We start from the raw sequence: 144,179 nt of genomic DNA on the forward strand, positions 1-144,179 counted from the left end.
CCGTCCTCAACAGTTAAGGCAATCAACTGTTTTTTTCTTTTCTATCTATCGGCACAGGGCAGAATCAGTAAGATTTTTAGCTTATAAGAGCTCCATTTTTGGTAAAAAGTAGACTCTTTGTTTTAATAACGCGGTAATCTATCGACGCAGGCCAGAATCAGTATGCCCTCAGTGTTCATTTAATCTGATGTTTCTTCTCCCTCTCTCAACAAAAGAGCGTGCTAACGTGATAGCTTATTAACTTTCAAATGCATGTGAATACTTATACAAGCCCTAAAAAGGTTTGCCTACATCAATAATCACAGGCTGCAGGTCTTGTCGCCACCTGGAGGGTAGCTGTCCCCTATTCGGATGACTAGAAAACACAGTTTCGGTTGCCTCTAATCATTCAGGAAAAAAAGGAATGTGAGGCCGTTGCCTTTTTCCCGCGCTCCTATCGCTTCTCATCACACCCCACATTGAGAAGAACGAGAACACTGTCTCTCCGTGGGACCTGTATCGCGCCGCCAGCAGCCGCATGCAGGGACTACGAAGCCAGTCCACATCGCTTGCCATGACGTTGTTAAGAGTAACTTTTTTCCCTCCCAGAGGAATCGAGAGTGCCCACAGAATCTGCAAACAGATAACTGCGTAGTGAAGAGTGGGATGAGACATACCAAAGGTATGATGACATACCAAAGGTAGCATTGCAGCAAGCAAAGTCCTGCTGGAGCCGTCGCTCCGGCAAGTGGTGGACGGGTCACCAGGTTAACTTTTCAAGCAGTGGGTTCCATGAATGCCTCACCTGCTGACCGGCGCGTTGGCCATATCTTCCTTACTTTAACAAGACACCAAGTCGCGCCACCCATTTAGCCACGACGCCAGATAGCTATAAATGCGTTAGCATTAGAGTTGTCGCACCAAAAACCCGCTGATGTCCGAGATGAAATTCACTGAGGGGTAGAGAGAGGTCAAGTGACCTTGTAACCTGCCCTGATGGGCCACCCTTATCGGTCGAGTGAGGTTACGTGTCCTTGTGACGTCATCACGACCTGTCCACTGTGTCAGTTGGCGATCTAGTCACCGTATTAGCAGCAAGCTGCCCACTGTGACAAGGGGCAGTTAAATTATCTATTGCTTGAGAGAGGTTACGTGAACTTGTGACGTCATCACAACGTGCTCACCAGGGTGTGAGCCACCTAGTTTCCAGATAACATAGTTACACCGTCGGAATCAAATATCTGAAAAATATGTGATATATTCATATGTCGGCACCGTCACAGCATAGCAGACACCTGCTAGTGCAGCTTGTAGTCCGAATGCGGTGGTTGATGGACGAACAATTGCAAAAAAATGACGCGAACACAATCGGAAGTTGCAGCAGAAGCTGCGACAAATATGAAATAAAATGCTACCGCATTTCACTCTCAACGTTCCTTAACCATCCCCATCGTTTTTCGACCGCTAGACCGCTTGTGTGCTCTTCGAGAGCCTGTGCGACAGTGGCTTGTTTTTCCAGTCCTCACCATAAAACGGCGTTAACAAAGCCACGCTTATTTTCCAATCGGGCTCGGCCGTCTGCTGTCATCGAGCTTGTTTTTTTTTTCTTTTTGCGACTAAAATTCGGTGTATACTAAGCGTTCTTCAGCACTTTTCTTCACCATGTGACAATACTGGCATTTATCCGCAGCAAAGGAGAGCAGCATGGCTTCCCTCTGCCAAGATTTGTTACAAGAATAACTCGAGAGCTTAGCTTGATGAGGTCTACGAAAAAAAATGGTTAACCGGTGGCGTTATTTTCACGCTCACGGCAACACAGTCCTTTTGCCGCTCATTAATAATATGCATGACATATGGACGCGTACGCAATAAGACAAGCTCTTTCCGCTCTTATTCTGCTCTTGCCCACTTGCAGGTGGATGGTAAAGCCCGTGCATAAATAAAATACGTATGGCACATCCTTGTCTCCGGGTTAAAGAAAAGTGCGCCTCCCTAAAGAAAATACGAACGCTAAAGATAACCACCCTCTCCCCTCTTATCCATACACCAGCTACCTCTCGGCCTCTACGTGCTGAAAAACTTGACAGCAACGGCAGAAGCCAGACTTGACGACGCATGCTGACACTGAAGACATCTGGGCCACAGCCGCACATCGCGTTTAAGAATACAATCTGCATTACAACGTTAGAAATGAAGAATGTAGCTACCATTATGCTAAAATCTGAAGAAAAATCGATATGTATCAAAATACCAGCTATAACCACTAGCTTGAACTTGGCTTCTGGTCTCTCACCTTTAAAGTGCGCCGGCCACACTGTCGAGTCGTAATCTTCAAATATTTTGTCCAAGTAAGGCAGCCTGTACAACTTCTCCGCCGCAGCCTTGGCTTCTTTCGCATCTAGCTTTTCTTTCTTCCAAAAATTTTTTGAAACCAGTGCATTGCTGAAATGAAAATGCCGAGATAGCATCGCGTTGAAGCATGATTCAAACTTGCCATGCATGTGCCGAGTTCCACGTGCGTCCAAGATATTAGCTCCATTGATATGAGGATCAGCGTATGCGTGCTGTCGTGGGTGTGTTTGCTGGTGTCATTGAAATATCGCTTGTTCTTAATGACTGCTGCGGTAATTTCATTGTATAAATAAATAAAAACTCATGTGCACTTTTACAATTTTTTTCAAAACGTTTGCTGTTTGGGGGTGTGTGTGATACTGTATATTGCTGGAGAAGTAGTAGATAGTGCCACTTAAAGTATTATTTCTTTCGTACGATCTGGTTGTTGGTTCAGTAAGCCATGCTACGAAAAGTGGTATGGCCGATATTACCATAATTTTCATCATTAAGTGCGGAGATGAAGTCCCAGCTTTCAATCTTTTGAAAACCTTTCGCTGAAGAACATTACTTCCCAACAACTGCTCGATTACTCCACATTGAGAAAGATGTTTGAACGGCGGTTAAAGTGGAATAGGAAATTCTGTGGACACTTGAATTTTATTAAAATGCTTTAGTTGAGCTGGCCCTGTCAGCTGTTGCAAAAAGTTGTAAGCATCATAGACGTTTTAAGTGCGTGCGCTCTTAAAGCGATTGACACGAAAGAAGGCCATTCCTGAACGAGAAATCACAGACTGCAACAAATGTGGATCGCTTGCAACGTTGGAGTAGCATCTGTAATTTTTTTTGACTAATTGACGAGTATAACAAAGAAAAACTCTACCACTTCTTCATGACCAGAAGCAACCCTCATCCTTTTTATACGTTCCTAAACAAATGAATTTGAAGAAAACCATGTTTTCATTTTGCTTGCTCTTGTAAGCCTCAAGAAAGCCAATTAGTTATGCAATTAAATGCGGTAAATGGTAACGTACGTTTTGCAGGCGCGCTCAACATTTGTACAATGCTTCACAACGCTTAAAAATTTTACACCGAAACACAAGGACTTTTTATAACAGACACTCCAGGAAATCTGAGATTACCTACCTTAAGAATGAGATGCCATTGGAAACCCAGAATTCAAATATATTATTACGCGTGATAAAAATCTGCCTCAATGACAACGTCGAACACCGTCATGCCAGGCTCACTGCTGTAAGAAAATTTACTGCAATTGCTAGCAATAATAAAAAAAAATAAACGCATTTCGTAAAAAAAGACCGTCGAATTCGTCTCAACAAAGAAATCACTGCTAGCTGTCGCACACCTTCCGAAAAACCGGCAAGCTCGGTATGTGCGCAATTATGCAAATACTGTCGGAAAGGGTAATTCCCCAGTGAATGCTGGCATAGTTTGTCACCAGAGTGCTTGAATTGATTAGGAGCAAGCACCTAGGCGCCAACGCTTATGCTGGCAGTTTATTATTACCAGGAAACTGAGCTCTCAGACCTGCCTCCCGGGCTACCTACGGTCTAAACCAATGCCGTGCAGTTATGAAACGTTGCTTAAGGTGCGAAGATGTGCAAGAAGAAAATGTACTCACTGTTTGGTACTACTTCCTTCCGGTACGCCTGCAACTTCTAAAAAGGTGAAGCTACAAGCAATGCCTGCTATAGCGGCGAGCAGCATTCTGCACACGTTTCCAAAAGAACAGAGAACTGCTCCGCAGAAGTTGTGACGAGTAATGCCGACGACACAGTTTTGGCGTCCTGCTCCGGTTTGTGTTCAATACTTTTTGCTTCTTTATTTGCCTTTACTGTGCGTTCATCCTGCGATTGTCCGGCATCTCAAGGTTGCCAAGCGATGTTTGTGAAAAGGATGTACGCTGATAAAGAGTCAAGTGATGCGTAAAATTAGGGGCTTCGGTCAGAATTACACTTTCATAGCTTAGAGAAAATAACGATTTTCGCGTGTAGTCATTCCCAAAAGTGGCATCAAGCAGCTAGGTTGAGCTAAGTGGCTATAACGTGATGGGCCTTAGTAGCGATTAAAAGATATATACAGAATAGCATTGGGCTACTAGCGACAATTTGTGGGACTGCTTTTGGTTTTCCTGTAGCATCAGACATGATGGGAAGTTTAAGCACTCCTAATGACAGCAAAGTGATAAATATGTTATGTTCTTAGTTTTTCTCTTTTTCATAGTATAACACTCAGGCGCAACGTGGCCATGCTCGTCTTTCTGTCGGACGCCACTCATTATCTAATGCTTCGTCGCAATGCCTGTACCGCCTGTCTCCTCCACGATTTGGAGTTAGTGAACTGGCAGAATGCCTGACTTTTGTCATTAGCGCCGCTTTAGAAAGTCCTGTCCAGCTCTTGAGGCATCACCATTAGAGCCGTCTGTAGGCCCTAGTAGCGAACGCCACTAACTCAAAGTGGATATTTTGAAACTTGGAATTGAGAGAAACTTAAGGCGCCCTGAGAGATTCTGCGTAAACATAGTGATTATCATGGCCGACTCTTCCTCCTTGCAGCCAAATCTAACCGGCAATATACTTCTTGCACTTACGCTAGCTCTTACCATCGGCCATAGAAGATGAGATGTACCGGAGATTCAAAATTCCCACGTTGATTCCGAATGCTCAGCGCCACTCACCACGTGGTGGAAGCTGCACAAACTAGGAGCGTTTGTCCAGATCTCCTGACCTTGTGCGCTATTCAGTAAGCAAGTTTTGGCCACACGTTTTCTTTTTTTCTGCTTTGTGGGTAGGTATTCCTCCGTCAACTATTTTTGTTCTCCTTAAAAACGTTTATTGAACAAACTGAATATAAGCCCGTGGCTGGAGACCCCATTTAAGGATTCCTTTGGTCGGAGCTGCTATGGTCGACCTGTTTGCGAGCTATTTATAGCCCTCAGGGCCTACGTTGAGCAGGGGAGCCTACAACTGGTTAGGGGTTGAAGAAGATATGAGACTATAGACTCGTTTTCCCGGCAGGACCATGCATTCGGTAGAGATCGGCAATTTCTATCTCAGGTTCTATGCCAGCCAGTACTCATCGTAATGTTAAAATAGAAGCTAAATACTTTGCCCACCAAAAACAAAGTTTGTCGTAAATTTAATTCCTGGATTAGTCGTATGTAGCCACTACAAATGTGTCACCCTTCTTAACATTTAACTTAAAAATAAAAAAAATGGTAACACATCAAGACGCCATTGTGGTCTTGTTCCGCAGAAGTTTTAGGAGCCCTTATCTCTCACCAGCTGTACGAAATGCAGGGCAACATTTCCGTTCTCTCTACCCATATGCACATCTCTTGGTGAGGCAGTAGCAACTGTCATCACGTCCTTATATGCAGTATTAGGGTAGTTTGAAAAATTCATCTTTGTGGGTGCATTTTTCCTTCCACAATTTCAGTTAACCCACAGTCTAAACGACGCATGCATGAACCGAAAATATTAAAACCCATGAACCAATTGTTGGCTGTATCCCTATAGTTGATAATGTGCGCGTTTAATCTGTGTGGTGAAGACAACGCATACTTACGTGTTCGAAAGACTGCGACGTGATAATTTCACGTAAATTTTGTCTTTTACACAGTCTCAACATAGCGTTTTGTTGACACCAGAGCGAAGTTCTGTCGGACCTACCTTGCCACAATGACCACACTATATTCAAAAATCATTTTTTATAAAATGTGTAAACAGAAAAATGAATTTTTATTTAAGGCACGCGCTACTGCAGCTTCACTCGCCCACCTGCGCATGCGTGAACAATGACAAGGCACTCACGCCGGTTTCGCAGTGGTCGCTTGATTTCTAATGGTTTATTGGGCCTACAAAATACAGTTCTTGTTTAGAAGCAGACAGAGTGGTGGTGTATCAACACGCTCAATTTGGCGAATGATGCATAGCATGAGCTCGAATTTAACAACCATCTGATCGTTAAGGGAAATCCTGAGCAGCAATTCAAAGTGCGGGTAGGCTGGCTAGGGAACGAGACAACGAATAGTTATAGAAACCAATGCTCGCATTACTGTTCTCATTACCATGGCTACGGGCACGCTACTGGGATGATGTGGGAAGCTGGGATGATGTCGTTTCGCTTCTGTTAGGTCATGTCACATGGCTTCGACCTGATACTTGTTCTCTTTGTATTCCACGCTTTGGTGTGTCCTGGCAGTCTTTGCTCTTTTCCACTTCTCATTATCAAGCTGAATTCTCTGTAAAAAGACAGGGGGGACACTCACGCACGAAAATGAAACATACAGTTATCATTTTACAGTAAAGCAAACGCCAGGTTCAGCAAAAAAAAAAGAATCAGATCTTTTACAGTATTTTTAATTTTTTTTTCTCCTCAGCAAATAAGCTCAGTGCGCCTGTCACTAATTTAAAGGACTGGCAGATAAAAATATACAAATACAGCAATACTGTTTGCAGCAACTTGTTTCATAAGCCGTCTGTAAATAAAAAAAGTCTTAAGTAAAAGAAAAAGAGACGTTTCGTGAATACCATTGGTACAGCAAATACAAACTTCATTTTACTACCCACAAAGCAGATCAGCTGTGTTTCGTGAATCTAGCTAGTTGCTTGCCGTTGCTAGCAAGATCGTCAGTAACTTCAATAAAGTGCATATTACCATCAAGTATGTTTACTATGAAATAAATTAAGCTATACATCAATGAAGAAACCTCTGTTGACAACAGTACTGCCGTGGCCAAAATATAACGGAAGGGAAGCATGCTATGTGCTTTGTGCACGATTGTTATAAAAAATTCGGTACAAAATGGCACATGTACTCCGCTGAGAGCAGGCTCTATATGTTTTGTATAGACTGTATGTGTGTTTTTATTTGAATATATATTACTTTTTCTCATGCTCTGCATGTCATAAAACCCATACCATAGACATCCGCAGCCTCCTTTTTTAATGGGAGAAAGAAGCGACAACAAGAAATCCACCATGCAAAGCGTATTTTGAATACTGCCCTGAGAATTCTTCATTGTTGTAATGTGGCGACAGTTATGCTTTGCAAATTATAAGACATACTTCGAAAATTCACTCTCTCGCAGGATCTTACCACGATTTTGCAAAAGGCTATCTTTGGCTGCGAGTTAAAAAAAAAGCAGGATATCAAATCGGGCATCCTACAGTGCAGCAAATATTTTTTTTTTCCTATTAGACGCGTTATAGACATGCTAAGTCAGAACGGGGCAATATTCAAAATTGAGTTCAGTTTGCTTGATGGAATTTGCGTTTTTTATTCTGCCATTGCGATCGTTCAGGTGGCTTCGCAGAATCACAGGATCGTTCACAAGATTGTTAAACATGACAACTGCTTCTCAAAGCCCACATCTGTAAATAATTGGCCAAAGGAATGTTGCTTGTTTCATAAACACCCACGCCTTATCAGCGCGTAGCTCCACTGAGAAGATATCACCAACGACGACTCAGCATTTCACAGATATTTGACACAAACAAATAGAAGGACAAAGCTTCGCACCTTAGTAAAGCGCCAAGGGAGGAAGGCGCAGTTGAGAAGGAAGAGCGACGCACGGTACACCTACGAGACGCTCACAGACAATTTAGGCAGCATCGCAGCAGCCGGGCGCGCTTGGGATTGTGACCTAAGTCGCTTAGAATATTGTCCAGAAAGGAGAAAAAACGTTCTTCACATACCCCGGACTGAGATTTTAAGCTTGGATCTCCTAGAAAAATGTTTCCGGCTGTTCATGTACGTATATACAAGCAGATCCGCGGAGCTCTCGATATACAAGGCTCAGTGACATATGGCATCAAGAATTGATTCTCTGATGGCCTATTAGTGAGTCAGATGTAGCGAGACAACGCCGCTTAGGCGGAACGAAACAGGCGTGTGACAGGAACGGTACGGCGTGAATTGACGTCAGGAGTGGACAAAACACCGAGAATAGCCTCCGTAATTTCCTAAGAACCGCGAGTATAGCGCGTTTTTCGCGTGCGCGCGAGAGAGAGACGAAAGGTGCAAGTCCATCCACGACAGTTCACCGCTTGGTGTCGTCAGTTGCTTCACATGAGGATTAGAGTGCAGAGCTACATGTTTGGTGTACAAGAAACACTTGTGTAATGTCCATGTGTTCATAGGAGACCGACGGACGATATGCCGCCAGTGGTCAAGTGTACCGACGTTACACGCTACAGCCAGCCTTGCTTACTACCGAAACGAACGATAAGCTTCCTGCGACTTACGCTGTGTTTGAAATGAACAGTATCTGGGATAAAGCAAACAGTTATATCTAAGCAGTTCAGTGTTCTCCCTGCACAAGAGGGCGTTTACAAGATAGAGGGCACCTGCAAAAGATTCATTATTTTATCACACCTAAGAAAACCTCAGCTTAAGAAAAAGAGACTGAACAGCCCGTCCAGTGCAAAGTTAGAAACCAACCGCCTATACTTTCACATGTTTCCTAGAAACGCTTACGCAACCTTCTAAGCTTCAAAAAATCCCTAGCAAGTCCTTTACAGAGCAAGCCACAGCGGTCAGCTAGACTTACAGGCACTCTTTTCGCAAACGTGCATCAGCCTTGAAGCGACCGATCGCATTTGCAGCCGATCTCGTCGAAAAGTATCGCTTACCACTGTAAACAAGCGAGCCCTCCTCGCGCTTCATTTCCGAGGGGTTTGAACCGGCGACCTTCCTGCCCTTCGATGCGCCTAACGCGACGACGAAATGCTACGGGGTCGGGGTTGCCGCGCTGGCAGGTCGCTGGAAACAAAGCGCTTCTTGTACCCTGGATAAACAACGGGCACGCAAGCGATAAGCTATCATAGAAGGCAGTCACAGTACAACAACTGTTACGGTATAGTAGTGCTTTTCGAGAAAACAAAGACGGAAGAAAACGAGATAACTTGTGCTGCATCTTTGCGTCCCAAGTCCTAGATATTTATACACATATATGGCGATAACGTGACACAAAACTCTCGCTATTGTACGGGATGATACGTCGGCGAGATGCGGACACACTGACTCGCCTTCGTGGCTGCCGCGACTGCAGCTCCTCGCAGCGCGTTTTCCGTTCCCCTAGAGACACGTCTCTGTGACTATGGTATTTCGGTATAGGCTTCCTACGTCACAGTTACACACAAGTTGAGGAAAAGGGATCGGTCGGGAAAGCGCTTGGGGGAGGAAACGACACGTTAACCTGTATGCACCGTCAGAAGTAACCGGTCATGTCAACGTACACCCGGATCTGTTATGGTTTTGATGAATAATACGAAGAACCGCGAGTGCATGTCTTGAAAATCACCGAAGTTCGGGTGCTGGAACCGGCCACTTCTCTTGATTACGCACTGCTGGCAGGACGCGATACATTAAAATTTTATAGCTGCTCGCAATTAGTGTGTTGCTTATTTTAAGGTCCGGGTGCGCCTGTGTCAAAGCCCAGGTTTTATAGGAGGCTGTTCTGAAGCAAATAACTTAGGCAAAAGTAACGTTTAATTTTTCCATAAGTTTAGCGCCTATTCAACCTGCCACACCTGATAAAGGTTATCTGCAGGAGGCTCAGGCGAATCGGGAACAACTTCTCGTGGTATACAGCATAGAGACCAAGCTGAAACAATGCTTGAGGATAAGGTCAAAGGGGGAATGGTGGAGTCCGTGACATGCATGGAACATGAAGTGTGTATTTCCCTATAGAAAGACGAATAAATTAGTACCACATATTCAACTCACGGTAAATGGAAAGAAGGCGTACTTTGTTAAATAGAGTGGCGCTTGTCTGTCTCAATACAGTCGCTTTACTCGGAAATGCTCGCAGCCACGCAAGCTAGGCAGTCTTCTACTTATTTCATTGTTCCACGTCGGCGTGTTCACTCTTTTCGCTCAGCGTTTTCTGGTGACATACCTACTCTCTGTGCGTTAACCAGTTAGCCGAGTGTGCGCAGCGTACGAGGCCAGCAATGTGAAAGCCAGCAGCTGCCGACTAACGCGGTACTTCAGCTCGAGCAAACCTGCTGGCCTGACAAGCCCGAACGCCAAGATAATGAAGTATACATCTTCAGTTTCACTGAGAATGTTCAATAAGCTCATCACTTATTCAGTTTCATTGCAAGTGAAGAACATTTTTAGATTTTTTTCTATGGTTCAGGTATATCTCCGAACGTATACCAGCCAGCCGCAGGCGTTGGTATTCGGCGTTCTTTCTCAAGTTTGAACATGAGCTGCCTTTTCTGGTTTTGCTAGTATTCTCCCATGGTTTTGCCCATGTGCATAATCCCTCCATCCCGCCTTTATCCTCCCTTTATATTGCCGTTTTCTCATAACCAACGCCGTGATCAGTCACAAAACTGTCTCCGTTACTCCGGCACCTCATTGCTGTGGCAGCGGACATTTTGCTACAACTGCACAACGGCTCGCCTACGCTGGCGCTCACTACACCGTCTGGGAATAGAACCGCGTCCTGGGCTGAGGCGGTACCAGCACTCAGCTTTATCCACTTCGGTTACGCTGACCCTAAAGTTGACCCTTTCGAATGCCTTATTAGCACTTCTGAGTCGCAAATCGTGTAGAATTATCGTTCCTATATCCTTGGCAAGTACACTTCAACTCATTCTAACCATTAGAAATGAGAGCTTCAGCAGCACGTGCTTTATATCATAGCTAATGTGGCATCAGTTCTCTAAGCTGGCACCGCGTTGATATATAAAAAAAAAATGAGTGCGGCTCCAGGTTCGCTCCTTTCATTTTTCGAAAAGATAAGTGTTGCTGAACATTGCATAACATTTCACAGTTCACCGTCGGCTGCTACATTTCTCGCGCATATACGTAATGTGCTCCTTCTCAGTCTAGAATGCGTAACAAGGACCGCAGTTCAACAGCGCTGCCAAACGGGAAAGAAAAAAGTTTCTCGTGAAACAGTGAGGCAGATAGAAACACGCCCAGTTTCGGAGGCCACGAGCATTTTCCGCACGAGCTGTTGTCGACTCCTCCCTCGACGGCCGATCAACACTGGGCCACCTCGGGCGGCGGCGCCGAGGCGGTCACGCCGCTGGGTGGCGCCCCCACTTCGTCCTCCTTGGTGGGAGAGACGTCCGACTCGTCGTGGCCGTTGGCGGCAGCCACTTCGTCTTCCTGGCTCTGCTGCGACTGCGGCGGCTGGGGACTGGTCAGGTTTGTGGGACTCTGCGGCCGAGAGATACAAGCAACGAGTCACTCGAGGCGCACTGTGTGTGGATAAATATTACAAAATACAACTGGCATTTAGCGAAGAGTAAGTAACTTTTAAACATTTCCCCTCCTCTGCGACGAAAGAGAAACGGCGTGAAAAGCTTTACCGCCCGTTACCTATCGTTACCAGCCGAGAACGTTGACAGAGTCAGTCGTAGAATATGAAAAAAAAATTGCTGTGTTTCCTGGCATTACGTAACAACAGACTTGTCTTTAGTTAAGCTCGTCTGCTGCCGTCGCAACAAAAGTAATTCGGCCGTTCAGGCCGTCGGACGCGCAATACTACAGAAGGTGTTGTCGTTACTACAATTTCTGCTGCCGCCGCTATCGCAGGAATACTACAGGAATATCTTCTGTGAGGAGTTTTGTGCTGTGTTTCTCTACTGGGTTATAAAGATGCAGTGAAGGTGGCTCCGTAAAGGAAGTTCATCTGGAATAACTAACCGGATAGAGCGCACACTACACAACACCAAATTCTTGGCCCTTATGGAGAATGGAGAACATGGATAACTTACCAACAGGTCAGCGGATAGTTTTCTGTTTAAGGCACACTACCATGCGAATGATGACGCTGTTTGCTCGCGAAAGAAACACTACCTATATACTGCTGTAAAAACAGTCATGCCGGCACATTGTTTTTTTCTAAAAATACATACTTGCGTGAAGGCACTGAAAACAAGGAACACATATGACGATGCACAGCGTTCATACATATGTTCCCCGCTTGTAGTACGTGCGCAAGTACGTACTTTTAAGAATCAACATACTCGTCCCGACGAAAGTACTAATGGTAAAATGTTCCGAGCATCATATCACGCACATTGTACAACCTCGTAAGCAGTCATGTGATGTTGTCCCTCACTAACAAAGAGCATTAACAGGACAGAAAAGGTTTTAGTTGACCGCTTTTACGCTGATATGCAGTTCAAGCAGTGTTTTTGCTCATATCTGGAGACAAACATGCCACGTCTTCTTAATGCGTTACACTTAGTGTAACGTAACGTAGTTGCTTAACTGTGCATAGTTAAAAGGCCGTTAAACAGTGATTAATGTTAATTACCTTTGCACAGACAATTCATATGGCAACGAACACTTGGGCTGTTGTTCATCACGCACTGTGATGAACAGGCATATGCTGTCATGTGCTCCAACTATGCAATACCATGTGGAACATACAGTCATGCAAATGTACTGAGCTAACTACTCCAAATGCACATGTAAGACTCAAACTTGTGCAGAGCGCAGGCGTGAATATTGTCGAACTTAATCTCTTTTTTCCTCGAGTGCGAGGCGAGGAAGTTTCTAGCCGGTATGAACGTATACGGTATACATAAATACAAGGCACACACACAAATAAATATCGCTAAAAATGTAAACCGTAACTGCTGCACTTTCTCAGGGAGATTCAATACGCTGGAAGAAGAAAAGAAGCTCATCTCGCATTTTATATATTCGATAAATCTATGCTTGATAATCCTGCTTCCTTAATAGTGATATTTAAAATAAAAAGTGGAGAGTGAGGAAGAGTATCTCATGATTTCGACTGGCTGAAAGGATAGGTCGTTAGTTTATCTCGCATCGTCTGGCTACTTTGGGATCTAAAAAATGTTCGCACAGAGTGTCCAGATTTGCTTCAGGCGATTTTTCATTTCCGGTCGACTGCAGTGGCTGTGAGGCTGTTGCACTGCACGGACGATTCTAATCTTGCACACTTGTTGCGAGTCATGGCGACAACGAGCTCGAAAAATCTACATTCGCAACGAAAACAGCACAAACAGTTGTTTTTTCCCTGCCATAGACGCAGACTAAATGTTTAGCAACGGAAACCTGTCTCTCAATTTGCAGTGTCGTCGCTTCGTCTCTCTTATGTATGGATGTGATGCTTTCGGGGCTTTCTGTTCTCGTCTGCTTCACATGTTCCTTTCTGCTATTACGGAGAACAAACCCAGACTTTAGCTGGCTTTTTGAGCCGTCTACCCCGTTGCCATTGCTAGCGCTACCCATATTAAGAGCCTAAAAGCCATATGCAGTCTGGTTCCTGATCACCAATTCCACTCGTGTAGCAGCTCTCAGTAGAAAAGAGCGCGGAAGATAGTTCTTTAAGCACAGATCTGAACAAATAAAGGAAAGAGGAAGTCTCAGACCCCTAAACAATGTATTGACGAAAGTACATGTCTTCTGGGATATTGCGGTCGTCCTTGGCAAAAGCTGTGTATACCAATTCATACGAGAACTCCTTCGGTGTGATTATTTTAAAGGCCGGAGTGCGATAAAAAAAATGTGGCGGCGCAGGTTGTACTGGGAAGCTTTTGTTTTCCTTTATGGGGTAGTTTTGAACGTGTCTGTCGGTCACCGGATTCAAGCTACCCACTTCACTGCTTTTATTTAAGTCTGTGCTTCGTGCGACAGTTGTCGCGATATTATGTCGCGAAACACGCTCTTTCTAGTCAATTGGTGTGTTGGCAGCTTGTGGTGCATACTATGTATCAAGAGAAACGCTGATATCCTTCACAGTACTGAGTTTAAATATATGTTCTTGGATAGGTACAAAGAGGCGCAATAGCGTATTGTAGCGAATGCAACAATTTTTTTATATTCTTTCCTGCCACAATACTTACAAAACGGTACATGCGCCGTCGTGTAAAAACAATGTATGCGCACCTCTTTTTTCTTCACACAGCTTCCAGACAGCGGCGTAATATATTTTCACCAGAAAGCGCCTGCCGCAAGAAACATATTCACATAAGAATACGCACTAAATCTCAAGCGTTTATCTTGCTACACGGCGTACACTCGATATGCTGGGAATTCACAACATTGCGACTTAAAACATTTCATTAGATTAGAAATGCGCCAAGCAAGGTGGAAACTAGGCGCCTGGACTCCACCGTACATATAGAATATTGTGCTGCTGATACGAAGTGAACTAACATGATAGGGGCGCTAGCTAATGCTGTTTCCGAAAACCAATGCTTCGCGGTCATCTGTGAGTGCGCGCGCGAAAGAGCCGCACTGGCGCAAAGCTCCGTTGCTTGTACGCTGTTGTCGCTAGCCACGATGTCGGATTAGACACGGTCTGAACAGACTGGCTGGAAGAAACGAAAACGGAAATGAGAAGCAGTTACTGAGCAGGGCGTCATTGCTATTGTTTGTCTGCTACTTATCGAAAAATATTGCTAAAGAATGCCGACAATGTGGCAGCGTTGTCAATCATGTTAAAAATATCTGTTTAATAGTTAATAAAGACAAGACACTTGTCGTAATAAAATGTCCCCAGATCTGGCTTTTTATCTTTATTTTCTGCTTTGATCTTTCTGCCTAAAGAGGGCGTGCTGGTCCTTGTGGGAATTTTACGGTTTATTCTTTATTTAGAGTTCGCTGACACCATTAGAGCAGCTGGTGTGGGCCTATCAGGACGCAGCAATTAAAGCATATTCCACTCAAGAACGGTTTGCGACCAACTCGCGCTTGTCACTTCCGCAGTTCTCATAGCCCTACACGCGATAGCATAGCTGCCTGCCAATAATATGCTCCCTTCCAAATTCAAACTCCAACTGTATTTTCCAATTCGACGACTTCAGTGCCGCTAGAGTAACTTTCATTTTCAGATATGAGTCAGAGCGCAGAGGCAGTCGGAGCCCACTCTCTCGCTGCAGTGGCACCCTGTACGAGTACAGAGCTACTTCAGCGCCAAAAGACAATAACACCAGGACCCTAGCTTCGCTCGCTGTGGGATCTTACTCTTAAGTTGGCATTGTCTGCGGAAGAGAGGGTCGCGCCTTTCCTGCTTCCTGCACCTAAATATGTTATCGCGTTTCTGTCTTCGTGTAAAGTTCTCCTAGAGCCTTCATTCTCCTGGCAGCACTTGAAAAAAGCCAAGAAACCTAGGCTTTATACTGATTTTAAAATCGTTTTCAGGCTAATACTTACTGTTCGCATTTGACATCCCGACAATGAGGGCTCCCGGTGGCCATTTTATTTTTCCTTTCGACGCCAATGAACAAAATTTGCAGAGGGCACTTAAGCTCCGAGTTAAGGACATGACGCGATAGCATAGTCGGTTAGGCTTTCCATTCTGAACAGTTTGACACCTTTAACGAATTTTTCATTTCATTTTTCATGTGTCTCGAGTAATTAATTGATCAACTACACTCTCTCAATTTTCTTAATTAGCAACATAAAGCACTGGCTTTTCATTCTGAGCATTTTGACACCTTTGAATTCCTTTTTTCGAATTGTTCATTTCTGTAATTAATCAGTTACAATTATTTCATTAACTCATCACCGCCTATCACACACCAATCAATCGTCAATCACTAGCACAACAAATTACCCCGATACAACTTTTTTAACGCAGCCCCCGGTTGCCGCGGTTAGAATCCCTGCCGCGGGTTAGAATCCCTGATAATTAACGGGGAACGTTCCTCAGGCGTGCATTTAGCAAACGCTTTTAATAATTATCTTGTGTCCCTTGTAAATAGTTTTCACGATCCACGCTCCGCAGAGCACCGCAATTCCAGAAATTGTGATAGTGCTTTTTTTACTTCCAACCAGCGCCGAAGAAATTTATCTCACGTTCTCCGCTCTGCGAAATAGTAAAAGATGCGATATTGATGACCTGCAAATACGCCCCGTAAAACACGTTTTAGATCTGATATGCCCAGTTCTTGAGCATGTGTATAATTTGTGCTTTGTAAATGGTATATTTCCCAAGCGCATGCAGCTCGCAAAGGTTACAGTGCTCTTCAAAGCCGGTGATAAAAACAACCTGTCTAACTACAGACCAATATCCATTTTGCCTGTATTTTCAAAATGCCTAGAAAAACTAATAACACTGAGAATGACCGCTTTCTGCGAGAAACACAGTATTATTACTGACTGCCAGTTCGGTTTCCGAAAGGGTCGCTCGACAGAGTTATCTCTACTAACACAAAAGGAACTAATACTACAAGCATTTGAGCAAAATTTAGTGACACTAGGCGTTTTCATCGATTTTTCAAAGGCCTTTGACACAATTAACCACACCACTCTGCTAACAAGACTTGAAATTTACGGTTTTAGGGGCCCATTCCTTGGCTTAATCAAAAGCTATCTGCAGTTCAGGTGTCAGAGGATTTCAATAAATAACTGTACTTCCGATAACTTACCCATTCATTCTGGTGTACCTCAAGGAAGCATTCTTGGACCTTTGTTATTTATATTTACGTTAAAGACACAATGAATATTGACACCACTGCCCGATTTATCATATACGCTGATGACACTAGTCTGTTCTTTACATCTGGTTGTGCGAGAGACCTGTTGGCTCTTGCGAACGCTGCGTTAAGTGAACTTAATCGATGGAGTTCATTGAATTCAATGTCTATAAATAAAAACAAGACAAAGGCTGTACTTTTTCAACCTAAAAACAAAAATGTCCACATTGACGGCCATTTTGCAAATGGGTTCCTCGATTATCAACTTTGTGCCATCCATTAAATGCCTCGGGGTCGTATTTCAAGAAAACTTACTTTGGAATCTTTATACAGACTCAGTTGGTAGCAAAATTGCTCGTGTTGTGGGAATACTAACAAAACTTCGATTTTTTCTTCCCTTGAGCATCAAAAAACTGCTTTATAACTCTCTCGTCCTGTCCCATCTGAATTGCTGTCATTTAGTCTGGGGAAACACCACGATGTCTAACATCACAAAACTTCTATTGCAGAAGAAAGCAGTGCGCGCTATCGCCAATTCTTCATATGACGCTCATACGCAGCCTCTTTTCAGTGCCCTTAATTTACAACCGGTCACCTCCATATATCGTAGTATTTTACTCAAGCGTTTCACTACTGCGAGAAAAAAAAACGCGAAATGTTTCGAGAATCTATCTCTATTGACAATGAATTCTAACATTTACAACACACGTCACAGAGAAAATTGGTACGTTCCTAAAGCGCGCACTAACTACGGTCAACAAATGTTACGCCACGCACTGCCATCTTTGTTAAACTCATTAGAAACTCAATAGACACCTATCTCTCCTTTTAATGGGCTCACTGTGGTTCCCTTTTTTTCCCTGGTATACACTGACGCCATGAATGCTTGACCAATTTTCTCTGCTTGTAACTAACTTATTATTTATAGATGTGAATTTCAAGACTATTATTTGCATCACTTTATACTATTCGCTTTCTGTAATATAATTCCTTGCAGCATTCAATCGTTGATTTTTTTACCCGTATGCATTTCTGTTATACAATGTTCACTAATGCTTTTTTTTTCTCGTTTATCCAGTATTGTATGTTTGTGTTCTCTTTATTGTGCACAGTGCTATTTCTGTAGGAGGTACAGACCCCGTCAAGCCGAATTCATTTGGCTTTTTGTCTGTACTCCCGTCATCTGCACATGTATAGATGAAAATAAAACTGAATTGAGTTGAATTGAACTAGGCTCTAACTTAACTAGTAAGTTTATGCTGCACGAAACGCTGAATGGTGTGACACCATCCGAAACATTCTAGGGCGAACGGTTGGCATGGTACAATTTTTTTTACGCAGGCCCCGATTATTTCCAACACGCGGTGCCGACTACGCCGACGGCTTTTCGATCGAACGAGCTGTATACGCTGTCGCGTAAAACTGGATGGTACCCTGACGGCTAAGCATTCACTTTCAAAGCCTTACAAAGCGTCACAAATGAGACAAGATAAATTAAGGAGGACAGTATAATTATGAATGGAGGTTAAAACTAGCTGAGTATTTTTGGCAGCTGTCTCAAGGAAGTGTGATTATTCTTTGCATTTGCTGGTATAAATCACTTGAAACAAAATTTAACAACTTAATCAATCCGGCAAGCAAGTTAAAGTTCACTGCGTAACGAGCAACCCCACGGTCGATGTTTTCAGTACAGCACTGTTATGCTCAGTGCCGCTTTTTCTCCATGCTGCGAACGAACTGCGGAAAGCCTCATAGGCGTGAAGCGCGCTGACATCAACTGGAGGCGGGTCATGCTGAGCGGGGTTCATGAATCGAGCGCCTATCAAAAGAGTCACTGCTCTGCAGCAATTTCATTAATTCGCGAACTCATTTAGGACAGTTGAAGAAAAAACAAAAATATAAAGTCATAATTTCAAAGCCAGCCTTACTAGAGCCTTCTTCTACGTCTCTCTGAAGTGCACTGTTCAAGCTTCACTCACGCCAGGAGCCGCTAGCAGGAAATCAACCAAGGCAATCATATTCCAGCATAATTTCATCAGAAGTATAGCTCCAAGCTTGTTTGGAAGCCAGGCAGCCAAAACTGTCAAAAGGAGGTGCAGACCACAATGCAACTGTGGTCTGAACGTAACTCAGACTGAGGCAGTTAGCATCTCTTATTGCCGGCTCGAAAGTTTTTGCTTTTGTAGTTGAATTGAACGGGTCATAAACTGTGAACTAGCCTCCAAAAATAGACTAAATGAGGCATGACACGTAGAAGTCATAAAAGGTGATCTCTATGCATGCAATGCCCTCGTGCTTCGCTCCGAGCATTTAGCCGACTACTCGGTGGATCCTATTAAAGTGTGCTAATAGACAGAACCACTCACAGAAACGCCAATAGCTTCTTTGTGCCTTAACTGAGCATTTAGCCTAGTCTATGTCGCTAGGATTCGTGCACAACCGACCGACATCTAGGCTCTGCTCTAGCCGTGTTTGAAGCGTCGTGGCGCAACCTGGATAAGCGAGCAAGCTGGCCGTCATGGATAACTTTTACTACGCTCAGTTAAATTCAAACCTCTCACCCTTCCGTCAAACAACTTCATAAAACTATATATGTTTCGTTGTTAAGTCTGTAATGTCTGAGGAATATATAACGTACGGTACAGTTGTTAACTTAAGATTATTTTACGATTATGTCCGGAATGCAATCAGTTAAATCACAGTACTGCACAAGCCGCATTTGCGAAGACACTTAACAAATCGAAGTCAATGTTAGAGCTGTCAGAGATGGAGCAGGCCTCATCGCAAATTTTTCATTCTACGATCTTACCCTAGCAGCAAAAATTCGCAAAATATAAATGCACTACACTGCTGCGCTGGGATTATTTTAAAATTTTCTATTGATTTACTGCATGCACCTGAGTATGTGTGTAACGCATGGTGATTCAAGATTTCCCAAAATTACTCCAAGTTAGTAACTCTCAACAGTCAGTAATTACATTTTCGCTTGCAAACGTACCAGCTTTTAATATATCCTACATGCAGGCACCAGTAACGGTGAAGTGTTGAGGGTCGCAAGTTCTGTCCGGCGCTTTCATAGTCTGGACATTATAGGGTTAAGCTTACATTTGTGACGCTTACGTGATGTCGGTACTCGTTTATAGCGTTTACAGCGTGCTGATTATCCCTGCGCTGCGCTTTCTGGGTGGCATATTGATAACGCGCGCACCGTCGGGATCAAACGTGCTCTATACGACATAGGCATCATTTAAACGTTTTTGCCGCTGCGCTCTGTGGCACAGCTTACAGGTGAAGGGTGACCGTTTTCATCTAGAGGCGTCACTTTTCTCATTTAGATCCACGGTGCGCTTGCTTGGCCAAAACATTGAAAGGCGCCGCAGAAGCACGAGCCAATCATCTGATCCTGGTGCACAACAATTTCGGTCCCGGGAGTAGGCTGAGAAGCACAGCGGACTAGAATAAGACTGGACTAGACAGAAGCAAGCCGGCCTATGCGTAGCGTAAATCAAACCGAAACAATTTGTTCCGTTAAGAGGCTACGTTGATATGTGCACTAAGACATCAGCACGAAGGCTTAACCGCGGGCAGAACACTATATGAATGTGCTGTCTTGCGGTGAACATGCATCGAAGAGATGGGAGTAAGCGCGTGCAAAGGAAAAAGTCACGCACTAGCGATTCCGAGCCTCGTGTGCTCCCGGCGTCTGAGGCTGGTAAGGAGCCAATCTTCGAAGCTGCCCTTTCCTTGAACTCGAGCTTCTCGGACAAGATCTTTACGTTGCCGCCGCCCGCTTTGTGCTTGACGTTGTCCATGGAGCCCACCTTGGGCGCTGCCTTGTCCTTGAAGTCCAGCTTCTGGGTCTCCACCTGCGAGGGACAAAACACACGCTGATTCGCCACACCTAACGTGTAGAAGCACGTGATAGGGCAAGACTCTACACTGAAACTGGATTAAAACTTATTCGATCAAGACTTTCGCTATGTCTCCTTTCGGGGTAGCCAAATTCGCAAAGTATTATGAAAGATATCAGCACCAGCTTGACGTTATCTAACGTACAGTTTGAAATCCCCATTATCACTAGTATGCCTCTGCGTCCTACAGCAATGTCGATACAACTGCGCGATATCCACATTTCTCCTTGCCACATAGACGAACGAAGTCGTCGGCCTCAATAGCGCCGACGTGAAAAAGAAGTGAGGGCAATCGTGCCTATCGCACTTTGGTTCATTTTGTACACGGTCGCCGGCTTTCGTTTCTAAGTCAAAATGAAATCCGAGGTATCGGAAAAAAACTAATTAACTTCTAATGTTCAACGCAGTGTTTAAATAGTGCAGTTTTCATCTAGGTCATGAATGCCTCTATAGGCCGTGAGCGTGAAAGTCATGACAAAATAAACGAAATAAATGCACTAATCATGGAATTGGAAAGCAACTAAGACGTGTTTCAACGCAGTTCAGCTGCTTTAAATGGGCGAAAAAGACTAATTTTAGATAGCATGTATTGATAGAATACGATGTTACAACGACACAGAAGCTAATTTTAATGAAAGCGGAGCTTCTTTAATCTGGAAAAGGACAAAAACTGAAATAAAACTGTTGCCATCACTGACAGGTTTTGCAAGGAAACTGCGGTGCGTAGACAACGTCTTTGTTTACACAGCCCATAGGCCAGGCAACACCGCCATTAAATTCTAAACGGTGATCACGTAATCATTTTCGGATGAAGCGTCTGAAATTTGTATCGAGCCTTGGGAAATTTTGAGACATAATTTTCTGAGCAATCAACGTGTTTCTTGCACTTGAACAAACATCAGCAGACCTAGAAAGAGCCATAGAATGTTTTTTTTTTGTTTTTATACTGAGAATGAAAATTAAAGTCGGTTTTCTTCAGTGTTTGTTTAAATGAGCTATAAAACGTTTTCAAGGCAGAAAAACGGTGTGTTGCAGACAGAAACGTTGAACTGCATTTACAGACCGCGATTTCTAAACTGTGATGAAAAAAATTCAAAGACGCTGAGCACACGGCCCCTCACAAAATGCGACAGCATGGAGTTAATCGACAGTAATATTAATTTATGTATCGACTAAAATGGCCCTTCGTTTCGTGTGTTTGCTGCAGGCCTGCAAGATGGCGCTTCCAGGAGTTTTTTCTTAATGTCAATAAAGCGGTCACGCGTTCAAATTTTGGCTTGCCCGTGAAAGTACCCGCGTGCTGCTTTTGCACTGGCTTGCGCACAGGTGGAATATAATGAAGATGACGATATTCAAAGCGCAGCGCCAGATTCAGGCAGTTTAACATGCGGGATGGTAGCCTGCAGTATGTTCAAAAATGTTCAGAAGGCGCGCTGTGTTGTGGAGGCATGCGATGCCACGAGTAGATTTTAGAAAACTTTTGACCATGTACCTCACCATATTATTCTTCACCTGCCTGATCATGTTAACGTTGGAACGATTATTCACGATGCAGCGAAAATAATTACAGCGGTTCAACAATACGCCTTATTGTGAACAGAAAGGAAGCAAACCGAATACAGGTTGAATGATATGCGTGCCAAGGGTTCCCTCTTTCCTCATTGCTGTTTTGCATCCATATTGAATCATGCTGCTTAACTATCCTTCCAAGCAACTGCATTAGTGGATTTCGATTGCACGGGGAAGAGGCTCGTATCCTGGCATGTTTTAATTTTTTGTTTGAAAATACTGCAGCCCCGTTCCAGGGGAGGGTACATAAAATGTAGGAGTTGGTACATAAAATGTGGTACAATTCCACGCATAAAATGGTACATGACAAGGATTACAAATATAAACGCTGCACACAACACGATAAAATGCTGCGACTCAAATGCCGACGCAAAATCCGAAAGTGATAATGCACGAATGCAAAAAGTTCCAACTACAAAAGTTCCAACCATGCAAAAAGTTCCAACTCTACACAGTACGCGGAAAAAAGCTGCATTTGAATACGTTACTACGGGCAAAAAAAAAAAAGGTTGGATATTAAGATTGTGATGGCTCCTGATTGCAGATGGTTTTGAAAACGAGATATGCTTACCCTCTGAAAGGCAATTAGCAGAATGCACTATTGAGTGAAGAAGTTTTAAGGACTGCTGATGATGTCGCAGCTTTCTGTACTAATTATGAAAGCATCGTGGAAACGGCCAAAAAGTGAGTTTTCTGCGAAGCAGTGATAGCGGTGTATTAGGAAAAGGGCTTGGGACTTTGACATGGCGAATAGCCTCGGGCCCCCAGTGTTTTTGGCAACACATAGTACATTACAACCCGATCCAAATACTTAGGTGCCCCTCATTAGTACAATATTGACAGTGGGTCCTATTGGCGAAGAAAGGCTGCTGAAGAAAAAAAAACAAGGTTGGATGGACTGAACCTGTCAGTGTTTGCAGTCTTCCCTTCGTCAGCGAACTGTGGTACTTAATGCAGGTCTTACACTATTCCCGCCTGAAATGTGCAAAAGCTTCACAGAGTGTTCGCAGCTTTTGTGTGGCGCTCCGCTTGAGAGTGGACAAGCCGAACCAACCTTTTTCGGCGGGTCCGCTGGAGGTCTTGGTTTATGCTACTAGTTTGTGGGACATTTAGTCAACCACTTCGTTCTATACTGCCGCGGTGGCTCAGTGGTTATAGTACTCGGCTGCTGACCCGAAAGACGCGGGTTTGATATACCGGCCGCGGCGGTCGCATTTCTACGGAGGCGAAATTCTAGTGGCCCGCGTACTGTCCGTCGTCAGTGCCCGTTAAAGAACCCTTGGTGGTCGAAATTTCCGGAGCCCTTCACTACGGCGTCCCTCATAGCCTGAGTCGCTTTGGTGGGTTAAAACCCTTATAAGCTCCATAAAGCCATAAGACTGTTTTGTCTAGACACGATAGGGACCCCTTTTTCATACTGTTAGTTGGGACGGGGCAAAGTTTTGCCTAAATTTGTCATCACATCACACTGTGCTCAAGGGGCTGAAGGAAGTTGTACAGTCCTGTTGTTTCCTGCATACATGCTTTTCTTCTGATTATCTCAGTAGAGCGACCCGACAAATCTTTTTCAAAGATCTATGTGAGTCACTCTTTCCTCCAACATTGTACAGGACCATGCACTCTGAAATTCCAGAGCAAGATGTTTTAGAAAAATTAAGAAAGTGATGATTTCTCCTGCAGTCAAAATCTTTCGTTTTCACACAGTTTACACAGCGGCACTTTGCCCGTAAAAACATGCTTGTATGAGAAGGGATTATTTGTGCCGTTGGAGTTCACTGTTTTCTTTATAAAAGGAATGAAACTATTGAACACGTTTTCTTGGACTGCTAGGACACGGTTTTTTTTTTCCTGGGGCCTCATCCGACGGTCTTCTAAGAAGGTTTTCCAACTTGACCCCCACGGCACTAGATACTCCCGACTGAAATGAAGATGGTGTCATGGCTTTTGGAAGGCATAGTATATGAAGGAGCAGGATGGCGGTGCCTTACGCAGACTTGATGCACATCCAGTCAGAAAGTATTTCAAAGAAGCAGTTACAAGATACGTTGAAATAATCAAACTTTAGGATCCGGCACCTGACTGGCACCCATACATTGCAACCTTTAAGCTAATTAGAGAAATTTAGCCTTTCTACCTGAGTAATATGTTGGTTGGCTGTTCTTATATACCTAATGTATGATTCTGTTGGCAATAAAAAAAAAAGAGTGCCGATGGCACAGTGGCCTGATGCAGCGGCCAGCGAAGTTGTTCTGTTTTGAGCAACCGCGGTTTCGGATACCACTCGCTCCGTTACTTTCTCTATTTCTGTTTATTTTATTTAACTTTACCGAGTATGCCACTCCACGCCGCCATTTTGGGCCGAAGAGCTCTTATCCGATTGCATCATCATCATCATCATCATCATCATCATCATCATCATCATCATCATCATCATCATCATCATCGTCGTCGTCGTCGTCGTCGTCATCGTCATCGTCATCATCATCATCATCATCATCGTGACTACACCCACTGCAGGGCAAACACTTCGCCCATATGTCTCTCAAAATAACCCTGTCCTTTGCCAGCTGCATCAACCGTATCCGTGAAAATTTCTTAATTTCCTCCAGCCACCTAACTTTAATCAAGTTGTCTAAATCTTCTGCTAAGGGGCCACAAATGACGGTAGCGAGCATATGTACTGCAATTAAGTGGATAAGCTCAAATAGCGTCGATTAATCGTGGATAAAAGAAGCTATAAACGTAACTATGAATTATGCGGGAATCAAGAATGAATGAGAAACAGCTTTGAATCTAATGCCAGAGAGGAAGAGGGTGAGAAGTTCATAAATTCATCGACTAACGAGTCCAGTAAGGATCAATACGAAATGGGAGTAAGTTAAATCTGAGATCAATTGTTTCATGGTCCATGAAGACATCATACCTTACTATGCCAAGCAAGATGAGGGCCCCCTTTAACGAAGGTGACTGACTACTCATTGCGGTATGTATGAAGAGGCAAACATGTTCCTCAGAATGTCGCACTCTCCATTCTGAATCGCAACGTTAGGCGCCCGAATTTAGGCATCTTCACTTTTATCCCCGGTCAACGTTGACGGATATCACCGATCGCAAAGTAAAATCTCGGGACGACAAGCTACGTTTCGTTTTCAGGGCATTGCCCTGCTCCACTTGCCTTTACTTGACCACCGGTCGGCTTGTGGTCCACGTTGTCCAGCGATCCGACCTTAGACTGGGCCTTGAAGTCGAGCTTTTGCGAGACGATCTTCTTGTCCCCGCCGCCCGGCTTATGCGCCGCGTTGTCCAGCGAGCCCACCTTGGGAGCGGCTCGCCACTCCAGCTTCTGAGTCGTCACCTGGAGGATCCACGGTGGAGTGTAAGGAGAGAGATGCCTGAACAACTCTCAAGAAAGCGCATTCCTTTTGCACACTTTTAATGCCAAAGGCACCCCCCCCCCCCCTAGTCTTTAGAACTGAGATTCTGACGTAGCCTGTTCGATTTTGTGCCACCACCGTGTGTTGCACGCGCATATTTCAGCCAGTATTCACGCGTATTCATTTTTAATGCGTTAGCATTAGAACTCCCATTATCGCAAAAACTGTCCCACATTGGCAAGTGAAGCCTCGGCGGAGAGACGGCAAGATACAGAGGAACATGGTCCCCTCAAATTTCAGTGGAGGGGAGTATGTGTCTATCTACTTTGTCGTCTCTCCGCCGAGGCTTCACTTGCCAGTGCTGGATTTCAGGAGAGGCTGCGGAGTGAGAGAGAGAGCGAGAGAGAGTGAGTGGAAGATGGAAGGTGACAGATGGTGAGAGGCAAACCTCGTGCGAGGGGTATGAATCCTCGGGGGACACAAGGCAAAGTGGAGAGAGGAGAAGTACGAGTGGGAGAGGAAGGAAAGAGCGGAAAGGGAGAGAGCAAGAAGAAGTGGAAACAGCTCGAGACGGTGGAAGGCAACGGGTGGGAATGAAAAGCCACAGTCGCCAATCAGTGTTTAGCGGTGGGGTAGGGCACGGCACACTGTGAAGGCTGGACTGCATCAGCCGAGTAGAGACGGGGTATGGCATGTCACACACCAACCACCCGCCAGTGTAAAAGGAGGAACACTAGTGATAACGCATACGCTGCGGTATTAATAGCATTCACCGTCTCTGGCGACTTTTTTTTTTAATTCGGTCCCTCAAGCATGCATTCAGAAAAATAAGTTCGTTGTGCGCATTTTCTACGAGTACAACATAGCCAAAAGCAATATTCTTTTCAAGCTGGTAATGAAGTCATAGGGTTTAAAAGTGAGTTTTCGTTTTGTAAATGTAACAAAAATCTCTACATACGCTGTGCACATCAGCTCAAGAGACACGGGTGCACGCAAACTAAAAAAAATGGTAAGAATTTAACGCAGTTGACAAGAGAAGACGTGCAAAGACATGCGTTTAGTCTGATCGGCTCATGGTTTTGCTTTGCTGGCTCGTCGGCACGTGTGGCGACGATATTGGACTCAAGTTAAGGTCTGATCGAAGTTAAGCTGGTCTGATCTATTCGCGCCGCACACTTAAGTTAATGAAGACGGCGATGTGCAATGCACAGTGCTAGTGTGTTGCAGTTCAACACACGGCGTGATCGGATGCGACGATAGCAAAGTTCTCTCGTGCAATGGCAGTGAAGCTGATCTGTTCGCACCGGCGCAGCTTTTGTTGTGAAGTAGTGCTCTCGCTCTAAAACACCGTAATTAATATTTTTATTATCATTGCAAAAAAAGAAACGAGAAGCCGAGAAATGTTCTTGCAATGAGCAAAAACCCCGCTTAAGGAAAACAATGTAAGGAAAACTGTACGAAGGAAACAGTGCGCAAAAGAAAAGAAGGAAAGAAAAACGAACACGTTAAACAAGCAAACGGCACAATAAAACCAAAATAGACTTAGCAGTCGGAATGCCCGGCACGATGGGTCAATGGATTTATCCCAAGGTCGCGGGTTCCATCCCAGCCGCGGCTGCCGTATTCAGATGTAGGCTAAACACAAAAACGGCCGTTTGCTGTGCTACGTACGCGCAAAGAACTCCAGGTGGTCTAAATCAATCTGGAGCCCTGCACTACGGCGAGCTTCATGACGTCAGTTGCTTCACGACCTTAAAATTCCACTATCTCCTATCCAGCGCAATCGGAATAAGGAGGGGCATACACATGACCTCATGAAGGCGCACGCATACTGACAATCATGAAGTGTTAGGCTCTCCGAAAAGTCATTGCACTAGCATGGTTGAGAGTACAGCACAAGATTTCAAAATGCCTATCGCTCCTTGAGCGACAAAAGAGGCAAAGGGAAAGGAAGGTCACCAGGCAAGAATTCGCAGGCGCTATGGCGTTTCCATAACAAGCAATAGAGATTGAGACGCCGTTTATTCATTGTGGTATTCCATGGGTCTTAACAGGTCAAAGTAGCGAAACCAAAGTAACGACGCTACATTGGCAGCATGTTGTTCAACTGTTAGTTCCAGAATATCTGTCTTCTGATCCCTGCGGGCTGTGGTTTAGCCATACTTGAAGGTTGAAGGTATTTCAACAATTTAGTTTTTACTTTACTCCATTTATATGGCCCAGCATTCCTTTTTGACACGCTCGATCAAAAAATAAATTCGCTTTCAAAGACTTGACAGCATTAGGGTGGCGAGAGCAAATGAAATTGCGGAAGCAGTGCGTATTTTGCAACGGAAGTTGACGCTTAGCAATTGGTTACGCTGTCAGATTGCCAGTCCACTGTCTGTTCACTACTATCTAACTAGCTAATACGCTATTCTGCTGAAAATAAAGTTTCAGTGCCCTGATTTCTTGATGAATTGATTTTGTTTGGATCTAATCGCGCAAAGGCGCCTGTGGCCAAAGAACGCCATGATACAAGATATTTTGGTCTCCACAAAGTGGAGTCAGAGACCCATTTTCCAAGCACTTCCCCCAAAGAAGCCCAGCAAGCAACCAGCCAAGGGAAAGCGTATACTTTTTGTACTACAAATGGGTACCTGGCGGCACCTGGTATCGAACCCTGCACCTCCCTCAAGCGATCATACGAGGCACATGCTCGAACGACTAAGCCACACTGCGATGGCTTAGATTTTTTCAGTGATCCGCAACACAACTCTTAACAAAAAATTCCACCTTTCTTAGGGAGCTGAGGGGCCCGACGACACTAAGAGGCGTGCCATAAAACGAATATCGCCTTTGATGCGGCAAATATTAGAAAAACATTTTTGTGAGCTGGTGACAGAATGGCTAGAGATTAAGGTAGCGTGGAGCCAGGAGCCATGAATACACGTAGCACATACGCAGAACATGAAACTTCCTGCGCAGAGATCCGTCACTGAGACTGCATTTGCGACATTCGACGCACTTTTGACAGCGCCTCATCAGTCACATTAGGTATTGTCATGCGCCGCCGGTAGAGGGCGCAAGCATCATTAGCGACGATAAGGTGCTCAACTTGGAGCGTGCGCTGCTGATGACGATTTGCAGCCACGCGTTTTTGTTGGCGACGCGATGCGCAAGCACTTTGTTTATTGCTCGGTCACTCAAAATATCACCTGCATAGCCTTATCGCGCTCAGTTCCACGGTACTGTGACAGTTCAGTTCGTTACACATGTTAGCGTAAGCGTTTTTCTTTTTTATTTAGACATGTATTTTCGGTAGTGATCACATTCCACTTTTTTTTGCAGTATTATTCACTATTTCACCTTATGCGGGCATGACAGCTCCTTGAACATTTGAGAGCGCGCATGACACCCGAGGTACAGTTTCAGTGCGATGAAAATGAATTTCTCGGCACGGCTAATTCATAGCGCTTTAGACTGTGCCTCACACTCTAAGTAAATGCGATGATATCGTGTGCTTTCAGCGACGCAAGCACCGCAAGCGACTTGTTCACCTTGACTTCGCCTCCCTTGGGCTTGTGCTTGATGTTATCCAGGGAACCGATCTTGGACCGCACGTTCTTCAGGTCTGGTTTGGGAGCCTGTCCGACGGGTGCCTTGATGGGAGGCAATTCTGGAGGAGAAGGCAAAATACCAGGCTCAACGAAGAACGCCTTATATCAAACTAGCCAGCGACAACCGCAGCCGACAAGCAGCGTAACCAAGACTGGACGTTATTTTATATTAAGAATAGGCATTCATAATACCTGCCCAGACTTTCGGAATCTCTTAGTCGATAAGGAATTACAATATGAACCTTATTACTGCGCTTTATGCTGCAGGTTCATGACCGAAAAGTTCTAAGGAGCGTACGAACGCATGGAAGGGCAACTAGAATGCAAGGAACAGCAAATCCGCAAAGTTCCCTAACTAGTCCACAATCTTTTCGTAACTGCCAGCGCTCCATATGCTCCCTTAATAAGTATTGATGAATTGCAACAATATTGTGCATCTACTTTTATTTCAGCGTATGTTCGCATGCGGAAGAGTACGTAAGTCACTGCACAACAAAGTACTCTTCGCTGGAACCACATGTGAACTTGAGCTCACGCCATTCATTCAACATAGCTGTTCCCAACATACGACGTGCCGTCACTGTGCAGCATTCTAGTTTATTTAAAGAGCATGAAGCGTTCCAGCTTGTCGAAGCAGATACCCCAACCTACTGAGCTCTTGATCGCCGTGTATAGGACCACGCGTGAGCAGTTGGAAATTTATTGTTAACTGCGAGACATCTCCAATGAAAACTTTCTAAATTAAAAAAAAATCACGCGTGAGCAGTTGCAAATTTATTGCAAACTGGGAGACATCTCCAATGAAAGCCTTTAAAATGTAAAATAAAAAATAAATAAATAAATAAAAACTCCCGACGTTTCGGAGCCTTCTTCAGAGCCTCCTCCATGCTGCCGCGCAGACAGGCACCGTGACCATGTTTATTTACTTATTTAGTTAATACTGCTAACGTCAAGGTGAGGCTGTACGCAGGAGTGGGAGGTATGAAGCACAGGGCAAAGTGAACAACATTTAATGTCCTACATTCTTGGACAAAGAATATTGTGAAACTGTAAGGACCCGCCGCGGTGGCTCAGTGGTTAGAGCGCTCGGCTACTCATCCGGATTACCCGGGATCGAACCAGACCGCGGCGGCCGCATTTCGATGGAGAGGAAACGCTAAGGCGCCCGTGTGCTGTGCGATGTCAGTGCACGTTAAAGATCCCCAGGTGGTCGAAATTATTCCGGAGCCCTCCACTACGGTACCTATTCTTCCTTTCTTCTTTCACTCCCTCCTTTATCGCTTCCCTTACGGCGCGGTTCAGGTGTCCAACGATATATGAGACAGATACTGCGCCATTTCCTCTCCACGAAAACCAATTTTCATGTCATTTCAAACTGTATGGTACTGGTGTAGAAATATTGAAGGTTATGGTCCTTCTTCGCATATTTAGCAAAATCTATCTTTTATAGTGTTTCCATCGCACGCCGTTTTCACTCGTCAGCACATACCACACATTCTTAAAACCTCTTCAGATAATAAAATAGCATTGCAAATTATGCCATTTAACAAAATCGCAAATTATTTCATCTGTCGAGAGGGATTAACAACCACTATAGCACTGCGCGACTGTCGGATGGCGCGTAGGTGAGCCTTCTTATATCGTATGTTTATTGCCTTTCCTACGTACCTTCACTACCTTCGATACCTTCTCACTTTTTTATTATAGTTGCAGCTGCATTATCGCATTTCTTTCACCTCCACCCGCATTTACATGCCTAGAATAGCGTGCGGTCCAATTCTACATTCCTTCACGCTCGAAACATATTCAACACGTGACCCAGCACAGCCGGCTTACCTTTGTTCCTTAAATGTTATGATTACGTCTACGCCGCCAATACAGTGGCATTCAGAAGAGTTACTGCCGCAGTTTTCGGCGAATCTCTGATAATTTTCTTCCCGATGTAGAAGTCGATAATTATAATAATTGGTTTTTGGTGGAAAGGAAATGGCGCAGTATGTGTCTCATATATCGTTGGACACCTGAACCGCGCCGTAAGGGAAGGGATAAAGGAGGGAGTGAAAGATCGACTTTTATGGCGCAAGGGCATCCATGGCCAAAGAGCGCCATGGCACAAGGTATATTCGGCTTCTCAAGGTGGGGTCAAAGACCAATTTCCCCAGCATTTCACCCTAAATAAGCCGAGCATCAGACCAGGGGAAAGCTTGTACGTATTGTATCACCGGTGGGTACTCGGTGGAACTGGGGACTGAACCCCGCACCTCCCGCATGCGAGGCGGGTGCTCAACCGCATGGCCACCGCTGCGGTACACGCGACGTAGAAGATGTTCGAGGGAGATCTCACTTTTCTGCTCGGATCCAGGCGTCCGCGCCGTCTTGGATGGAGAGGTGACGCCATTCTTGGGAGGCACGGTCTTCTTGGGCGACGGTCCGCCTTTCTCCTGGATGCTGCTGGGCTTCTTGGGAGAGCTGGGCGTCTGCGAAGGGCGGTCGAGGTTCATAAGCGTGCGCTTCGGAGTTTGTCTTGAAAGGGAAAATTAAGCCCTACATTCTTAAAGCAAGGACAGACAGATATAGATCGGCAGTACAGGATTTCGTTGTACCAACAAATTTTATTTGATGCGAATTTTCCCAATTCTGCGAATCTTCACATGGAATAATCAGCACTACTCTGTTTGTGCATTCCCAATCGCATCATCCCTCTACCCCAGAGCAGGGTAGCCAACCAGAACACCGTTCTGCCGGTTAACACCCTTGCTTTCCACCTCCTATTTTTTCTTTCTCTCTCTCTCTGTAGTAGTCCCCGTTTTATCTTTGATTTTCTGCCGATGATTATATTACAAATTAGTGTTATTATTTTTTTATTACAACACAGCCAACTAGCCGAGCAATATGCCTTTTGGCACCACGAACATTGCAAGAACCCAGCCAAAAGTCATAGCTTGTGCAGCACTTAGCACAGTGTGTATATGCAGCTATGTGAAAGAAAATCAGGAAGTATGAAAAAAGGGAGACGCTGAAGGAACACACGAATGATTAAGGGCAAGGTGCGATGTATGCCTAAAGAGTATCGAACTTTTGCTGATTTGTATTCTTTTCACTTGATTACGAAATACACAGTCCTCCACCACCATCTAACGTTTCGGACAGCAAAAAAAAAAAAACGCTGCTTCCGCGTTTAGCCAGCTGCGATAAGCAAAGCCAAAATTCATGCGCAACGAAGGCAGGCCGGGCTTCTGAGTAAGACTTCACACTCAGCTATTTACAGCTAAGAGGTACGACAATGCGCGCTTTCCTAGAAGCCGCGGTCACTAAGAGACCAGTCCACCTTCGCAGTCGTTTCTACCCAAACTCAGGGAAAATCAGTTCACGACTCGCATTTCAAGAATAATTATACTTCTTCAACGAATTCATAAAAAACAAACCGATCGCGCAGATTTCTTAACCGTTTACCGATGTAACCTAAACGCTTGCTTCCCATGCGAGTGTTTCGTAATACTTGGCTCGAAGAGGTTCTTCACTCAGTGCGTGGTCGCTGTTGTTTACTGAATGAAAGAAACATGAAAACAAAGAGGTAATTATGACAACCGTATCTAACTTCGGGAGCCACTCAGGCGACAGAAACAAACTTCCATACGTGACCTGGTTGGTGTCATTGCTTTTTATTTTCGTCTGTGTTTGCGCCTGTGCAATACGAATGCTTACAACCACGCCTAGGTTCGTACTGTTTTGCGGACGTGAGCCTGGTAAGATTTCATAAGGGTGCCAGCGCACCCTGCAGTAACTGCATTCATAGAGTTTCTTGCACGCTTGTTATCGTGAGTGCGGATTATTGATCTTTTTTTCTGCTATATCTAGTGGGAAGCATTCGTACGCCGGCCAATCATGCAGATGATAGATGGTTCTAGTGAATAACTGCTCCAGGCGTATGATGTCACCAAAAAAGCAATCACTGAGATATTCCAATACATCTATAACACATTCTGAGAGCGTTCTGTGAGCTGGGGCTCATAACGGGTGCGTTCGAACTCAAGAAAATAACTGCAATCTACAGCAGTTTGACAGCTGTTTACGTGATTAGAGAGGAAAAGCAAATGCTTCGATTAATAAATTAATTCATTCCTTCAAAGGTCACGAACAGGGTAGCACTACTCAAGCACGGAATACGTTCAAGCGGTTAAGATAACGAAAGCCGTAACAACTGCCATCGTGAAATAGGTATGATCGACTACTCTAATAAAAAGCGATTTTATTTGAATTTATAGCAGAGGCGAGTTCTGCAATGTGCAGCCATTTTCAACAACCCCAATACGACTAATATCCAAGTTCCGTAATGCATCTACACAAACTAAAATATTCCTGGCTCTTTTAACTACAGAAACGCGACTGCAGAACATCAAGGGTCATTACGTACCTTGGACTTTGCATCTGCTGCGGCTGAAGGCTCTGGAAAAATAAAAAGAGAAGAAATAAAAACTGAGTTAACTTTTTCTCTAGTATTTCCAACAGTCCAGCATAAAAGTTTTCAAAGTGATTTAAAGGACCCATTTCGAGAAATTCGTGCCCCTTTAAAAGGTCCAAACTAATGATTACCGACGTGCATTTGGTGCGGTACTACGCAGCCATACAAATTTACAAATCGCGAGCTCCCACGTAATAGTCTGCAGACAAAAAGTGCCTTAACGTTCTGGAAAAAAAATAGAAATATGCATTCCCCTGAGCTTGTCGTGAATGACCTGAAGATTACAGAAGACAGAAATTCTGCACGCCATCAGCAGGTCGTGCTCACGCTCTTAAACTAAATTTTCTCCTCCATGGTAATGACGGGAAGCTTTTCAGAAACGTGGTTTTGAAGATTATATCGCAAACTCTGGCGGTCCTCGAGAAAAATATACATGTCGTGTTTTTCCAGATGTAAAAGCGTTGCTTCTCCTCTGTGACCCTAATTTCCCTCGCAGCATTTAATTGCAAAATCAATCATCTGCGCCCATTTTAACGAAACAAAAAATGAAACGTAATTCGTCTCACCCACTGAGGTGATGAATAATGAAGGGTAATTATTTCCGAGATCGTAATGAAAAAAAAAAGAATAGTTTATGACGTAAGGTGCGCGAAGTGTTCAGATATTAAATAACTACGCGAAAATCTCATTAGACACGCCTGAAAGTACACGAGCTGCACAAAAGCTATTTTGCGAATGTAGCTTTGAATAGAATGTAACGCTAAAGAGAGATACGAGCATTACAACTTTTCTTTCAGTTCGCGGAAATAAACAACGCAGCAGGAAGACCATGTTCTTTCCATCTTAGGCCATACAATTCGCGTTTGTTAGTTCTGCTAGATATATTTTTTTTTCGCACAACAGAACAGTTATTATTCCTTTGAGGGCAACTAAAGGCGGATGCACGCATGAAACGTAAGCATTGCCACAGGCCATTTTTCAAATACTCTGGTGTGCTTTGTTTTCTGTATGGTTAGAGTCCGGCAGTATTTATATTGCAGATGCAACAACGTTGCCATAAATAAAGTCGCCTACCTTGCTTCATTTGAATGGTCTCTTGATTAGAATCCCATCAGCCCAACAAGACACTTCTTCGTCAGAAGCCAAGACAAATGGCCAGTTATACTTTCTTTAATATTCTCACATTGAGTTGCAAACGATCGATGTCATAGCGCCACTTCACGGCGATTTGTCGGCCGGCGCTCCCGCCTACTTAGAATCGACGCAACAGTCTCCAAGGCAAATTTTCGGATTTCTGAAAATACAATCAATGAACTTAGCCTTCCGAGGTATGTGCATTTCATTAAATCACCTCCTCATCAAATTTCATAAAATCATTGCTTACGATACCCCGCGTATCTTTCCAGGAAGAATCAAGTTCTGAATTTTGATAGACATTGGCGAGTGCATGTGCTCTTTGGAGCCTATCTTCTTTTAAATAGAGCGTGTTTAATGTTCTCTCATTATTTGATACACACTAAGCTGTGAGTGAGGGCACACTGAAAATGTAAATCACAGCAGGTAATGCTGAAAGAAAATATCCAAGGATGTCACCAAGGAACGGTAGCACAATTTCGGGTTGGCGTTTTTGTCAGCATTAGTTTTTGCGACCTGTACTAGTAGTTACGTAGTTATGAATCGATAGTGCTGAGCTTAGCCGGGAAACGCGGGGGCAAGACAATGTGGCAATTCCTTTTTGTGAGCCATATCTGAATTCTTAAGCACCCAGGGCGCTGAGATATTCGTTGCGCAGCTATGGTATAACCCAAAAAATATATTACTAAATTCTAAAATCTTGCGCGTAGGCAAGGCAAACAAAGAAACAAAGCACCGGCGTCCTATCTATGTATGCCCAGCAGAAAAAGAGCTTCATTTCCTAAAAACAGCTACCCTAAAACAGAAACCCTAAAAACAGCGCGAACTGGTTTCGAATTTCGCGCCAAAACTCGTTGCGCTTATTCAGAACACCATTTTATGTCAATGATAAATGTTTTATTACATTCCTTGCACAACGGGATGAAGTTTTTATTTTCGTTACATCGAATACTTTGAATAAAGCCTTTGGTTGTACCAAAGCTGAACTGTAAGTGGAGCTGCATTGCGGGCTGGCGTCCGTCTTTCTGAGCTGTTCGCAGAAGCCCGTTTAAAAAAATTATTTGGGAGCTGTATAGCCTTGAAGGAAAAACACACTGTTTAAACCGAAGGAGCAAACCGTTGCAAGTTTTACAGGAGAGCTTTTTCTCAGATTCCAGGCGTCTGTCATTCACGAACGCCTCAGAAGACTAAGCATGCGTCCTGTACAGCCGACAACAAACCATGAGGAGTACGACACACACTGACCTTTGGAGAGCCACCTCTGAAAAGGAAATGTCAGTAGGTAGGGAAGGCCGCGCGCCGTTGCGTCCTGCATGTTGTTTGCCCGCTGCAGCTCCGCGGAGCGTCAGGCAAGAAACTACCCCAAGACCTCGCCGTCTTTCAAACTCTTGGGAAAAAACTAGCGTGTTTACGTCGCCCACGCGCGCGGCGCGCGGCGCGGCTGGAACACGTGCGCAGCCATTCTCCACCCACGAGCGCGCGCTTTCCGCTCGGTAGCCACAACTCGGACGCGTAAGGCACGAGCGGGTGGCCCCCACGTCAAGGGCAGAGTCGTGAGTGGACCGCATTGGCCACGCGTCTGACACCGGGACCGACCAGCGGCCCTAACGGAGGCAAGGCCACTGAGATGCCACTACGAGGGCGCGCCTCTCCGCGGAGCGCACCTTGAAGCACGGAGGAAGAAAGAATGCAGGGGAGGCCATGACGGTGCTCTCTGAGAACCCGGAACAGTGGGAGCGATTTCCAGAGCGGGTGTTGTTTCGGGTACGTGACTATAGCCACTTTCAGCGGGAAAGGCTTGCCGTGGTGGCTTTGTTCAAAACGTAAACACAACATGGCAGCTTTTCTGCGGGGCCCAGAGAGCCACGCGATGCACGCTTGTCGATTGAGGAGAGGTTAAACGCAGCTAGTGAAGAAAACGAAAAAGAAAAACCAAACTTAGCAAATTGTACAAGTATAGCTGTTAGCGAAAAGAACGCTACCAAAAACGTGGCTACCGTTTTCCTGTATGTTACACCCTTGTCTGGATCGTCGCTTTTCAGGCTTTATTTTTCGTGTCACTGTCCAATACTTACAGAAATTAATTGAAAACACAATGCTTTCTGTCCTTTCGTTTCTCCACAATATCAGGCATGCAGCGCTAGCAATAGCAATCTATTGGTAATGACGCACCCCTCAGAGGACATCGCACATGTTTGACGAGAAACGTCGTGCTTGTTTCTGGCGATTTTTTTTTATGAAATTGTAGTCTGTAGGCTCATCTGGACCAGGCGCCAGCACGACTGCAATAAGAGTTAAGCACAGCAGCCTGCAACGCAGTGATTAGGAATGAGACTCCTTACACTGTCACGTCCCTGTAAGCTGTGGTTCCTTTTAAAGCCGAGACGGGAAATGTTAAAGCAGTTGTTAATTAGATGCCGTCAACTTCTCTCGTCTCACCGTACCGATCGAACGTTTCATCAACGTGCAAGTTTGGAGCACCAGGGGCATATAGAAGCAACAGTTTGCCCCATCCAATTCGCAAGGCGAAGTTGTAAAGCCTCTCTAAAGCAACTTCGAATTAAGCCAGCAGTAGCAGCGATCGGTGCCCACCTTTCTTGTCGAGAGTCCTTGGCGGACCCTTGCCCGTCGCGCGTTTCGAAGGCGACTTGGGCAGGCCGGCCTTCTTCTTGACGGCTTCTGCGGGCGGCGCTGCTTCGAGTTCGGAAGGGGCTGCTCCGTCGGCGGCTTCCTCCGTTTTCTTATCCTCGCACACGGCGTCGACCTCCCCCTTTTCGCCTTCTTCGCCAGCTTCAGCAGCCTTCTTGCTGTCTTCAGAAGCCTCCGGCTCAACTTCGGCGGCAGCGGGCGCTTCTTCCCCGCCTCGGTCCTTAGATCCTTCTTCCGTCACTTCTTCAGCACCGGCAGGTATCTCAGGGCCAGCCTTTTCAGTTTCTTTTTCAGCTGCGTCCGCTTCAGGCGTCTCTTCTTCAGCCACTTTTTCGGCGGCTTTCGGCTCTTCCTCTTCGAGCTTTTCTGCCTTTGCTTCCTTTTCCGCAGCAGCTTGCTGGGCTGCCTCCTCCTTGGCGTCTGCTGTCTCGGGAGCCTCATGGGGCGCGACACTTTTTTCTTCGGACACTGCGGTTTTGTCTTTGCTTTCTTCTGCAACGCTTTCTTCACCTAGAGCGGCGGCCTCTTCCTTGGAAGCGGACTCCGAAGTGTCAGGGACTTGTGCATCGCTAGGTGGCTCTTTCGCTAGTTCACTTGTAGGTTCACTCTCCGCATCTTTGCCTTCTTTTTCTGGAGCGGTGTCGGGAGCTGTCGCAGCAGGAACCTCTTCGCTTGTTTGAATTTCGTCGGAAGCCTTCTTCTCGGACACTTCTGGAGGGAGCTCTTGAACTTGGGATTCTTCTGGCTTTTGCTCTGCGGTCGACGCGTCCTGTTTTGTTTCTTTTTCTTTTGACGGTGATACTTCGGCGGCCGACGGCACTTCTTTACGATCTGCATCCAAGTGGGGGGAAGTTGTGATTTTGGACGTATCTTTAGCTGCTTCATCTTTGGGAGCGGGCTCTGGTTCCTTTGGCGACTTGTCACTGTCCGCAACGATGTCTTGCGCTTGCACGGGTTCTTCCTTTGGCGGAGATGGTTCGGAGGGTTTCTGAGCTTCTTGAGAAGGAGCGACCTGCTCGGCGTCAATGTCCTTGGCGGCCTTGTCTTCTCGTTTTTCTTCCTCCGTATCTTTTTTGACGTCGCCAACCACTTTGGCTTTTTCGTCCTCAGCAGGCACAGCTTCCGTCTCGTCTTTTTTCTGTGGAAGCGCGGCCTCAGCCTCTACAGCCTCTACCGTCTTTAACTCGTCAGCCACTTCGCGTTCAGGGGCAGATTTCTTTTCTTTCTCGGGGACTTCTGGCTGTGTCTCAGCTGGAGCCGCAGGAGATACTTCATCGAGTTTTTCAGCTTTCTCTTCTTTGGCATCGTCTTTTCTAAGCTGAGTTTTCTCTTCCTGCGAAACTCTCGATGCGGACGGTTGTGCATGCTCGTCGGCTTTCGCCTTTGCGTCGTGCCCATCGTCCACTTGTTTCGTCACTTCATGCGTGCCATTCGGTTGCGGCGCTTTGGCATTCGGATCGGTTTTAGCCTCACTGTCACTTGGAAGACCGTCGACTACGCTTTTCTTAGGCTCGTCCACAGCAGACTTCGGCTTGCTTGGCTCTTCCGATTTTGCGACTTCAGTCTTCTGAGGAGCCGGCTCGTCCGACACAGACGGGTACAACTGAGCCCTGATTGCTTCCTCGTCTAATAGGTCGTTTAGGACGTCGCTGGTCGCGTACGCCTCTTTCGGCGCAACTTCCTTCCGGATGGCGTCGGGGATGGCCGTCTCCACCGTGCCTGTGTGGCACGCTGTTGCTACTTGGATCGATTCAGTGACTTCCCGTTCTTGCACTGGTTCCGCGGGGCCGTTACCCTTTAACTTCTCCGTCGGTTCTTCGGGCACCGGTGCCTTCTGCCGCTTCTCCTCCACGACTTCCTGCGGCTGTTTCGCCTCACCCTTTCCAGCGCTAGCCCTCGATGGTTCGTCGTATACAGGTGGCGGCGGAATGGAGGATTTCGGCCTGGTGTCGTCCGGAGTCGGCTGTTTAGCATCTCCTTCGCCGGTCGCAGCGGGTTGTAAACCCGCGGCGTCTCCGCTGGGACTCGCAGGTTTCTCGGCCTGTTTAGTGTCTGGTTCCGGGGCGAGAGATTTACACGGCTCGGGGGACTGCCACGCTGCTTGGGATGGCTGCGCGTCCGCCACCTTGCCGTCGCCCACTTCGCTGGTTGCAGCGGCTTTTGTTGCTTCGCTGGCAGGCTTTGGAGCTTCGCTGCCGGCCTGCGCCGGCAGCTTTTCTCCGTGAGTGGTCGCCGCTGCAGCGGTGGGAGCGACAGCGTCGGCAGTTGTTTTGGCACCGGGCCCTTGGGCCACTTCTTCGACCTTCTGGTCAGCATGCGCTGGCGTCTCTTTCGCGCCGCTGTCTTTCGCCTCTTCCGCTTGTTTGGCAGGTTTCTTAGCCGCGTCGCTGTCGGCTTCGGGCTGCTTCTGCTGCGAAGGCACTGCACTGCCTCGATCGGCCGCCGGGGCTGACGGAGACACTTCCTCCTGCGATTTCCTCTCTGGTCCCACGCTGTCCTTTTTCTCCTCCATCACAGGCTTCTTCTCTGGCACTTCGGTGGAGACTCTGTCTGGATCGGGATATGTGCTCGGGGCGTCGCCGGACGATTTCTTCTCATCCGATGGGAGCTCACTCTTTGCAGGCGATACCGTCCGTTCACCGACTACAGCGTCACTCGCTGAGGGCGCAGCGGTCGTCGCTGGTGCGACACTCACACCGGCCTTCTCCTTTCCCTGAGCCTCTGCATGGCCGTCTGTGGCGACCGGCGCGGCGCCTGCTGCCCCGCTATGCTGCGAAGAGTCATGTCCTCGTGCTTGGTCGGCCGCAGTCGCCGAGGTGCTGGTGGCGTCCGCGGCCGCCGCCTTGTCGTCGCTTCTGGCTGCTGTCTGGGCGGCACTCGGCTGGGACACTTCCGCGGCGGTAGCCTTGTCCATGCGGCAGTGGTGTCTGCGCGCAAGCACACGATCGCCTTTCAGACAGCCTTGGACTGAAAGCGACAAGCGGAACACGCACTGTTCACTGTGGGTTCAACTAGAAGACTGCGGCACTCTGCGGCAGGCGATGCTACGGGTATGAGAGCGCATGAATTCCATGCGTGCCCAGGACACATCCTTTAATACCGTGCATTTTGTCTTCTGACAGGCTTTTCCTAGGAACACGAAACGACTCTTTAGCTTCTCTTACTTCAAGGGTAAATTTTTTTTTCTTTTTTTAGTCCTCGTAAGAGGAATAATGTTCTCATAGCACGTGCCTATTTTTCTCTTTCTCTCTCTCTCCATTTTGAAGTCAATTTATATTACCGGTTTCATCGTGTTTCGCTACTTTGTCGAGACACATTACAGAAGACCAACGCAACAAAGAGACAAACAGAAGCCCGACATTCCTTTACACACGCTGTAATAACCACTAGCCGAATGCCATCGCTATAGGGCGACCAACTTTGGCGTTATAATCGAGTCTTAGTTTATTGAACGCGATGATCAGAACATTTCCAGAACAAAGAAAGCCTCAAGATGCCCACGTTTCCGGTGTAAAGAACAAGAAGCCTAAAAAATCGCGGTCACAATGCATCTTGGTTTATTTTCTAGTTTAATGCGGAGGATCCAGGGCTGAAATCAAAGTTACTTGTGCTATAAAATTTGTTGCTGGGCTAGTTGGTGACACTTTTTGTTCTAGTTCTTCTTGTTCTTGTTCTAGTCATGAATGGCTGTTTTGCACGTTTCCATACTCGGGCGCATTTTGACTAATGTTCCAGTTTCCGTACTTGTGTCGCTAGTCGATAAGTATGATGAGTACTCTAATAACACGACACCGCTCCAGGACTCTACGCAAGCACGAAGCGTTAGAACCACGTTACACTCCTTTCATCACCACTAATCGGCTCCGATTTCTTTTTCCTTCTCGACGCAGAATGCCTCGCAGACTGTCACTGCGACTTTTTCTTATGGCAAAACGTGCGGCCTTAAGCAAGGTGCGTTTATTTACAGTAACGACTAGATATGCATGAAACCGTCAAGTATTTCCTTTCAAGCTACGTACAGAGCGCACAAAACAAATATTAGTACAAGTGATCGTGAGAGCGAATCGCGGCAATTAGGTGTCACGAATACACCGGGTGCGCCACTGACTGGAAATTTCCTACTTATTATTGAAGGAAGAGCGAGGGGACGGGGGGGGGGGTTAAGCATTCAGGCACAGCTGTCTTCTTTCAGCTTCACCCACTTGTTTATGTCGGGACAGCTGTCTTTTTGAAAAGTTTCCTCTTTCGGAAGTGATCTGTGTCAGAATGCGAAGAGGTCGCGTGCGTTTCGCGGTTTCTGTTTTGATCTTTTTGTAATTAAATTAAACTGCTCATACAAGCAGTGGTTTTGTCAAAGCTTGGTGTCTGAAGTGTTGCAAAAAACAAAAAGTGCTTCCAAAAAGGCTTTTTAAAGCACAAGGCCCCTAAACCATTTATGAGCAAGGTGCAAGAATCTCACGGTGACGTCACAACGAGTTCAGTCAGTTCTTGGTACAGATACATTTACGTAGTCTCTGTCATCTTAGACCCAATTTTTTCGACAAGAAGGAAATGTTCGAAGTAAGATCCAGAAGCAGCCAGAAAATGTGCCGCTGCTTCGTTCCTAAACAACAGACGATGTTTAGTCTGTATGGCAAGACGGGGCCTTGAAAATGCCATATCTAAGGCTAGCGCGGTTATCTTTCTCAACTTGCACTGAGCGGTGTTAAGAAAGTGGCAGCGGCCTAATTGAGCTTTAAAAATTGGCGACTCACATGACGTCGGCTCTATAGTGCTATATACACTCTAAACAAGAATCATCCTGTATGAGAGTAAGAAGGAGGTAAGCCGTCCTCTAGAGCACTCTCCTTTCGGGGCACCGTATCCTGCCTAAGCCTTCGAGTAGATTTTCATCTGAAAAAATAACGAATATTTGCGGTTGGCAACGCAAAAAACTTCCCTCTTCAAAGCATGCGAAGTTGTAGCAGTTATTATAATTTTACACGACGCTTCAATCTCTTTTGTTTGCTCACCTTAAGACCACCGGTGTCGCCTTTAAGAGTCTCCCTCCATAGACAGTTGCATCAAGTTACGATACTTTGCGGTGGGAATACACCTCAGTTGCCAAGAGTAAGCATTCCGTATATTCAGTGATCTAAATCAACACTACGGCTTGGGCAGCACACCCCGCCACTAAAAGAGGAGTGATCTATAGGACAGCTCACTGCCGTTTTACTCCCTTATAGTCTAGTTCGTCTGTAAGATGAGATAATAAAAGGTTTACTACTAGGGAATGTCCTCGCACGAGCCCCCACTGTTATGAATGCGACTAGCACTTAAAAGCGCGAGCCACCATAGCCAAGGGGCTTCCAGACTCACGGACGCCCCGCGAAGGCGTTTCTAAATTAGCATTGTGACAATAGAAACACCCCGGAATAACTTGCCGGTCCACGAAACAGCCGCACGACGACAGTCCGAGAGAAAAGCAATGTCGACAGATTGGAAAGCGAAATTAATTTTCCCGCCAAATGGGGCTTTGCTCGGAAGAAATACCGATGAATTTCGAAGCGAGGAGACAGCAATACTTGAAAGCTTTTTCTTTCTTTTTGCGCTTATGCGACGCGCTGTACGAAGTGCGGGGGGCGATAACGGCTCATCACACACAACTACAGCGCATTTCGTGTGGCAACTCGCAGGGCATTCTCGGAGCTCTAACATTAGCGTCGCCACGGATGTTTCCACGATGCGCGAGTGCACACCACACATGGAGCCATTAGACAGCGCATTTGGCGCGTTAATGGCTGACGGCGTTGGGACGCAACAACCTGGCCGCGCACGCGCGCGTATTTGCGCGGGCAGCCCACCACCCTCGACAAGGAATTCGACGCGCGCCTGCGAAGAACAACCGCGGCGTGTCTGTCCGTGGAAATCCAGCTGGGCCATGACTCTCGCGAACGCTCCGAAATTGCGGGCGTTCGCTGTTTTTGCCGCCATCGTAGAACGCCCATTATCCGACGGATGCAAGAGCGAGTCTGTCGTGCATATCCAACTGGCGTTTATGTGTCGGGTGAACATCGACGATGCCGTTTTGCTTAGTTCTAATAGCAAGCCTTCAGCTGTCTAAAGACCAAGTAAAAGCGCCTAAATCGAAAAATCTGGAGATTTTGAGCAGACGGTGGGCACGTTAGTCACAAGATGGCGTTGCATACGTCGTTGCCGTGGTTTGTACTCATTAGTTTCGGGAGTTCGGCTCTTTCAACGATATAGCGCTTCCATCGACAGTGATTCCAAACCTCGCATTTGCTTCAATGCAATACAGGCCCCTGCGCCTTAAATTTAACGCGGGGAGCCGAAGGAAGTATGCGCTGAACCAGAGAGAAAATATTAACGATGATAAGCGCTAGTTTGCACTTCGGATTGTGATGGATAGTGCCCAATCTGACAAGCGAGGGTCCAAAAAACGAGAAGCGCCCTGTTCAATTCGTTGCATGTTTATTTCCTTCCCTCATTAGTGAAAGTTAGAACTAACCATTACAACAAATGTACTTTTTGCCTGAAATGGTGAAGTAGAGTTTCGGAATACAGGAAGAATTCTGAATACAGCAAGCGCCCGAGTTCTTTCCAATAGTTTGCAAAGACCTGTAAGGAACTAGTAGAAACTACAAGATTAATTAACACTGATAAGTAAATAAATAAAGCGAACATCACAAAATAATCGTAAAAGCCCCCATATTCGTTTTACTCTGATTCCTAAAAGCACCGCGAACAAGCGGTAGTCTACAGAATGCTCTTGCAAGCCAGTGCTGTGATTAAAAAAAAAGAAAACATTCAATACCCCCTAACGAATTCAGGAAGCCAAATCTTGAGCAGAACCGACTTTCACTGATCTTCCCTTCCCATACTCCAGACGCCGCTCTCGCTGCGGGAGCTTGACGCATGGCGCAGTCACTCTCGCTTCTAAATTATGAGCTGCACACCCACGAATGACGTGGGGCCGAATATTGCCCTCCAAGCCTGATTCCAGCGCTCAAAGAATGCGCCACGAAGCACTTTTAAAGAGGACGGCAGGGGAGGGAGCGCGAGGGAGACAGGGTTGGAGAAGTGCTGCAACTCAAGCCTCTCTGCACTAAGAGAAAAAAAAAACTGGCAGTCAAGGCGCCGGTAGGCAGGTGCTAGAATTTGCTTAATGAGCTGTTCAGAGCATACGTCGAGCACCTCGTAAAGGGTTGACGTGCACCCCGTTTTATGACCGCGTGCCAGGCACGTCGCGGAGGCGCTTCTGCCGGCGCCATCGCCGCAAACAGTCTTGGTCGTCGTGGCGGACGGAGTAAGGCGCCGTAAACGGGTCAGGTATGCGTACGTGTCCGGTGTCTGCGCAGCGCAAGCTACATTATCAATGAGCCGCGCTCGGGGCTTGAAACGGCTCGATAACCGTAAAAGCGGGCCCAGTCCCCGAAGGTATGCGCTTCTTCTTCAACGCATGGTCACGTCGGAGAGTCTCTTGCGACACGCTGAAGATTCTCGAGGCGATGGCTGATGGTAATTCAACTCACAAACAGCTGTCGTTGAAGATTTTTGAAAAAATTTGGTATACCATATTATATATCCTCGTTTTTCGAACTTGTACCATGCCAGCTAAAGGAGCGACTGCGTAGAAAATTGCTAAAGTTACGTGGGCAATGAGCAGCACATTCTTGATTTGTGTCCTGCTTCCTCTGCTGGTGCTTGTTTACATTCATGATTAAACTGCGCGATAGAACGGGGACAGAGACAAAAACACGTCTCGTTCCCCGTTATTTCGAGCAGTTTAATCGTGAACGAGAAACACCAGCTAGCCCGCCAGAAAACCCTGTTAGTTTACAATATTACCCGTTGCAATAGGTGCACGACTGCATGCGTTATCCTCTGAGCTTGAACAGAGCCAAGTCAGTGCCCTCTAACAGCAATGAACAAATAAATATAAAAGCGAAACGCGGTGGTGGGAAATGACGCTGTCCTGCTGAGATGAAATCGCGTGTTCGATTCATGTTTGCCGCAGCAGCATTTCGATGGAGGTAAAATGTACGAATGCATGTGTGTTCATATTTCGGCTCATAATAAGGGACACCGGGTTTCCAAACTGAATGCGCCACTCTGCATCGTGGGCCACTCCACATAACCCACACTGTGTATTTAAGGCATGATATCTCACTTAACAATTCTCATTAGCGTGATATTAGTTGCCTATGTCTGAAACAGTCAACGACCATGGTAAGCGATGAAGATTCAGAGCTTACGTTTGGTTGTCGAGTTAATCCTAACGCAAACAGAAAGGATTCAGAGGTTCAAATTGACGAATTCCATCCTCCCGTAAGACTAATACGGCGTTTATTTTGGAAACCACCCCTGAAATAGCCAAGGCAGATCGCACGGCGCACCCAATGAACCTTCAGTGGATTCCTGCTCCCATATACACTGTGGCCGACGTAGAAATGAACGTAGCTCCCTATGCGCACAGTTTGACGCTTTTTGAACTTGCGCCGTTGCCAGTCTTGGAAACAAAATTTCAATAACTCGCAACACATCTTCGGCAATGGAAACGCCAGAATATGCGCTTTCATGACCAAAGTGCGAACATTCCTCCGCACAAACATGGCCGAGAAGTGCAATTCCTGACCTTCCCCGATCAGAATCGTGACGCGCACTCGGTGGTCTGAGATTGCAAGTGGTGTATTAAGACGTCTTCCTCCGTCTTTGACCGCGTTATTACAGCCTGTGCCTTTTGCGGTGTCTGTCATGTGGTTCATGAGCTTTGCTGTTTTTATTACTAACACCGCTCCTTATTAGCAAGTAATAACGTGTTCACCCTGCAACCTCGAAGATTTCTTAACGAATACTCGCAATATACCAGTATAGCGTAGTCTTTGTGCGAATAATTCAGGTTCTTTCACCTTATGTTGGTTTTTTTACGTTATTCTTCACTATTTCTATTAATGGTTCATTATTCATCTAGCAATTTACTGCCGTGGTGACGCGGGACGGATCAAAGCTACAGTATCGATATCAATTAGAACAAGAAACCCGGTCAGGCCCTTAGTCAGAACCTTTGTCAAGTGCCTAACCTGATTCAGGCGCTCGTACTCGATGCCGCCATGCAGTATTTTCGCAATAGACACCGCCAATAACGGTTCCAAATGGCGTTTGAGCGTGTGCAAGCAGTGACCCGTGTCCCTGGCCGGGTGCTTCACCACGGCATACCGTGAGGGCGCGCTGGCGTTCTGGCTTGAACAGGCACGAATACCGATAGCGTTTTGAAACGCTAAGCTCTGCACGAAGCACATTTTTGTAATAAGGGATTAATTATACTCATTAGCATCCACAGAAGCGCAGCCATACGGCTACAGAAGAAATCTATGTAGCTTTCACAGTGACCTCGCAGTTGAGGAAAAATCCGTCCTAGCCCGGGGATCGAAACCAAGACCACCGCCTATCCGGGGCAGTCGCTCTACCTACTGTGTTAACCAGGAAGGCTAAAACTTAGAAAAGCAAGGCAGAATTGATCAACAATTTAAAGTGGGAGGCATCGGACAATCCCCGAAGGCGGAATAAATTTGTAGTAAGAGGGTGCTTACTCGTTAGCATCCACCCAAGCCCCCTCATGCGACTAGAAATAAAGGTTATGCCACTTTTATAGAAACTTCGCAGTTGAAGAAAAAGCATCTTTGTTTAGCGCTACAGTTTATCTCAGTGTTTAGTGCAACTTTTGTCCCATCTTCATTTAATACGAGCTAAACGTTCCTCGAGTAGCGCTCGAGTACAAACTGTATTGATACCGACGGTCGGTGCAGTAACATTAGGCCAACCTTGGTGAGGTCATCTATAAACAAGCCAATGGCCTGAATTTATTCGTGCCCGTGGCTGCCGTTTGTGGAATTACGATGAAGCTGAAGGACAGCGCTTATTCGGACGTTGTTTATGTAAACGGCGCGGCGGAAGAGCCTGTGGGTTGTCGACCCCGTTTGACCCCGCAGGGACACAGGGCGGTCACGTTGTGGACACCGGGTCATGAAACGCCCGATTCGAGGCCGCGATTCACCGCCGGGGTCGATAGGTGGGGTCCTTGTACGACATGAGTGCCCCGGCGTTTGCGATGCCCGATCGAACACCGGCGGTGTACGGCGCAGTGGCGATGGTGGTAGGCTGGCATCAAAACGCAGACCAGGCGGTGGACTTAGATGGCAACCCACAGGTTGTGGAAAAGAGCGGCAGCACGCGGCATTAACCACCCACACAGTAAAAAAGGCTTGAATGCTAGTCGATGCAACATTGAGGCTACAATGCTGAATCGAATTTCTCCATGCTGTGCCGTGTTGTAGTGCAATGCATGTACAGCGAGCCTTGGCACTGAAGGCACCGACCGAGGAGGGCTGGAGGGCGTAACACGAGAGTTACCATGCTCTTCTCCACTCTCCTTCTTTCGCGAACTCCGTAGAGGCCCATGCATTCTACCGAGGGTGTCTTCGTGGTCTGCTACATCTTTCAAGCTCCACCTCGATGTCGTAGATAACGTATCCTCCAATCCACGCGGTCGTGTTCTCAGCATACGTTATACGTGTACATGGATGCACATTATTTTTATGTAGCATAGCTCGTATCAGCACTGTTATCGAATTGAGATTTACTATGTGTTCCGCCGCGGACGGGCGGGTGGACAAAATGTGTGGACACGGGAAACTGGAACTGTGGACGTAGAATGCAGTTCATGCATTAAAGATTACGGAGGGCACTGAGCACATCTTACATGCTTTGAATGGGAAAGCATTGTTTTTATTTCCTTGATATTTTATGTACTTTTGTAATTTTTCTTTACCTTCCTAATGACACAGCTACTCATTAGCATACAGTCTTAAGGCAACGCATATACTAGGTTCGCCTTTGCTTCGCCGAAAAGCAACGCGGTTTTTTGCCTTGTTGACTGCGTGCTCGCCTCGCAAATTGAAGGTCTTGCGTTAGATTCCGCGCTCCTTCGGAAGAAATTTTCTTTAATTCCACGGTGACGTCATCTGGGATTGTTGGGTGACTTTTGCGATTAACGATGACACCGAGTTTCGTTGCCGACGAGCCATATAATGCTTTCGCATTAAAACTGCTTCTTCCAGCAGGTACAAAAGCGCCCTCTACGAGCTACGCGCTTCAATATGCGAGAAGTTTCCGTTCGCGTGCTACGTTCGCGCAAACGCACAGTGCTACATGAAGCGAGGCGTTCACCGCACCGGACAACTTTCTGCACTTACGCAGCTGAAGCTACCAGCGCGAAGCCATGGTTTGTAGACTAATGCAGCCATTTTATGCCCGCGGGAGAAAAGCAAGCTTCTAGAAGCCGTCGTCTCGCATTCACACGCTCTGCTACAAACCCATAAAATGCTGCCGTCCAGTATAACGCTTGGCACTTGAGGCTGTATGCCTTGTTCTGATGCTTCCTTAGAGACGGTATTACTTCTTTTTATTCGGTAGGAAATAATGTTATGCACTATTTGTGCCATGTGTTCGCCAATTCAGGAATTATAATGATAGTGTTCAGAGTTTTAAACTGACTAAATGTATCAATGTGATTTCTGCAAGGGCTTTTTTCACTGTGCACGGGACTGCATGCGTGCATACAAGTCACCAAAATCTTTACCCGCAGTGGTAATCTCATCATTTGCGGGACCAATGAAAGCGTGCTCATGTGCCTTATGCCTGATTATCTTTTTGTGCATTTTTTGCTCCCTCAGCATGTTCAGCTCTTAAACGACATGAAACTGGATCAGGTAATAAGTGCAACCGATCTCTGCGCCAAAATCAAATCAGCCTTCATAATCACAACTGACTAAACGATCGGTAGGTGTACAGTTTTCAATTATTGTTACTTCCACGTCCTGAAGCACAAACCTCAGTGGTGGCAAAATGAAACTGGCGAAGAATAAACGCATAAAGTCGCATACGAAAGTCAAATGTAAGGAAGCGAAGAGCAAAATTTACGAAAGGAAATAAAAAAATTGGAGGAAACATTTAAGCTCCGCCTTCAGGGTATGACGCGATAGCGTTAATGGGTTAATTAACAACCATATATGGGGAATTGGTCATTCTCGACTTTACATTCATGGTATGACGCGATAGCGTCACTTTGTTACTTAAAGGTGCACCAAAAGAAGAATCTTAAAACTTCTTTTTACCGCGGGAACTCGATCTGCATATTCCGAGCATTTATAGAAACTTCGAATTGCGGTCTATTTTCTTAAAAAATAAAATTAAACATACCAGCTCCCGCCTTTTTTTTTTTTTTGATCTCACCTCCGAAAAGAGTAAGAGTCAGCCAGCGCGTGCAGTTCTTTCAGCCAGTCGAGTGGCGGCTTCGCGTTTGCTTTTATTTTGTTTTTCAGGTTTTCGTGAATAAATAGTTTCAGTGGCAGACTACGCAGCCACAGATCAGGCCCTCGGAAATAAAAATTCTCGTGGACTCTTTACTTTCGCTGATCGCTACGTATCGCTCCGCCGACGGCAGGGCGGCAAGCCGGCACTGAAAGGCACTCCACGCGTTGGTTGACTCCTCCTCTTTTCGGAGGTGAGTTAAAAAAAAGTTTAGAGCCAGGAAGGTTATTTCGATTTAATGGGGAAATCGGCTGCACAGAATAATTCCAGGTTTCTAAGAATGCTCGCAGCGTGCAGACTGAGTTCCCGCGTTAAAAAGACGAGCTCAGAATCCTCTTTAGTGCACCTTTGATGTCCATATATGCGGAATTGACCATTTTTTATTTTACAATCATAGATCCCTGGGGGGGGGGGGGGGGGTCATCATACCACTCCTGGCGCAGCGGAGTAGCAGCTGAGGGATGCGCCACTTTCCTGCGATGGCAGGTGCTGCCACCGGCTGGGCTTGTGCGACTCCGGTCGCTCTTCCCTAGTGACTAATCATTAATATCACAGCCACCTGCCACTGTGGTCAGTTTTCTCACAATCCGGTAGGCAGGTTGTGACAACGCTACAAGGTTACGTGACCTAAGTGTCCCACCCTAGGCTGCTTCTCCCTGGGATTTTTAGCGCACAGAGCCGACAATGCCGGATTTTCTGCACAGCAGGAGCTTTAACGCAGTCGCGTTAAAAATGCGCATTATATTCGAAGGTTCTAAATTATCACACGCAAGTATATTAGTAACAAAATAAGAAGCAAAAGGATTCAGCCAGCCCTCTTATGATGCAAAAACATCATAATCAGTGAACAAGTGAAATATTCGTTAAATACTACAACATTAAAATAAAAAGAATATAGACCCACCAAGTACGACAGAGAAGATAAAATGCCGATAATCATGATATGAAGTCAAAGGCGAAGCATCTTCGCACGAGCATTCAGTCATATATGATAAGGGGATACTCGAACAAAGCGCCGACAGAATGTCAGGAGGGCCATGAATTCATGCCTGGATTGCACAGGAGATGAGAAATATCGCCATCATGCAGGTTATAAGTACGCTAATGAAAAACAGGCGAACAGCAAAAAGTAGACATTTAGTGACAGTAACGCCCCTTATTATTTCGTGGTGCGTGTCGGAACGTATTAGTGTTCTGCTGTGAAGCAACGCAGAAGATGCAATCACAGCCTCTTAGTTGCACGTAACGCTATCGGGAATGCTTTGTGGAAAGGAAGCCGAGCCAGCATCAGGGACACCAGTTCGTATGCCAACTCCTGCTAGGGCATTCTGATCCCAGGAGACCAGATTCCTCGGAGTTCCACCTATAATGCGAACGCAGCAGCGTTCCGGGACCGTTCCGGACGCCGCCTCGCCGCAACTCTATATCCTAGACTCTCACGCACCACGCGGGCCAGGCGCCGCCGTCGTATCGATCGCGCCGGGAAAGTCTTCTCCCCGTTTTCTTTTTTAGCGCGCACCGTGCGGGGATAAATAATGGAAAGTGGCGTCGGCGCTTCTGCTGCCGAGTGGCGCGCCAGTTGTTGGCTCGGCTGAAACGCGCCGGTCGCCGTCGTCGTCCCGGGATTGCCGCCGGCTGAGGGCGAGGCTGGCGGCGACGCGCCCGGGGCGTTGCTCGTTCGTGGCCGTCTCGATTGCAGCGGGCGCGGATAAACGGCTGCCTGCTTCCGCGAGGCATTCAATATTTTACCCGCCGCGGTACCGTCCCGGAGAGCAGTTTATCCTCGTTCCTCCGCGTTTATATTTATATACATTTATTCATCATTCATTTTTTGCCTCTCTTTCTGCGAGCGCGATCCGCTCGTACAAGAAACGCGTGAGCAGCAGATATCACAGCGATGCGCCTAAAACTAGAAACAAGAGAGGAACAAGAGATGGCGGAATTCATTCATTCATTCATGACAGGGCCTTCGTGCGAATATTTGGCTTCCGTTGGCGACATTTCTTTTTTTCGACCGGCATACCGGTATACATAGAGCAAAATGGCATTTTTCTGGGCCAGTTGGTATGAATCCATGATTTGTGTTCCGTGTTCCGTGTTCTATGTGTCTCTCTTCGTTTGTGTCCCAAAGTTCATGCTGGCCCAAATCATGGATACATAGAGCCAAACGAGACGTTCGCAGCCGAGATTACAGGTACCTTTACTCGCTTATCGGCGAAATAAGTGGTCCTATTAGCAGCTACCTCAACGCTCGGTGGTGCATAACGCATGAAGGTTTCTGTACTTAAGCCATAAGTTGAATTGAAAGGCAGTAGAGAGAGGTTATCCCTACCGTACGGTAAACACGGCAACTACGGAAACTGCTGCCGTACGGCGAATGTGGCTAGGCAAGCCTGGCAATGGTAGGAACGGAAACGAATTGCCATATTTAACGGACGGCTGTACGGCTACGCTAAAATTGTCTAGTATCTTACCATTTACGCTATGGTCGAGCTCATTGCCTGCACAAAGATCAGTTAACGTTTGTTTCAGACAGGACATAAGTTTTGTAGCGATGTCGTATATATAGCACTGATTGAAATTGCCGCGCCGAAGGGGGAGACAGTTTTCGGCAGCCTGTTGGCTTACTGACGCTATTTTCACAGCATTCGCAATAAGAGCTCACGAGGCGCCTAAACAGGAGACATGCGTACAGTTGTACAAGCGGACTAGAGCAGTGTGATCATTTGCGGCTTTGTAACGACCCTTCTGTAACATAACACGAAGCGTACCGCTTCTAGAGATTTGCTTCACATAGGACTGTACAGCGAACAGTGAGAATGTTTTCGCCGAAGGTAGAAAAAAGACTCTCTAAAGGAAGTCTCGCCATTAGGTCACATGTTCAAATGCATTTTATCATTTTTAGTTCTAGGTAAAAAGGTGCTTTTGCTCTTCATATAGAGCATCTAATTTAGACATAGCTATGGAAGAATTTGAGCGCAGTTCTTGTAAACAAATCAAACATGGTAACAGCTTTGTCCCTGTGGCCAAATTGATAGTCCAGGGATTTACGCAGATGAGGCCAAACACGAGGTGAATCCCCAAGCCTACCGTGACTGGAGGTGCACCACGTGTGCCCGCATCACACGATCGTCATTGCTAGAGGAAAAGGCGTGTCTGCCAAACTCGAAACCAAATACCCGCGAGCCATCAGACGCGGGGATGCAAAAGGAAACCACATCAAGGCGGATATATCCGAAAACTATTTGCCTCGGCTGGCAGAAACGAATAAACAACATGAAGCAGAGGCAGTGGCGGTCTTCTACAGACATAACAGAGACGGAATAACCCGAGGTTGCAACGTGAACTCAAAATCAAATGTACTGAACAAACAAAAAGTGCATAAGGTTCGGAGCTTCATGTGGTACGGGAGCTTGGTCGGAGCTCTTCAAAGAGTCATGCATCTGTTTGCGTTCGCTCTTGTGGACACTGACCCGCATTCAAACGCGAACTTCCGCTCCCTCTTTCGCCGCTGGCGCACACTTTCCCAAAGGGGAAGAGGCTTTTGCATAGCCCCCCCCCCCTCCCCCCCACCTCTGTACGAGTCCCGGGGCACATTTGAATAAGAACACGCAAGCGTGTTGGCGCCCAACCACTCTATGCATACAGCACAGCGTCAGATGCTTTTTTTTCTTTTCTGCGATTTGCTTTCAGAAGGAATGTAAGCAGTTCGATGCGGAGCTGGGCTAGCAATGCAAATGAGGTCGCTTAAAAACGCTGCATCGACATACTCGATGTGCCGAATTAATTACCACGCCTGATGATTCTTTAACGCGCGCAGGGATGTCAACATAGTGACACGTTATATTTGTTTACTTTTATTTTTATTGTACACAAAGACGCTGAACTTTGAACGCATATGCATGGTGCAAAATGAGGTCACCGCGCGAGAGGCTCGCTAAATGCGCGAGAGGCCGGTATAAACAGAAGGAACTTGAAAAATAAGGAACGCAGTTCTTTTTTGGGCACTCAGTCTTGGAAGACATCGCTCCCCGTGTGGTTGTTCTCGCAGCTGTCTCCATCATTTTAGAAGTGCCCGCCTTACAGCGAGTTGTTCCTGAAAATTCCTGTGCTTTAAGCTCACGTTATAGCTGAAACACCTAGCAGCTGGTTGAATGTTATAAAGTGAGCAGGGACAAGCATTATGAACATTTCTTATGTCACACGAAACAAATAAATCTATGAGCATTTTTGTAGTTTTCAAATGATGATAATCCTTTCCGTGAGCATCAAATGTCCAAAGCAAGCTTGTCTCAAAAGTGGACACAGAAGATTCCCGGTTCGATTACCTTTCAGTCTGGATCATTTACGTTGCCTAGGCATTCATGATGGTGATTTTCAAGCGAGGAATGACAGCCCCTACATCAGACTTCAGGTTTATCTCCGAATCCCAGGAGGCACGCACGGTTTGTCATCGCTACGGTGTGTGTATTTGCGCGTGCGCGTGCGTGTGCATGCGTGTGTGCGTGCTTGCGTGCGCGTGTGTTTCATCGTTTTTCCCTCTCATCTGGTGAGCTAAATACAGCAAGAGGGCGAAATTCGTGATATTATTTGTGCTATGCGTGAACACATTAGAGCGCAGATGCCGGAGGAGTTCAAGAGCATCGATTGGATTTAATCTTCTATCCTCATTAGCAAGATTTGTCGGTGATTAAATAGCTGAATATAGCGCAAGTATTGGAGGCTGGAACCGATAGACAAACCCAATGAATGAATGAATGAATGAATGAATGAATGAATGAATGAATGAATGAATGAATGAATGAATGAATGAATGAATGAATGAATGAATCTCCACCTGGCTATCTGGAAAACAAAACTCAATAAATTTGAATGCCGCAAGGAAACGAAATTTATTCAAATTTATTATGCACCAACCTGCCCAGCAGCAAGTACTTCTCCGACCATATATCAGATAAACTCAACAAATTTCGATACAGGGACTAACCGTTTCGGGCGCTATGAACGAAATTACGCACACTGCGAATTCATAGCTTTTTGAGATTGTGTGCTGCCAGCAATTTCTTTCTTTCAGAAAAATTGAGAACTCTCCGTACTGCAACTCGGGTGCTTTTTCATGTCCGCCAGTGAGCACCGTAAATAATATTCCACAAATACTATACTTGGTAGCACATCATTCGACATACTCGTGTTGACAGATGTCAATCGTCATAATGTCCTTTGTATATGTGTTTATAAAGCAGTGATCATCTTCTAAAAAAATATGCGATCCCCCGATCGTTCGAACACTCTTCTGACAAACCTTGTTTTTAGATATTACAATTTCCAAACACTCTGACAGTTTACGCAAAAAATATTGTACATTCCTGCAAAAAAAAAAGAACTTTTGTGTCTGCGCTCACAGTCTGACTAATTAGCTTTCTACATGCTCGCATTGATTAAGCCACTTTGGCAATAAAATAATTTGGCAGAGAAAAATTTCGAACAGCATCTCGAAGCGTTATGCTTTGGGACTCTGCAACAAAGACCCCTTTCCCAAGAGCTTTTTTGTTTTGCACAGTCCCCAACAGCAGTGACAGGCTTCCGCCACAGGTCGCGCACGCAAGCACATTCAGTGTGAAAAAAACAATGTTTGATCCCTATTCGAACATCTATTGTTGTTGAAAGAGAGGTGTCATTTTTGAAATATCTATATAAAAAGTAGCACAGGGTTAACTGAACAGACATGGGAGAGGCCTTTGCATTGCAGTGGGATAGTCAGGCTGATGATGATTAAATAAAAAGTGCCCTTGCTGACAGCGAGCACACTAGGGCTACAGGTGTAAGGTGATATTGGTAAGCAGCTACTGTTTGTAGAACGATTGCATACCTAGAAAGCAGTCAATTGGACCAAGAAAGCGATTGACAAATGTGCTCGAAAGATAACAAAGTATTTGCACAAGCATGAAATGGACAACTTGAAGAAAACCAATTTATGGCCAAAATGCCAGAAGTGGTCAGAGGCAATATTCCGAGCATTCTGTAGTGAAAGCGATTATCTGTTAACTGACGAAAACATTGTCGACGCGCTCGTTAGGAACAACACGGTGGATGCTGAAAACTTGCGGCAGTCGTACTTATTGCATCACGTAGCTTCTGACAATACCTTAAAGGCACGAGCTGTCCGTAATAGTCTTCAGTAATGCCGTCCATAGGTTGAAATTTTCGAGTAGTTATAGCAAAACTGCACTCGAAAGTGGCAACAGAAGTGCCGATTACGTATGCTTAATCGCTGGCAAAGTGCATCCAGCACTTCGAACAAAGATGTATATTTGACAGTATCCTCTCTTAGCGGTACATGTCAGCTCAAATTTCTTGGCCCCAATTTAAATTACCAGAGCCAGATTAGCTATTAAAATGACGGTGATCAGGTAGATACCACGCTGAGAATCCCTGGAGCCATAGGGTTTCTCAATATTACCTAGAAGGAAAGCTGGCGCAACCGTATATATGAGTTTCATAAAGAGCAATGTTTTATTACATTTGCTTTCTCCAAATAACTGCAAAGATTTTAACCGACACATACTTTTCGTCCCCCTGCATAACTCATTTTTTGGGGAGTCTTTTGAACTCATTTTCGTTAGTGCGAGCCTAACAAGTTAGCATCTACCAACACGCGTAAGCACTTTTGCAGTGACGCAGAAGTCACCTACATTTGATTGTCAAGAACCTCTGTGGAAAGAATAATCGAGGCAGGAACCTCCACTCCAAGTTTGCTTCTTTTTTTTTTTTGCTCGACGCTCGGCGTCTCCTTTAATTAAACTCGCGGAATAGTAACCATAGCAACGCGCCATAATTCACGAGCGTCAGCCAGGGTCTCGCGCTGGAGACAATTGGAACAGTGAGTAATTCGCTTAGCTGTGAATAATTAAAAAAGAAAAAGTTAACCGTTTTCTTAATTTAAGGGGGACTTTCAACGCGACAAAAGCCCTGACAGCGGCATTTCACAACATTCTTGACGAAGATTTCAAAGCTGTGTTCGCCGATAAACATTACTAACGACTAGCTTAGCAGAGACGGACGCTTTTCTTGAACGCTAGCGGCTTTTGATCGCCAGAGAATAACAAAGCTCGCCTAGATTATTACGAGCAGCAACTGCCACATCAGCGCACACGATAGCGCGCACATGACCCCTGGCGGCCTGAGCGGAATAATGAAGAAGCGCGTCGCCGCCAATTCCGCGGAAAAATGAGCTCCCTGACTCATCACGGTCGTTCTTGTCCGCTGCCCCTCACGTGAAAACGCTTGTGATCCCGGTTGCTGAGGCAACGGGCGAGCGTGCAGACGACAGCCGAGTCTTGTCCGGACAGCCGGACGCAAAGGCCGCCTCGACCACTGTTGTCAAAAGCTCGATGGCCTCTAGAGCCACTGCTGTGTCGGCTGTTGTCCACAGAAAAAAAGGCAGAAAGAAAAACTTAAGGGTTGCGATGGGCTCTGCCTACACACTCAAAATTAATTGAGTTAGTTATAGTTAGGTAACATTAAACAAAATAATGTGAGTTAATGTGAGTCTCGACCCATGAATTATGTGAGTGGCGGCTCTGAAGTACAGGAAAGCAGCCATACGATACTAAGTGGCAACAACTGACAAAACACGCCGCTCTCTTTAGTGTTTCGAGCTGAACGCAGATTACGTAGCGGTCAGTTGGCTTAGCGGAGATACATTTTATTTCATCGAGCGTAAAGAAAAGCCTGTTTAAGGTGGTAGGAAGAGCGCGTTTTCGACGGGTTGTAGCAAAAATCCACGCCCATAATGAGCACGATCAAAGAGCAGACCGTGTAAATTACAAGCGCATCCTCACGCAGTAGGATTCGTGCAATCCGCGCTTTCCAGGCTATCGGAAAGACACAAAAGGCACCGCATACAACCAAGTCATGAGATTTTCCTTCAACGCCTTTGCGGCTCGGTGAAGCGCCTCCTCCGCTGTACAGTTTCATCGCCCCGGAAAACGACCTTCCACTCGCAACACGCCCTACAAGTACTGCAGCACTAAAAACAGAAAGGACTGTAAAAAGGGAGGAAGGTGTTCCCTAGCACATGCCCTTTTATGAAAGGGAGTGCGCTAGACCCTTTCAAAAACTTCTTTAGGCAGTCTATAGACTGTCTATTGACATCTGTCAATAAAGTCTACAGACTCGCTATAGATGAACCATAGAGAACAGTCTACAGGCAATACAAATACTATATAGACAGTTTATAGACAATCTATAGATTTATGGCCACACACTTTTGGTGGAATTTTGTCTATAGACAGTCTATAAACTTTGAGTAGACAAACTAAATGTCTATAGGAAGGCAATAGACTCTATAAGAAGTCTATATACTATCTATAGACCATTTTTATAAGGAGAGGACCGCTTCCTGCCTTTTTACTCTCATATAGCCGTATTCCTGCTTAGAGTATGAAAGGTGCGCGAAACAATCAAGCGTCGCAAGTGAAGAGCCATGTCGGTTTTCGGAGCTTAGCGTAAGATGCAAAACCTTTCTTTAATCGTCTTCGCCCATTAATTTCTGCAAACTATTCCTTTATTGAATCTGGACGTGAACACCGGGCTAGAAGAGCCTGATTATTTTACATTTGCTTCCTTTTTGTACCGCAGCGGTGGCCTAGTGGTAGAGCATCCGCCTCGCATGCGGGAGGCACGGGGTTCGATCCCCAGTGCCGCCGGGTACCCACCGATGATACAATGGGTACAAGCTTTCACCTGGCCTGGTGCTCGGGCTTATTAAAGGTGAAAGGCTTAATAAAACATGCGTCTTCGACCCCAGCTTGAGCAAACGAGAATACCTTGTGCCATGGCGCTCTTTGGCCGCATGTGCCGTTTCGTCATTAAAATTCACTATCATCATCACATTTGATTTTACATTTTTTTTTCCTGTACGGAAGTGCGCAACCTAATCACAACAAAGGAATTTCCATTGAAACAAAAAAGAAGTTTCCCAAAAGCGAACGTGCGCTCTTCGCTACTTTAGCAGCGCACGAGCATTGTAACAGACAGTAGTCATCCTTTGATCAAAATCGACTTCATCAATCTGCGACAACGACGTGCTTAACTGGCTATATTTCATGAATTACAGAAAGTCATCTGACCCTGAGGAATATCGTTACGTGACAGCAAGCCGATGAAGACAGGAGTACACGACAGATGGCGATGGAATGATTAAATGGCGGTGGGCCTAGTGAAACTACGCTATTCACTTTGTTTTCTCTCATAATTTCTGCCTCGCAACATGTTTTCTACCCGGGGCCACCGAGCGATCGTACCGATCGCGCGAACTAGAAGAATGGCAGCGACGATGAAGCGTAAGACGCGACGACGGGCGTGACAGAATGGATGAACACAGAAGAGGAGAAGATATAAAGCTTGCCGTCGCGATGAAAGAGACGAGGGGATGATCGGACGAGCTCTGGTCCACGAAGCTTGCGGCACACAGGTCACCTTGAGCCGAAGGCCAAGGACCATAGGCTCACCAGACGGCATGGGCGGGGGCGATGCGCGCTCACATTTCTCGGATCGGTAAGGTACGATCACTTCGTCGTGCCTTCTGGTCGAGGCGGGGGACGTGCTCTAGTTAACGGTGAGGTCGATTCTGGCCAGGCGGGCTGAGGCACAGCCGGGCGGCGCGAACCAGGAACAGAAGGCCGACGACCACGGCAGACGCAGCGCGCCGAAGCTCCAGGACCAGCGTGGCGATGATTACCCCGCACCTCACACCAAATGTTACGTGGCGGCAAGCCGATGAAGAAAGGAATACACGACAGATGGCTATGGCCCGATTTAGTGGTGGTGGGCCTGGTGCGAGCGCTCCGTTGGGCGGGATTCAGTGAGGAGAGCCAAGCAAAGAGAGTAAACTGGCGCTAAGCTAATGGTTGTGCTTTGGGTAATAAGTAGGAGATTAATTAAATAGGAAAGAAAAAAGACGGCAGACAGGATCAGAGAAATAAATGCATGGAAATTACTGAAATATTTTTAAATGAAGAAATTTTGAAACAAAGGAATCTGCCGGTTGCTATTATGTAATTGTAGAGGTATCCCAAACTTGGTGCAATGAAAACCTCTGGTGCTCGCACCGAAGGGGAGAAGAAGCGGGACCTACGAAGTGAATCCCAACTTTGTAAAGGGAATTTCTAGATGCTTCCTTCTCTGGCGGGCAAACCTCCGGCAAGAGAGTAGGAAATGCTCCAATGTTTCAACTTCTCCACAAACCGCGCAAAGGTTTGAGGGACTGAACCCGCATCTACATAAGTAAACATAAGTGGAGGATCCTGCACCGCATGAGTCATATCGCTACCTCACACTGCCGGGTTTTACACGCATGAGCCTTCCATAGGTACATGAGATGTAGGTAGTCAACAGTAGGGAGTAAGGGATCGTTGCACGTGGCGGTTATAAACTGAAAACGCTGAAAACCATACATTTCAAAAAGAATGAGATTAGGAACGCTACAGGCGGCAGGTGCATTGAGAAGTCTGCTGCATCACTTTGAAAAACACGGAAGTATCCTGAAATCCAAACGAAGCGTACCTCTTTCACCTATCCAGGAATAAAAGACTTAAGTGAGCGGCTCAGAAGAGCGTCCCTTGTGGACTCCATCACCATCAAAACAGAGAGACAATATGAGAGGAACATCAGCTGAGAAACATTTGAGGAAATTTTCAAATCAGCCAGCCCATGAGCCATAAATACCCCTTGAAATCTGGCTGTGTAATCCGGGACTCGAACCAAAAAGCTTCAAGAGAGAGCTGAAAAGATACCAACCGCTGCCTTCTGGCCGGCGCCAGACGCATCTGTAGCAATCGCAGTGTGGTGCGGGAGATGCCGCGCCACTGCACACTTTGTCGTCGTCTAGTCCGTGACAATATTATCGGCTTCTTACGCTTACTGTACTAATTTTGTGTTATGTGTCATTCCAGGTGGCCGATCTCGTGACAACAGTAACGCAGCGGCGCTGAAATCAATGAATGACGAACTAAAAAACTGCACTTGACAGATATGCAGTAAAGGCACCCACGTCACCACCGCCGCTTCGTTTGAGCGAGAGAAGCACGGCGCAAAGCAGCGAGCTTATTCACTTTGCTTATCGTCTAAAGCACTGCGAAAACACACTTATATATGGGGTTGTGTGCTGACGGCATCATTGACGTCACACGTATGCTATATATAGAATCGGGATAATAACGCCACTTATTACCTGCCTCGGGGACAGTTCTGTGTTATCACGGGCCTCTCTGAACAAAAGCAAGCGAACATATTGGAAGGTAGAAATCACGCGACAGAACAAGCGAAGAGCATAGGATACAAATATGGAAACGAAAACATGACGACGCAGGAATTTCCCTGCATCTGCTTTCGATTTCGAGCTGCCTGCTTTACTGTACTTATGTCCTGCTTTACTGTACTTATGTCCTGGAAAGTTAGGAGGACTTTCACTAAACGATAGGAGTAATTAGGGCACTCATTGTTGCCTTCTTATAAGTAAGAGACTAATTCGCTCTTTTTACGCATGATATAAGAATGCTAATTGCATTGCGATTTGCGTTGAAGCATCCAAGGACTCTATTTGGGATTCAAAGCTGCTGCCACTTGAGCTGATGTGAATGTACCGCCAGTAGAAAAGAGCCTGGTACCTCTTCCTTTCATGTCCTAGGTTACGCGTTAGAGCAGTTAATAATTTTTTCGGGCGCGAATGTAAAGAAAACAAGAAGAGGTCGTGACGTGGATCAAGACATATAACTTTGTCGCGTCGAGTTAGTAGGCAATGAAAAAGGCCTTTTCAAAAAAATGACAAGAAGTAATTTATGGAAAGAAGCGCCTTGTGCATAGTTCACTTATTAAAATGAACAGCAGTGACATTATTCTAGAGCTTTATGTTTGTAACCATCATAACAAATCTCAAATTGTTCAGCTCTTTTTTTTTCACTATCTAGAAAGCTGCAGTCAGGACGCATGGTTGAACGCGTGCTGTCAAGTGCGGCATCTTGTGGTTTGCAGATAACCACGACAATCGTTCTTGGAGCTCGTTTTGCTGCCTCGCAGACGAACATGACACTTTGCGAACGGCTGTACGCACGAAACCATCAAACGCTACAAAGTTCCACCTGCTTATCTACTATGTTATAAGATTATGACGACAAAAAAATTCAAAACTGAAGCCGCGTTATTTTGCACGAGGCCTTTCCGGTGGAAGCAAATCCAAGGGAGGGATAAAATATCGCTGCGACAAACAGGCGACAGCAATTTCTAAGGCGCTTACAAGACCATTTGTATCGCCTATATTGTCTCCGCCATTCCTGAGTTGCACACTTTCGCTCCGGTTTGTACGTTACATCCAAGCTTGTTCAGCGTGGGCAAAGCGATAGAGAAATATTATTTTTTGTTTTCTAGCCGCCATCTCATTCTGTCCGCAGGCGCGCGCTCGCAAGCGAACATTTGCAAAAGCGACGGGGCATTCTGGCGAAATGGCTTCTCCCAGCTCGGCTCGCAAAATGAATTCTCCGGAAACGGAAGGCTGCGCGACTCGCGAAGTGAGAGGTAAAGAGGTGGAAAGCGTTAAAAAAGTGCAGTGAAAAAACGGAAAAACCATCCGATGCCGCGACTTGCAGTTATACGCGATGCCGTTTTTCTTTTTTTCTTTCTGAAAATGGGTTTTTTAATGTTTGAAATGAACCAGCGACGCCAGTAAAATTTCAAATATATTTTTTGGCCTTCCTCGTCCACCTTTTACTTTACTCTTAAGCTAACAAATACCAATCCCGGAAGTTAATATGGACGACGTACGACGACTTTACTCTTAAGCTAACAAATACCAATCCCGGAAGTTAATATGGACGACGTACGACGGACGCTTTGATCTTTCGAGGAACAGTATACGATGTGCAATAACGCAAGTTCACTTCCCTTAACGAGTACTAAAACACGCTTCCTCGAAACCATCTCTTCACTAGTCTTTTAGCCTTCGTCAGTTGTTCGGAATTGTGGATGCAGTACAGCGGAACCTAACTGTAAACGAAATGAGCAGCAGGGAAGAAAAAAAGAAAATTTATTCAGCAACGAAGATGTATTTAAGGAACTTGCGATAAGTGGCGTGCGCAGAAAACATGCGCAGTTGTCTTTGCAAGCATGACACTTCTCTCCGCGACACTAGAAATTTCTGATAGCGGCAAAGAATTGAAGGCGACACTTGAGCTCCACCTTGAGGGCGTACACGATAGTCTAATGGGTTAATTGCGATATATGCACAAGGTCGCCTTCTACTTTACATTCATGGACCCCTGGAAATCCTCGTACCGCTCCCGGCGCAGTGTTGCAGCGGTTAAGCTGTGCACCACTTCCCTGCGATGGCAGGTGCTCCCACAGGGGGGCCTTGTGCGGCCCGGGTTGCTCTTCCCGAACGACTAGTCATTAGTTCAGCTGCCACCTGCCACGGTGGGCAGGTTGTGCTGACGCCGGAAGGTCATATGACCTAGGTGGCCTATCTGCCTACAAGGTTGCTCTCTGGGCACCCCCTGCCAAAGTCATGCTCGTGATTTTTCGCTCACAACGCCGACGCTGAATTTTCTGGAAAACGGGACCTTTAACGCTGTCGCGTTAAAGTCCGCCAAGATCACGTGACAACCTTCCCACCTTGGCAGGTGACAGTTAAATTAATTATTGCTCGCTCAGAGGAGCGACCTCGGCCGCACAAGACCCGCTCCTAAGAGCACTTTCCATTGCTAGGCAGCGGCGCATCGCTTAACCGCTGCACCAGTGCGCCTGGAGGTGTGTGAGGACTCCCAGAGATCTACGAATGAAAAGAAGAGAACGACCTTCTGCATATGAGAGAATTAACCCATTAGACTATCGCGTTATACCGTTAAGGCGGAGGTTAAGTGTCTCCTCCGATTTATTTTTTTTTTTTTTGTGGAGGCGGGGGGGGGAGAGGTGTCTTTAACGCTATAGCTTTAACATGCTGCTTTCAACGATGCCTCACACAAAACTGGCAGGCAAGTAAGGCTGTAGGATACTTTCTCCGCCGAAGTGCACTTTAAGTTCTAAGAAAAGGTCCTTTCGCAGTTCACGAGACCAGTTTAAATTCTTTGAGCTGTAGTTAAATTGTTACTGGCAATTCTAAATTGTAATCAACTACAATTTAACTGTAATTGAAAAAGAAGACAAATCCCAAAAGACTAGTTCAAAACATACGTGGTATATGGTTAAGGGGGTTTAACGTCCCAAAGCGACACAGGCTATGAGAGACGCCGTAGAGAAGGGCTCCGGGAATTTCGACCACCTGGGGTTCTTTAACGTGCACTGACATCGCACAGTACACGGGCCTCTAGAATTTCGCCTCCATCGAAATTCGATCGCCGCGGCCGGGATCGAACCCGCATCTTTCGGGCCAGCAGCCGAGCGCCATAACTACTGAGCCACTGCCTGCGGCTCAGAAACATACATGACAGAAGCCAGCAACCACAGAAACCAAGGAGCATAGAAGATGCCCTTTTATATTAATTTGTGGTTTCCATAAATGGGAGATTTTATATTAATTTGTGGTTTCCATAAATGGGAGATTAATAAAAACAGAAGAAAAACATCCGCATGCAGCCAGTGGGATCCGAACCCACGACCTCCGAATCTCGCGTCTGGTGCTCTACCAACTGAGCTACGGCGACTTTTTTTCTTTGACTGAGCTACGGCAGCGGCTGTCCATTCTTCTGCTTTCGGGGGTATTTATGTGTAGTGCAACCGAACCTTTTACAGTGTTCACCAGTGGTAATGCAGGACATACTACGTCCGCCACTATGGACGAGGGCCACGCTGGTGAACACTCTCAAGGTTCGGTTACACTACATGTAAATGCCCCCAAAAGCAGATTTGACAGCCGTCGGCTTAGCACAGTTGGTAGAGGACCGGAAGCGAAATTCGGAGCTCGTGGGTTCGGATGTCACAGGCGGCACGTGGTTGTTTTTTCTTATACTTTTCTTAATCTCGCATTGATGAGAACTACAAATTAAAAAAAGACATCCTCTGTGCTCTTTGGTTTGAGGGAGCTGTTGACCCCCCCCCCCCCCCTTCTTTATTTTGAGTAAGCAATAACGGCCCAACTCCATTACAGGGTGCACCTTAGAATTAAGCGCAGTGCTGAGACATCTTTCTTGCCCCGAGTGCACCTGACAACACCCGACCTTAACTATCTCAACAGAAGACGTGGTTACCCGTTTTTCTAGGTACCAACGAAGAAGTACAATCTTTGGGCACCCGCGGCGTCGTGCAGCACGCGGCGTGCTCTTGGGCATACATCGTCCCGTCCGTCTCTAGATGTTTCGGCCAGTCTCCACTTGGCTTGAAAATTTGCGGCTTGTGCGATGACAAACTTTTCGGCATCTTTATAGTGCAAGTAAAAAAAAATGCAATGAAATGAAAGCATTATCTGTCCCATTAGAACAAAAGCCTGCGTCCGTCGCCGTCCATGGCACGAAATTCGGAGGATGTCAGAACGCCGATGTACGAGGTCACAACACATGTAAGCGAACATGCCTAGTCAAGAATGCCGAAACGTAACATATGAATGTCATGACTCAGTGATTCGGCAACGTGACATGACTCAGCACTTTACACGTAACGTAAAGTGTAGAGAATTTTTACAAATTATGCATATTTATGCCTCATAGTCATAGTCACCATGAAAGTCAACATGGATTTCGAAAGTTTTCTTGTGAAATGCACCTTTTAACCTTCACGTATGATCTAAATTCATTTCTTGACAGGGGTTCCGTTGTCTACTGCATATTATTCGATTTTTCAGAGGCGTTTGACGAGGTCTCTCAACAACTGCTTTTTCTTAAACTTAGTAAACTTAACCATGTCCCTAACGTTCTTAAGTGGCTGCATTTGTCTCTTACTAATCGTTCACAGTTTGTCGCCGCTAACAAGGCTTCCTCCTTCACTTCTCCAGTTGGATCTGGAGTGCCACAAGGCTCTGTTCTAGGGCGTCTGCTTCTTCTTATATACATCAATGACTGTCCTGACAACCTATGTTTAACAATAAATCATTTTGCAGACGACTGCGTCAAATACCGTAAAATTAACAGTGATCCTGATGTAGCTGTTTTTCAATCAGATATTAATCATGCACATGAATGGACTAACAAGTGGAACATGTAACTAAACATAAAAAAATGCAAGTACACGCGTGTTTCTCATGTAACACCACATTACCTTCATATCGTCTGTGCCTTTTTATAAATATTTAGGTACATTAATTTCCTAATATCTTTCTTGGAAAGTGCATATATATCATGTAAGCAACAACGCTGACCGCATGCTGCGCTACATACGCCGTAACTTTATTCTTTGTTCTAGCTCCGTAAAATTGCTTCTCCAGAAGTTGTTCATTCGTGTTAAACTGGAATATGCTGCATCCATCTGGGACCCCTATCAAGAGACAGTAATCTACCAACTCGAATCTATGCAGAACCATGCGCTCCGTTTCATGCTCTCGAACTAAAACCGCAACTGTAGTGTCACTGCCATAAACTTCACTGAAGGTTCATGTTCTACTACATTTCTTCCAAACAGCCACTTATCTTACATAGCAGCCCGGAAAAATTCCACACAAGACACCTGAAAATATTTACACGGGATCATCGACTTGCAGCGAAGTCAACCAAGGTTGGCATCACTGCCTCTTAGCGCAATTTCCCTACCTTAGCGAGCACTGCCATGTTCAAGCCGTTTTGTGTTGCATCAAAGTGGTTCTCCGCATAGCCTCTTTACATTCTACGCCCCTAGGTTTCATAACGCAACAAGAAGATGCACCAATTAATGCAGCTTCAATTCTTCTCAAGCTCACAACCGCATATGTTGTTGTTGTTGTTGTTGACCCCAATATGTCTTCAAACATATCCCGCTCTTCTGTTTTTTTTTTCTTTAAGAGCGGCATGCTTGTGGGGGCTTTGATCTTCTAATTTTCTGTGTGTTTTAAATTCTTATTTTTGTTAATATACAGCGTGACACTAAGATTTTCGTACCCACATCAGAAAAGGCTTCACAAAGTAATACCAAGAACAGCAAAACCTGGATGCTGAAAACGCGTGAGCCTTATAATCCGCGGACGAACTTGCGCTGCTCTCGATACAAACTGTACTGCGACTCGAGCAAATGCGAATTAAGAGGACTTAATATTGTAAAGTTCTTGAAAAAAATTAGGTTCTTTTCAAGCAGAAAAGCGAACAAATTTCTTTTTAAGAGGATACCTTTTGTCACGATGGCTTGGCGGATTGCTCGAGATCAACTTCTCTTCCACATTTATAAAACAGCTTACACGTGACATCTCAATTCGATACATAGCTGTAAGGCCAAGAAGCCCAGAGGCCAAGCTCGTCATAATAAATAAATGCACGACTCCCGGTGCGCCGAATAGTCCCAGAAAGGGGGCTTACTTTTAAGCTAGCCTCCGCGGTGGCTGAGAATCCCAGGTGGGCGATATTTCCGGAGCCCTTCACTACGGCGTCTCTCATAGCCTGAGTCGTTTTGGGACGTTAAACCCCCATAAACCAAACCAATCATTTTAAGCTATTTCTGCACAAAAATTTGTAATATTTGAATATTGTAAGGTACTGTTATCGAAACATTGAAATTAATAGTCCATTTTACCGATGCGCTTCAAAATCTTTTTTAAAAATATTTTCCATCACTCGTACAAAGTAGTTAAAGCTGCCGCAGAAAACCAATGGCGAACGCTTTTGACGATAGCAAGAACTTTAATAGCACAATGCCGAGGGGAGATCTGCGCAGATATTGATCGTTATAGTGAATTCTTACAATATATAAAAAATGCTTTCATAAACTATTAAAGAAACATTTGCGGCTTCCTGCAGTTCCTTTGCGCATGACATGAAGGAAAAATACTTCAAATAAAAAACAATCTGTGTGTGCATGAGCGAGTTGAATGATGTCGTCTCCCGAGTGCCTAGTATAGACAAATGAGAATGCCTCAATGCGCTACATTGGCTTGTGCCATACATTGTGGACCCCCACTGTGTAAAGAACTCATGTCGCAAGAAAACTTGCAGGTTTGCTTTGCCTCACCGCACCCGACAGCGAAATGCACTCATCTCAGGAAGTCACATTCCCAATGCAGCTTTTAAGGGAGCAAACAATAAATAAATTTTAGCGTATTCGCGGAAGAGAATTCCACGTCGGCCCAAGGGTTTAGGAAAGAGGTCGCTGCAACTGTGTTGACGTTGAGCAGCGGCGTGTTTTTTTGTTATTAATATTATAGTGCGGTATACTCCGGCCACAGACGCTTCCGTGTTTCAGGAATTCAGCGATGCCCTACATTAAAAGCCAAAAATAATAAGAAAATATCGCTAGTTCGAAGTGACTAACTACAGAACTCCAACGAACCCGACATAAACGCGTTGTCCCACTGCCTAGCCTAACCTAAACGGGCAGCGCCTTCCTGCTGTCCCTTGGAGCCAAGGGATCCGACGCGTGTTCTGCAAGGCAATGAGCGCCAGAAACCCAGACTTAGTACTCAAGCCCTGGTTAGGCATCCAACCGCAGGCACCAAGCCCGCCTTCCACACTACTTTCGTCGCTGGTTTATTCCGGAACTATACCACGTGTTTCACCTAAGATGTTCTACAATCTGCAAACAGAAACATTTTGACTTAGAAGAGCGTTTTTTTTTTTTCGTATATCATTCTCAGAGCTGTAGCAAATCAGAATACCGCTAAGACGTGCTCATTATTAAGTTGGTTAACTAATACTGCATGGTTAAATTTTTAACTGTTACTGTTTGTCTCGTTATTTATTTGAAGGCGTGTAGCCCACCGTAAGTAATACCCTTATCAGTTTTTTAGAATTTCGAGAACGCAGTCACCTTCAGCGCCGTGGCCAAACAATTTTTTCTTAAATAAGGCCAAATCGCATGCGCTTTCGAAAATATTTCAGGCAAAGCAACCCCTCTAGTGCACGTAATTCGCTGAAATAGCCTACATTTGTTGGGCCACAGAGCCGAGGGTAACTGCATTTTCGCAATTCTAAAAATGATATGGATATTTCTTACTATGAACTTCACGTCTCTCAATAAATAATGAGATTAAAAACAATACTTTAAAAGTTAACTGTTCAGTATTAGTCATCCTAGCTAGGTCGTCTCAGCTGCATTTTGATGCGCTGCACCGCTGACAATGGAAGGCCGAAAAAAGGACTCTTCTAAATTAAAATTCCTGATTGAAAAAAATTGCAAAAACCTTTTAGATGGAGTACCCGGTATGCTCAGCTAGCAAGACCAGTTACGTAGCAAACCAGCGAGCGGTCACTGACACAGTAGCTACACAGCGCAAGCTGCGGTTTCTGCGTGCGTGTTGCCAGCGCAGTTGCACATAAGTCGGTAACACACATCTACATTTTCGCTCGCTGCCGTATCTCGGCACTACGGCGCTGCCAGACAGGAAGAGTGACATGCGCCTAGTTAGAAAAGATGCACAGTTACAGGAAGACAACTCGGCGTGGTGGGCAACGAGCACAGCTCCGTTTTCGTCCGGGCCGGCAGACTGGGCGGAGTGCCAACTGTGCCGACAGCGCAGCTCACTCGCACGCCCACCGGCGGCGCAGTGACGTCACCCGGCCCCTCGAGAAACTGAAACAGGAAGCGCGGTGTGACGGCGTGGGCCTCACTAGGGTTAACTAGACGAGGGGCGTGGAATGCGGTCGCGTGTTTTTTCCGAAGTTGCCGCGCTGCAAGGCACTGGCCCTGCGGAGATCAATTTAGAAACAGAGAGGAGAGAATAAGTAAGCCGTTATGTTTCACGCCCGCGCCTAGATAAACAGACGGGCACAGCGAAAGAGGTCAAACAAGTGAGTTCTGCGTCACACTAAGAATTTATCCCTAGCAGTGGTTACTTCCATTTCCCGCTATAGACGGGTTCACGCTCGGTTCTGTCTAATCACGCTGCGAAGGATAGCAAAACCGGTAGACTGAATAAGAGTGCACGGATCCGTTAACATCCTATTCTGTTTTAAACTGCAAATTTAAAGCGACTTCAATGTTACTTTCTTAGGTTACTCCTTCGAACTATACCGCTATTTTTTCCTAGCCACCGACGCTAAAAGATTTTTATCCCGTCGTAGGATGAAAGGTTTCAGTTTAGCCGCCTTATCAAAACAATGATTTAAGAAAATGCGGCAGTCATAACTATGAGGCCAAAATAGCTTGAGCCGAGGCGTGTTGTTCTCTCGGCTGTCTACTTTTGCATTTTCGGCGCAAAATGTTCATTGATGTCCGGTGACAGGCGTGTCATTTTCTTGGGGTTTCAGTATGAGAAAGTTATTCTTCTATTTGATTTCTCATGCAGTTTGTTGCAAATTTTCTTATATGGCCGAATGTTCAAAAAGCAAAAAAGGCGATTCACCCAGCAGCGGAGCCCTGCAAGTCATGTCTTGTAGGTTTCGCCCCTGTCCCTACCGCTTTTCTTTCTCTTCGCTGTAAAGTTTCCTATACATTTAAGCAAGTAGGCGAAATGAAACTTTTTCTTGATCTTTTCGGCAGAATTTAGGTTGACCAGCTGCAGTGGCGCAGTGGGCATCACGTCCTGGAGCAGAAGATTATGCATTCGATAGCGACAGCGTTAAGACAGCTCTCTTACCAAATCAAAAAGGCTTTGTCGCAGGCCGCTCAACGACCGCAAATCTCTTTAGTTTTATGAGTCATGCCTGTGATGCTTTTGAAAAAAAGAAATCAACTTGACGCAATTCACTTTTACCTCTGTAAATGCCTTATTGTAGGTTGTGCACCGTTAATTTATCATAAATGTTTAGAAACAGCCGTTCCTGCGATGTCAAATTCAGTGGAGAGACCTCGATAACGTATTCGGCCACAGGAGGTATGCCACAGAATTCTCTCCTAGGACCATTTCTGATTTGCTTATTCCTAAATGGCGTTGCCTCTGTCTCTTACATTCATCATTCCTGTTTTACACTGAAGACGTAAGATATTTGAAGAAATTCGCATAACCTATCACTGCACAATACCATAACAAGATGTGTCCGCTTTCGTCGACTGGCGTTCCACCAAAAAACTCAAGCTGAAGAGTTTAAAGACTGAAGTTGTTTCGTACGCGCGAAAGACCGCAGCGGTGGCCTGAGGATATGAGCATCCGCCTCGTTTTCGGAAGGTCCGGGCTTCCACCCCCAGTGGCACCGGGCACCCACCGGTGATACAATGGGTAAATGGGTACAAGCTTTCCCTCTACATGGTGTCCGGCTTATCTCGGGTGAAATGCTTCGAGAGTGGGTCCTTGCCACCACCTTGAGTAGCAGAAAAACACCTTGTGCCATAGTGATATTTGACCACAGATGCCCTTGCACCACAAAAGCAGAGAATCATCCGTACACGCGAAAAGCTCAAACATACGCTTTCCATATCGGATCTGTGGTCACACAATTACACGTGAGGATGCAATACGAGACCTAGACACTGTTTCTGGCTGAGCTCCTCTGTTCACACATACCGCATCACCAGGGACGACCTGCGAACCATCAGTACAGTGAGTCACCTCTCTAGATACTTTAGAAATCCTGGATCCGTTTATTAAACATTATTTCTCTTTGTGTTGGATATTACTGGAGTTCGTCATCATTACTAAACACTGGCGTTCGAGAATTACAAAAATAAAACTCCATCTCTCCTCCCCTCCCCTCGAATCATTGGACTATAGACTCTCAAAAACTGGCCTAACCATTCCCTTTGAACTTCTCCACTGCGTCACTGACCGCCAGGAAATGCTCAGCTGCATCCAATTTCGTGTCCCACATCAATTGAATAGAATAACTAGGAACTTCCAGATGACTCGAGGCGTTGCCAATGACCGGATCGTACGCGTTATGAAGCGCACAGTGTGCGTTCAGAACTCCTGAAAGCATTTCAATGCTCGCTATTTGGCTTTCGTGCAAAACTTCGATCCACTCTGTGAGGTACTATCGCGCAAACTTTGCGACGCCCGGAGAGAAACCGAACTTCGTCTCCTAGCGGCCGACAAGTGGCAATGTCGCTGAACTGTAGTTATTTCAGTGAGGTTGCTTTTAAAAATTCTTGTAGTTAGTGCTAATTTTCTATCTTGTACTGTATTCTATATTCTGTTATGTGATATTTTGTGTTATGTACTATTAGCTAATCTCGTATTATGTGGCCCGTTTAAATCTGTTATGTACGTACACTCTTGGCTGCTGTTGCTTTGCAATCTGCAGCCTAGTTGTATCGCGTTCGGAAAATTCCGTGTAATTTTCAGCATGCTCGCAGTTGTTCAATTCAGCCAAAAGTTGCTCATTTCAAAAATTATGTGTTGATGTTTGTTTTTTCATCTATGTAGTATATAGCCACAGCATGCATTTTTTTATTTCATTAGGCTGCCTTGTTATAGTGGGGCAGCATCAACAGCGACAGTTTATTGATTGATTGATTGATTGATTGATTGATTGATTGAGTGAGTGATTCATTGATTGATTGATTCATTGATTGATTCTATTCCGCTTGCGGCTGGTCAGAAACCAGGACTTTATAACTGGCTATCTGCTTTTGATCTTAACCGACCGTTCAGGCGACGAAAGCAGGCTGCTTACTAAACTGGAACGAACTGGAGCACACCGGTACTGTGCTGAGTATCGAGGAAGTTTAGGATTTCATTTCATTTCATTTATTGATCCCTTAAAGGCCCGAAGGCATTACATAAGGGGGGGCATATTGGTTTCCAACGGCGATGATGGGAACATGCATAACAATAAAAAGAACAAACATACAAACAAACATAAAAGGGGTTGTAGTCATATCAGGGTTTTCCAGCAAGTGATACATCATTTAACAAAAATATGTCAAGCAATACTCGCTACAAAAGAGCGCAGAAGTGATCAAGATTTATGTGAGGTGAATTTTTATTTTCTCGCGGAATGTTTTGTGATCAGTGCATGCAGCGATGTCGTTAGGCAGTGAATTCCATAGTGCTATTGCGTTGGGGAAAAATGAGTTGTTGTAAGCTGACGTGTGGCCACTGATGCGTGTTATCGGGTTACCGTGACTAAGCCGGGAGGACGTTCGTAGTGGGGCGGTTAATAGAGCGTGCCGTGATCTTGTGTTATGATAAAATGTATGAAGTAAGCATAGGCGGGAAACGACGCGGCGTGATTCCAGTGTTGAGAGACGGAGGGACTGCTTGAGGGCGGTGACACTGGCTTCTCTTGAGTAACATGAAGTGATGAACCGAGCTGCACGATTTTGAATTGATTCCAATTCGATGGTGAGATACGATTGCCATGGGTGCCAGATGGATGATGCATACTCTAATTTTGGCCGCACAAATGTTTCATACGCGAGTTGTTTTATGTTAGGGGATGCAGATTATAGAGATTATTGTGCAAATTTTCGCAGCCACATTTGTTTTAATACACTAACACTCAGGTTTTTGTTCAAATTTTAATACTCATATCCGGAAATCACAAGTTTTATCAAAGCCGACGCACAGTACAAGATTTCTTCACAGTTATCGCTCAGTTTCGCATCAAATTAATCGAAGCAGCTGTTTGGATCACGTGAATGAAAACGTCGACCTCAGAATTTTCGAAAACGATACATTCCAAAGGCGACGGTACTTCGAAGAAAGCACTGTCATCGGCGTAACGCAGGTTCTATGCGGCAGAGGCCAGTTTCTTGCATAGTGATTGAGAAGATGAAAGTGTTGTCAATGGGCACGCAGTGCGTAACCACAGTAGACCTTGAACTCTTATAATAGGTGTGCTCCACTCACCAGAGCTTCAGCTGATGGCAGTTTCACGGTTCCGTATATCCAGCTGCGGCATAGATATAATTTATTTTTTTATCGCACGTTTTACATGTGTAGAGGTGCGGACAAAAGTAATCGGAATGCACTATGACCACCTAACTCTCTTACGCGTTCCCCGATGGAAATGCGGAGACATGGCGTCTGGTGGCTGGTAGTGATGGCTGGTGTAGCTTCTCATGAGCATACAATGCTTCTTGATCTCCACTAGGACAAGCGTTAGTTCTCTTAGAAAAAAACGCCGCACTCCATTTCTTTCTATCAGCCCATGTACAATCTTTTCCAAAAGTAACCAAGCAACAGCGTTTGTTTCTTAGCCGTGTAGCGGAGAACTTTTGCACCCCTTGATATCTAAATTAGATTAAGGTGAGCAGAACCCTTGCCCTTATTTGCCCTCACTTTTAGAGACCCTTTCGTATTTAAGCGTGCCATGAGGGCGCCACTATACGACTGGAGAAGCAAACCTCGTTGCTTGGTTACTTTCGGCAAAGAGCATACGTGGCGTTCGAGACGTGCGCGTTTTCGGAATATGAATGAATGAATGAATGAATGAATGAATGAATGAATGAATGAATGAATGAATGAATGATTGAATGAATGAATGAATGAATGAATGAATGAATGAATGAATGAATGAATGAATGAATGAATGAATGAATGAATGAATGAATGAGCTGTTTATTTAGAAAGGGAGACTGGAGGCTGTTTGCTGGAGAATTGGGATGTTAGTGAAGGAAGAAGTAGGAACCTATTAGACACATAGGAGGACGTCTTGGGTGGTCGAGCCACGCTCTACGCAGGTTTTGTAGAGGCCACTTAGCGTATTTGCCCATATCTTCCGAGATGCCGTTAGTTCCGGCTATGGTCAATGCACGAAATTCCTCGTCATCGGTGGGAAAACCATGCATGGCGACGAGGTTGTCGCGTCCCTTGTGGAAGTCTGAGCAATGTGAAACTAGGTGCACAGATCAGCACGAAACATACAGCCGTAATACGAGCACTTCATGACAGCGTCTACATTGTCCCGATGACGCCAGCGAGTGCCGGTAAGCCATTTATGGATGACGTTTGGCGTGTGGGCGGCAACGGCGACGATCTTATTACCTGAACTGCTCTCACACGGCCTGAGCAGATTTTCGGATTAATCTTGTCTCTTCGCTGTTTCTCGTTACTTAGTTTGTAACCTCTTTCCCGAGAGCGATAATGGAACGAGAGCGCTGCAAACAAGTGGCCGGACGCAGTCGCGCGTATTAAGTATCCTTGCTCCTGGAAGTGAAGAGTTTGGGAGGCTCTTGTCCTTTCGTCGTGCGCGCACCACGCGCTGGAGCCGGCGCCGGGGTGAGGGCGAAAGCGGCTGGCCATTACTTCATCGCCGACGTCACCATATCGACCTGACCCCAATTTAGCACGCTTCAGAGAGCGCACTCGAAGCCAGCCTGTCGACACTGCCATATCCGACAGCGCGGCCGATTCGACTTTTGGACGCCGCCGCCGCTCAGCGGGCGTCCCTTCGTGAGCGCCGAAAAGTGCCTGGAGGCCCGCAATGCATCGGTGAAACGGGGCCTAGCCAATCAATGACGGGTGGTTACAGAGCAAAACATGAGTTTCAGCGAATTTTTTTCCGGATCAATGCCCAAGTTACTTCGATTTTTTTTCTTTTTGCAACGCGACATATGACGCAAGAGAGAAGAAAGCGACCGCCAGTAACCAAAACAAGAAAGGTAGTAAAGAAAAGGCACGTTGCAGGCACAGCCGAGCTGCTAAAATAATGACGTAATGGTCGAAGCGACTTGCGAAAAAAGCTGACACGCCCACCTGTTGGTCACCGCAGAGTTTGAGAATTTACTATGCAGTGTTTATGTTTTCAAGGCGTCTTAATTACAACTTATGTCGACCTTTTCGTTGTTTTATTATTTAATAGCGCACTGTTTGTATGTAGCATTTCGACATCAAAAATAAGAATTACTTACACATACATATCGAACGCGAAGAATAAGTTAGCAATGTACGACGGTGGATGACGAAGGAGAGAGAGAGAGAGAGTATGAAAAAGACAAGCTAAATGCGTTCTTTCAGTCATGCGACATTCGTGTTCTTTTTTTCGATATCTTTATTGATGGCATGTTTTCTAATCTGGCACTTTAACAAAAACTTCTAAAGAATACATATTAGTGCCGCTTTCTTCTAATTATTTCAACTACCTCATGTGTTTGCATCACGTCATACATCATGCATGCATGAGCGAGAATATAAATGCATGATTCGCGCAAGACGGGGGGGCGGGGGGGGGGGGAATTTGACGTGACTGTTAAATTTCAACTTTTTTTTTCATTTTCACATGCAAAAACTATAGGTAGAATGAAAATCCTACCGCGTTGCCAATAAGCCTAATGCGTCTGATCAAATGTGAACAGCACAAGCAAAGGGGGACGCATCGCTGGCCGCCGCTTCGCACCGCTACTTGAGATCGGCCTTCACGGTCCGGTGCTATCAAGCTTTTAACAGCACGGGACAGAATAAAATAAGCAACTTAGCGCCATTCACGCCGCGGTTGAGTATTCGCAGATTACGTTTGCCTAATTCTGAGTCTCTCAGTATGACGTCAATAATGCACGACATGTGTAAGGAGTCCATGCAATACTCTGCAGCAAAATTTGATATCGAAAAACAAATCAAGACTTCGTTCCTGAGCTTCAACGTAGCCGTTTTTGGAATCGCACTACCTGCCACAATCAGCGGGAAATTTTCCACGTCCTCAGAAATGTGCACGTCAGGGAAACGCATTGGCGTTGTCTCTTTCGGTGGCAGTACATAACGGAGCTATTTGTGACTATAGTCTACAAATTGTCAAAATTGTAAAGGCCTAAATCCCACTCTTAACGCTTCATATATTCCTCGGGAGTATGTTGTCACCTAAAGCTACGCGAAACGTGAATCATGAGCACCAAAAAGCACGCCATTTTGGTGGATGCAGCGTTTGTAGACAAAGCTAAGGTCCCCGCGTCGGATTCTCATAGAAAACAACCTAGGACAGCAAATGGGCCACGCAGGAAGACGTTCTAAAGTACTATCCATCTGGACATAAGTTGAACAAAGCAAAATGCTGCTTGTTGTCCTATTAAAGGTAGCAAAGGATGATATTTTGGTCGGACGTTTATTTTAGTAGTGTGGTAACTAAGCCTATAGCATGCCGCTTCTGAGGCATGACACCTCATCGTTCGAAAGCTCCCGGAAACAGAGCAGTTCTTTAACACTGATTTCAGAGCTCGGATGCTCAAACAGCTTTCTCTTGTCCCCTCTGAAGCCCAAAAGTAAGCCCTTACAGAGTAACCAGCCATTTGAGCCGTGCAGGTGTGTTCTGCAGCAGCATTTTCCTCGGTAGCCATTCATATCTTCTGCTGATGCTGAATGAGTATGTCCGGTCGAGCTCATAATGGTGACCTGGAGATATAGCTGCTCAGCTTATTTAGAGCACGCAAAACCATCGCACGATTGCATTAACCTGTAGCTTATTCTACAAGGATAGTCGAAGGGAGGTGATAGAAGTAAACAAAAGGCCTGTGGGACGTTATTTATACTGTCTACTGCAAACTGATGTTTTACCCTACTGACATTTGACCTATGACTGACGTCAGAAATTGCCGGAGATGTCGGTGGAACAGTCGGCACAGTCTCTAGATGAGGTTAGAAGATTTAAAGGGCTCTCGACTCTAATTTGTTTTTGGAACGGAGTGACAAACGACTGCGCCAAACAAATAATAGCGCAAATGTAGGCGCGCGGACGGCTTGGATTACTTAGCTACCATAAAGCAAAATTCTTACTTACTTAGCTACCATACAAAAAAAAAACACAAGCTGCTTGCCCAACAACAGTCTGACTGTACTGCCACCGAAAGGCTGACTGCTTCAAAACATTAAAACGAGACAAAGCAAAAGCCACCATTAAAAGCAAGTGATTAGGGCGATGAACTGCCTTACCTGCCCCGTGCCAACAGCGGAGACACTTTTTTTCGGCCCCTAAAGGGGCACTACAACCAAGAACCAATCCTAATGGGTAACACTGACGACATGCCATGATTTGCATGACGGAGACACGTCTGTGTTGCGATGGGATATTTAGTCCTCGCCAAGCGCCGGAGACAAGGCGATGTGAATGCGCTTCGACCAGAGGCAAGACAGCAGCGACAACTGCTCTACCGGTGGCGGTGTGCATTGTCGAGGCCGAGCTTAGCAAGCCTGAGGCTCGTGTTGTAGCCGTGCTTCGGACACAGCGGCCGAAACGGGAATGAATCGCGGCCGAAGCGGCGGCCGGTGTGGGGAGGGGAGCGCGTCGCTCGCCGGCCGCGCCCGATACCCGCCGGCGGCGTGCCGAGGGAAGAGAGGAAGGCAGCGCGCGCCGGCCGAGCCGTGGTGAGTGTTGGCCGGGGCGTCGTCGGCTCTCCGACTCACCGACCGCCGAAAGCGAGCTGCTTCGCTGGTGTCCCGGGCGCCGAGGTTCGCTCGCTCGACGCTGCTTCGGCCGGTGCCTTCTTCTTTGCGCCAAACAAAAAACGAAACAAAAAGCACGGGAGCAGCGCCGCGTGGCCTAACCCCTCCCGCAGTGCCGCTTTGGAATGCCGCAGTGGCCCTAGCCGTTCGCGGCCAATCACAGGGGCGCCGCGGGCGCCCCGTCGTGAGCGCGGGAGCCGGCAGAACTAATGGAGCTCGCGGTGCCCCCTGCGCGCGGGCTCCGGTTCTTCTCCTTTGTCGCTCTCCGACTCGGGCTGAGTGCTCTGGGCTCGCACTGGTCGCGCGTGACGCGAGTGCTCGTGGTTAGCTGGTTTACTTTTTTTCAGGAGAGGTGTCTACAGTTCGAAATACAGCAGCCTGCGAAGGCGAGATATGAAAACTTTGAGATTTGTACTGAGGCGCTCGTGCACTCTTAGGTTAAGTTTATTGCGGTGAGGAGAAGACAGGGAGGTAATTAATAGAAATGAAATATGAACGACCTGTATAAAATGGTCCATGCTCTAGTGCAAAATGTGCCATAAAATATGGCACACAACTAACCAGGCAAGTATGTCAACGCACAAGACTTCTTTTTCTTTCAGGCGGCTGTGTAATGCTCGGATCCTCGGAGCAGATGCAAAAATATTTTACTAAAAGTGGTGGTGTGTAAAAATTATGGCATTATAGCACGCCTTAATCTGCTGCAAAAAACAATTTTTCTGATATCAAGATAAACTCCTTCGATAACATATTTTCTTATTCCCAGCACATTTGCTGACGTCAACCCTAAATGCAAAGCCAGAGCTAGAAGGCCATTTTCGGCTTCTTGTGCATCAGTCGCGAGTCTACTTGGAGCTCTGAGACGCAAAAGACCCGGTGCTAGCAGTGTCACAACGTGTAGTTAAGCACACAACAAAACACGATCCATTTCGCTTCCTGCTAATTATTATGTGATGTGTGCGCTTTTAAAACTCTGGCTACAGTAAAAAAGTTTAGCATTTCTTTCTATCTCTCTCTCTCTCTGCTCTCCTAGATTGGAAACAAGAAGAGGTGAGCATGAATGTTGGTTTAGATCTGCTGACACGTACACATGGAAGAAAAAACGTACACATGGAAGAAAAACTTTTCCCGATTTCCTGCAAACTGCTGTTTTGATTACGGCAATCGATCGGTATCTCTCAGTCCTCCACAGTTAGAACTATTTTAAAATGGAGCACACATTCACTCGAACTCAAGAAAGAATATTACCAAGTATTAGTACAGCTCCCACTTGAGTTCAAGAAGCCGAGACAAGCGTGGTATTTATTTTAGTGCTCAGTCAAGCTATCTGGAATATCTGGAAATTACCCGGGTGTCGAATTTTGTAAGCTGCCTTTCCATTTGTCTTTTCATTTGCGGTCTTCCTCCCATCATTGGCAGTTGGCCTGCGACGTCAGGACTGATAGATGGCAAGAAATGTTGCTCACCGCCTCCAATATCAAATACAGGGCTGTCTATTCAAGAAAATACGAAGGAAATAAAGGAGAAAGGAAGCTTAAAGAAATATGGCCCTGGAGATCCTTCAGTGTAGCACTGCACGCCTTCCAAGTTTCCACGAGAAGCGTGCTTTACCGCCCACCTACTGTGCGTGCAGCAAAGCACGCTTTACAGTCGAGCATGCTAAATGATTTCACCTTAAACAGGGCTAAAGTAGAGCACGGCTGCTTTCTTTTGCCTATTCAGCGCCAGCAGCAAAATCTTCAGCGTCAAAAAGCACTAGAGCGACGGTCGGACAAAGTTTTATATTCTTCCACTGATTCACATTCTTCGCATTATCCAGATTAATTTAATTATCAAGGTTTTCCGCTGCGGCTACTGCGAGGTTGTGGAAGCATGCTTCGAACTTTAACACTTTAAATATCTGCTTAGATTTCTCCTCACCTTAACCTATTTAGAATTTTGAAGATGTTATATGAAGCGTTGTGCAGGTCTTAGAAGAGAGGGTGATAGACTTTCAGAAAGTACGGAGCGAACCGCTGAGAGTTGCACAAGCACGCGATATATATATATATATATATATATATATATATATATATATATATATATATATATATATATATATATATATATATATATATATATATATATATATATATATATATATATATATATATATATATATATATATATATATATGCTTACGAAGGGAGCCAACAGTCACCGAAACCAAGGTGTATAGGGGAATGTTTAATATTTATTTTTTTTTATGTGTAGTGTGATAATAATACTTAGATTAATTCATCGCCTAAAGAAAGTTACTTATAAAGCAGCAGGAAAAACAACCATGACGCCTGTGGGATCCAAACCCACGACCTCCGAATATCGCGTGCGGTGCTTTACCAACTGAGCTACGGCGACAGCTGTCCAATCTGCTGCTTTCATGGGTATTTATGTTTATTGGGTGTAAGAGATTCTTAAGAGTGTTCACCAGCGCCACCTTCGTCCATAGCGGCGGACGTAGCACGTCCTGTATTACAGCGGGTGTGACGCGGAACGTCATCTAACGGCGAGAGCGGAAACTGCGCGAGAGCCCTCTTATGCTGCCCATGACATCAAGACTGCCAGAACCGAGGCCGTCGTTAAACAATTAGCAGACAACGTAAAGGAAATGAGGGGCTCGTTTAACAAACTTATGAAAGGAGCCAACAGTCATCGAAAGCAAGGTGCATAGGGGAATGTCTAATTTTTTTAATGTGTAGTGTGATAATAATAGTTAGATTAATCTATCGCTTAAAGAAAATTACTTATAAAGCAGCAGAAAAAACAACCATGCCACCGGTGGAATCCAAACCCACGACTTTCGAATATCGCGTCCGGATACCATCGGCGGCATGGTTGTTTATTCTGCTGCTTTATAAGAAATTTTATTTAACCGATAGATTAATCTAAGTATTATTATCACACTACACATCAAAAAAATTAAACTCTCCTTTAAGCACCTTGCTTTCGGTGACTGTTGGCTCCCTTCATAAGTTTGTCAAACGAGCCCCTCATTTCCTTTACCTTGCCTGCTGTGTGTGTGTGTGTGTGTGTGTGTGTGTGTGTGTGTGTGTGTGTGTGTGTGTGTGTGTGTGTGTGCGTGCGTGCGTGCGTGTGTGCGTGTGTGCGGGCGTCCGTGTGTGCGTGCGTGCGCGCGCGCGCGCGCGCGCGCGCGCGCGCGCGTGTGTGTGTGTGTGTGTGTGTGTGTGTGTGTGTGTGTGTGTGTGTGTGTGTGTGTGTGTGTGTGTGTGTGTGTGTGTGTGTGTGTGTGTGTGTGTGTGTGTGTGTGTGTGTGTGTGTGTGTGTGTGTGTGTGTGTGTGTGTGTGTGTGTGTGTGTGTGTGTGTGTGTGTGTGTGTGTGTGTGTGTGTGTGTGTGTGTGTGTGTGTGTGTGTGTGTGTGTGTGTGTGTGTGTGTGTGTGTGTGTGTGTGTGTGTGTGTGTGTGTGTGTGTGTGTGTGTGTGTGTGTGTGTGTGTGTGTGTGTGTGTGTGTGTGTGTGTGTGTGTGTGTGTGTGTGTGTGTGTGTGTGTGTGTGTGTGTGTGTGTGTGTGTGTGTGTGTGTGTGTGTGTGTGTGTGTGTGTGTGTGTGTGTGTGTGTGTGTGTGTGTGTGTGTGTGTGTGTGTGTGTGTGTGTGTGTGTGTGTGTGTGTGTGTGTGTGTGTGTGTGTGTGTGTGTGTGTGTGTGTGTGTGTGTGTGTGTGTGTGTGTGTGTGTGTGTGTGTGTGTGTGTGTGTGTGTGTGTGTGTGTGTGTGTGTGTGTGTGTGTGTGTGTGTGTGTGTGTGTGTGTGTGTGTGTGTGTGTGTGTGTGTGTGTGTGTGTGTGTGTGTGTGTGTGTGTGTGTGTGTGTGTGTGTGTGTGTGTGTGTGTGTGTGTGTGTGTGTGTGTGTGTGTGTGTGTGTGTGTGTGTGTGTGTGTGTGTGTGTGTGTGTGTGTGTGTGTGTGTGTGTGTGTGTGTGTGTGTGTGTGTGTGTGTGTGTCGAAACACCCTGCGTACATTTCCGCGCAGCCTCTGCCTTATTATCATCCGGCCCAGCGTAACACGGGCTTGCGATCGAATGCGTTACCGATAAAGCACAGCGCCACCGCTGCGTCACCCGAGGCACGCTTCACCAACGGCGGCTACAAAAACAAACTGCCCGGCTGGGACGAGCGGCTGTTTTCCTTCCGCTGCCTGGACGAGCGTAGCGTGGGCATGCTCGTCCGCTGCCGTCGCTAATAAACAGTTGTTACGTTTTATGTTGCGATTCGTCCTTCTACCGAATGGCATCCCATATATATATATATATATATATATATATATATATATATATATATATATATATATATATATATATATATATATATATATATATATATATATATATATATATATATATATATATATATATATATATCAAAGAGACCTAGAAGTGTCGATTGGTCAGCTGTGCATGGGAAAGAGGTGCCCTGCGTTCCATACAAACTGGGTGATGGCCCAAGGAAAAGAATTTTGCCGAAAAGAACACGCATATACAAAGCAAAAATAACGCCATCAAAGCAGCAGAAAAAAATGCTGCGTAATATTCGCGTGCACGCTGGCCTGAACGTCAAAAAATACCGTGACAATGATGCTCTTATTGGAATCCCGAAGCACAGCTACTTTACGTTCGCTGCTATAACGAAAGCTCTCCCACTCCCGTTCGCATCCTACCAGCCAACGCCGCAGCGGGTAGTGAGATGCAGTTAAGTAGACAAAATGAGGGCATTGTTGCGGTCTTCCCAGGCAGGAACAGCGGCGGCTACGTAACACCGACTCGGCTGCTCAGCGTCAGCGCCAGGCCAAATCTGTTTAGGAGTGGTAACATGCAGAGACACTCGCGACCTCGTTCCGGAATCGAGAACACGGATTTCCTTGTCTCGCCCCCCTAACAACGGACGGGTCGGGAGAGGGGGGCGTAGGGGAGAAAGAGGCCCGTAATCCATTAAGAGGCTATCTGCGTGCGGCTGTTTCGTTGTCTTCTCTACCCCCCTGCTCTCTATTTCCTCCTATCTCGAATAAGACAGGGCAGACTAGAGCAGTCGAATGAAGCTCCGACTGCTGAGGATACAGAATTCCACACCAGGAAGACATCCGAGCCCTCTTTTCATCGATCAAAAATTTTTAGCCTCCCGAGTCCTGTGCCCTCGCCTATGCTGTCCCCGCGTACTCCTCTCACCCTAATGAGGCTCTCTGTTCCGCCCCGCCTGCAATTAGTATATCGCGGTAGGGCAGCTGGCACGGAGGCAACGCTGACGATCTTCGTGCTGAAATTGCTATGCATAAATGTGAGCTCGCTTTTTTAGCTACTTTGTTTTACTCCTCCTGTTCAGTCTTTTTCTTGGGCGCTGTTACGTACGTGGTTCGCCGTGCTTCTTGTTGCCTTTGCTTTTGTTCCCTCTTGAATCTAGACAGCGGATGTTTTCAAAACTTGAGAGATTCTGCTCAGGCAAAACCATCGATTAAAATAAAATTTTGGTCTATGCGCCGCAGTTAGGTATGTTTTCTTCTGCGAGAAGCACATGATAAACGAATGCGCCCTCACATTTGAAAAGACCAAGTCGATTATTGTAGATAATTGTAGATAAATTTCAACTGAGATAAAATTTCTTTCTGACATCAAAAAGTTTTTTTTATTTAAGTCACATAAGTAGTATGCAGCGTGACTTGCGCCAAGGGTTTCTTTTTAGTTAGCAAACGTCCCGCAACAAAAAATTGAACATCGTTTTAATACCGTTGTGAGGAAAGGAGCATTTTAAACTTCACTCCAACTTCGTTATTAGACTGCTACATAACGACATAGTTTCGAGGCATTTTCTCCATAGCAAGTGGCAGCGGCGTAACTTCTGGCGTAATATGTCATTACAGAAAACTATCGCATTCTTCCGCTGCACAACAAGGACATAATTTAGCTCCACACTGACCCCCTCTCTCCACTCTCCTATATTTTCGTACGTAAAAGTTATTGAACGGTACGGTTAATGAATGACCCCGCCCACCCCCTTACCCCCTGCCACCATCATTTTCAAGGCTGCAAATAAATCCGCACATGCGATTATATCCGCCCCGATGCTCAGTGGTTTGGACGCTCGGCCACTGAGCCCGCCCACGGCGGCCGCGTTTCGATGGAGTCGAAACGCAAAGGGCGCCCACATTCCATGCGATCTCAGTGCACGTTAAAGCTCCCCAGGTGGCCTAATTATTCCGGAGCCCTCCACTACGGCACCTATTTCTCTCTCTTCTTTCGCTCCCCACTTTCCTCTCTTTCCGAACAGCGCGGTAGAGGTGTCCACCGAGAATCGCGACAAACAATGCGCCTTTCATTTCCTCAAAAACAATGTCACGGCTCATTCTACGTCCTTACCCATATAAAGCGTTCCTAGTTTGTCGGGCTCAATTACATGCCCTAAGCCAAGTTGAGAAAAAAGCCTTAGCAATTTCGCACTTGTGAGTTAGGTTATACCGGCCGCACGACCATGTCCCAATTCAAAACAGGGGAAGATTTCCTGCACCTAGTACTGTCGCGGCCCTTTTTCGGCGTTGAGGGTGAGCTCGCGAAGATCTCTCATATTCGATCGGCGACTCTGCTATTCGTGGCGTGCCCGCTTCTCAAACTGAGTCCTCATTCACTTTCTCTGTCGTTTGGCAGCCTCTGGGGATCATAATTGAGTAATCACAATCCCAGCTGGCCTAAAAAGCTTCGCCGTTTCGGCATATGAACTGTGCACTGCTGCGCAATATTACCGAGACAATGCACAACGAAAGCCAGCTCTCTCCACTGAAAACACGTGCGGCGGCACATCATCACTCATCGCAGTCCTCTGCTTGACGTTGCCCATTGGGACGCAAATCAAACTGTGGCCTTCGAAGAGAACCGGCGCAATGTTATGACAGGCACCTCCGCTCTACTTCGCTTAACGGTTACCTTGGATGGCCTTACCTTCTTTGCGTAGCTCAGTTTATATCTCCTAGCATTTCTTCCTTGCGGCATCTGGCTTCTACGAACGAGCGTATTTCGATTCAACCGTTCCACTGTGTAACACAAGGAAACGTTAGCCTATTCACTGTTCACAGACCATAGCTCAGCGATGTGGTTGTTTGTTATATGTATGCGCTTAAGTTAAACATAACACCCATTGTATATAATAGCAAAACCCTGTCGCCATTATGCACGACACTGCTCTCTGGCTCGTACTTTCATGATAATAATTTGGAAGCTACAACCATCGCCAAGTAGTCAAGAGTGCGACGTTTCGTAAGTACTAGATTCCTCAGGAGCAGGTACTACCGTGAGCAAAAGTGACCCCCCAGATTGTGTTCCAAACTTTGCCGTTTTACATGCGACGCCACCTAAAGAAACGATCCTGGTATAGAGACCGGCGGACTAGGACGGTCCCGACATCAGGAGTACTCTGTCAGGTGGCGCCTCCATGCAGTGCGTGGACTTTGCGCTCACCTTCCCTTGTGGCGCGGTTCGGGTGCCCTCCAAGATGTGAGACAATTACTGCTCCATTTCCTTTATTCAAAAATCAGATATGAATTTTTTTTCGACCACAGCTGCCTTACTTCAATCTTTTCGCATTTCACTGAACCCGTCTATTGCTGTGACAGCTGCAGCATGTGTTAACAATGAAGGTGTTCACAAGTAAGATCTGCTCGTAATTGGCTGACCCTGTACCCAGCCTATCATTGGCTATCATATGCCTAACAAGCAAGGAGCACCGGCCGCTCACGACCCGTTCCCACACAAGATCAACTTTGCCAGCTGGACCCTTGATTGTCTGACGCAAGCTTCATGTTTTAATAGCAAGCTTTTTATAGCCAGAGTTCATCATGGAACACTTTCAGCCGCGCATCATGCCTAGCTCCCGCTGACCACACGCAGTTATTCCCCGAGATAAGAGTACCACGCTCCCCATCTCCGCGCTGCCGGGCTTGGAAGAAATATGGCGTCCGTGGCCCAGCGTTATCAGAACAGCAAATAACATTATTTACAAGGGCTTTTCCATAGAACAGACTTCCAAAGCCACAGCGCGTTGTTCCTCTGGGAGCAGCATATATGCGCGAGGTGTTGCTTCAACGAGTTGCGAAAATTCTCGTTTCCCATTTACTCAGAGTGCCCCTTCACGTTATTCTCAGTCAGCTGTGCCAGCTATTCAGAAGCGTATTTATCGCTAGTAATAATGACGCTGCGAAGAGGGATACACTGGAAGGCACCGATGCGATTGCAGTGCTGGCAACGTCAGTCAAGGGCAGCCATCGAGCTTTCAAATCCGTTGGTGTGGAGTGGAGGATCCCTGTGCTCTGAAAAATTTGATCGGGTTACCACCCCGTACACTCAAGCGTTGCCTCGCTCCTCTTTAAACCTTTTAGAGCGAAAGTTCTAGTCGAAGCAAAACTCGAGATCTGATTTGGGGTCTCCGGATGATCTCGAAATAAACTTGTGATGCCTACCGTAGCAACAGCGTTGCTGTAAGCTACATAAAGTGTAAAATGTCTCTAGGTTCGTCATAACCACCCTGGCCCACCATGGTGACATGGTCTTTGTCCTTGATCTCGGCCCACCCCAAAATTAGGCTTACGCGCCCCCAAAATATGACCTTGCAGATCTGGACCGAAATCAATGTCTAGTCATAACTGACCGTGCCCAAAATGATGGTGCCCACCTAATTTGGCCCGGTCCACGCCAAAAATTTGGTCCACCCCCGAAACCTGATCTTGGCAGATTTGGAGCGAAATCGATTCCAACCACACCTGATTGTGCCCCACACGATGGCGAGCTCCAAATTTGCCCGCGACATTACCAAAATTTGACCTTCGCGATTTGGCAATGCTTCCGCACTATACTCGGTTTAAACAAGTAGAAACCCTGACAAAATTATTGTGAAAGCATTTCTTGTCTCATGAATGGCGTCAGCGGAAATTGTGGACGGGCGCTGTGGACGGAAGTTGTGGACACAAGCTGTGGAGAGAAGCTGTGGACAGAAGCTGTGGACAGAGCGTGGCCGTAGGAACTAAATAAAAGTAATGAAAAGAAAACGGCTGCCTAGATGAAAATCGAAACAGTGCCTCCAGCGTGCGAGACGGGAACGCTTCCACTCCGACACGACGGCTCAACGATTAAAGATGAATAAAGGCGAATCTAGTGAACGCACATATGTCTCAGAAACGTACCTTCGAGATATGTTCTGAGGCATACATGAGTAATATGAGCATCTGAATTACAGATGTGCGTTTCGGGTAATTTTCCCCCGTGCTTGGAGTGCAGTCGTAGCGCCATCATGCGTCACCCACTGAAACTCCCTCGCAATTCACGGTGCTGGTCCAGCACATGGCACGCGCGTGGGCACGCAGGCTAGATCACGAAGGCGAGGTGGCGGACGCGCATGAGGAGGAAGGACGTGCAGTAGGAGAAATGCTTTCGGAATACTTCACCTAAGCAGACTTAAGTGCACCCCTGAGATTCTTTTTTTTTATCTGGTGTAACCCGCGATCATAACACGCCGCCAAACACTTCAAAACGCACCTCTGTCGATCCATGCGCGTCTGCCTAAGGGTCGTGCGTAGATATAAAGGCCCCATAGCAGTCTTACAGTGCGTGGACACTTTTACCGTACAGTGAAAAAAATTGGCCTTGAGGAAAGGAAATGGGCAGTAACTGTTTCACTTCCAGGAGGACACCTCAAACGCGCCCTGCGTGAAGGGATGAAGGGAATGAGTACAAGACGGCAGACAGAAAAAGGGCACCGCGAAGGAAGCGATGAAGGAAGAGATGATAGCGATAGAAAGAATTTAAAAGCCAGCCATCGTTTACGCTTTGCCTCGCTATGATTTGCGACATACGCAACATTGCGTCAGCGTAGTCAGTTTCTGTAAGATGTTGCCTTGATTTTACTAAAGGCTTTCTACTAAATTGCTGAGCTGATACCTTTTTGTCTATTATTCGTTGTAGTCATGTTCACTGCATATATATTTGGGAATATAATATATCAAGTCCACCTCAGAGATTGCATCTTCGAGACCTCCTACTGAAATAAAATGTGCCAGTAAACTTATGCAGAGGCATTAGCAGCCTTGCACGCGTTAGTAAGCTCGTACAACAAGCACGTACTTTTTAGTGAGAAGTTTGCTTGATCTTGATTTTATTTCCTCCTTTATGTTTCCTTTTTGCTTTACTGATTTTTCTCTGCACATGCACAGTTGCGCAAAAAGAAGATAGTGCATCGACAGCTCAGGAGTTCGATCAGTACGTTGCTTCTTTCCACATTTACTGAAATAAACTGAATTACATCGTAACATCAGAGTATTAACATGCGATCCAGTGCACATTTTCATATAGACCGTGGCTTATGTTTATGCCAATAAGGTATTATTCTCCCACTATATTCAAAATAGTTATTTTGTTAGTGCATTATACTATACTTTGTGCATGCACTAAGAGAAACGTATGACGTAGTACGAACATGTGTCTGTAATGAATCCATCTTTAACTAAGGACAGCTTCAACCTACCCCTTTCTTTGTTTGAACTTTTTAATATACTCTGCCACGTACTATCAGATCAGAGTGAAACGCCAACACCACCAATGAGAGAGAGAGAGAAGGAGAGAGGGAAGCTCTTTAATGAGAAACAGAGAATTTAGCCGGCGTTTAAAAATTGCTCGGATGCTACTCTGCGCAGGCAAGGGAATTTGGGAGATAAAGGCGGAAGGAGAGCGGTGCGTAAAAATAACACAAAACAAACAAAAATGTGAGAAGATAAAATGCAGCCATTAAATACGCACTAAGGTGCATCAGCGAGTAATGATGTTATATAGGAAATGTTAAAGTGCATAGTCCGACAAATGGACTAACACACTTCACTGCGTATGTATGAGGATAACATGCAAGGTGAAATTGCAGCTTGTCAAGATGTCCACTGTCTTTTAAATGTGCAAATAAACACTTAAAACGGCTTGCGATACCGTTTCGGTAAAATAAACTGTCCGCTTGGTGACAACTGCGGCTCGATCGAAACTCTGGAACATATCCTGCTTGAGTGCCCTGCGTATGCTGACGAGTGTGCGTATCATGAACATTGCATGGAAAAGCTCTCCCCGGTGCCTCTAACAATGGACAGTGTTTTAGGTCTCTTAGCCACCAATGAAGAGAACACTGCTGTCCGTTCTCCTCTTAATCTGCTCATAAAAGCTAGTGTTACTCGTGCTGCAAATAAACATGCGATATCTATATTCAACAACCGATGCTGCCCTACAGACTCGAAGAAAAACGCGCTCACGTTGCATTCCGACCAAGCTGCACACTATTTATTCCTGCGACGCTCACTGTAAGTTACAAATTTTAACGCGAGAGCGTTAAATCGGCCTCGTTACCCAGAAAATCTGGCGTTGGAGTTGTAAGCGTTGTGAGCGAAAAATAGGGTGGCGTAGGGTGGCGTAGGCGAGTGGCCACTCGCCGGAGAATCAACCTAGGTGGGGCACCAAGGTCACGTGACCTTGTGGCGCCATCGCAACCTGCCCACCAGACTGTGAGCAAACTGGCCACCGTGGCAGCTAGCTGTAAGATTGACGACTGATCGCGACAGGTTGCTCGGCAAGTTTCTCGGCAAGAGCAACTTGGGTCGCACAAGCCCCACCGGTGGCAGCGCCTTCCGTCGCAAAGCTGTGGCGCGTCCTTTAATAGCTGCATCATTGAGGAGGAAGTGGCGTGAGATCTCCAGGGGACCTTACGAATGTAAAGTTGAGAATGACCGATTCCACATATAAGGACGTTAACACTATCGCGTCATACCCTTAAGGCAGAGCCAAAGTGTCCCCTCCAATTTTTCACAGCGTTCTTAAGTCACACATCCTTTGCCTTCGATTTGCGCACGTTTATACATGATTTGCCGCATCTATAGATTTCGCACTGCAGTCTACTTCCAGGTCAATGGTTTTTGAAGTCGGGCTCGCTGGTTCAGAGGCTTCAGATAACCGTTTGCAAGTCTGTATGGCTTTGTACAGGTTTACTGCACAAACATTTCTTTCAGTTGATTCCTTTTTCTGATTGAATTCGATAAATGAAAATTTAAAACAAATTATTTTACAGAAAATGAGAACTGAACTGCATCAATTGGGAAGAAATTCGCTCTTTTTGAGTTTTATACACGTGCTTTACCTTGTAACGAAGGGGCCTGCTGGACTCTATGAAGGTTTTAACTCGCCCCTTTTTTTCTTTATTTATCATATCAGATGTAAGACGAAGTGAAAAAATATCCCTTTAGCGGCAGTGTACAGAAAACTGCCAGCTCCATCTCAATTCCCTCCAAAGAAAGACCCTCCCCCTCTGTCCTTTCCCCTGTCTAGGTCACTGTTACGCCTTTTTTTCAAACATTTTTGCACTTCTAGGACGAAAGTAGTAGATGCCTGCAGCGCTTAATATCCAAAGCGGAGCACATACGCATGCATATCTCCTGTTTCCCATACTGCCTTTCTGAGCCTCAATGCTACGCATCCTTCAAGTTAAACTGATCTCTGGCGACAACACACAAATTACCACTACCGGATTAAGTTATGAATATGCTTTCTGCGAGTATCAAGTTTTTCTGCGCCAGAATGTGTACAGCCTTAATGATTCGCCACGAACAGTTTCTCTCCGAGAACCTAATTAGCCTCATGCACCTCGAGTGGCAGAAGTGGAAGAGTTTTTTCTTCTTACAGGAGTATCTCTAACGGCCAAAATAACGGACGTGGGAGATAAAACAGCCGGAGAAACGTCGCCGGAAACAGACCTCATCGCGTTGTATGCTACGCGAGACGCGGCCAGAGTGCCCTGGGAAGGTTGAGATCACACGAGGCAGTTTCTAGGACGTTTCAGATTGTTTTAGGCTCGTTTTAGGCTCGTTAGGACCGTTATTGGTGAGGCTTGAGGGGGTTCCGAGCGTTAGTAAGTATCCGGCGACACCCATGACAGATGTCTCCCATGGCCGCGGCGGACGCTGCATGACGATGCCGGCCATCGTCAAGAAGGGCCCCCCAGTATCCTCTTTGGCAGCCGCGCACAAAGCCACCGTAGGCTCCCTTTCGAGACGTGACCCCATTAGAAAGCTGAGCACTCAGCTAAAGGATCCCTGTGCGCATAACGAAGACCGGTAGGTTTCTGGCACCACAGGAGATCGAACCCAGCACCTCTCGAATGCGAAGTGGATGTTCTGCCACGAGACCGTCACATGCTGCAGTTGCGATGCTGCTTATTTTTATACGCCTTTAGCATACCGTGTATCGTGTTACCGTTACCGTGACCAGTGTACCGGAGTCCCGCCCACTGGCAGTAAGCATGCGCTGATTGGTCCCGATGCGGCAAGAGAGCGCGCTGCCGCCGGGGCCTGGCGCCATCTGGCGACATGTAGGCGATCTGCGCATGCGCAGTGACGGCGTGCGGGCTCCCGGTAGCCAGTCACGGTATCGCTAACATGATACACGGTATGCTAAAGGTGTCTTTTGTCACGCCAGTGCCGCCAGCAGGAAGGGAAGTGAAATGCCGGCAGAAAAAAAAGGGAAAAAACGCGAAAAAAAAAAGAGCGCCAAACAGCGACTGTTGACGCGTGCCCTTATGCCGGGAACTTTCGGAGACTTTAAGGGGAGGTAAAAAAAAAGAGAGTGAGGGGCGCCAAGAATGCTTCCGACGAGAATCGAGAAGAAGGCACGATCCGCACGGCACCGCGCCAAGCGTGCCCAAGGCGGCGATCACGAGCGAGGAGTGCGAAGCTCAGGCCGGCTCTACCGGGGCTGTTTTCTTTGGCCCCGCATATCAACGGGGACGCGTTTGATCGAAGCCAAATGGCAGCGCAAGGAAACGCTTCTCCTTTTCGCACGATAGGCGCCACAAGCGCTGCCACGAAGGCTCCGGCACGTACGATCGCCCCGTGCCTATAACACAGCGTTCTTTTTAAGGAAGAAAGGGGGGGGGGGGGGGGGGGGGGACAAGGTGCGTTATCGACCCGAACTGTGAGCCGAAAGTGAGATGGCTCAATTCTGCCCTCGTGAACGCCACTCGTGACACTCGATGGAAAGAACTGTCATATATTTTTCATTTACAAACAACGAAAACATTTAATGCATAAAATGCGTAATGGGTCTTTACATCTCAACCGTGAAAATTTGAGAGCTGGGCCATTCCGGAGTCTTCAGAAAACATCACTGAGCTTTCTAAAAAGGTAATTTCTTTTTTCTAAAATGCTGCTCGAAAATGCTGCCAGTAAAAGCAAACCAAACCTCATAGAAAAAATACAACAAAAAAATCTTCACAAGAACTTGCACATAATCATATTCGCACAAGTTCGCCAACCATTTTTGACGACACGTGGGTCGTACTGCTTTTTTCTTTTTTTACGCCTTAAACTAAGCTAACAAAACTGCTGCAACTTCCAGCATTTTTTCAACTCAATTGCGTTCATTTCAGTCGACTGTCACCACGTTATTTCATTAAAACAGTTTTTGGCCTCGGCACCAGTATCATAAATATCATCAAAATGTACATTCACGTTAAGCCCTATATATAAACCGACCAACATTTCTGACTGGCTGTTGTGCATTCTGGTGGTCCAGGTAATAAGTTGCGACCTGCTTCTTTTGATATCCGCGTCTCTAAATGTCAGACTGACGCAGATTTCAATAGAAATAAGCTTTCGTTCAAGAACAAAAAATCTTAAATTCGAGCAGTCGCTACGCAGCCCAGTACCTCATACAATATTTTTTTCCCCACGCCCTGCTCAACTACGCAGAAGAATTTACCTTTGTTGTCTTTTCGGATATAACGGGGCTGCTTAGGCAACTAGCGATGTAACACTTTCTTTCCGACGACACACAAGACAGCCACTTCATTAAATATCTGGGCGTAGGCAGTCGCTGTTCGTGGACCGAGGAAACTCAAAAAGTGGGCCCCGAACTTGAGAGTTTTGAACGAAAATGCTGTACCACTGTTCCTAGGAAGAGGGCGCTGGGCGGGGTACAGTACTACAGCTATAAAAAGAAATTTAACGAAGAAGATCACACATGTGCTGTGCGTGGTAAATCGGTAGAAACAATAGAACACCTCATACTAAAATGTGATGGTATCCATCTCGATGTCGATGCAGGCACAGTTACTCTTCCTGAGGCGTTAGGGTTTAGTGATAACAGTAGTCATGTAAATAAATCTGCAGTGGAATTAGCAAAAAACGATTGGAAGATTGGTTGCTTAAAAGCTGCGAGGTGACATAAGGTTAGAAGGGTAGGAATCATTATTTAAAGAAAATGGCGAATTTAATAATAAGTTTCAGCACAGTTAAACAAAAATAAAGGGGAAAAAGCTGATCACGGTGCCAAGTGGGATCACCTCGTTTCAAAGGAGACGCTCCTGCCTGCCTTCCATCCATCGATCCACTGGCCTACAGTGCATCCAGCAAACATTTAAGAAAGGTTGCCCTTTGGTCGCCATGCTGCGTGTAACATTCGAAGCGGCACAGGCACTAGTAGCAACAACAACGAGGGCTCTAGCCAGCCAGCCAGCTCTTTAATGTGTTGGAAAGTTGTCTGCGCACAATCTATTAAAAATATTAGAGGGGACACTTAAGCTCAACCTTAAGGGAAATGACGCGATAGCGTAATGGGTTAATTCCCGTTTGTGCTGAAGGTCATTCTCTACTTTTCACTCAAAGAACCCTGCGACTCCGCATACCCCTCTTGGAACTGTGGTGCAGCGGTTAAGCGATGCGCCAGGTGTACCCTGCGATGGCAGGTGCTCCCAGCGGTGGGACTTGTACGGCCCAGGTTGCTCTCACCGAGTGACCAATCTTTAATTCAACTGCCACCTGCCACGGTGGGCAGTTCGCTCACTATACGGTAGGAAGATTGTGATAACGCCGCAAGGTAACGTGACCTAGGTGTCCGACCTGCCTTCCAGGTTGCTCTCTGGGCGCCACCTGCCAGAGTCATGCTTGTGATCTTTCGCTCAGAACGCCGACGCCGACAAAGGCGACACCGGATTTTCTGGACAACGGGGCATTAACGCCATCGCAGAAAAAATTTAGAGGTCATCAATTGGATTGGTGCGGATGAAACACGATAGCGTTATTCTTTCGCTCGGCAATCCATTCTAGTTCTGACACTATTCCCATTATGATTCCATTCCAAATCCAAGTTCGTTCTCTTTCACTGCTCAATCTACTCAAATTCTGATTCTATTCCAATTGCGACTACGCTGCTACGCAAAATGTGCCGTTGTTGACCGCGGCGATTCTTCATGCCACTACCGGTGCAGTGGCGCAGCTGCTGAGCGATGATCTTCTGCACAAACAGGTGACTCTTTAACATACAGGCACCCGTGGTGCTTGTGAGACCAGTGTTGCTCTTCCCCAGCAACTCGTGAAGGAATAGCTCCCACAAGGCTCACTCTAGCACGAATAGATCTTCACGAGGCTGTACCTTTTTCACGTAGGCGTGCTGCCCTGCGAATTATTTTCGTTTTTCCTGAGTCATTATTCTTCTGGCGTCCCACTCCTCTCTCTTACAAGTGAAAAAGAGGAAAGAGAGACTGTTGGCAGACGGCAGGTGGAAAGAGGCAAATGCCCGTAAATACGACCTATAGCGGGCGAAGGGTTCGCGCAGACGCTGATGATAATAATAATTGGTTTTTGGGGATAGGAAATGGCGCAGTATCTGTCTCACATTACGGCGGAAACCTGGACCACGCCATAAGAGAAGAGATAAAGGAGGGAGTGAAAGAAGAAAGAGGTGCCGTAGTGGAGGGCTCCGGAATACTTTCGGCCACCTGGGGATCTTTAACGTGCACTGACATCGCACAGCACACGGGCGCCTTAGCGTTTGCCTCCATAGAAACGCAGCCGCCGCAGTCGGGATCAAACCCGGGAACTCCTTATCGGTAGCAGAGCGCCCCAACCACTAATCCACCGCGGCGTGCAGACGCTGATGCCGACTGACAATTTTCGCCTTCATGGCCTTCCAATTGCTATTGCCTTAGAAAATATATGGTGCGTGCACAATAGTTGTAACGCGGAAGAAGAGAGCTAGCTGGTTCCACTTGGTTTCCATTGTGACTGCTATTTATCATTTCGGGTTAATCGCAATTTTCATTATGCGTCTTTCACGGGACCCGCCGCGGTAGCTCAGTGGTTAGGGTGCTCGACTACTGATCCGGAGTTCCCGGGTTCGAACCCGACCGCGGCGGCTGCGTTTTTATGGAGGGAAAACGCTAAGACGCCCGTGTGCTGTGCGATGTCAGTGCACGTTAAAGATCCCCAGGTGGTCGAAATTATTCCGGAGCCCTCCACTACGGCACCTCTTCTTCCATTCTTCTTTCACACCCGCCGCGGTGGCTCAGTGGTTAAGGCGCTCGACTACTGATCCGGAGTTCCCGGGTTCGAACCCGACCGTGGCGGCTGCGTTTTTATGGAGGAAAAACGCTAAGGCGCCCGTGTGCTGTGCGATGTCAGTGCACGGTAAAGATCCCCAGGTGGTCGAAATTATTCCGGAGCCCTCCACTACGGCACCTATTCCTTTCTTCTTTCACTCCCTCCTTTATCCCTTCCCTTACGGCGCGGTTCAGGTGTCCAACGATATATGAGACAGATACTGCGCCATTTCCTTTCCCCAAAAAACTAATTATAATTATTCACTTCCTGCTTTATCCCTTCCTTGAAGGCGCGGTTCAGGTGTCCAACGATATATGAGACAGATACTGCGCCATTTCCTTTCCCCCAAAACCAATTATTATTGTTATTATTATCTTTAATGCGCACTGACATCACACAGCATACGGTCGCCTTAGCGTTTTGCCTTCATCAAAACGCGGCCGCCGCGGTCGTGTTCGAACCCGGGAACTCCGGATCAGTAGCCGAGCGCCCTAACCACTGAGCCACCGCGGCGGGTATAGAGACAGGGGTGGTGGTGGTAGTGGTTTTATTAAAAATAATAGTAAAAAGGAAGGAAAAGATTTTTGCTAGCCCCGGCATTTGCCATCGATACTGAAGCACCTGAGCTGGGGCAGCGGAAATAAAGGACAGCAGGCAGAATGGAGAAATGAAATGAAAGAGGTGAGGGGACAGGAGTAGAGGACAGGGGGAGAAGTAATATGTACAAACTATTTACACAATAAGTAATGTGTCCAGGTTGTGCGCGTAATTAGTTCAGTTTAGAGAAATTAAATCACACACGCGCACAGCACTGTGTAGGTTACAACTCGAGTGGGGCGTCCAGTTATTAATCGTTCAAGGTAGAACTCGCGGAGCGTTCGGTCACTGCGTGTAACTACCTGACGGAGAACAGACGGGACGTCAAGCCCGAGTGTTCGAGGAATGCACAGAGGCTCACCAAAGTTCGCTCACGAGTGCGCGCACTGCCCTGCGGCCACAATAGCGTCCTGATGGAGTCTGGTAGTATGCCCTGCGCCCTATAGGCCGCGAGCATATCGCGACGAGCATCGGCGAACGCGGAGCAGCGAAGGAGCAGATGTTCTAGTGTTTCCACTGCACCGCATCCGTCACACACATCACTCGTCGCGATTCCGTGACGCACCCGTCGTTCCCCGGGCCACACGCAGCCGATGCGCGCGCGGAGGATCATTGCACGTTGCGACCGTGTAAGTGCGCGACAGCCGGTGACACTGTCGATGCGCTCACCTCCCGCGATGCGTGGGTCGGGGTGCTGCTTTCGGAGATGGTCGTGAATGACCGCACGCACGTCCTCCAGCGCAAGGGGCAGATCGCTGGCAGGTAGTTGGTGTGCAGCGGTCGCGAGGTCGTCAGCTTCTTCGTTGCCGGCGATGCCGCAGTGACCGGGCACCCACTGTGCACGCACGGCACAGCCTCTCTGCGCGAGGCGCTCGATGCGCGAGCGAATTTCCCGCACTAGTGGGGTACCGCGGCCGTTAGATTGCAGGCGGCTGAGGGCGGCGCGGGAGTCGCACAGCAGAGCACTCCTGGGCGGCGGAGGGCCGAGGGTGAGCAGCAGGTCCAGCCCGAGCCGGATCCCCATCAACTCCGCCGTGGTGGAGGAGCCCAGGAAGGTTGCGTGTTGCTGGCTGTGCAGTCGCAGGGCGGGGATGGTGGCCGCCGCAGCAAGGGAGCAGCTGTCGCGGGCCACTGAGCCGTCGGTGTACACGAGGAGATGGTCCTGGAGCTCCTCGTGTATGACGGCTCTGGCCAGCTGCTGCACAGCGCAGAGGGGTGTGCTCCGCTTTCCCCGCGATGCCGACGATCTCTCGCTGTACCTCCGAGGCAGCAGGCCAGGGCGCGCAGGAGCCGTAGGGGGGTGGGCCTTGGGTCAATTGCTCATACTCGAGCAGCGCCGCGCCCATTCGTGAGCGCGGGTGCGAGCGCATACGCTGCAGCAGCGAGCCGCCGTCCGGTGCGCGGTGAAGCCGGTCGATGTGATTCAGTGCCCTGCGCGCTGCTTGGAGCTCAAGGGGCCACGCTCCTGCCTCGGCCAACGTTGCGGCGCACTGCGAGTTTTTGGGCAGGCCTAGGCACACGCGCAGGGACTTGCGGTGCTGAAGCTCGAGCTTCTTCCAGCACGGCTTGCGCACCGTGACGAGCGGCAGCGCATAGAGCACCGCCCCCAAAGCTGCGGCATTGTATAGACGCAGCGCGGCTTGCTGGGAGATGCCCTGGCCTCGAGCGGTGAGCTTGTGCACGGCGGCGGTGATCCTCTTCATCTGCAGACAGGCCTTGGTCGCCGCGGGGCGGAAGGAAAGGCGCCAGTCGATGTCCAGGCCAAGGTACCGCACCGATTTACGCCAAGGAATCGGAGTCCCGTCCAGTGACAGTGGCGCAAGGTGCGCGCGCGAGCGCGAAACGCAGGCCATGGCCACCGATTTGTCCGCGCTCAGTGACAGACCAAGGCCGCGCAATCTGGCATCGATTGCGGTCAGGGCTCCCTGAAGGCACCCCCGCACGCGGAACGCCTCGCCCGGTGGTCCCCGGCACCACAGAGCTATGTCGTCTGCATATATGGACATGTACACATGGTGTCGCCCGCTCGTGGGGAGGGAGGCCGGCACCACCGACATGGCCACATTAAACAGAAATGGTGATAGGACAGAGCCCTGCGGCACGCCCATGTCGACCGGGCGAGGCTAGTTTGCGCCCTGTCCTTCGATGGAAAATCTGTGCGCTAGAGAGCAAAATCCGCCTTGTGTGGTAAAGCCCATTGTGGCACTTTTCCTTTAGAAGTGCCTCTTCAAGCTGAGAGTGAGGTGATTCGAAGGCACAGGCTCCTTTCCCAAGCCATCCATCATCTGGCACAATTCTACTCACCACGGCGGCTCAGTAGTTAGGGCACTCATTTGAGGGAACCAGTCTTGGTACTGACCTGTCAGGACTTGGAAATTGAGCTGAAGAATATTTACTGAAAGCTGCAACTAAATCAGGTAAAGAAAGATTCCGGTGATATGATGGTTCCCCATTCAAGATAGGCAAAAAGACAAAAGGGAGGAGAAGGAGAAGGAGCAATCGCAACGGAGCGCAAAAGTAAGACTGCGCATGGCTGCATCTAGAACCTAACAAGCCAAGCCAGCCGTTAGAGACTTGACAATGGGGAATGTATTGCACAGGCTACTACCGGTTCCAAAGTTAGTCAAGTGGTGGCGCTGATGTGCATCAAAGAGAAAGAGAGAGAGAGCGGCTTCTGATGAGGACAAACCCAGTCCTGCTAGAGCAAGCTAAGGAGGCCAGAAAGAGTCTTCAACACTTAAAGCGCGTGAGGTCGACCAGATAGTCGGGCGAAATCGGCGATCAGCAGCAGCTTCGGTGAGTAAGAGCACAGACATTGGAAAGAAATTATTCGCAGGCTGCAAAAGCAGGCGCAGTGAGCCACGGGTTGTGGCGTTAGGAAGCAGTGGTAAAGTCCTTCAAAGCGACACGTTAGACAGCTGCCACAGGATGCAATCGGACAGCGAAAAGACCTGCGGCACCGTCGGTGACTGAAGCGTTGAACGGGACGTCAGGGCGTTGGCTGGATTGAAGGCTGCCGTGAAAGTTGTAGAGCACAAAGTTCCAAGTGGCCAAACTTGTGGGTACAATAGTTTATAGAGCAGAACATCACGCACAGTGACTATCCGCCTCGGTAGCGCAGTAGGCAGCGCGTCAGTCTCATAATCTGAAGGTCGTGAGTTCGATCCTCACCCGGGGCAAGGCGGTTGGTTTTTTTTTCCTGAAAGGCTGTATTTTTTCTTTTCCTACGCGTTTTTTTTACTACTGAAGTTTTGAATACGAAGGCACAACGAGCACTACCTAAGTCTCTGGCTCATGTCCAAACGGCTCATGTCCCAATGCCTTTCCGTGTTCTCTCTTTCTCCCTCTATTTTTATTTTTATTTTATCTCTTATTTTTATTGTGTTCCTTTTATTTTCATTTTTTCTTGTTTTCTTTTTTATTTTTGTTCTTTTATTGATTTATGTCTACTTTTATTTTATTTTTTCCCTTTCTGATTTTTATTCCATTGCATATGTGTTGCCTATGAACTGTTGCTTAATCAACTTTTACATTCTTGATTTATTTGCCATACAACTTACGAATTACAGTTCGTGCGGACAACCTCTGTCCACATATTTCCGCCCACAAACTTCCGTCCACGCCACTCATGAGCCAAGAAAGGCTTACGCCTTAGAAAGCGTGAGCCTAGAAGCGTCCAAAGTTGATATTACGGTCGTGCAGAATCTTCTCTTGACCAGCGAAATGAACGGGTATAACAGCCTCGATAAATCCACTGAAAAAATGGATTCAGAGGCGCTGAGAAAAACTAGGACGAGGTCGACGCTCCCTTCATTAGTGCGTAAAATGATGAAATAGGGCGTCAGTTAGAAGTGGAGGCGCACCCTGACAAGCATCCGGACCCTGAGCAGGCAGCAAGCAGCGTCTCAAAGGCATAGTCGGCGGTAAACGGGCTCGGAATTAAGGAAGCTCGCTATGGCCGCTAGGGGTTGAGACAAAACATTCAGCGTTAGTAGAATGCACGTGTTATGCGCTGGAAGTTCTAGCGGCTACGACATGCCATGAATCGAGGAAGGGTTCTTCCATGTTTTCCCTTTCTCATGTCACTTTAAAGCGTTGGCGTTAAAGGCCTCGCTCTCCAGAAAATCGGTGTTGTGAGCGAAAAATCACGAGCATGGCCTCTGGCAGGTACTGCCCACAGAGCAACCAAGAAGGCAGATGGGTCCTCTGGGTCACGTGACCTGGCGGCGTCATCACCACCTGCCCACTGCATTTTGTGCAAACTGCCCACTGTGGCCGGTAACAACTAAATTAATAATTAGTCGCTCGGGAAGAGCAACCTGGGCAGCGCAAGGCCCACCGCTGGGAGCGCCTGCCATATCAGGGCACCATTGCGCCAGGCGGGGTATGAGGAGTCCCAAGGATCCACGAGTGTTAAGAGCGACCTTCTGCATATATGGGAATTAACCGATTACGTACTGCTTCTTACCCTTAAGGCGGAGCTTAAGTCTCCCGCTCTGATTTTTTTTTTTTGCGCTTTTACTAACCGTCCAGAAGTTCGGTTTCCATGCACCTTGTAATCATGTCCTATGAGAGATAGCTTCCTTTGACGACGAAACTGAGTGCGGTGGTTATGTTGACAGTATTATCCTATCGTTCGGTTTCCATTTCAGATTCAGCTGTCAACTGCGCGGTGAAGCCTCCTTTGAGTTGGGGTCCATGGACAGACGAGTCTTTATAGAGCATAACATGAAAACTGTTCGGTAGGTCGGGTGCCCTCGCTGTCGGGAGCTTTCGTGTCAGGGGAGCTGCTTTGCCCTTTCGTAAGAAGAAAGAAGGAGAGAAGGAAAGGAAGAAAGAAAGGGAGGAATAAAGGAAGAAAAAAAGAAGGAAGGAAAGAAATGAAGAAAGAAAGGAAGGAAGAAAGAAAGAAAGAAAGAAAGAAAAGAAAGAAAGGAAGAAAGAAAGTAAAAAACAAAGAAAGAAAGAAAAGAAGACACAAAGAAATGAAGAAAGAAAGAAAGACAGAATGTAAGAAAGAAAGGAAGGAAGAAAGAAAGAAAGAAAGAAAGAAAGAGAGAAAGAGAGAGAGAGAGAGAAATAAAGAAGGAAGAAAAGAAAGAAAGGAAGAAAGAAAGGAAGAGAGAAAGAAGGAAGGAAAGAAAGCATGAAAGGAAGGAAGAGAGAAGGAAGAAAGAAAGAAAGGCAGAAAGGAAGAAAGCAAGGAAGAAAGAAAGAAATGAAGAAAGAAAGAGAGAAAGAAAGTAAGAGAGAAAGGAGGAAAGAAAGAGAGAAAGAAAGAAAGGAGAGAAAGAAAGAAAGAGAGAGAGAGAGAAAGAAAGAAATTCAGAAAGAAAGGAAGAAAGAAACAAAGAAAGAAAGGAAGAACGAAACAAATGCAGAAAGTAAGAAAGAACGAAAAAAAGAAAGAAAGAAGGAAGGAAGGAAGGAAGGAAGGAAGGAAGGAAGGAAAGCAAGGAAGAAAGAAAGAAAGAGAGAAAGAAAGAAAGGAAGAAAGGAAGAAAGGAAGAAAGAAAGAAAGAAAGAAGGAAAGAAAGAAAGAAAGAAAAAAAGAAAGAAGGAAGGAAGGAAGGAAGGAAGAAAGAAAGAAGGAAAGAAAGAAAGAAAGAAAGGAAGGAAGTAAGGAAGGAAGGAACGAAGGAAGGAAGGAAAGCAAGGAAGAAAGAAAGAAAGAGAGAAAGAAAGAAAGGAAGAAAGGAAGAAAGAAGGAAAGAAGGAAAGAAAGAAAGAAAGAAAAAAAGAAAGAAGGAAGGAAGGAAGAAAGAAAGAAGGAAAGAAAGAAAGAAAGGAAGGAAGGAAGGAAGGAAGGAAGGAAGGAAGGAAGGAAGGAAGGAAGGAAGGAAGGAAGGAAGGAAGGAAGGAAGGAAGGAAAGCAAGGAAGAAAGAAAGAAAGAAAGAAAGAAAGGAGGAAAGAAAGAAAGAAAGAGGGAAAGTAAAAAGAAAGGAAGAAAAAAGGAAAGGCAGAAAGAAAGAAGGAAAGAAAGAAAGGAAGAAAAAGCAGGCTGCAGGTATTAGATCTAATTTAGAACGGCCGGCGTAACTTGATTTTACTAATGTCGGGTTGCCCAATGCTATCAAAGAAAAGTACTTCCTTTCCAAAAAGCTAAGGTTCACGTGGTTCAAAGAGGGCACAGCTGCTTGCATGTTTCATTCTCCTGCACGTAATCTTTCTTTCATCGAATACGTGGAAAGGGCAGGCGCCCATCGAGCCGGTTCAGGGCGGAAATTCTCAGCGCGAGAGAAGGCTATAAACGCCCTAACGAAATGTCCATCGCTGCAATTCCGAATTTTTCTCCCCTCGATTTCCTTTTATCTTCAGCGGCTGCCCCGTAGAGACGCGAAGTGGAGCCGGCCATTTCGAACACGCTCGCGCCGTCCGAGGCAGTCCTTCCTCGCGTCTGCGCTAACGGTTCGCCTCACAGCGAGGGCTGAAAACAGCCATCGGCCGACTATACGGCCGGCTTCTTTCCTCTTCCACCAGTGCGCGCCTATTTGGCTTGCTCCTTGAACACTGCCGTTATCTTTCTCTTTCCTCGGTAACTGGTTTCTGAACGCGTCGGGTGTGCAGACCGACGAGCCGCAATTACACAAGGAAAGACGAATTTCTGGAATTCGAGATACGAGCCAAGAAAAGAAGACGAGCAAGGGAAGAAAACGTATGAAGGAGCGAAATTTTAACGCGATTCGAGAGATCCTCCACAGACGACGATGATAAATGAGCCATGGGGTCAGATTAGTTTTCTCTTCTCTTTCTCTCTCTCTCTCTTTCTAAACCTTTTGATGCTGAGATTGTCTAGCCGGTGAGATGCAAGAAGCCTGATTTTTTGTGTTGAAATTTTACGCCCGCCGCAGAATTCAGAGACGAGTTAGTTTCGAGCACTCGTGTGCTGTTGTTAGCGTAACCTTAAGAGTTATCAGTAGTGTCAGAATAGCGTAGTCGCTAGCGCAGGAAAGCTACGCATGAATCCAGTAACAGGAAAATTGGCGGGTCTTTCTTTCCTCTGATCTTTCATTCCAGAATAAAGTTTTCGGGCTTTAACTCTGTGTGCAGCCTCTGCAAACGCTTTACGCCTCGCTCTCTGAAAGCGTCTCGGAAGGTTTGACGTTCATACACGGGCGCTCCTGAACACTCGCAAAAGGCTGCAGTCGGGAAAAGAAACGAACTGATGATTCTATTCTTCGCATGTATCTGCCGCCTCGGTTCTCCGATATTCCTGAGAGTGCGTGGCGTTCATTTTTCTCCGGCGATAGTCGTGCTGCGTCACACGAGAGAGGCTGCATAGGGTTACTAACGACCAGAGACTCGAACTGCAAGACGATACCGCTCTTCGTTGGGCGCTGCGCTCTCTGCTGGTTTCGCAAACAATGGAAAGCGCTGCGATGGAATATTGGCGAAGGGCCAGGTGACGGCTCTACCAACAAAACTAGCAGCGACGCAGAGTTATAGAGTAGCAACAGCCGCGACGTATATTTACCAGCGGTCAATGGTGGAATTAAAAGATATACATGCAGATGGAGCCAATACTGCCCGTACTCTCCAAACAGTTCAGGCGCGCTCATTTCTTTTTATTTTACTTCCATCACTGCAGGAATGCAGAAACACAAATTTTGGGTGTCTGTTTTTTTTAGAGAACCCTACGGGCCTAGTAGTAAAAGCAAGTCACGAAGATTACGAAAATGAGCTCAAAACGCCAATGCGCAGCGTGAGTAATTAATTACAGACAATTTGTATCGGCAGCTTTGGTCTCGGTCAGCGCCAACGCTGACGTGCACCTTGACGCCACGGTTGACAGGCCAACCTGGGTTACCACACTCCTGATGACGTCGGTGTCACCGACAAGCACCGGTATAGTTCCTTTGAACAACCGCTGGATTCGGTGACGTCACGCTAATTGGGGAAGGTGTACCTTGACGTCACTCGGCATGGGTCCAAATGATACTTAATTATCGTGCAGTCAGTGGCTGATACTAAAATTTGCTAGCAGGAATCTCCTTGCGCCCATGAGACAAATATTATCGTTTGCTTGTGTTCGAAATTTAATGTTTGTACTTCTTCAAAGTTAAAGCACGGTTGTCTCTGTTACCACGGAATGGGAGAGAGACATGTACCTGCCATCCAGGAGGCCTTCTCGGATTCTTTACTGAAGATGCGCTGAAAAACGGAACTAAGCCCTTCGACAAATTGTCAGCACTTTACGGCAGCTAATGCAAGACTAAAGGAGTATAGACACGTAACTTTTCGATGCGTGTTTTCTGGTTTGTAATGATGCGTGAGGCATTACCATACATGGAATACCAAGTGGTAGTCTCCGACAACTGCTAAATAATTTATAATCGAATTTTTTTCCCGTGCTGTTTTGGTATCGGTTTCAACAGCCGAACGATGACTGTGACGTCAATCTGTGCTTGTAGGTCCCGTGGAGCATGAAAAACTTCAATATAATCGGTGCTTCTACATCCGTTCCCATTCCGGTTCTTGAGTAAGGCTGGCTTCAGCACTCTAGCGAATTACAACGCTGAAGCACCGATTATATTGTAGTTTTTCCATGCCTCACGTGACATGTAACTAACTTTGACGTCACAGATATCGGTCAGCTTTTAAACCGAACCCGAAACAGTATGACAGAAAAATTCCATTGTAAATTATTCAGTGGTCGTAGGCGAATTCAACATGATGATTCATTCCATCCGAATCATTGTAGAGAAGAAAACATGCCACCATAATTAGGTGTTTATACTCCTTTAAGGAAACACACTTCAGTACTTTCCTAACTCAGCTTTTGAAATTCTGCCCTGCCGAGCGAGAATTCGCTAGCTCTTCTTGCGCACTAAATATAATGTTGTGCAGAGAAACCTAGTAATCTTTTTTTTTAGTTTGTAATCTTCCACTTTGCAATTCAAAGATGAGCAAAGCTTCTGAAGACAGCAATTCGTATTAAAGGCACATATAAAGTTGTCGATGACAGAAAAAAAGAAGGAGGTAAAGGTACAAAAAGGAGTGAACAGCTTTCATATCGGGGAATCGTGAAACAGGTTTTCGGTTCCTCTTCTTAAGTAAAGATGAAAAAAAAGAAATCTTTTATTTCCACCTGCAGCCTTTTGTCAGCAGCTCTTTGCTTCTACTCTTTATATGCACGATCCACCTACTGCAACTGCCAATTCACTGTGTTCCCCTTTTTTTGTCAGCATGTCATCGCTCTGATAGTGGAATTGCATATTATGTAAATTCAAGCAGAGCTGTTCACACCGCGAGCAAAGAGGAGAATTTTTAGCTCAACGGGAACTTCAGCACTCTGAATAAGTGCGATTTAAATTTGTCGCACGCACCAACAGGCTGAAAGATCAAATTACCGAACCTTTCAGGCCGTCTGCACGTGTCCGGGCCTGCGCTTGATCGCAGAACAATACTCAAATACCATGCAGGTGATCTATCATGGTAGTGAAACGAAATTACCGTTGAGTTATTCTATCACTGAAATTTACATTCCGCTTTTTCAAAAAAAAAATGGCTGGCGGTTTAGCATTGCTAAGCACAAAATAATGAGCGAAAGCAGTTTTTTTTTTCATACGCCGCTGTGGCTCACTGGTTGGGAAGCTCGGCTACTGAACCGGCGTTCCCGGGTTCGAACCCGACCGCGACGGCTGCTTTTCAATGGAGGCAAAACGCTAAGGCGCCCGTGTGCTGTGCGATGTCAGAGCCCGTTAATGATCCCCAGGTGGTCGAAATTGTTTCGGAGCCTTCCACTACCGCACTTCTTTCTTCCTTTCTTCTTTCACTCCTTCCTTTAATCCTTCGCTTACTGCGTGGTTCAGGTGTCCGCCGAAATGTGAGACAGATACTGCGCCATTTCCTTTCCCCAAAACCATTTTCAATTTTCATCTCCAAAGCAGTTTTGCAGCGATAGCTACACTACGCTAACACTTCGAGCCTTCAGCTTGGCACCCCTTGAGCTCCGTGGCGGCGCCGTGGCTGGTCACGTGATTGACCACGTAATTGGTCACGTGGTGCGGATCAGCTGCTGCTGCCGGTGACGCGGCGCGCCGGCGAAACCGAGAGGGGAGAGTGGAGAGGGGGACAGAGTGAATCCATGTCCAGGGACGAAGATGAAGAAAGAATGCCCAGCGAAACAGAGCGGCGAAAGGCCCACTTTGCAATTCAACTGAGCGAGTTCCACTCGGCCAGATGTAGCTCTCGCGTCACTCCAGGTATAAGCAGAGCTGAACGAAAGCCAATTTTTTGCACGTTGCAGGTGTCACCGGATATGAGAGACAGATACTAGGCCATTTTCTTTCCCCAAAAAACAATTTTCAATTTTCAGTTCCAGGTTCGAACCCGACCGCGGCGGCTGCGTTTTTATGGAGGCAAAACGCTAAGGCGCCCGTGTGCTGTGCGATGTCAGTGCACGTTAAAGATACCCAGGTGGTCGAAATTATTCCGGAGCCCTCCAATACGGCGCCTCTCTCTTAATTTCTTCTTTCACTCGCTCCTTTATCCCTTCCCTTACGGTGACCGCAGCGGTGGCCAAGTGGTTGAGCATCCGCCTCGTATGCGGGAGGTGCGGGGTTCGATCCCCAGTGCCGCCGGGTACCCACCGGTGATACAATGGGTACAAGCTTTCCCCTGGTCTGGTGCTCGGCTTATTTAGGGTGAAATGCTTGGGAAATGGGTCTCTGACCCCACCTTGAGAAAAAGAAAAAATACCTTGTGAGATGGCACTCTTTGGCCATAGCTGCCCTTGCGCCATAAAAATCCATAATCATCATCACATTCCCTTACGGTGAGGTTCAGGTGTCCATATATGAGACAGATACTGCACCAATTCTTTTCCCCCAAAACCAATTATTATTATCAATTATTATTAGACTCAGTTTTCACCGCCACGTACCTCAAAGCGTGAATGAGGTGTCCACTGACCCAGAAAGCCTGTTATGAGCCCTTCCTTTCCTCAAAATCAATGAAGCCTGCAACGTTGTCAAAGCCAATTTGCCGAAATGAACGCCGGTGGCTTATTGAAATAATAATAATAATAATTGGTTTTTTGGGGAAAGGAAATGGCGCAGTATCTGTCTCATATATCGTTGGACACCTGAACCGCGCCGTAAGGGAAGGAATAAAGGAGGGAGTGAAAGAAGAAAGGTATAGGTGCCGTAGTGGAGGGCTCCGGAATAATTTCGACCACCTGGGGATCTTTAACGTGCACTGACATCGCACAGCACACGGGCGCCTTAGCGTTTTTCCTCCATAAAAACGCAGCCGCCGCGGTCGGGTTCGAACCCGGGAACTCCGGATCAGTAGTCGAGCGCCCTAACCACTGAGCCACCGCGGCGGGTATGGCTTATTGAAATAAAATTAAAATTGGTTTTTGGGGAAAGGAAATGGCGCAGTATTTGTCTCACAAATCGACGGAAACCTGAACTGCGCCGTAATAGAAGGGATGAAGGAGAGAGTGAAAGAAGAAAGAGGTGCCGTAGTGGAGATCTCCGGAATAATTTCGCCCACCTGAGGGACTTTAACGTACACTGGCATCGCATAGCACATGAGTGCCTAATCGTTTCGCCTCCATCGAAACGCGGCCGCCACGGTCGGGTTCGAACCAGGGTACTCCGGATCAGTAGCCGAGCGTCCTAAACACTGAGCCATCGCGGCGGGTTGGCCTATTGCTCCAATGCCACGTTTTTGCCACAACGTTGTCAACGTCAACGCAAGCAGCGCACGTCGTATCTCTGTCACCGCCACGTAGCTCAAAGCGCGAATGAGGTGTCCACAGACCCAGACAGCCAGTTATGTGTTTCCTTTCCTCCCGGCGGGGCAAAGTGTGGCGTGTTATGTCACGTGGCTGCCACACCTCCACCGCTCCTCCACGTGAAGGTGAAATTGCGGTGCCGATGACCTTGCCTTGTCTAGGCCAGTAAAGCTTTCAGTTTAAAAATTTCCAGCCCGAATGAGTATCCCGCACATGAGGTTAAGAGCGACATCTGGCATTCAAGATATCTTTCCGTTATGCTACAGTTATGTAACGTTGTCTTGTTATATAAATTATGTATTCTCTTCTATCTCTTTCTATTTTCTTTCAGGTTTCTTGGCGAACGCCGAAGAAGGTCGCGTACTTTAAGCTTGCTGAAAAAGCTTCACCGACTGGCTAAAGTCAAGCGCGCCAAAGCACTTGGAGCCCACGGCTCCATGCCCGGAAAGGACGGCGTGCTAAGTGAGTTTAACTAAGCCAGTTACTCTTACTTTATTCTGTCAAGTTAGTAATACTTAAGCGAGCGGGCTTAGCGCGCGCCCCACATGCGTCGTGAGCGGAGTTGCCTAGAATTCCTGCAGAATTAACCCATGGCTTTACTCCCTTGCCAAGATGTCTCTACGGCATGGTCTTCACCTCCTTTTCTTACCCTTCCTGCGAAGAAACACTAACGAAGGCGCACTGAACGTCGCCTTATGAAGCAACTGGGCTAGACGCTGACCATCGCCTGTGTACGTCGCCCCGCTGCCTTCTTCGGTTCCCTCTAACACATTGCGCATCAAATAATTGTACAAAAATCTGTCCTGCTCTAAAGTAAGCATGTCACGATCACCGAACGAAAATGCAAGTCCCCGCCCAAGCTGCCTCCTCCCCCGCCCTAGGTCTCTGCTGAATAACATAGCAGGTATCCGTGCCGCCCAGATTTCTTATTTCACTTAATAACTATATCAAGTATTTTTTTCGGGTTGCTTTTATTTTCACGTTCACGAGCGCGGCGTGCAGAGGTAATGTCTTCTTCCTTTTCTACACCCCCTCTGTGATGATGATACCAACTTTATTTTCCACCAGATAAGGAGGCCCCCTACTCCCCGTCCCCGGCACGCAGGCCTGGGTGACGGGGCACGGGACCTCCGCGATTAGAAGCAGGCAAAGAGGTCCTGACTCCTCGCGGCTTCTTCCGCCAGGCGGATGGCTTGTTGCTGTGGAGCAGGGACCTCGCTCCGAAGCAGGGCTTCCCGGGTTTCTCTAAAATTTATTTTTGCTTTATCCCCTGGGGAGCTAGCGCATTCCCGGATATTGTGGTCGTGGGTCCCTCTCGCCCCACGAGCGATTCAACTTCGGACGATGAAGACTCCACAAGCCGCGTTTACATGAATACGACAGCGGGCATCGTATCTCCTAGCGTATCTCGCGGAGCCTACACGTCACTGTTTACATGTAACTCATTAAGACTGTCGGGACGGTGACTACTTGCCCCGTCCACATGAGGAAGGGGTCCATTCGGCCCATCTTGAACACAGTCTGCTTTGTTATCCAGCTGATGGGGTATTGTATAGTAACCGGAGGGAGGAGGAGGGGAGCCTCCAAAGATGTTTCCATTTACCGCGAAACTCGACTTGCCTTTCTCGATCTAGTCGTGTCTTGTGACGGCCTATTGCTCCAGGAGGAGTGATGACGTCATTCGTGGGCTGCGTTCCTGCCACGCGTGCCTGCCACGGTTTTCTGATGACGGCGGGGCTTTCGCACGAGCCAGGTAATCGTTTTGGATTTAAAAAAATATTTGGAAAAGACTTAGTTCCTCAGGCGCGCTTCACTCTATATAGCGTTTAAGGGGGGGGGGGGGGGGGGGGGGGGCAGGTGGTCAGCCTGCCATAAAGCAGGCTTCAGACATACAGGGACGCAACGGCTAAATGCGGGGAATCCCCCCTGTAAGTAAGGGCACCAAAAGTGGTTCTTTGTATTCGCAGCAAATCTAAGAATAGTCATTGAAGTCGGAGCTGGACACACTGAAACCGCATCAAGTGACGTACATAAGCTCCCTCACTCGCTCAACATCGTACGCCCACGAACAGGCGCGCAGTCGTTCCTAATCTAACACACAAACACACGCAAACACACACACTGGGAACATCCGCAAAGCAGCATCGCCGCCACTCTTGGTGAAAGGGATCCATATCGCGCGAAACGTCCACGAATATCCGGTATCGTCCGTTTCCCGCTTTTTCTCTCGAGATCATTTAGTTTCACGCCTGGCTGTCGACTCAAACTCAGACAACTCTCTCAAAACTCGAATCTCCGTCTTTCTTTTTCTATTTCCTTATCACGTCGATCTCTCGAAGCCTGTCGAGCCACAGGCTCAAAACGCGCCTTCCACGGGCGAAGCAACAGTGGCTCACGTACTTTTTCTACTTTTTTCCCTCCCGGCACGTCTTCAGGCTGGAGTGCACAAGCAAACATCGGGCTCTTTTCATCTCCAAACTTCCCTTCTTGTTCCTTTTCCTTAGAGGAGAAGGGTCTAGGGAAAGGGTTCATCCGAACACGGCCCCGCGTTGCGTCTGCCTGCCTTGCCGGGGGGCCTCCCCTTTCTTTGCCGTTCGCTCGGCCCCAGCTCTCTCTCCAGCTTGGCGCACTCCTCGCTGCTTTGCAGAGATGGGGAACGTGTCCTACACCAGCTCGTAAAATCCGTTTCTATTGAATGCACCCTCCTTCGGTTTACGCCGACAGGCTATTGTTATTGGGTGGTGCGAGTGGAGTACAGCTGTATAACGCCCCCGTCTCGGAAAGGAGTGGGGATGAGAAACGCCCTCGATGCTGTTGTTGCGTTTGCTCGGCTTGCGCGCGTTTGGTTTGTTATAACGAGCCACAAAGTGGCGATGCGCCTCATTTATTGCCGAATTGTCGATAGCCATGAAACCTTTCTAGCATATACTACTTCTCCATACCTGCCAGGTTTGAAGGTAAATGCGCCCGGATGTCGTAAAAATTGCCCACCGCTGAGCAGTAACTATTTTCAATCTCCGATGTAATGCAGTGTGATGTATATTGCAGTAGAGAGACGGGTGGCACTGCTTTCGCATTATCGCTGACCGTGGCATTTAGAAGGCGCATTGTATGCATAATGCTCGATTTGCAGCTTCGGGGAAATTCTGAAATGTTCTTATCGACAAAATTCAATAGGTAGGCCGTGTTGTCGGCAAGAATAGCTAGGTCTCTTCCTCGCTATGGTCTCTCCCATGTCTCTGCGATTAACCCTGTCCTTTGCCAGTTGCGGCCACCGTATGCCCGCAAGCTTCTTAATCTAATTCGTCCACCTAACTTTCTGTTTGCCGCCTGTTACGCTTGCCTTCTCTTTAAATCTACTCCGTTTCCCTTAAAGACCAGCGGTTAGCTTGCCTCCGCCTTACATGTCCTGCCCAGGACCATTTCTTCCTCTTGATATCGACTGGGATGTCATTAGCCCGGGTTTAATCCCTCAACCACTCTGCCCGCTTCCGGTCTCTTAACGTTACACCGATCATTTTTCTTTCCATAGCTCACTGCTCTGTCCTTAACTTAAGCTGAACCCTTTCTTTGCCTCCACGTTTCTACCCCATAGGCGAACAACGGTAAGATACGGTCATCTTACTCTACGGCCGGGTACTCCTTATCGTTTTATACTTAACGTATAAATTACACTGAATGCATAACAAGTATGCAGCGCGGTATCGTTCACAAACACATAAGCGATAAACCGAAGAGTGCAGGGTTCACTTAACGCACTCTCTCTCTCTCTCTCTCGCAGCCTTTATTGTCTTAAAGCAACCATTATTTCTATGCAGCGTCCGGTTACGTACAGCGAGAAAACAAAGGCATTGTTTCCTGTTTCTTTTTTTTTTTTGTCTTATCAAGACTGCTCACAAATTTCCCGTTTCTCGCCTGTTATCTCCATAACCTCATGCATTACGGCTGGCCGTAGATTTTTTTTATGTACTGTGGCTCGTCACTCATCTAAAGGAATAACAAGATTAACAACGCTGTTGGTGACTCTCGACGATATAATGCGTCAACGCGAACTTATTTTTCAGTACCATGGGGTCCTCTACCATTGTTCCGATAATAGTTTAGCAGCTTTTTGCTGCCTACTATCGTGATATCTTTACTCGAACGTCTTACCACTACTAGCGCGAGCATTGTCAGACCACCATATCGATGCAGGGCGTTATAACGTTTTTTCTGACACCAACAGCTATAAAAGAGACATCCTTGATGGCATGTGAAGGCTAGAAGATAAGGGCGCGCTGCGGTCGCGTGATGTACCTAGGTCGAGAAGCAGGAGCGCTTATTAGAAGGGACGGGTAAGGTGCAGGTATCGATCCCTCTTTTGCCCCCAAGACTACGCGAAGGATATACGACGATTTCCATCCACTTTGTTAAGTTTATTTTTTGCTGCCTTTACTACACACAACTTGCTAACTGTTTGTCGTCCTAAATAAGGTACCGCAACTGACAGCTACAGCTAAAGAGAATGTCGTACAACCGCAATTGTTGCTTCATGATGGCATTAGCAGTGCGCAAATGGAAAGGAACACAGGATGTCTCTCTCCTGTCGTCTCCTTCCCTCTCGTCTTCATTCAGTGCACCCTGTTAATATTATCGTTAACGTACATCACATCGCCACCAAACTTTGAAAACAGCACCCAAGATATGGTCCCCTGTTCACCAAATGGTACGGGGAAACGAACTTACCCACGACCGCGCCCGTGTATTACTACCCCGGGCACCGTCGCAGAATGATCATAACGAAGATATGTCACTATATGACTTTGCTGAAATACCACAGAAAGCCAGGTTAGAAGGATCAGAATTTACCAGGCCCGTGAAATAATTAATCAAGGACGGAGAAATAACAGCACGAAGGAAAAAAAGTCAACAATATATCCACCCCAAAATCATAATACACATAGTAACCAGTACTTTACAAGCCAGAATGTCTGAAATTTGGAAAAATTGAGGATCCTTACCACATGCTATGGGCCTGCCAGAAAAACAAGGCTATATCTCTCATCCGTTCTTCAAGCCCTAAACAGTGGGAGGCCGTCCTGTCAACGCGAGCTATGAGGGCCAGAAATGATTCGTAAGCAGGACGGCCGTAGCAGCGTCGATCAATGGAATCCTGAAATCGGGACTGCAACCACGCGTTTCATACTCACTTTGGTCAATAACCATTTCCAAGAAAAACAACTCGCTTGACACTGTTAGTTCGCTTAGCCACGCTCCTTATCACTCAGTAAACATGTTCATTCATGTACCGGCTGAACTACCGCTAAATGAAAAGAATAATTTATAGCATCAGTGAGGCTTTGCACTATCGCTCTAATGCCGCATGAAAAAAAAGAATAAAAACAACTAAAAAGGTGTCATGATGGCCAACGAAAAACCAATGCTTAAAAACAAACAGACACTGAAGAAACTGGGCGCTACCGGCTATGCTTTTTCGTCCATCATTTCTCAGCTCTTTTAAATAGAAATTTTTTTGCGCATCGGAAATGAAAAAGAAAATATTCGAACAATCTTTGAACAGCGCTGAGTTATAAGCTGTACTTAGGGGATAGAACAACTTGTATTCTGCGCTTTGTCTCTAATTAAGCAGCCCAACGGCGCATGCTGGGAGAATGCAGCATTGGCAGTGGACCTATAGCGCCTAACCCCGCTTGTTGTACCACCCGCACTGAAGTACGCACTTACGACCACGTCTTTGCTTCCATCCGTTCCGGTAATCAGATCAGAACTGTTTCTCTACGACAGTGTGAGCTGTGGCGAAGGAAGAACGAATCGATAATTCGATTTCTCTCACTTCACTGAGCGAGCGGAGACAGCCACTTGTTGGTGCAACAGGTGAGCCACACTGTGCTCGCGTTGCCGAGTTTACTCCCTCTGGGCGTGTAAAGTCTTCGCATTCGACACAGCATTTAGGGCTTCTCGCTTCAAAGGTATACCTGAGCGTTACCTCTTTCCTCTCCTGTAGTACATCTCGTAGATATAGTAAGTATGAAAATATTGAGGAAAAAATTGGCTTACATACAGCATTTACCCTAAAATGCTGCTTTCCGAACATAGAGTTACTTCAGAGTGATATTTCAGCTGAACGAGCAAGCGAAGGCGGCTGATAGGGTAGATTAAATTATGCACGACGCCTGCAGGTGGCGCAGGGAGCATAGCAGCTTATCTACGTCTGTTACGAGCAGGAAAGAAAACTAGTGCTAAGAGTTAATTCTGTTCTCTAGTAGAAATAATTTCAAAAACCGATTTGCAGAATGATGCATGCATGTCCTCAACCTGGAACCGATTATCAACAAAGAAGTATATTGTTACCCAAAAACAGTATCAGAAAAAGTTAAACAAAAATATTAAACAAGAAAAACGACGATGGATTCATGTTGCAAATTTAGTACCCTCAAACGTTCCCGTTGCCAGAAACCGCCTCACATCTCTTAAAAATGACCCCTTCTCCTGAGCACAGAATATGAAGCGATACTGGATTTCAGAGTTCATAATATATTCTCGCTATTTCTATGATACTATATCCTTACACGACTTAAGTAGCACTGTGTGACGAACGCTTTGTTCTAAATTCCTTGAAGCAAATGAGTACGCTAGCACGACTTTAGTATTCGGGCGACGAAATTGCACAGGATTATTCTGGAAACGATTAAGAGAATACGTAGGCTGGTCCTAAGCCTTCCTATTTTTTTGTGGCTTTTTAAAATTTTATTTGTTTTCTGAACTGCCAAGATAGCGATGATGCATCTTAAAGCAGCTTTTCACTGAAACCATGTCCGTATCGACCAAACCTAACCTAATAACCCTCTGCAAGTCTCAGGATTGACGCTTATTTAGTTCTACTTTTCCCCTGGTCTTTTCCAGATCCTTCTATTTATTCTTTTGGCCCATCTCGCACTGCTTATACGACCTCCATTCCAAAAGTGCCATGCTTTTCCCCACATTTCTACTTTACTTTTTCTTACTCCAAATCACACATTTTTCACTGAGGCTTCCTTTGCGAAGCAACCAGAAAGCATCCTCTTCTTTGTTGTTTTCTCAAAATTCTCGCGTGATTTCTTCGTCCGAGACTCTCCAAACGCTTCACCAGTTCCTTCCATTCGCTTTTCTTCCTTGAGTTTTGACGCTGAGCTCCAACAGAGAGGGGTGGTTCCGTCGACGCTTTAAGCTCGATGGATGTGGGTGCTTATCTCGTCTTGCTGAGTGATCGTGAGCGCGCCTCGCCCGACGACGCTCTGAATCGTCCGAGAGAAAAAATTAAGCCACGAAAACCAAATTACAGCAAATCGGTCGCGCTCTGCCCTGTGCCATTACGCTGCCTAGTGCAGTAAGCGGTTGCTTAAATGGCGATTCACATCCCATTCCGCTGAATGGGCGAGCGGCTCGATTAGGCCTGACCGAGATTGTGCGTCGCCATCTCCCGCCACATCTCAGGAACCGTCACGTTTTGACGGGGCACTACTCACTGGTATTCCTCCGTTATTTGGTTATATAGCGCGTGGCCCTCCTTTTATGAAAAGAAGAGCGCTAGAGGGAAGCTTACTCGCTTTTTAATCCCATAAAGACGTATTCCTGTTCAGAGTGTATAACCAATGAAGATTTCACGTAATCAACTGGGAAGAAACTAACTCAAATTTTCCAAGGCTTGTACATCACACAGATAGATTCATGCGCGACCTGCCGTCCTTGTCTAGCGGCCCGTCGTTATGCCACACCGTCTAAGCTCCGCACACTTTGTTTGCTCGTTCTTAGAGATTAATGATGAAAGAAGATAGATGTAGGCCAAAATAATTAAATACGAGCGTAACTGAAGTAAGCCATCACTGCAAGCAGTAATATGACAACTGATGAAGTTCAGTCGCGCGAACGTCCAAAAAAATTGATTGGAAAATGACAGGATCGCGCATCGAGCTCAAATGCGACTTTAGATTTTCAAGCAAACATCTCATGCAACAATGTTGCGGTCGCGGATCCACGTTCGCCACTCATCATCAGCGCATCCTCGGATTTTGTGCAATGAACTCTTTAAGACCCTACCACAAGAATAACCCATTCACTGTTTTTACTCAAAACAAGTTTGCAGCAACTTTATTTCTAGATAGTAAGGCGCGATCAGGCCATACATTACGGCAGCGATTCCTTTCAAATTCAATGAATTTCACTTTTTTGATGCGATAAAAAGGCGACTGAATGATGCGTTCCAGCTCTAAAATGATCACCGTATTTCTCTCCTAATTATTCTCTTCTATTTCTCCTGTAGTTCCCTGTTCTCATCACATTGTTACGAAACGGTGCTGCCGACTCTGAATGTGGCCAGTTTCTTGCTTTTATGCTTATAGAGCGCAGCCCACCTCTACGCGTTATTCTGCCACGGCCATCCGAGTATAAGCATCCCAGTTACGTCCTAACCACTACTACGTAGGCTTTGTGTTTCACGGACGAAATTAGGCGTACATCAGATATTTCAGCTGGTCGAGCGTACAGCTTGGATGGCTGATAGGGTAGATCCAATTATGCACGACGCCTGCCCGTGGCACCGGGAGCATGGCAGCTTGTCTACGTCTGTTACGAGAAAAAGGCAGGAAAGAAACAACAGACAAGAGTAGTCTGGAGATTGCCGAGACCGTACAGTACTAACTACGCAATACCGTGCTGCACTATGAATACACCATGCGGCCACGAGCCACTAAACAAATGAACAATACTCCTGGCAGCTCGTCAAGTCAGAAAACACTTTCGTCATCGCCATAGCGGTCATCATTAGGTGTAATATATACATTGGCGAGAGCCAAAAGCCAAAAAGTGAACACATTTCTTTTCTTTAGTCTTCCCATGAAAAATAGCGAATCACGAAGATAGGGGCAAGTATTTCGGTAAAGAGCATAATATAGGTCACGTACATTGTCCAAGGGAGAAAAATGGCGTGGGCGCCACTGGAATTGTAAAAGGGCGATAGTCACTACGCCCACGACTATGCGCAGTTTCTTAAGCGAAGACGATTAGGTGGTCCACTCGAAGTTCCTTCCCTGTTCAATTGACGCGGAAAACTGTTTATTTAATCGAACAAATTGTATTTGCCCTGCAGTGAACTCAGTAAGAACGATGATCATAATAAATATATCGCTGAATAAGTATCAGAAATGGTCTTCAAGAGCGTGAATAAAACTAGAAGACTGGGAATATAGTCGTTGTACACTGTGTCAGCTTACGTACTCTAAAGTAAAATACTGTACAACCTTTGTCCGTAAACTTCCAAGACTGAGTCCATTAAAAAAATGCGTTTAAAATTGAAATCATTTGTGCAGCACCCCTTCGAAATAGTCTCCCTTGCACTCTATACACGGCTTCCAACGCTTCTTGAGGCCTTGGAAACAGTTGAAAAACGCTTCTTTTGGAAGGGCTGTCAGCTCCTTTGTCGTGGCGTCTTGAATGGCCTCTATGCTCCCCATCCAGCGACATTTTAGGGCTCTCTTTATACGAGAAAACAGGAAAAATCGCATGGGGAGAGGTCAGGCGAATATTGCGGATGGAGAAGTACAGTAATGCTGTGCTTGGCGAGAAATTTTGTCACGCTGAGAGCAGTGTGCGGCCTTGCGTTATCGTGGAGAAGGCTCCATTGTCCAGGTGCCCATAAGTCAGGGCGACGGCGTTGCAGAGCATCACGCATGTGTTGGAGCACGTGGATATAAAACTCCTGATTCATCGTCTGCCTTTGTGGGACGAACTCGTGGTGTATGACACCTCTGGCATCGAAAGAAAAGCTATCAGCATCGTCTTTGTTTTGGACTTCTTTCGCCGCACCTTTCTCGACGCCGGAGAGCTTGTGGACCGCCTTTTGGCGCTCTGCCTCTTTGTTTGAGGATAGTATTGAAACCACCGTGTTTCGTCTTCAGAAATGATGCTGTCCACGAATCCAGCATCTTTCTCTGCCTCGGAGAGAATATCAGCGCTCATTGATGCCCATGTGTCCTTCAGGTCCTGTGTGAGGGAGTGTGGCAACAGTCTGACATTCAGCTTTCGTTTCCCCAAGTTCTCACCCAAAATTTGGTGGCATGTTGCCTTACTAACGACGAGAGCATCTGATAGCATGCGGACTGTAATGGTGCGGTCTTGCTGTACGATTTCCCTGATCCGAGCCACAGTGTTTTCATTCCGTGAGGCTGAAGGGCGCCCCTGCCTTGTGTCGTCTTCCACCGACGTTCTCGCCGAAACGAGCCCCTTGTGCCACTCGAAAACACGCGTCCGCGACAATGTCTCGTTGCCGTAAGCGTCACGAAAGAGCTCATACTGTGTGGCTGTGTTACCAAGCTTCACACGGAATTTTATGCTTACACGCTGTTCGAGGTGGACGTCCACCTCTCCACATTAGCTCACAGTAGAATGCACAGAGGACTGGGGACAACGTATGGACCTCCTGCATGTTTGTAAACAAACGAGGTGGCGCTGCAGTCGCTAGCGAGCTCGTGGTAGGCAAAAGGTCGGGGAGTGGCGTCACGGACAGGTGTTGTGCGCGGGTTTTCAAGGCTTGTAGGCGCGTTTCCAGTTTCTGCGAATCATAGCAATGGTCGATGCTTCCAACTTAGTAATTTGTCGAAGTACACGAGCTCGCGTTGTCCACGTCCGGCCTATAAAGAGAAATAGTTTGCCACTCGGTATTGTATATATGGTTAGTAGTAAACATGTAGAAAGCGTTCCTGCCGTTTATTTATGCGCTAGTCATTGAATAAAACAAGTTTTGACACTCTGCACTAGCCGGAATGATTTTACTTCGGGACAATAGTGAGGGGAAGTGCTGGCGTTGTTTCGTCGGAGCAAACATGCGCTCACCGTCTGCTGACATACGTACGTGTCGCGCTGCGCGAAAAGTGGGGACAGCGTCGTGTCCCCGATCTCCTGTCTCGCTTAGCGCTGTTATTAGCCGCATAACCACGCACCAGCCAGACCGACTTGTCATCTTGTTAAGCTGGTCGATTTGATGAAAATTTTTGATTTCTAGAATTATTCTCTTTCCTAGCCCTGAAGTCTAGTTTCGTGACGAAAAATTATAGCAAAATATTGAGTACAAATTTATAAATTACACTTTTTAGAAGTGTGGTCGTCAAAAATTGTGAGGTAATTTCTTTGATTTCAGTGCCGCATTTCTTTGACCAAAGCGAAAGCGAAGATGCCATAAACGAGGGAATAAACTTTAAGGTTCGTTTTCTGACCTCTCGCATTTTCTGCGACTGGATCACTCACCTTCGTAATTCGCATGAAAATCAAATGATTCCATTTGTCGCAAACTATTCCTGAGACGTTGAGGAGCGTAATAAATCTCTCGATTTTTTTCCCTACACGTGCAGTATTGTGTTAGTTATTTTTTGTAAGAAACGTTTTCATGTAACTATGCATGCATAAGTACTGATCATATAGAAAAAGAACTAATGGCGTCATCATACAGAACAGGGCTTTATGCACATGCTGGCAAAAAAAAAAAAACTGCGCACTATCTACTCAATTATTTGAGACCTAGCTTGGGGGGACTTGACGACGGTGTTAATTATAATTACCCAGAACTCCACCAGGTATAGCTATAAATAAAAGGAATGGCTGAAACTAGCGTAGGAATTTCATATTTGCACCAAGTTTAGTTACATATCGCATGCATGAATAACGAAAACACTTTTCATGCCGCATCCCCTCTCAATCTCGCCACGTGTCTGTTAGTAGCACGCCTGCGGCTGCTTCTTAATTTCCAAACAAGCTTCGCGATCATGTATTACCTCATGAAACATGACACATGCATGATGCAATGAAAAAGCATATGGCGTTTAGCACACTTAAGGTACGCTATTTTAAGCACACCAACGCGACCGCGCAAGATTGACACAACGTACCAGACTTGTTTCTGCTCGAATGAAATAATTACGTCGTCATATCAAGAAACAGTTTCAAGTAAATATTAAATGTCACAAAACGCGCCATTTAAACATGGTGTGCTATTAACAAAAAACGCATTCCTTGGGGGCGAGTGAACCTGTCGGCGCCCCGTGCACTCCGGCTCAAGGTGATAAGTGCGTGTGCAGCTACATATGTCTTTTTTTTCCTTGAGCAATTATCAGCCTACTATCCTGAAGTTCAGGTGAATGAACGCAGTAACTTGCATGCTATTAAGTGCATTGAGTGGCAGTGCCTATCGACTCCCAGACTTCGCGCTTTACTACCGTGGCCCAATGCCTGTTAGCCAGTTTCCGAATGCGGCATTTATGCGCGAGAAACCTATCGAGGCTAATTTAATATTTTTATGCTACTACGCGGATCCAGCAGTGACGCAGCTGGTCAATACACGCTGCTTCTGCAGTGCACAGGCTTGAAGCAGCCGCCGGTAACTGCGGCAGCTGCAGTAGGCACTGGCAAGCGGAACCTGTTTTGCCTACCATGCGAAAGTCGCTGCTAACATCAGCGCCACCGCATCTTCGTGACGTCGCGGGGTGAAGGAGGTCCATATTTCTACATGTAGTGCCATCTAGCGGCTGCCACAGCAATTAAAATAAATAGCTCTTGTTATCCCGAAAAAATGGCGCTACACATACGTACCAACATTTGTTTTTGGGAATCATTTCCAGAGACGAAAATAAGTCAGTCTCGAAACTTTACGGACAAAGGTTGTACGTCGCAGCTTGACAGAAAAATGCAAAAGCGTGACTTAGCAAGAGAAAAAAAATTTTAGAAACCTTTCAAGATATATATATGTTGTCTTTCTCTAATAATGCAGCTCTAAGGGAAACTTGCAGCCACTTTAAGTCAGCTTTGGAGCTCCACCGTTCACTTTCAGACCATTCACAAAAATTCTTCGCAAGCAACAACCAGCAACCTGAACTAACTTCTTACTAGTTCACCAACATGAGCCAAAAACAATGTCACGAAGAGGTTGTCAACTCATTCAAAGAAGAAGGCGCCCATCAGTGACAGTGATTCGAGTAGGCGACACCGAAAATGTAATGTTGATCAGGTAGACATATTTACATTGATGCTGCGAAACATGGACCAGATGAATGCTTCTGGGCAAGCGAAGTAAAGCTGCCAATATATTTTCGCGGCATTGGTGCAAACCACATCGAACTCGTTGCGAACACATCGAAGGTAAAAAAATAGCCTCCAATGCGATTTAACTATAATAACGTGGTACAACTAAATTTATTGCTGCCAAGACACCCCCAATTGTGCTATAGCGTGCTCCAAAATCATTCCGGAAGACATCCACACCACATAAGTTCCACAATAATGCCCACGTCAGTTCAGTGTTCACCGACACTGAACTGACTACCAGTAGCTATTGTACAGACTAGAGAAACAATGGGGCTGTTCTAAACACTATTCACTGCAGTTGGCATAAGAGTGTAAATGGCGCTGTGTACCGCGAACACTCTGGCTCTAATATTCATAATAAACGCGCTAGCAACGTTAAACTTCGTATGGCTTGACCCAATTGCTTCTCAGCCAGCTTGGTTGTTTGCATTGCGCTATTCATGACCCATAATTTCACACTCGTGTCCGGCAGCATAGCGTCCCCAACACGCACTTCAGGTAGTCACTGTTAGCCATGACTCGACCAACTATTAATTATTCGCTAGCACATTTCTCTCAAAGGCAAGAGCAAGACTGTCAGTAACGGCACGTCACTGGCTGCAGTCGACCACAGCAGGATAACGACAGATGGCATTCAGGTGTGTCTATTCATACGAACTGGGTGCAAGATGAAAAAACACCGGCTTTCATATATCTAGATTCGGCAGAAAGGAAGAGCATATAACGGCAGCCAGGACCCGGAACCTTCACGTGAAACCTGAAAAATGCAAAGCGAGCTGGGCGGCCCCATTATCTTTTAACAGTGGCAGCAGGCCACCCACACCAAACTTCATTTCCGGTCGGGCTTCCCACGGGAAAACGGCGCGCGAGTGCTCTCAGTGAAAGCTTAGCATAGGCAAGCAAACATCGCAGGCGCAGAAAGCGCTCCACAAAATTGCAATTCTTGATTTAAATTGAAGTGAGAACAATCTTCGCTTCCCAGTTGTTTTTTTTTGTTTCAATGAATTGCCTTCGATAATAATTTCGAGAGTAATAACAACTCCATTACGCATTTGATTGCATTAAACTTCATTCCTTTCTTGGACTGTGCGCAGATGTTACTATGTGCTCGCTTTTTCTGACAAGCGTCTTTTGACATCTTTTACTTCGCTTTCAGTATTCTGTGCTGGAAACGTAAATTATGCTGATTAACTTACATGTGTTTGTCTAACCGTATATGTCTGCAGGGCGACGCTGGCAAAAGATAAAGAGTAAATCGTACGGGATGGGAGCAGAAATGACAGCGCCCGTCCTGTGTGTGTTGTTTTCCACCTTCTGCCTGAGTCGTACTGTAAATTTATAAGCTTAAATATTGCCAACTCAGCCGGTTCCGCTACTGGAGTCTTATCTATTCCAAACTATAACGCGTTACCGAACTATCCAACCTGCAGCTTAAGAACTTAACACTGAGAAGCACAACCCCGTCTATGTTGTTTCGTATTGTTGTTACTTTGTAAAATGAACTGCGCGCGTGGCTGCATACAGCCATGAAGAACAATGAGGCTAACTCTGACCTCGGCAAATTATTAAGTGCGCGCCAAGTCTACTGGTGTGAGGTTTACTTATGTTAAAACGTGAAGTAACTAAAGATGACAGGAAGTATCTAACAGAATTTAAAAAAAAAACGTTTATTTTCGTGTTAGGATTATGAATTACCACTGTAGGAATGGGCACTGCGAGCCTTGCTTATTCGCCTCTTAGTAACCCTTGTGCATTAAGGTAGTAAACGGTTCCCTGAGGACTAATTCAGAGCGGTTAGGACTCCTTTGTTCCAGTCGTTAAAGCGGGTTTACATTACCGTAAAAACACCGCCCAGATGGTGTCACATGACATCTCATTCATTTCCTACCTAACAAAGTACCCGAAACATTAAAGTAAAAGAGGTATTGAAGACTTCCGCGACTTAGGCGTCGCTCTTTTCACGGAGTATACTCACTGAAAACTCTCACATTCACCTGTTCAAAGATTAGAACATTGTCCATGTTAGCAAGAAGTCGGGCGGTCTCTACAATATGGCCTTTGTGATCCGCGATGTTGGTGTACCTGGCACGTATGGGCCGTTGAGAGCTCTTGGCCGTCATATCGCTGTCGTACGTTCAAGCTCCTGGAGGAGGCAACGTCTCGATGTCCTTTAAAAACCGAACACTGTTATGTTATTATGTTATTGGCGTTTTTTTGCGGTTCGGCATCATTTTCCTTAGTCGTATCGGAAAAAAATATTCCATAAAAAAGTGGCTTTCTCCAACATCCAGTCAATCGTTTTCGATTTCGAATAAAGCACGTTAAATACTACTCACTAATGGCAATATATATATATATATATATATATATATATATATATATATATATATATATATATATATATATATATATATATATATATATATATATATATATATATATATATATATATATATATATATATATATATATATATTCGTCGGGGCACTTAGCTTTGTCAAATAATGTCAAGACCGCGCAAGTTCTAAGCCTAAATGCAATTATTTGTTAATAATTTGGTTGGTTGGTTTGGTTTATGGGATTCAGCGGTCCAAAGCGACTCGGATTATGACGCACGCCGTAGTGGAGGGCTCCGGAAATTTCGACCACCTGGGGTTCTTTAACGTGGACTGAAATCGTACAGTACACACGGGCCTCTAGCATTTCGCCTCCATCGAAATTCGACCGCCGCGGTCGGTATCGAACCCGAGTCTTTCGAGTAAGCAGCCATAACCATTGAGGCACTGCGGCAGCTTATTAATAATTTCTAAAACACTAAATATAATTGATGTAATGTGTGTAAACAATCCTAACTGAAGCTTTCAAAATGTCCAGAAAAACATACCAAGCTTGACTCTACATATCTGAGCAATATTACGTGCCTGATACCTGCGAAATTCGCGTATAACAAAACAATCTCGCACACCATGACGTAAAATTGCAGAGGACAGCATAGCAACATTGTTCTTGGCATTTCGGTTGACTTTACGCAGGTTTTCGACCGCTTTATTCAATGCACTCTTTTTACTAAATTAAGTTGTTGGATATTGGTGGACTTGCCTTTAACATGCTGATTAGCTATCTCTCGAAAAGAAAACAATGTAGCCAAGTAAGTCCCCTAGTGTCTAAACAGAAAGCAACAAGCTCACAAGTACCACAATAGAGCATGTTGTCTATTTATCCTACAGTTATAGATAAATTGCAGTTTCTATTTTATCTGGCATAAAGTTCATTACATGTGCACACGACACAAGCTTACATGTGTAATCTTCCACCTGTGCTTAAGCGTTCATTAAACAAAATAAGGCATTAAAAAAGCTAGAAGCCTGGACTAATAATAAACAAACAAATATTAATGCAAGAAACAACTGCGGTTGTTTTGCACCACAAAGGTTGGCAGCCAACTACAGGAGAAAACGTTTTTTTTTTTCGATTGTCAAAAATTAAGATGGCTGAAAGCATCAAATTATTGTGTGTGCACTTCTTTGACACGTTAGAGTGGGATGGCAAGGTAAGTGTTATTTTGCAAAAACTATTTTTCATCACGAAATCATTTCATCTTACTAATGTCTGAAAAACGAGCTGCTTTTTACGCCGCAGTTTCATCCTGCATAAATAATTTTCATTTATATTAGGGCACAACGACACCAAAAAACTTACTAATATTTTCAGAGTGCAAAAAAAAAAAGACTTTACGAGTCATTAGTGAGTACCAACCTTTGATTTCAGTGCACAAATGTTCAAAAAGCTGATGGCGATTCCAATAAACAACAGAAAGTTACAAATGTAAACCCCTGCGTGTATACCTGCTCAGCATTAAGAAAGAAATCACTAGACATATTGCACTCAGAGTTATTGAACAACGCGGCATACGATGCTGTAACGGCTCGCCGTTGGAAAGCCTTCAAAATTCCGTACCAATTACGGCTTTCAACTCTTAAGAATAATCTGCCAAGATTGCTAAATGAACAGCTGAAAGCACAAACACATGCTTTAGAACACAATTTCCGAGATCTGATGGCAATATTTGATTAATTCAATCACTATTCTGCTAGTGTAATCAGTTATTTTTCTTGTGCTTTTTAAATCGTGGTGCTTCGCTGTCGTCAGTGCCAAAGATACAGATTGTTTCAAGCCGTAATAGAACAGCTTTTCTTTTAGGCATCTTTCAAAATGTGCATATCATGGTGCGAAGAACAAATAAGAGAACATTATTAATTATTTAATAATTGCACGCCGGTTGTACACCCTTCAAACACTTTAACACCTTCCTTGAAAATTATTTTACGTCTTTCCTACATTTGCGCATATTTAAAAACCAAATTCGAGATCTGCATATTGTTTTCTTTTACAATGCTGTAAAAAGAAAAAAGCTTACACTGAAATTTCGTTAGCACCAATCGCTACATTTTAGGAAGCAGCAATTTTACAGCAACTGCTTGCACCATAAAAAAATATGTGCCTGCAAGGAGCTAGTTCGGAAGGCAGCTACTTGTCGCAGGCACGTAAAAAACGAGTTACGTTGTGCAAGTCATTTATCTTAATTTTTACTCAATACCGTTAAAAGTTGAACTCGTTAATCCCTTCATCAATGAAAGTTACCGCCTTACCTCTGAAATCAAGGTTGACAGCTATAAAGCAACCTCAGTCGCTGCTGGTGGTACCAAAGTCATGACTGATTCATGACAAAGGCGCAAAAAAATACTCGCGGAAAAATAATAATACCCCAAAACACAACCCAAGGTTTCCTTCCTGTCAATTCGCACCATCGCTTTTGCACAAGTCTAAGTTTTCGGCTTAAACTCAAACATGCGCGCCGCGCCTGCAGCGTTCCAATCCCGAGAGGTTGCCGGTCCGCTTCTGCGCTAACTCCTCCAACTTGCACTGGCCTTCCGCCTACGCTCATTGAACGCGTTTCGTGTTCCTTTCGCCCTCAGCTCACACTCGGGCTCCTGCGAAAGACGGGCCGGGTGAATATTGCACCAATGCTTTATGCACATTGTATGCGTATTCCGCGATAAAAATTCAAAGAGAGTGGGGCAGGAGACAATGCACGAGATAACCGTCCTGAGAATTTACCGCGCACGCATTTTTTTTTCACTCTGCCTTTCTCCTACCAGAAACACGGCCTCAGATGTGGGACTTTCTTTTACTTTCTGATTACTTTTTTACCGCCCGAACTTGTTCCCTTGTTTCCAGAGTTCTTGTCCGGGGCTAACCCAGCGTTGCCGCTGGCGGTCGCGAATCCTCTGGGGCTCGTGTGTTTTCCGTTCGGCGCCGGGAGCCCCGAACAAACGCAGTGGGAATGAATTCCTCGGAGGCGGCTGGGAAAACAAGAGCGCGGGCCTCGGCAGAAAATGACAACGAAAAACTCACCGATGCCCGCAGGTTCGTTGCAGCGCCTGTAATCGGCGGCGAGCACTGCCCTCGCGACATCTCTGCTGAGGCTGGCATTCTGTGGCTGCTTTCTTTTTTATTGTTTTTCTAATGTAGAAGGTAAGAGTCTGAAAGTCTGTGTCTTTCCATTGGTCTGGCAATGCCCACGTAAAGAGTTCCACTTGGGGATACCATATGTTGCTCGAACAAAGTTGAAGGTTCCTCAAAATAAGCACGACGATTGAAATCTGTGCACATTGTTCTACTGAATCTAAAGCTGGGTCTGCCATTCAAATTCAAAGTGAAAATTTAACTTCACCATAACGGTACGAAAAAACGGGTGCGTTCGATGCAACGAGTAAATTTGCGCTATAACGTAAACCAAGATGTCCGAATATAAATTCCAGTTTTTGTTCTGCTATTGCTTCTGCTGTCTCTCCTGTTTTTACTACATTTGCAGCATTATTTTCATGCATGTCCCGCCCTTCGTACGAGCTTCGTCTTGCGGATTGGCTAAGGAACAGGAAGCGCAAAGAGGAGTGAACTTGCTCTCCTCATCTCAAAACAGCTACCCCCTATTTTCCACGGACCCGCCACGGTGGCTCAGTGGTTAGAGCGCTCGGCTACTGATCCGGAGTTCCTAAATATTTGGCCTATTATTATATAAATAATTTGAAGCGGACGGAAGCAGAAAACCAGCACATATCAACCAGCGGCCGTATTCCATAGGTATCTATTTTCTGCTGTTCATATCACGTCCATAAGGTCCACAATAATAATATTTTCTGCTGTTCATATCACGTCCACCCGCCACGGTGGCTCAGTGGTCAGGGCACTCGACTACTGATCCGAAGTTCCCGGGATCGAACCCGACCGCGGCGGCTGTGTTTTTATGGAGGAAAAACGCTAAGGCGCCCTTGTGCTGTGCGATGTCAGTGCACGTTAAAGATCCCCAGGTGGTCGAAATTATTCCCGAGCCCTCCACTACGGCACCTCTTTCTTCCTTTCTTCTCTCAGTCCCTCCTTTATCCCTTCCCTTAGGGCGCGGTTCAGGTGTCCAACGATATATGAGACAGATACTGCGCCATTTCCTCCCCCCCCCAAAAAAACACAATTATAAGTATATTTTTCACGGCACTTTAACGCTGAGCATTTTCGTCATCGGCGCGCTAGCTTATTCTGCGTACGTGCTACCACCGACAGTTGGTATTAGCGCTCGTCGATGCCAAGAAATGAGTGTAACTTGAATGGAAGTTATTAACTGCTCGAGACCAACTGCGCCATTCTTTTCCAATGCTGTAAACTATATATATATATATATATATATATATATATATATATATATATATATATATATATATATATATATATATATATATATATATATATATATATATATATATATATATATATATATAATACAGGTTTTAAATCTGACCGCAGCGGTGACCATCAGGTCCCTAGATGTGGGACTCGATCCCTTGTACCAGTACCATCGGATACGCGCCAGCCTTGCAATGAGCTCTAATTTCCCCTTAATATGGCTCTCGGTTTCTTTGAGATAGAACCCTTAGGGTAAATCAGGTCATCGACCCCACCTCCCGCAGGCCTTTGGAGAGGCTGCCGCTGCGTCGTTGAATTTAAAAAATTTAGCGTTACGAATACGATTGCTGTGACAGACCACAATATCCTGCACTAAAACGAGGCATGAGCTGCACTATCATAAAAAAAAAAACACGTTGTAGTAAGAATAAGTGCGTGCTCATGACATTTTTATGCGAAGGCACTCAAAAGGCCCGATGATAACACTTGCCATCATTCCCAGAAAATATCCATATTTAACTGAACTTGATGCTCTGAAAATGGGATTCTGAAAATTTGACTGCAAGTAGAGACTTGAAATTTTAACTCGTGCCAAAGAGAAAGTTTCAAGAGTTGAAGACTGCTCACTTTTAAAGTGCATTACCATCTGACATTCTTAATGCGGCATAAAATTATCCGCTACTAAGTTTACATACTTACGGAGAAGCGTCCCCTTTAAGCTTCGCGGACACAGCGTCTCTCTGTTGTCTGAAGCTCTGACTTAGTCACTCAGTTAAGTCAGAGCTAATGAAAAGAGAGACGCTGTGACAGGTCACGTGACCCGCCACTCGCAAATTTCCAGCCATGGCTGATAGTGTACGGGAAGATTTCGGAAAAAGTATTGTGCGGGGCATGCAACCTGGGCCTCGCAAGCCCCGCTAGTCATGTCCGCCAAAGGCATCAACAGCTTCAAATGCTATAACATTACCAACACATAATATAATTAGAAGTCCCTATAAATTTTTATTTAAAATTAATCTAAAATCTGAAGACAAATTATGATAACACTCCAGGAGCTTCCAAAATAATGGTTACGCTACAACTGCAATAAAACTGGTGGACGGGAACTCCTCAGCAAGCCAAGTCGATAAAGATGTTGATCTTGCAGCAACAAGTACAAACGTCCTATTATGTCAGTCTTTTTCTGCTTTAAAAGCCCGAACCGTTCGACTTTGTCTTCTCGTCTTTGTAAGTTGAGAGCCACCGGAAAAATAGGAACAGGTGGTCAAGCCTCCTGGTTCTGCTGGCTGGCTCCAAGCGCCATTTACCGGTGTTCAGACCAATATGTTGAACCTTAGGATTGCGATGCAATCCCTTAAGAGGATCACGTCCGCCCTCAGCAAATTGATGCACCATTATGCGAGTCCTCCTGCGTTGTTTGAGTTGGTCGTGGGTTGGCCTTTCTTATAGCTTGCATTGCCCCCCCCCCTTTTTTATTATAAAGCCCTTGATCCATGTGTACCTAACAAGTTATTTGCCAGTTTACCTGTTCTCGTTGTATATTTCATTTCTTCCGTCACATAAGACCACCTTTCACGGTTTGTAAACAGCGCACTGGAGATCCGAAGGATAAACAACTTATATCGATGTATATATAATATGGAGCATTGACAAAATAAAGGCAAGTAATTTAACTGGTTAATGCGACTTCACTTCACAATACTCTAGATATAAAGCAGGAAAGCAAGGGCTTAATTATTTATAGTTGAAGCGTCTGCAAATTTAACAAAAAGGAAACAAAAATAACACAATACGGTTTAGCGATAATCTGTGTGGAACATGTATATATAGGCAGAGCCAAACACACACACAAAAAAGAAAAATTGACTACTACACCACGTCAACATTGTACTCTCAGTGTCGAAAGAGACTGGAACAGGGCAGAAATTGGAGCAGAAGATCAAGACTTTTCATGACGAAGAAAGACTATTAGTGCATTGTAATTTCAAATTGATAGCTCCAAGAGTGTTATGTGGAACTGTTAATAAGCCCTGCGTGTATATTTTTTCACCGCTGCTTCTATTTTCCGGTTCTTGTTTTGGTAGTAAACACATCCCTTTCGCATCTTTGGTTGAACGATGATGATACTTTCGTTACGACAAGCAGTAAGTTAATAAAACCTAGCCGACCGTTCCACTCGACGACACAGGCAGCTACCACTGCCTCATTGCTTCAGAAGCACTGGAAAAAAGGAACCACTTCTGTATTTCATCAGGCTGATACTTTCAAAGCGCCGCTTTTGGAAACCAGCAAGAAACGGTTTGGTTTATGGGGGTTTAACGTCCCAAAGCAGCTCGGGCTATGAGGGACGCCATAGTGAAGGGCTCCGGAAATTTCGACCACCTGGGGTTCTGCACCGTACACGGGACTCTAGAATTTTGCCAACGTTCTTCACAGTTACATGACTACATTATCCTCCCGGATGCCAATTTCGGTCCCAATGACTTTAACAGAGTGCAATACGCATATAATCAACAGCCGGACACAAGTAAGTATGGTTTTCTTATTCAGAAGAAATTCTTATTAAGTTAAATGAAGACGAAACAAAAGCAGTCGCCTTTTGAAACCCGTAATACGGGCGTTCCATGCGTTCCGCATGTCCTTCTGCGAAAGCGTCGCTTACCACACCGCCTCCGTGGTGCCTCAGTGGTTATGGTGCTCGGCTGCTGATTCGAAACACGCCGGTTCAATCCCGGTTGCAGCCGTCGCATTTCGATGGAGGCGAAATGCTGGAGGCCCCTGTACTGTCCTATGTAGAGCACGTTAAATAACAACAGGTGGTCGAAGTTACCAGGAGCCCTCCACTACGGCGTCCCTCATGGTCTCAGTAGTTTTGGGACGTTAAGCGATGGCCGAGTGGTTGAGCATCCGCGTCGCCTGTGGGAGTTGTGGGGTTCGATCCCCAGTGCCACGAGTACCCACCGGTGATACAGTGGGTACAAGCTTTCCCCTTGCCTGATGTTCAGATAGTCAGGGGTGAAATGCTTGGAAAATGGGTCTTTGACCCCACCTTGAGAAATCGAAGATACCTTGTGCCATGCCAATTTCTGGCCATAGACGCCCTTGCGCCATAAACACCATAATCATCATCAAAACCATAAAAAAGCTTATCACACGGTTGATAAGCTTGCCGCTATTTTTCTCAGAAAACTGCTACCTCTACAGCAAAGTGTGAAACAAATCGCAACTGAAGTAATAAGGAACCTTTTCCTCTGCTTACAAAGAAATACAGAACGGAGATTTGAACACGGTTCCACCACCCGAACTTCGCGATTATTTCACGCAGTGTGTCTATTCTTGTATACATAGGCTTCCAGTAATCTTGCACCCGATACACACCGCTTTGCAAGGCGCAATATTCATGTATTAGTCACGAACAGAAACAGATACCATACAAACTGGGGTGAGCTGCGTGCCACTGCAGATTTCTCCTAAGGTCATCAGCAGCGTCTGCACGCCCCGCGACCTATTCGTAATTACCTTTTCCAGAAATACATGATTTTTACAATATGCCAAATAACTGTACAAGAAGGCCCAACTGTAATGGATACAAGCGGTGTCAAACACCAAGAAAAAGCGGCCTTCCTGCGGGAACCTCTGAACAATGCAAAGGATCAACTTCCTGCACTACTGTGCCACGCTCCGGAGTTTAAATGAAGGCTCACCTCATTAACAGTGCATGTAGAGTACACACAGCGGTGCTGAGGCAAAGGTCGATAATGATTGCGCATAATAAATGCCTTCCAAACAATACACGTCAGGCGTGTGTCTTGTACAAAAATGATTAATTTTTACAGCTTACTTTTCATTTTCAATTACTTTTCAGTGTGACTTGATTTACCTCCTAAATATTTTTGCGCATGTGCCTGTACTGTCCGTATTCCGTTTTTGCTGGCGCTTTAGTATCTACTCCCTTGTATATTTAGTAGTTGCATACTTTGGTGCTGTTTCTGTGCATTTACACAATAACGCTATTGTTCAGGATGTGACTTGGACCATTATTATGATCTTGCCGACTTCGGTCAGGAGTTTATTTCTCCTTCTTTTTTGTTTTTAGTGCGCTTTCCTCTGTATAACGGCCTACCTGGGCCAAAAGAGCACTTGGAGTGATTAAAAAAGTCCTTCAAAAACTGGTGCAAAATAAAGCGCAGGCGGAGCCTTATGAACAATGAACGAAGCAGCACGAGTCACTACAGAGAGTTCATGTTTCATAATAAGTTGAGATAAGAAGACTAAAATGAGTGAATACGCAATTCTTCGACGCATTAACATCCAGTTTATTGCAGAGGAACAACGCACGACAAACATTGGCAAAAGCATTAAAGGCGGCTCAGACGCAGATTAAGTCGATATCTCGGAAGCGTGTTGGTGCAGTATGGCTGCCGTGGGCGCTACACAGGGCCCATTATAGATCACTAGAGAACTCCTTTGTCTCACAGATGATTTAATAGGGCCAATAATGATCCTTATGAAGTTGTTAATGGCGATGACGGTGATGATGAGGTGGCTGTTCTTGACAGCGGACCCCTCCCTTGAGCTCCCTCAAGCCGAACGTTTTGCGTGCAGAATGTTGTCTGAGCACAGTATTAGACACCCATAAGCGAAGCTCGTGTTCTTTTTTTTTTTAGTAAATAGTACCGACTTTCTCCTGGTACCGCAATAAGTTGGCCACATGACTAATCCACTGTGAAAGACGAAAGCGCTAGAACCACCAGGCGGAGTGGCGAGAGCTAATTTATTACTAGGAGAGTGCGAAAATTCGAAACTCACGAAATTCACACGATTCAGAAAATGCCCATGCAGTGTTTCTATTTAGTTCGAAAGCTCTCTCTCTCGCTATATATATATATATATATATATATATATATATATATATATATATATATATATATATATATATATATATATATATATATATATATATATGGGATGCTCGAATGTACGGGGGAATATGCTAGAGAATCGAACACGCACGGCTACATTCAGAAACATTGACAAGCATTAACAACATTGACAAGTCTTAAATGAAAGAAGCAAAGTAAAATTTGGTTCTGTGCATGTTCCAAGGCAGGTTAAGACATCTTGAGACAGATAAAGATTTCTTATGATTGTAAACACAATCAAGGTCAAACAAGAACATTTGTTTTTTATGAAATGTATTAGGACGTTTTGTGATTACAAGATAGTCATTCTGCTCCCTTAAACTCGGATAACGCTTTCACGTGGTATCTTACTTATAACCCGAGCCCTACCTGTAGCGTCAAAGCTTTCACCTGCTAGTAGCTTCAGCAAAGCTTAAACTACTAGCACGTGGAAATATAGCTGCTATTTTGTTAAATGCATGTGCACCTCGTTATTCAGTATTTGTTTTTATATTATGAGCTAACTATTGGCATTCTAATCGTATAAAAAATGTAACATTTGAACATTCTTAGTTAATACGGCCAATGCAGCCTCAGTAATAAGACCGCGTGTTTACCACAGCGCAGGAATGTGTTTAAGAGTTAAACTTACTATCTCCATATGGCACAATAGAGGCGCACGAAAAACGATGTCTGTTATTAAGAGAGCACATTACCGCTGCTAGCAATGAAACCTTTTCTAAACATTTAGCTCAGCAAAATGCGCAGCATAACAGCCGCGCGGAGGTATGACCGCATCAGAAGTTATAAAATGGCAAAAAAACGACAATTAACGGCGCTTCTCATTTCTTCTGAAGACACCGAGTACTTTATGCCATCAAATGCTTGTGCCATTACGCGCCGGAAGCAATAAATGGCAGCCGTTATCTGCCGCCTCATTACGGGGATATCAAGGCGGTTATCCCAAGATTTAGTTGCCATATTACGCCGAAGTGGACACTTAGACGCCATTCCGTAAATGATAAAGCCGTATCACAGTAGTGAAAAGTTAACTGGTCCAAGAAGTTCCGGCCGCATGCTTGTGAGAGAGCGAGAATATATTTAAATAAGAACAAACGAAACACTTATGGATGTAAGCTAGCTCCTCAGCATGGAGTTAAAACAAACCCATTTTGCGATCCGTGTTTGCCACACTGAACACGACTAAACCTATTGGACATCAGGCACCTGGGTACGCAGCTTGACTAGATGGTTCCTAATCATATTTGTGAACGCCTTGACGAAGGCGGAGAGAGAGACAGAACACAGAATGTGTGTTGGGGCTCTGTTTCCAGGCATTTTGCGTTGTTGGAAATTTGGGCACAGTTCATGCAGTCGGGGTTTTCTTATCCTGTGAGCGTTACCTGCACAATTTCGTTTCTGCGCGAGCTCATTCAGTGATTGTTTAATAAAACTTCGCTTGTACGAGCTGCGCCCAACCTCCAAAGACAAAAGTAAAAACAGCGGTCCAGGAAAAGAACAGCTTCGGATTGGCATCGAGCATTTGGGATACGTCACACATATGGCTTTAATTTGCATTTCACCAAATGCCAGATTTGTCCGAAAAGTAGCGATAACAGGCCTAATGTTCATGCTTTTTTTGCTGAGTGAATCCACGTGCAGGGACGAAGATTAAGAAGGAACGCCCAACGAAACGGAGCGGCGAAAGGCTGACTTTCCAATTTGACTGAGCGAGTTCCACTCGGCCAGCTGTAGCTATCGCGTAACTCCAGGTTTAACCAGAGCTAAACCACAGCCGAATCTTTAAAGCGCAGTTCTTCAGCGGCCGTTCGTGGATTGAGCCGCGTCGCCGGCGTCGTGGAACCGAGCCAAACCGTAAAGAAATACACTGCTGAGACATGGCTTCAATTCCGCGACGCCTCGAACAGATCAGCTTCGCTGACCACTGCACCAAGAGCACTGTGCTATCGCCGCAGGCGATCAGGCCTCGTGTTAAACTGCAACGCACTCTCGCGCTGTGCACTTCACATCGTCACTTTCATCATATAATAGTACTTTCGAACCAACATGCTCGCCAGACTTGCTGCCGACCCAGCAAATCAAAATAATGAGCCTACAGAGGCTGAAAGCACTGGGCTGACGCTGTTGCCGATCAGGCCTTGTGTTAAACTGCAACTGACTCTCTCGCTTCTCTTCTTCTTCTTCTTCTTCTTCTTCTTCTTCTTCTTCTTCTTCTTCTTCTTCTTCTTCTTCTTCTTCTTCTTCTTCTTCTTCTTCTTCTTCTTCTTCTTCTTCTCCTTCTTCTTCTTCTTCTTCTTCTTCTTCTTCTTCTTCTTCTTCTTCTTCTTCTTCTTCTTCTTCTCTTCTTCTTCTTCTTCTTCTTCTTCTTCTTCTTCTTCTTCTTCTTCTTCTTCTTCTTCTTCTTCTTCTTCTTCTTCTTCTTCTTCTTCTTCTTCTTCTTCTTCTCTTCTTCTTCTTCTTCTTCTTCTTCTTCTTCTTCTTCTTCTTCTTCTTCTTCTTCTTCTTCTTCTTCTTCTTCTTCTTCTTCTTCTTCTTCTTCTTCTTCTTCTTCTTCTTCTTCTTCACCCCAGGTATAGGGCACATACCCACGCGGGGGGATTGGCTGTGCACTGCACATCGTCTTCCTCTGCTAATACTGCTATCGAACTAATATCGCCGCCAGGCGTGCCGACGACCCAGCAAAGCAAACCAGTGAGCCTACTGAGCCTGTGACACCGACAGAGTTGCGCTCAAATTTCGCATTAAGGATAATCGTAATCGCCCTTACAATTTTTTCAGCCCATCCAGAGAACATGCATCGGCACTCAGAAGTTGTGTTCAATCTCCTAAGCCCTATCGGTTAAACAAGTCTGAAAACACGTTTGTGGAAGTGGTCTGTTGGTATCTCCAATTTTCATTTAGCAACTACAGTAAGCGATACCCTAATTTCCCACTCTATGTAACAGAACATTAGCATATAAGCATCAACTTTCGTGTACTTTTTTTCTTTTCCTTTCGAAGGATATAAATCACATCGCCCTCTACGGAACATACTGTGCAGCATAATTTATGGGACGTACTGTACAGTTCGTGCTTCTGCTTCGTGATCCGAGATCCTGTGTTCGTGACACGCTTATTCGAGTGTTTCAGATGAGCTACATACAGATGCAAATACAAGTATAGAATTAAACACTTATTTTCTCACTTACAAAAAAATATATTCCTACTTATGACCCGCCAAGCTAGATGAACGGATTTGGTATTCGTCTGCTGATCCAAAGGTGGCGAGACCGAATTCCAAAATCTCCGATTGGTAAAAAATCTGTGGTTGGTCTAAATTAATCCTAAGACCTCCGCTACGGTGTCGCTTATAGCCCAAGTGTCGCTTCGGGGCATTAAACTCCGTACAAACCGCCGGTATACAATCTTTTGTATAGGACGCATTAAGACATCAAAGGTATCATGCACCAAGACGATATTACTAACTAAAAATTTGCCATTTCATTCACACTTGGGCGGTCATCATTGGCTGCATGATAATTAGGTGGCATCATTTATATTGCTTCAACCTTGGTATATTCTCAGCGGCAAATAAGGCTTGGAACATGCGTGTATACATGTACTTAGTGCTTGATACATTTTCAATACAAAGACTGCAGTGCAGCGCTTCGCAGTTTCTTAAAGCAGAATTAAGGCTCACATGCTCGCATAATATCAGGTGGATGCACCGCTGCACCACTGTGGCCGAAAGAAATATCGCTGGGAGAATCACTTGGAAGAATCCTCAACATCGTCCGTGAGGGGCCGAAAACCGTTAAATCTGTTTTTTCAGAACTTTCCTTTTTGTTGTTGTTGACGAAGGAAAGCTGTGTCCCCATAAACGCTAGAAATAATTTTGTTCTGCCGCTTTGGGAAAGTGCTTACATTCCCTCGAAAAGCTATTCACGTCGAGCATGGAACAAGGAAGTCCGAATTAGCATGTTCGACTCCTTACATTTTACACTTGCGGCACTCACCGCAGTGCATCGCGAAAAATAAAACTTCCAGCCAACATTTTTCTTTTCCTCCTTTCATTGAGACCCCGAAAGGCTTAAGATACCGGCACGCTTTCCACGCATCTTAAAAATCGCATTCACACCACGTGGACCAGAAAGTTAACCCTGTTTTTCTAATTGGTTCCTTCAATAAACAAGGAAACTAATTTGGGCCTGGCCAATCATCGTGATGAATTTCTGTCTCAAACTTTATAACTTGCTTTTCGCTGCTTGGTAACCCATTCTAGACAACAAAGCGTGCAGAAATCGAATAACACGAAGACAAGAAGAGAATGTTGTTGTTGTTGTTGTTGTTGTTGTTGTTGTTGTTGTTGTTGTTGTTGTTGTTGTTGTTGTTGTTGTTGTTGTTGTTGTTGTTGTTGTTGTTGTTGTTGTTGTTGTTGTTGTTGTTGTTGTTGTTGTTGTTGTTGTTGTCAAAAGGATAATGCCGCATAGCCACTGCCCCGCCGCGGTGGCTCAGTGGTTAGGCGCTCGACTACTGATCCGGAGTTCCCGCGTTCGAACCCGACCGCGGCGGCTGCGTTTTTATGGAGGAAAAACGCTAAGGCGCCCGTGTGCTGTGCGATGTCAGTGCACGTTAAAGATCCCCAGGTGGTCGAAATTATTCCGGAGCCTTCCACTGCGGCAACTCTCTCTTCCTTTCTTCTTTCACTCCCTCCTTTACCCTTCCCTTACGGCGCGGTTCAGGTGTCCAACGATATATGAGACAGATACCGCGCCATTTCCTTTCCCCCAAAAAACCAATTATTATTATTATTATTATTATTATTATTATTATTATTATTATTATTATTATTATTATTATTATTATTATTATTATTATTAGCCACTGTGGGGATTTGGCCAAGACACAGGCGGCGACTGACAGGTGCTCAAAACAGTAAGACTAAGACATTAATAAACTAAAATTAAAAATAAGAATGCAAATTTGTTGTTTGGAATTAAAAGTCAAACACTGCGAGATTGGTGACTGAAAAAGAGAACGGGGCTAACCGCGCCGTGTTTAGGAAGCTCTGGAGAATTTTGAGATGAATTTTGTACACGAGCAACCACAAGATGAAATTCAGAAAAACTTTAGGATGGCAGCCGTTTCGCGTCTGAAAGGAAAGTTTGAAAGGCGGAGAGCACATTCCTGTTACTGCTTCCAAGGGTGCAAGCACCAAGAGACAGAACAACCCCAGCAGACAGACTTAGGCATACAAAATGTACAAGCGCTTGCCTGAGTCTTTTCTCGTCCTCGTCGTTTTTTGCGCGTTTTGTTGTCAAGCTTTGTTCATTAGCGCTCTTCAGTCCGTTATTGAGGATATTTTTCAGTCAATAGAGGTACTTCAAATCTCTGAGAAAATAAGAAAGCCTTTTTGAAATGAATTCTTGACCAACTACCGAACTAAAGCTTATTAATCACAACAATATTTTATGCACTCGCAAGCCAAAAATCAAAACTGCCGCCGACGAACCGCACCAAAATGGAGAGCTTCGGCCCGATTCCCACCACGTTGCGGTCTTTTAACGAGCAGAGAAATTGAGCGCGCTTGCGCCTTGCCGCAATCGAAGTGCGGCCAGCTCGGTCGATGATAAAATCAGATGTGTGCTCAGCATCAGAATGTCGAAACCACGTGTTAAGACTGCCTGCTAGTTAGAATCAATAATCCTGGAAGCGGCGGGGAAATGGCTTTAACATCAGGCTGCGACACACGTAGTTTACAAAACTAAAATAGTGGGAAACCAACGTTCCGACTGCGAAACTGCAGACTCATTTCGTCGCCGGCAGATCTTTCAGTGAAATGTAAAATAGAGAAGAGGGGAAAGAGCTCTTGATACCGCTGCGTTTTTGTGCGCATTCGAGCCCCCCGCGAAGTTTCGAGCAATGTCTTCATGCTCCACTAAGCGACCATAAGGCAGCTTAAAAGTCTCGGTAGGGAAGCAGTGCTTTGGGCGGCGGGTGCACTCGGCGGTTTCCCGTAGAAGGGGTTGCGGTTTCTCCGAGTCTCAAAATTGTACACCGCCGAGTAGGGCACCGGAGATCAAAGGCGGAGCCGCCGTCGTATAAGAGGCCGCTTTTCGCCTACCTTCCTCCTCGCCAATTTATATCCTTTTTTTCCCTCGTGGTTTACCTCACCAGCCACCGACTTTTTGCCGTCCAACTTGCCGAGTGTTCTCCGCAGGCACGTACTCCTGAGGTTGGAGTGGTGCCCTCAGGGAGGGTGCCTTTCCAGCTCAACGCCCCAAATGACTGCAGCCTCATGCGCTCTTTTTGTATTTGTTTTGTTTCGTCAATGAGGTGCACAAAAATACAGCGACGTCTAGAAAGCGGAGGGAAAATATCGACTTTGGGGCTGAGAAAGAGACAAGCCACCAGCCGGAGCCAAAGCAAATTTCCGTGAAAAGAAAAAACTCCTTTAATTAGCTAGTCCCCGCATTCTGTCGTGAAATTGAATCCTACGCAAGGTATTTTAGCTCAGAACTGTACACAGGCAGCGCAGAACGTAAATGTGATATATTTCTCTGGTTTAATAGCATATTCCACGAACTAGTAATAACTAGAATGCGCGCTGTGCTGATCCGAAAACGTAAATACTCCGTGCGTTTTTTCAGCACAGCACATGTAGCCTTGAATTTCTGGTAAGGAGCCCCTGAACATAGTAAGCACCATGCTATGTTGCTAATCATGACGCATGTATCGAGCTTTCTATAACGCGCGCACCTTCACTGCCGCTTAAACTGACATAAATGTACCAGATAAGTCATGAGTATGCAATTAATATCCACTTTGCCGCGAAGCAATTTCGTGAATCGTAGAATGGTTATGCGCCGCCTGCTGCCTTGCTGGTAGAAGCATAACGCAGAGACCCGATTTTTTTTTCGGATTCAGTGGCGTCATTTACACGTCCGAGGCCAGTTAATCACGTTTGTTGTACATAGAGATATTTTCATCACGTGAAAGCCGCACACCAACCAGATTGTCCCATAGTCAACGGTTGATACGCCGTAACTTGAAACCCTTTTCGCTTCGATACGATATAAACATGTTAGGGCATAAATGAGGATTCACAGGTCTAACAAAATATGAGTGAAAACGCCTGATGGTTTTTCACCCCAGAAATTTCTGCACGGTACTTTTTACGTTCCTTTACGTTTTTGTTCAGACAGAAGACGCCCATGATACTTTCTTCTGTAGGTGAAAAATGGGCTGCAGACTAAAAGTTTCATAAGTCTGTCCCTGGGAAGTCAAAGGGTACGTCACCAAGACACGTCACCATGATCACCTGCTTTCAGTCTGTCGTTTTTTTATAAATCTGAGAAGGGCAGACACCGCTACGAAAACGCAGCTGTTCTATTTAGTTTACTATTTCCTGACACCATGGATCCAAGCACGTATGCGTTGCCTCCGTCGACGCCTTTCGTTGTGCGTGCCTTATCCGTAAATGAAGGCGACTTCCTCAGACCGACAGACCTATAATGGAAAAAGCGGCCCCTGTGTAACCGGTGGTAAATGCAACTGAATACGAAGATGAAAAGTGCGCTGTATAAGGGCAGCTGTTTGGGCGAGTTGGCATATAATGACCAAAAGTATCGCTCAATGAGGCCAGACAGAACGTAGAGGACGCCACGTGCGGTAACCCTCAATTGAGATGAAAGTTAGTACATCTGGTGCCCTCTTCATTTTTCCATGTCTGATTCAGCGGTACTTTTGATCGGCGCCTTATATAGGTCATGCTCCCGCAAGGGTGCGCTGAGAGGATGCCGCTGTGAAACTAAGTCCGATATGTCCGCCAGTGTGACGCACACAAAGGCTGGAAAGCCCGTTTCAAACTGCACCCGACCAATCGCCAATTTACGCTCTTTACGCTGCGTCCAAAAGCTCTTTTGGTGATTAAAAAAATTCTGAGCAACGTTTGGTACAGGCAATCTCGAAATGACGGCGCCGCTGTAGCAGCAATTCAGTTCACCCCTCCTTGAACCATTAGTGTGGAACGTCGTCATCATCATCCTCCTTAGCCTAACTATATCCACAGCAGGACTAAGGCGTCTCCAATATCTCCAATATCTCTTCGATAAACCCTGTCCTGTGCCAGCTGCGGCTACGTTATCCCCCCTGACTTCCTTATCTCATCCGCCCACCCGACCCCCTGACGCCCCTGGTATGCTTTCCCTTTCTGGAATCCATTCCGTTATCTTAATGTGCCGTCGTTTACCTTGTCTTCGCATCACATGTCGTGCTCTTCTCCATTTCTTCTTTCTTGTTTGGACTAGAATGTTATTGATTGGCGTTTGTTCCTTCATCCTCCCCACTCCCTTCCTCTCACTTAGCGTTAAACATATCATTTTCCATTTCATAGCTCGCTGCGTTGTCCTGAATTTAAATGCAACTCTAATCAGCAGCCTGCACGTTTCTGCTCCATGGGTTAGCACCACTAAGCTACAGCTGTTATATACTTTGCTCTTGAGGAATACTGGTAAACTGCAGTTCATCACTTGAGTGTACCGGCCAAATTCACTCCACTCTATTCTTCTCCTTATTTCACTCTCGTTGGCCGGATCTGCGAATACTACCTGCCCTAAGTGTTTGAAGTAAACACATCCAACCGCCGCGGTGGCTTAGTGGCTATGGCGCTCGACTGCTGACCCGAAAGGCGCGGGTTCGACCCTTGCCGCGGCGGCCGAATTTTGATGAAGGCGAATTTATAGAGACCCGTGCACTTCGTGATGTCAGTGCACGGTAAATAACTCCAGGTGATCAAAATTCCCGGAGCCCTTCACTGCGGCGTTCCTAATAGCCTGAGTCGCTTTGGGACCTTAAAGCCCCATAAACTAAACTAAACACATCTTGTTCCTTTGAGTTTTCGCAAGCAGATAACTGCGCGTGGTGCAGCTCTTCTCAATCCAAGAAATGAAGAGATCACGTGCGCTCTCTACCACATCAAATATATATATATATATATATATATATACATATATATACGTCACTATCACTATAGTGACTTCAGAAATAGGGTGACCGTGAAGCTTGAGATTGCATTATTGACAGTGCACCCAGCGAAGTAAACACAAAGCATAGGGCCAGCGTAAGGAATGCGAATGTAGAACCACACGGACTCAAAACACAAAGCGATTTAAAATTATCCCAGAGGAAATGAAGAGGCGGAAATGGTCTTTAGCATGGCTTGTAGTTCGAAAAGCAGGTAGCCAGTGGTGCCTGAGGCAAACTCAGAGCATGCCAACAAAAAAAAGGGCGTTGTCGGTAGATAATCCGGTAGATAATCTGGTTGTCGGTAGGTAAGAAGCTGGTAGATAATGTGGAGGACTAATAAGATCAGGAAATTTGTGTATTGTGTTCCGCAGAAATACAATACAGATGCCGCTGGGGATTACTGGTAGGATCAATGGTGGTGGCCGTGGGCGGTGAGTATTATGATTATGAGGCAGAGGACGTGGCTTTGTCCTCCACAAAAACGCAGCCGCCGTGGACGGGTTCGAACCCGACCGCGGCGGCTGCGTTTTTGTGAAGGAAAAACGCTAAGGCGCCCGTGTGCTGTGCGATGTCAGTGCACGTTAAAAATCCCCAGGTGGTCGAAATTATTCCGGAGCCCTCCACTACGGCACCTATTCTTCCTTTCTTCTTTCACTCCCTCCTATATCCCTTCCCTTACGGCGCGGTTCAGGTGTCCAAAGATATATGAGACAGATACTGCGCCATTTACTTTCCCCCAAAAAACCAATTATTATTAATTATTATTCGACAAAGACGTTCGTGGGTGCATAACTCGCGCTCAGGCCAGGCCTTAAACTTGTGTGCGGAACGTTCTAGGCTCCTCAGATCAGCTTCTGGAGAAGAACCTTTCACTCTTCACACAGAATAGTGAACTCCTGCGCTTTATACGACTATTCCTCAGCTGGTTGATTGGTTCGAGCCTGTTATAGCTACTCTGAGGAAATGAAATAAGGAAATGAGGACTGTTCGTCGAGACGTAGGCATCTCAGCCATCGAAATTCTCAGCTGCGTCATTTCAGGCCTTAAATTAAAGCCTCGACCATTCTGCCTCTGCGAAGAGGCCCTGTCGCTATCGCCAACACCCGGCTGTTTCCAAGGGCGCGTGCTCTCGAAGTAAACATTTTTTATCGTAACAGTTCATCTAGCTTCCTGTCTGCCCTCGACTTTATGCTACTCCCTTTCCAATTATGGCCGCGCATCTTTGTAGTTTGCTCCTTCACGCTCAAAGCCGCTGGCGCGCGGATTGATCATTTTGATTGTGACGCGAGATGCGACCAGACTTATCTCGATTGATCGCGGCCACGAGCAACTGCTTTCACATATCTCCAGATCGTTGCAATATCTTTTGGTTCATTATATCGAAGGTTCTTTGCCAGCTTTTAACTGCGCAGCCAAGAACTGCAGAGATTCTGTTCGACGACCACCCAGCATGCCTGGTGCTTGTGCAGCCGTCGAGCCATACAGTTCTTTGTGGGCGCAGGTCAGCCCCTTAATCAGTTTTCTTTTAGAACTTCTCGCCCTTTTCTTCACTGCCTGCACTGCTGGCACCACTACAGTGACAGTATTTCGTTGATGCAAGGCGCCTTCAGCGAAGCGCACTTTTGCCAGAAGTCTCACAGAAGCGTCTGTCCGTGTCGACACCACTCCGCTCCCACGTCACTGAGCGCATGCATCAATGTGACCCTCATGCGGCAATTCTAAACCCTTTTTCGACTCAGCAGGGCAGCCTGCCGGCAATGAGGCAATGAGCCATAGTATTCGGACGCCTTTATCTCCAATAAATAAACCGCGTTTTCACGTGAAGGCTACCCATCTTCTAATTCGCCCCGCTATCAGCGTGAATATGTGCACAGAGCTATAAAAAACAGGCATCGTTTCCGGCGCACTGATCACTTGGTCACAGTGCACGTCGTTTTTGCTTCATTTCCGTGCATGAGCTCGATTTCGTCGCCCCCCAAGGATTTGCAAGCTCCGAAGCAGTACGCCAACATCTTAGTAACAAACATTGTAATAAGATGTAACTGTCGGTTTATTGAAGGGTCGTAGCGAGTCCAGTTCAAAAGACAAGGAAGAAAAAACGACAGCCCGAAGGAAGTAAGCAAAAAAGAATTTAGTTTATTGCGCTGTTCTCGCAAGGCCCATTCGAGAAGAGCAAGTAAAGCCCAGCATCACGACCTTTTAAGCTGCCTCCTATCTGTCTACCGGAATCAACTTTCACAAACATTTTCTTATTGGCTGCAGCACTGCGTCGTTTCTGACCTCCCCTTCGCCTCGTAAACCGCCAATGGAAGACTCGCATTTGAAACTGTTTCATCTTCGACTTGCACCGCAGCTTTTCCAGTTCCGTGGGGCTCCCGCATTCCGACCTCTCTCGCCCGCATTCAGAGTAGACAGCCAGCGGAAGCACTGGAAAGTGGGCGGAAGGGACGGGATTCCAGCTGCGCCTGCATCGCAAGAG

The 144,179-nt window shown here is 46.1% G+C and overlaps 1 protein-coding gene and 1 non-coding gene across 3 annotated transcripts; one reads left to right on the top strand and one right to left on the bottom strand.

The window, feature by feature from the left end:
* Nucleotides 1-6,148: 6,148 nt before the first annotated feature.
* tau (microtubule-associated protein tau) lies at nt 6,149-78,295 on the bottom strand. Of its 2 annotated transcripts, XR_013306362.1 has the most exons (9): nt 78,125-78,295; nt 37,393-40,376; nt 33,619-33,650; nt 31,549-31,681; nt 29,145-29,263; nt 25,407-25,586; nt 20,423-20,617; nt 8,967-11,511; nt 6,149-6,574 (listed from the first exon to the last, which is right to left on the bottom strand). XR_013306362.1 is itself a non-coding variant. In XM_077627734.1 (8 exons), exons 2-8 carry the CDS (start codon nt 40,361-40,363, stop codon nt 11,332-11,334), a joined length of 3,810 nt encoding a protein of 1,269 aa, XP_077483860.1. In that variant the 5' UTR covers nt 40,364-40,376; nt 78,125-78,295; the 3' UTR covers nt 6,149-11,331. The 2 variants fall into 2 exon arrangements, 1 of the variants encoding a protein (XP_077483860.1); XM_077627734.1 differs by having other exon boundaries at nt 6,149-11,511.
* A 20,994-nt stretch (nt 78,296-99,289) lies between these two features.
* On the top strand, nt 99,290-99,362 carry TRNAM-CAU (transfer RNA methionine (anticodon CAU)). The gene has a single exon. It is a non-coding gene; the product is annotated as a tRNA-Met (tRNA).
* Nucleotides 99,363-144,179: the final 44,817 nt, after the last annotated feature.

This window comes from Amblyomma americanum, chromosome 6 (assembly GCF_052857255.1).
Source record: "Amblyomma americanum isolate KBUSLIRL-KWMA chromosome 6, ASM5285725v1, whole genome shotgun sequence".
NCBI classification, from domain to species: Eukaryota; Metazoa; Arthropoda; class Arachnida; order Ixodida; family Ixodidae; genus Amblyomma; species Amblyomma americanum.

What these genes read in the sequence shown, in the direction of transcription:
- tau (XM_077627734.1), bottom strand. Translation starts at nt 40,363, where the DNA reads ATGGACAAGGCTACCGCCGCGGAAGTGTCCCAGCCGAGTGCCGCCCAG. An exon ending in CCAAGGGAGGCGAAGTCAAG is followed by an intron (nt 25,587 to 29,144) that starts GTGAACAAGTCG and finishes TGGATCCTCCAG; the next exon opens with GTGACGACTCAGAAGCTGGA. An exon ending in CGACCGGTGGTCAAGTAAAG is followed by an intron (nt 20,618 to 25,406) that starts GCAAGTGGAGCA and finishes TGTCCCTCGCAG; the next exon opens with GTGGAGACCCAGAAGCTGGA.